The sequence below is a fragment of the Procambarus clarkii genome, chromosome 75 (assembly GCF_040958095.1).
Source record: "Procambarus clarkii isolate CNS0578487 chromosome 75, FALCON_Pclarkii_2.0, whole genome shotgun sequence".
Taxonomy (NCBI): Eukaryota; Metazoa; Arthropoda; class Malacostraca; order Decapoda; family Cambaridae; genus Procambarus; species Procambarus clarkii.
This window is the reverse complement of record NC_091224.1, coordinates 28,881,467-29,016,608: the sequence shown is the minus strand read 5'-3', so window position 1 is coordinate 29,016,608 and position 135,142 is coordinate 28,881,467. Positions and strand designations below refer to the sequence as shown.

At 48.6% G+C, this 135,142-nt stretch overlaps 1 protein-coding gene and 4 long non-coding RNA genes across 5 annotated transcripts; 3 read left to right on the top strand and 2 right to left on the bottom strand.

The window, feature by feature from the left end:
- The first annotated feature begins 22,621 nt into the window (after nucleotides 1–22,621).
- On the top strand, nucleotides 22,622–25,042 carry LOC138356963 (uncharacterized). The gene is made up of 3 exons (XR_011224733.1): nucleotides 22,622–22,778; nucleotides 22,882–23,063; nucleotides 24,946–25,042. It is a non-coding gene; the product is annotated as an uncharacterized lncRNA (long non-coding RNA).
- Nucleotides 25,043–40,572: 15,530 nt separating this feature from the next.
- Nucleotides 40,573–42,307, bottom strand: LOC123771635 (uncharacterized). The gene is made up of 3 exons (XR_006774537.2): nucleotides 42,151–42,307; nucleotides 41,871–42,052; nucleotides 40,573–40,668 (listed from the first exon to the last, which is right to left on the bottom strand). It is a non-coding gene; the product is annotated as an uncharacterized lncRNA (long non-coding RNA).
- A 182-nt stretch (nucleotides 42,308–42,489) lies between these two features.
- On the top strand, nucleotides 42,490–66,174 carry LOC138356910 (uncharacterized). The gene is made up of 4 exons (XR_011224721.1): nucleotides 42,490–42,504; nucleotides 63,672–63,911; nucleotides 64,015–64,196; nucleotides 66,078–66,174. It is a non-coding gene; the product is annotated as an uncharacterized lncRNA (long non-coding RNA).
- A 21,858-nt stretch (nucleotides 66,175–88,032) lies between these two features.
- On the bottom strand, nucleotides 88,033–89,948 carry LOC138356907 (uncharacterized). Its single transcript, XM_069313441.1, has 3 exons — nucleotides 89,601–89,948; nucleotides 89,321–89,502; nucleotides 88,033–88,128 (listed from the first exon to the last, which is right to left on the bottom strand). Exons 1-3 carry the CDS (start codon nucleotides 89,931–89,933, stop codon nucleotides 88,116–88,118), a joined length of 528 nt encoding a protein of 175 aa, XP_069169542.1. The 5' UTR covers nucleotides 89,934–89,948; the 3' UTR covers nucleotides 88,033–88,115.
- Nucleotides 89,940–113,940, top strand: LOC138356909 (uncharacterized). The gene is made up of 4 exons (XR_011224720.1): nucleotides 89,940–89,954; nucleotides 111,101–111,339; nucleotides 111,442–111,622; nucleotides 113,488–113,940. It is a non-coding gene; the product is annotated as an uncharacterized lncRNA (long non-coding RNA).
- The last annotated feature ends 21,202 nt before the right edge of the window (nucleotides 113,941–135,142 follow it).

Here is a 135,142-nt window from a genome sequence, read left to right as displayed (position 1 = left end):
CCCGCCCATACCGGGTATAGTGACGCTGGAGAAGGGAGTCAGGGAACTCAAAGGGAGCACCATGAACTGCCACACAGGTAGTCTCACTGCACCTGTCCGACACTTCCGCCGAACCACCACCCTGGCAGAGTAAACGTCCTCCCGTCATATCGGTCCACAAAGTCACGATACACAGCTGTGAAGCAGAATTTCACAACAGTTCGATGCCCGGATACAAGTTGAACGGCGCACACAGACGCTATACTCACCCACAACATATCAATCATGACCACTTCAACGGCCGGGTAAGACGGTGGGCGGGCCAGTAAATTACAGTCCAATGGTATCCTTCCGCTTCACAGGGGGGAAGGGGGGCCGCCATCCCTCCAGCCGCCACGGCCCCAAGGGCCCGCTCACAAACACGATCAGTCACTGGCCAGCAAACCAAGCACTTGCCAAGTAATTGTGCATTTTCAAGATGTTTTCAAGCTAGATAGTATTATTAAGAATGTCACTACAGCCTGGCTGATCCTAAATACCAAAGTCACACATTGGACGCTAAGAGTTGACCAGGCTTCTCGCAGTCCTTGTCTTGATAACTTTCCCCCGGAGACCAAGTGTAGGTATCCTGATGTGGGTATAGTGCTGTGGGTATGGTGCTGTGGGTATGGTGCTGTGGGTATAGTGCTGTGGGTATAGTGCTGTGGGTATGGTGCTGTGGGTATATTGTTGTTGGTGCTGTGGGTATATTGTTGTGTGTATGGTGCTGTGGGTATGGTGATGTGGGTATGGTGCTGTGGGTATATTGTTGTGGGTATGGTGCTGTGGGTATAGTGCTGTGGGTATGGTGCTGTGGGTATGGTGCTGTGGGTATAGTGCTGTGGGTATAGTGCTGTGGGTATGGTGCTGTGGGTATAGTGCTGTGGGTATAGTGCTGTGGGTATGGTGCTGTGGGTATGGTGCTGTGGGTATGGTGCTGTGGGTATAGTGCTGTGGGTATAGTGCTGTGGGTATGGTGCTGTGGGTATGGTGCTGTGGGTATGGTGCTGTGGGTATAGTGCTGTGGGTATAGTGCTGTGGGTATGGTGCTGTGGGTATAGTGCTGTGGGTATAGTGCTGTGGGTATGGTGCTGTGGGTATGGTGCTGTGGGTATATTGTTGTTGGTGCTGTGGGTATGTGATGTGGGTATGGTGCTGTGGGTATGGTGATGTGGGTATGGTGCTGTGGGTATGGTCCTGTGGGTATATTGTTGTTGGTGCTGTGGGTATGGTGCTGTGGGTATGGTGCTGTGGGTATGGTGCTGTGGGTATGGTGCTGTGGGTATGGTGCTGTGGGTATGGTGATGTGGGTATGGTGCTGTGGGTATGGTGCTGTGGGTATATTGTTGTTGGTGCTGTGGGTATATTGTTGTGGGTATGGTGCTGTGGGTATGGTGATGTGGGTATGATGCTGTGGGTATGGTGCTGTGGGTATGGTGCTGTGGGTATATTGTTGTGGGTATGGTGATGTGGGTATGGTGCTGTGGGTATGGTGCTGTGGGTATATTGTTGTTGGTGCTGTGGGTATATTTTTGTGGGTATGGTAATGTGGGTATGGTATTATAGGTATAGTGCTGTGGGTAGTGTTACGAGTATAGTGTTGTAGGTATAGTGTTGTGGGTATGGTGACGTGGGTATGGCGTTGTGGGCAGTGTTACGGGTATAATGATGTATGTTATGGGAATAGTGATATGGGTATGGAACTGTTGGTATAGTGTTGTAGGTATAGTGGTGTATGTATAGTGCTGTACATACCTAGTTGTGCTTGCGGGGGTTGAGCTTTGTCTCTTTGGTCCCGCCTCTCAACCGTCAATCAACTGGTGTACAGGTTCCTGAGCCTACTGGGCTCTAACTTATCTACATTTGAAACTGTGTATAGAGTCAGCCTCCACCACATCACTTTGTAATGCATTCCATTTATTAACTACCCTGACACTGAAAAAATTCTTTCTAACGTTTCTGTGGCTCATCTGGGTACTAAGTTTCCACCTGTGTCCCCTTGTTCGTGTCCCACCCGTGCTGAAGAGTTTGTCTTTGTCCACTTTCAATTCCCCTGATAATTTTGTACGTGGTGATCATGTCTCCCCTTACTCTTCTGTTTTCCAGGGACGTGAGGTTCAGCTCCTTTAGCCTTTCCTCGTAGCTCATTCCTCTCAGTTCCGAGACGAGCCTGGTGGCATACCGCTGAATCTTCTCTAACTTTGTCCTGTGTTTAACTAGGTATGGACTCCAGGCTGGAGCTGCATATTCCAGGATTGGACTGACATAAGTGGTATACAGGGTCCTGAACGATTCCTTACACAAGTTTCTAATAGGAGTTCTTGGCCAACCGCTGATGATATCCTTTTGATGAGGGCCTCTGGGGACAGGTTCGATGTGATATCAACCCCCAGATCTTTCTCTCTATTTGACTCTTGCAGGATTTCACCTACCAGATGGTACCTTGTGTTCAGCCTCCTGCTCCTTTCGCCTAATTTCATTACTTTACACTTTCCTGAGTTGAACTTTAGCAGCCATTTTCTAGATCATTCCTCCAGTTTGTTCAAGTCATCCTGTAGTCTCTGTCTATCTTCATCTGTCCTCTCATAATTTTTGCATCATCAGCAAACATTGAGAGGAATGAGTCTATACCCTTCGGAAGTTCATTTACATATATTAGAAACAGGATGGGTCCAAGTACTGAGCCCTGTGGGACTCCGCTGGTGACATCTCGCCACTCTGATGTCTCCCCCAGTTCCTTACCATTACTCGCTGTTTCCTGTTGCTTAAGTACTCCCTTATCCACTGGAGCATCTTCCCTTTTTCTCCTGCCTGTTGCCCCAATTTTTTAACAGCCTTTTTTGGGGTACTGTGTCAAAGGCTTTCTGGCAGTCCAGGAAAATGCAATCTGCCCACCCTTCTCTTTCCTGCTTAATTTTTGTTGCCTGGTCATAGAATTATATTAAACTTGTGAGGCATGATTTACCATCTCTGAACCCATGTTGGTGGTGTGTTACAAAGCTATTTCCCTCCAGATGCTCTACGAGCCTTTTCCTCACGATCTTCTCCATCACCTTACATGGTATACAAGTTAGGGAAACTGGCCTGTAGTTCAGTGCCTCCTGCCTGTCACCTTTCTTGTATATTGGGACTACGTTAGCTGTCTTCCAACTTTCTGGTAGGTCTCCTGTTTCCAGTGACCTGTTATATACCATAGAGAGTGGCACACTTAGTGCTTCTGCACCTTCCTTTAGTATCCATGGTGAGATTCTGTCAGGCCCAACAGCCTTTGTCACATCCAGCTCCAACAGACACCCTTTTTCAGTTTCATCACTTGTTCCTTCACTGCTGTTTTCCTCCTGATGTGGCTGAGCAGCAGCTTTGGTCGAGTCTTGGCTATACTCGTGATGTCATTTTCATACTGTCTCTCTGCTTCCCTCCTCACTCTGAGGTACTCATTTCTGGCCCTCTGGTATCTCTCCCTACTCTCCGGTGTTCTGTTATTTCTGTAGTTTCTCCGTGATCTTTTACTCAGTTGCTTCGCTACCTTACATTCCTGGTTGAACCATGGATTTTTGCTGTGGGTATGGTGCTGTGGGTATGGTGCTGTGGGTATAGGGCTGTACTTACTGTTATGTTCCCAGGTAGCTTGTAAAACGAGTCTACCCCATGTGAGAGTTATTCACCAAACCAGACCCAACCGAGAGGTCAAAGGAAATATAATGTGAGTATATATTAAATACTAGGCAGAGGTTGATGAGTTTAAAAGCATGGGCAGTGGATAAATATGCAAATAAGTGAATTGACATGAGATGTCGAGATTTTTGCTGACAAGGTATGAGACTCGCTGGTGACTCGAGCGGCAGAAATCGTGAGGGAAGGTTGTGCTGTGTTGGGCTCCTGACAAAGAAGAACCCCCTAATTGATAAACCTTCAAGAGGAAGGAAGTGAGCAGACGTTTCGGTTGTGGAATCAGTCTGGAAACGTGTGGACTCAAGTCGTGGACTGCAGGGAGAGTTGTGAAGCAGTCCAGAGGCATTTTCATGGGTTGCCTGTGCGAGCGCTCTGTCCAGCGTCAGGGCGTGAGCGCCCTCAAGTCGGAAATTTTGTGGTAAGCCTATTTAACCAGTTGGTAGTGAGCCACTAGTGTTCGATCGTGTGCCTAGCGATCGTGGCAGGTGTTTATGTATATATAATATATATTTTATTAAGGCAGTGAGCTGAGATAAGATAGTAGAGATAGAGGAACGTCCTGGAAGGCGGAGTGACGCATCCACCCTCTCCGGAGGCCAGTGGCTGACTGAGGGAGGCGGCGGCGGTTGCCAGCGAAGGCGGAGCATGGAATCGCCCGAAGGGGTGGGGGGAGTTCCCCTCGCGACGTGCGAGAGTTTGAAAAAATGTCGAGTGAAGGAGACTTATTGTGTGAATATATTTAGTTATACTTCAGTAGGGAAACATTTTTATTGGCATGGCAATGAAAGTTACAGGTTTGTGTGGAGTTGATGGAACTTTGAGGCCAGAGGAGAAGTTAATGGATGGAACTTCAAGGCTATAGGAGTGAATGTTGAACTCTGTCGAGGAGCAGCGCCCCCATAGTGAAAGGTGAATCTCAATCTGTGAAGAGGAGCAGTGAAGTTTCACGTGCTTCTATGGAATCAGTGGTGGAGCATCACTGATGTTCGAGGAAAACTTTATTGTGTAGCAGTCTAGGAGAGCTGTAGAAGACCCTTGTAGACAGTTCTGGGAGAATCTAGAGATATACAGGGGTAGTGAGCCAGTAGATGCAGAGCGGAGGTTCATGGTGACTTCTTACAATGTATTAGGAGAGTGCTTGCATGTCATTGGCGTGTAAGACGCAGTGGAAGGTGAGAGATTGACCATTTTTGTGTTGAATTTCTATGCAGATGTTTCTAGTGTCTCAGCCACAGGCAGGGCTTTATATATATTTTCAGGACTGATTGTGTAATATTGATGTTTTTGGTGTTAAAGCCATGGGCTGAGTTATATACATATTAGGGCTGATCGTATAGTATTATTACGTCAAGATTTAACCCCACTTGGTGAGGGAGTAATAAGTGGCAAGCCAGAAGCTGGGCAACCACTTGATAGACGGCTGGTGAAGCCAGGATATGGTATTGGATTGTTGCCAGGTTGTAGTAGCCTAGAAGGAAGGAAGGAAGGAATTATCAAGGATAAGCGCCAAGCCATTACGACTATATAGCACTGGAAAGAGGTCAGGATAAGGATTTGGGATGGGACGCGGGAAAGGAATGGTGCCCCAACCACTTGGACAGTCGGGGATTGAACGCCGACCTGCATGAAGCGAGACCGTCGCTCTAACGTCCAGCCCAAGTGGTTGGTTGTAGTAGCCTAGAGTGTTGCATGCTAATGTTTATTGTTCTTATTTCATGTACTGTGTACGTTCTTTTCTTTATTTAATGTGTATTGTCTACTGGTTTTTGATCTTGTCCTGGTGAGGCTTCCCAGAAAGCAGAAGAGAGGGAGAGCGAGAGAATCATAGCTGCGGACAGGGTGACAGAAAATACTGATTTACAAAAGGGGGATTGAGGAGATCATTCCAGACAAGGGGAGAGTGGGGAGTCACAGCGGGTCAAGTAAGGTGTGTGCACAGAACAAGGAGGCCAGTATTGGAGCCGTTCCCCCTAGACATGTGATGCTGAACCCCTCTACGAGATCAAGTAAGTAAGTAATTATCAAAAGGCAAGGTAATTATCAAAAGAAGGCACCAAACCGGGAAGGCTATGTAGCACCATCAAAGTGCGAAATAATCAGAGGGCGCTAAATATCACCAAGAATGCCAATACGAGAACAAAAACGCATAAGGCGAACGATATCAAAAGTATCCGATTCACCTAGAATTCTATTGAGGGACAGGTGACCGAGAGGGACGGTCGGAAAGCAAGACACACGCTCGTCCTGGAAGTCAGGACATTCAACAAGGATATGCACAACTGTGTTAGGGACAACGCAATTCGGACAATAAGGAGCAGGGCGGCGCTCCATTAAGTGACCGTGGGTTAAGCGGGTATGACCAACCCGAAGCCGTGCCAAAGCAGTTTCCCACCGCCGGTTACGGTGGTAGGAGGAAGGCCACAGGGACACACTACGTTTGAGAGTACGCAGCTTGTTACCAACCACAGAAGACCAACAACCCTGCCAACGGGCAAGAATGGAAGAATGAATAACAGGATAAAAGTCGGAATAAGGAATACTTTTACGGGAGATGGGACAAGAACGGATAGCTTCCTTAGCGGCAGCATCTGCACGCTCATTGAAAGAAACACCAATATGGCTGGGAACCCAGCAAAACTCTACTGATTTAAATTTACTAGAAATAAGAAACAGCCCATGTTGAATCTCGATGACCACCGGATGGACAGGATTAAAGGACCCTAGAGCCATGAGAGCACTACGAGAATCAACTACAACCACAGAGGAGGAATGAGAATGAGAAAGCAAGAGACGAAGTGCATAGAGAATAGCATAAAGTTCTGCCGTAAAGACGCTAGCCTCCGAAGGGAGGCGACACATGTAAGTACGATCAGGAAAAACAACAGAGTAGCCCACACCGTCCGCAGACTTAGACCCATCAGTGAAGATGGAAATAGAGTGGGAGTGCGAAGAAAAGTGCTCAAGGAAGAGGCTTTTCAGAATAGTAGGAGGGGTAAAGGCTTTAGTAATACAAGTCAAGGACGTACAAAACTTGGGAAGGGGGACTCTCCACGGAGGTAAGGAAGGAACAATACGAGGAGAAACATTAGAAATATGAACAGAAAGAGAATCCTGTAAGCGAGATAACCGGACAAAGTGGGAGACAATGAAGAGGAACAGGAACCACAGGAGGAGGAAAAGTCAATGCACGACAGAGGCGAGAGGAAGGATGTTGGAAGGACCGCGCAAGATAGCGAAGACAGTAGCGATCACGGCGGTCCTGAAGAGAGAGAAAGCCAGTGTCAACATACAAACTAAGGGCGGGAGTCGAACGAAAGGCACCAGAGCTGAAACGCAACCCAGTATGGTGCAAAGCATCAAGACGGCGAAGAGTAGAAGGAGAAGCAGAAGAGTATGCAGGGCAACCATAATCGAGTTTAGACAGGACGAGAGAGAAGTGCAAATAGAGGAGCGTGCGCCTATCTGCTCCCCAAGAAATATGGGACAAAACCATAAGGAGGTTAAGGGCCTTAGAGCATTCAACTCGGAGGTAAGAGATATGGGCTGACCAAGACAAACGAGTGTCAAAGACTAACCCCAAAAGCTTCGTGGAATCCCTGTACACAATGGTATGACCTTCGTCCCTCTTTGGACGTTCTTCGTCCAAAGAGGGACGAAGAACGACATGCTTCCGAGTAAAAGTCATAGCACAAGTCTTAGACGCAGAGAACTTGAAGCCATGATCGGTGGCCCAAGACGACACGGCATCAATCGCAAGTTGAAGCCGCTGTTGAAGGAGAGGGGAATCATCACCCCGACAGCAAAGGGTAAGATCATCAACATAGAGAGCAGAGAAGACGCCAGAAGGAAGAGAGGAAAGAACACCGTTGAGGGCAACTAGAAAAAGAGTAGTGCTCAGAACACTACCCTGGGGTACCCCCTCATACTGCTGAAAAGGGGCAGAGAGAGCAGTACCAAGACGCACACGAAAGGAACGACGAGAGAGAAAGCTCCGGAGGAAGAGAGGGAGGTTCCCACGAAGGCCAAAAGAATGAAGTTGAGACAATATGATACCGCCAGGTAGTGTCGTAAGCCTTTTCCAGGTCAAAAAGGACGGCAACAACGGAGGTCCTCGCAGCAAAAGCAGTACGAATATAGACCTCCAAGTTCACCAGGACATCTGTTGTGCTGTGGCACTTGCGAAAACCAAATTGAGAAGAGGAGAGGTGGCGATAGTGCTCTAAGAACCACATCAAACGAACGTTGACCATACGTTCAAAGAGCTTGTAGACACAACTCGTGAGAGCAATAGGGCGGAAGTCCTTGGGGGATGACCCGAGAGACCCTGGTTTCCGAACAGGGAGGACAACAGCATCGAGCCAGTCTTCAGGGACTGACGACGACTCCCAGACCCGATTGTACAGACTCAGTAAATACTGAGACGTGCACGGAGGGAGATTTCGAAGCATCTCATAATGAATACCATCGAAGCTCGCCACGGTAGAACCGCAGAGGGCCAGGGCAGAACGAAGTTCAGAGAGAGAGAAGGGATCATTATAGGGAAGCCGAAGACGAGTGCAGAAATCTAAAGGACGAGACTCAAGGACAGGTTTACGAAGAAGGAAAGATTAGGGAAGATGAAGACCAGAGCTAACAGAAGAAAAGTGGGAACCCAGTTCGGAAGTGAAACGGGTCCGCCACAAGAGTACCATGGAGGTGAAGGACCGGTGAAACATCGGGAACGAACTTACCCGATATCTTGCAGATACACTTCCAGATCTGTGGCAGAGGAGTTTCAGACGTAATTGTGGAGACATAAGATGCCCAACATTCACGCTACCGAAGAACCACAAAGGGCTAGGGCAGATTGAACTTCAGAGAGAGGGAGAAGGGATCATTATAGGGAAGGAGAAGATAAGTACAGAAATTTAAAGGACGAGATTCAAGGAGAGGCTTACGAAGAAGGAAGGATTGGGGGAGATAAGAACCAGAACTAACAGAGGAGAAAGGGGAACCCAGTTCGGTCGCAACCTGCAAAGGGTCCGCCACAAGAGCACCATGGAGGCGAAGGACCGGTGAGACATCGGGAACGAACTTACCCGCAATCTTGCGGATACGCTTCCAGACCAGTGGAAGAGGAGTTTCGGACGTAACGGAGGAGACATAAGACTCCCAGCAAGCACGTGTAGCCGCACGGATGGTCCTACCGGCCACCGCACTCGCCTTCCGAAACAAAAGAAAAGACTCAACCGTCTGCCGGCGGCGATGTCTCTTCCAGGCTGCACGCTTACAGCGGATAGCCCGAGCACAGTCCAAACTCCACCAGGGAACGCACTTCCGCGTTCCCCGAGAGGAAGAGCGAGGAATAGAGTGGAGGGCAGCGTCAAAGACAGTGTCATGAAAAAGAAGGAGGGCGCGAGGGAGAGGTAAAACGGAGAGGTCGGAAATAGTAGCACGGAGAGTAAAGAGGCGCCAGTCAGCCTCGGCAAACCGCCACCTACGGAAGGAGAGAGGAGGGCAAAAGGAGAAAAAAGTGACAAGGATAGGAAAATGGTCACTGCCATGGAGGTCATCAAGGACTCGCCACCCGAAATCTAAGGAAAGGGATGACGAGCACAGAGAAAGATCGAGACAAGAAAGGGAGCGAGTTCGAGAGTCCAAATGAGTGGGCTCACCAGAATTAAGATGGGACAGGGAAGAAGAGAGGATGAAAGGTTCAAGGAGGCGACCCCGGGTGTTTGTCAGCACATCACCCCAAAGGGCATGACGACAATTGAAATCACCCAGCAGGAGCACAGGCTCCGGCAAGGAGTCTAGGAGGTGTTTAAGATCGGGAAGAGAAAGTGGGACAGTGGAGGGGGGGGGGGGAGATAAATAGAACAAACCGTGTACCATCTATGGACAAAGATACGGGCGGCAGAACAGTGGAGAGGCGAGGAAAAAAGTAAGGGGACAAAGGGAACATCGGAACGAATCAAGAGAGCAGAAGAATTATGGACCCCAGCGACAGCTGGGGGAGGGGAGAGAAAAGAATAGCCACGGAAGCGACCAGGACGAGAACCAAGCATCGGCTCCTGGAGACAGACACAAAGCGGCGAAAACTGTGAAATGAGAAGTAGGAGGTCAAGGAAATTGGCGTAAAATCCACGGATGTTCCACTGGAGAAAAGACGTCAGCAAAGAGAGAGAGGAGAGCAACAGAGAGCAAAGAAGAAACAAAGGTGAAGAAGGAACACAGCACGCTAAAAAAGCACAGAGTCAGGATCAGGGTCAGCGAAGTCAGGGTTAGGGGGCATGGGTAAACTGAGTAAAGAAGGAGGGCAAGAAGCGGGAGGACGGACCAGAGGTGGACGAGCAGGGTCTGGAGGAGAAGGAAGGGGAGGAGGGGGGGGCAGAAAGAGAGGAGCGCACCTCAGCAAGGGCAGTAACCGAGATGGAACCAGGGGCTAAAGAAACCCCCACAGTAGGAACAGGGGGCACCACCACCGAAGTGGGAGGGGAAGGAAGGATAGAATCAGAGATAGGGGGTGAAGAAGAAAGCGAAGCCTTCTTACCGACAGGGGAGGAGGAAGGAGAGGAGCCAGGTTTCCCCTTCTGATTCAAAGATACAGGCGTCCCAGCAGCAACGTACTGGGCAACAGACTCCAGTGTCTCGATAGGAGAAGAAGATCGAGAGCGAGCAATACAACCATCAGGAGAGCGATGGACGTCGGCCCACACAGTCAGGCGGCGTGGAGAGCCAAGAGACGGAGGAGAAGGACGGGAAGGAGGACTAGAAGGAAAGGAAATAGAAGACACAGGAGACGTGACAGACTGGGTAGAAAGAAGGGGAGCCCTAGACAGAGAACCAGGAGGGGGACCCTTCGGAACAGAACGGAGGGAAACAGGGGAGGTGGTGGTGGGTGTGTCCGGGTCAAAGGCTCGGAAACGGTTGTGAGACTGAGAAAGGTGGGAAGGACGAGGAGAGGAAGAGCGCACCACGCGAGCATAGGAGACGCCAGCGAAAGAGGGGAGACGATGAACTTGGCGCGGAGCCTCAGGAAAAGTCAAACGGTCTCGGTGCTTCAAGCTGAGGACAGCCGCCTAAAGTTTGTAGCAAATACATGCACGGGAGAAGGTAGGGTGGGCCTCACCGCAATTGAGGCAGCGGGCCTGGGAAGAAGTGCACTCTAACTTAGAGTGACCCTCGCTTCCACACAGGGGACAGAGAGAGACAGGACTAGAGCATTTGAGGGTACCATGCCCAAACCTCCAGCACCTACCGCAGAGCCTCGGAGAGGGAATATATTCCTGAACGGAGCATCTGACACCAGCAAGAATGACAGAGGGTGGAAGGGTCCTACCATCAAAGGTAACCTTCACAACCCTAAGGGGCAGACGGCGATGACCACGAGGGGGACGAGTAAATGTATCCACCTTTAGGGGCCTCGTAGCCTGGTGGATAGCGCACAGGACTCGTAATTCTGTGGCGCGGGTTCGATTCCCGCACGAGGCAGAAACAAATGGGCAAAGTTTCTTTCATCCTGAATGCCCCTGTTACCTAGCAGTAAATGGGTACCTGGGAGTTAGTCAGCTGTCACGGGCTGCTTCCTGGGGGTGGAGGCCTGGTCGAGGACCGGGCCGTGGGGACACTAAAGCCCCGAAATCATCTCAAGATAACCTCAAGATAACCTGGAGTACAGAATGACCCTGAGCCTCGAGGATATGCTTGATATCCTCGTGGCAGTCCTTGAGATCCCTAACACCGGTCGCAACATGGTGCAGGAGGAGAACACTGCCAACACTGGCATTCAATCAGGCGTTCTTCGAGTCCCGAACAGGGGTCTCGCCAAGGCAGGATAAGGCGCCCAAGCGGGCGGCCGCATCCTGAGAAGGAGCAGCAACGATACGGGTACCAAGACGAGTGGGGTTGAAGGTGATAGAGGCATCGACGGAATCGACAAGATGCCTATGAAGGGAAAAATCATCAGGAGGAGTTGAATCCAAAGGTAGGAGGTCAAAGTATTTAGTCCACGTATCAGGACCAAACAAAGCAAGGAACGAAGTAGGATGGGAAGGGAGCATACGAGAGCAGCCATGGCGGGGACGGCGATGAGAACCCTTAGAGAGATACGGGTCGAAAGGTGCAGTAATCACAAGAAAGGATGGAGCCGTGCAAGGGGACGAGACAGTCACCACAGCAGGCTTGGGGCTCAACCCAACCACAGAGGAGGGAGGGGAGCAGGGAGGAAGAGTCCGGTCTGGGCCGAAACCAGGTCCCATAGCGGGGGCTACAGATCCCGGTCTTCCAGGACGGTCCGACTCAGGGGCCTGGTCGCCCACCCCATGAGCATGGGTAATAGAAGGCAAGTCGTTATCCATACAGCAAACCAATATATAAGGGATGGTACCTGGAACCAAGGGATACCACCTACCAGGGCAGCCAGGGAGGCCGAGCGCGGGCCAGTGCAGGAAGGGTGTGTCGTCCCCAGCGGTGCTCTCCCTTTTCAACAGGGAAGTCCTACTACTTCGTTCATTCTCCCACACTGGTGCTAAGACCCCAGTCCCCCTATCGCCCCAGCCTGGATACCCAACCATCCACTCAGGGCGGCCTCTCACAGGCGACCCCTCCAGCGGGTGGTCCGATGGCTCACAAGGCCGCTACATGGTGCTCTTCAGCACGTACACCACCCAAAGAGGGGGCAGGAGAGGGGGCACAGGCAACCCACACCGGTCCCAGGGAGGTGTACGTGAGCCCCTCACCACAGCAAGGAGGCACCACGGAGGTGAATTATCAAAAGAAGGCACCAAACCGGGAAGGCTATGTAGCACCATCAAATGTGCGGAATAATCAGAGGGCGCTAAATATCACCAAGGATGCCAATACGAGAACAAAAACGCATAAGGCGAACGATATCAAAAGTATTCGAATCACCAAGAATTCCATTGAGGGACAGGCGACCGCGAGGAGCGGTCGGAAAGCAAGACACACGCTCGTCCTGGAAGTCAGGACATTCAAGAAGGACATGCACGACCGTAAGAGGGACAATGCAATTAGGACAATAAGGAGCAGGGCGGTGCTCCTTATTGATTCTGCCCACCCGTTTAGGTACACATGTCGTCGCTGCTCCTTAACTGAATACAGCTACCCGCTTAGCTGCATTTGCCTGCATTGGGGAGACCCCTGTTCGGGTCTCCAAAAACACTCGGTTAAGTGCCAGTGTTGGCACTGTTCTCCTCCCGCACAATGTTGCAACTGATGTTAGGGACGTAAAAGAATGCCATGAGGATATTAAACATATCCTGGAAGCCCTAGGCCATCTTGTCCTCGAGGTGAACACGTCACTCGACCCCTTCGTGGTCGCCGCTGTCAGCCCCTTCGAGTTGTGAAAATCATCATCAATAGTAGGTCCCTTCCACACTCTATCATTCTTGCTGGTGCCAGGTGCTCTGTTCAGGAGTACATCCGCTCTCCTAGACTTTGTAATATGTGCTGGAAGTTCGGGCACGGTGTCCCTCAAATGCACAAGTCTTGTTTCTCTATGCCCCATGTGTGGGGACGATAGCCACTCTAAGACAGATTGCTCATCTCCCCAGGCTTGCTACCTCATTTGCGGTAAGGCCCACCCTACCTTCTCCCGCATGTGTATCCACTACAAGCTTGAGGAAGCAGTCCTCTTCTTGAAACACAGAGATCGTTTGACTTTTCCTGAAGCGAGACGCCAAGTCCCATCTCCACCCCTTTCACTGGCATATCTTATGCTCACGTGTTGCCTTCTATCTCTCCTCGTCCTTCCCTCCTTCCTCAGTCCCGCAACCGTTTCCAGGCCTAGGACCCGGACACGCCCACCACAACCTCCCCAGTTCCTTTACGTTCTGTCCCAGAAGGTCTCCGTCTTAATTCTCCTTCTGGAGTTTCCCCTCCTTCCTACCCTATCCGCCATGTCTCCTGTGTCTTCTTTTCCTTCTCCCCCCCCCCCCCCGATCCTCCTTCCCAACCCTGCCCACAATATTTTGGCCCTCCACGCCGCCTGTCTGTCCATGCTGATGTCCATCATCCTCCCAGCAATCTTCATATTGTTCACTCCTATTCTTCTTGTCCTGCCGAGACCACTGAGTCTGTTGCCCAGTACGTTGTTGCTGGAACACCTGTCTCTTTGAGTCAGAAACGTAAGCCTGGCTTCTCTTCTTCCTCCTCCCCCAGCGAGTAAGAAGGCATCACTTTCTTCCTCGCCCCCCAACTCTGACTCTATCGCTACGTCTCCTCCTATTTCGGTGGTCGGGGCCCCCTTATCTCAGCTATGGAGGTTTCAAATGCCCCCGATTCCCTCTCGGTTGCTGCCCTTGCTGAGGTGCTCTCCCTGGTTTCTGCCCCCAATCCTCCTGCTGTCCTTGACAGCCCCTCTCGGTTGTCTCCCCCTCCTCCAGACCCCGTCCGTCTACCTCTGGTCTGTCCTCCCGCTCCCTTCCCTCCATCCTTACTAAGTTTACCCATGCCCCCTAACCCTGATTTTGCTGATCCTGATCCTGATCCTGAACTTCTTTAATATACTGTGTTCTTCTTTACTTTTGTTTTTCATTGTTCTCTGTTGCTGTCCTTTCTCTTTTTGATAATGTCTATTCTTCAATGGAATATTCGTGGATTTTATGACAACTTCCATGAACTCCAACTTCTGATTACACAGTTTACACCACTTTGTGTTTGTCTCCAGGAGCCGAGGGTTGGTGCTCGTCCTGCTCACTTTCCTGGTTACTCCTTTTGTTCTCCCCCCCCCCCCCATCTGGGGCCTATAACTCTACTGGTTTCTTGATTCGTACTGATATTCCCTTCGTCCCCCTACTGTTTCCATCGCCTATCCATTGTTCTGCTGCTCGTGTTTTTTTGAGTAAAAAACCCCTCGTAGAGGGGACAGGGGAATGGAGAATAGTGGGAAGGACAAGGGGACAGGGGAGTGGGAGATGGTGGGGGAGGACGAGGGGACAGTGGAGCGGGGAATGGGAAGGTGGACGAGGGGGGGCTGGAGTTTTGGATGGTGGGGAGGACAAAGGGACGGGGGTGGGGGGAATGGTGGGGAGGAAGAGGGGACGGGGAAACGGAGAAAGGTTGGGAGGACGAGGGGTCGGGAGAGTGAGGAATGGTTGGGAGGATGGGGGAAGGGGGAATAGTGGGGAGGACTTGGAGACAGGGGAAGGTTGCTGTGGCTCAACAACACACGCGCGTTGCTGAGCCATAACAATGCGTGGCCGGGTACAGCTAGTGTTAGAATATACCTACATCACTATACTCATAGTAACATACTCGTATTATTAAACGCGTAACACTTCCCACGGCACCATACCCACGGCACCATACCCACGGCACCATACCCACATCAGTCAGTCACATCAGGAGGAAAACAGCAGTGCAGGAACAGGTGATGAGACTTAGAACGGGTGAAGACAGGTACACAGAGAATAACAGGTGTGTGAAAAACTCGACAAGAGGTTCCAGGAAGTCTTCACAATAGAATGAGGTGAGGTCACGGCGCTAGGAGAGGTGGCAGTAAACCAAGCGGCCTTGAAAAGTTTCGAAATTACAAGAGATGAGGTCAAGAGGCATCTGTTGGAGCTGGACGTAAGAAAGGTTGTTGCGCCGGACGAAATCTCACAATGGGTATTGAAAGAGTGTGCAGGAGCACTTTGATGGCTACTCTCCATAGTGTATAGTAGGTCACTGGAGATGGGAGACCTACCAGAAATATGGAAGACTGCAAATGTAGTCCCAATATACAAAAAGGGTGACAGACAAGAGACACTGAACTACAGGCCAGTGTCCTTAACTTGTATACCATGCAAGGTGATGGAGAAGATCGTGAGAAAAAAACCCTAGTAACACATCTGGAGAGAAGGGACCTTTGTGACAACCCATCAACATGGATTCAGGGAGGGTAAGTCCTACAGGCTTAATAAAATTCTACGATCAGGTGACAGATTAATCAAGAAAGAGAAGGATGGGTGGACTGCATTTTCTTGGACAGTCGGAAAGCCTTTGACACAGTACCTCATAAGAGGCTGGTACATAAGCTGGAGAGACAGGCAGGAGTAACTGGTAGGGCGCTCCAGTGGATAAAGGAGTACCTAAGCAATAGAAAGCAGAGTTACAGTGAAGGGTGAGACCTCAGACTGGTGTAAAATCCCAGTGGAGTCCCACAGGGCTCTATATTTGGACCTATCCTGTTTCTGACATACGTAAATGATCTTCCAGAGGGTATAGACTCATTCCTCTCAATATTTGCTGACGACGCCAAAATTATGAGAAGGATTAAAACCGAGGAGGACAGCTTGAGGCTTCAAAAAGATCTGGACAACCTGAAGGAATGGTCGAACAAATGGTTGTTAGAGTTTAACCCAAGCAAGTGTAATGTAATAAAGATAGGTGTAGGGAGCAGGAGACCAGATACAAGGTATCATTTGAGAGATGAAATACTTCAAGTCAGAGAGAGAGAGAAAGACCTGGAGATTATCACGCCAGACCTGTCCCCTGAAGCCCATGTAAAGATGATAATATCAGCGGTATTTGCCAGGTTGGCCAACATAAGAACGGCCTTTAGAAACTTGTGTAAGGAATCTTTCAGAACTTTGTATACCACATATGTCAGACCATTCCTAAAGTATGTGGCTCCAGCATGGAGTCCATATCTAGTCAAGCATAAGAGTAAACTTTAAAAAAGGTTCAAAGATTTGCCACCACACTAATTCCCGAACTGAAGGGTATGAGCTACGAGGAGAGACTACGGGAACCTCACGTCGCTGGAAAACAGAAAACTTAGGTGGAGGACATGATCACCACATACAAGATTCTCGAAGGAATTTATTGGGTAGATAAAGACAGATTATTTAACACAGGGGGCACACACACTAGAGGACACAGGTGGAAATTGAGTTCCCAAATGAGCCATAGAGACATTAGAAAGAATTTTTTCAGTGTCAGAGTAATTGATAAATGGAATGCATTAGGCAGTGATGTGGTGGAGGCTGACTTCATATACAGTTTCAAGTGTATATATAATAGAGCCCCAATAGGCTCAGGAACCAGTACACCAGTTGGTTGACAGTTGAGAGGTGGAACCAAAGAGCCAGAGCTCAACCCCCGCAAGCACAACTAGGTAACTAGGTAACTACAGCACCATACCTACAACACTATACCCACAGCACTATACCCACAGCACTGTACATACAACACAATACCTTTAGCACTATACCCATAATACCATACCCACAGCATCATGCCGAGAGCACCATACTCACAACACATACCCCACAGCACCATACCTACACCGTCATACCTACAGCATCTTACCCACAGCACCATACCTACAGCACCATACCTACAGCATCTTACCCACAGCACCATACCTACAGCACCATACCTACAGGGAAAGATCGACCTTCGAGGATCACCCTAAATGATGCCAAACAGATGGAAGAAGTACTAAGGAATGCTAGAAAATTACAAAGTGATGAGGATGGGAAAGTGTGGTCGTTAGGACGAGATCTTTCAAAAGAAGATAGAGAGAAGCTGAAACTGAACCTCGCCGAGGCAAAACGTTTAAAAGAGAGCAGGAATGAAGAAGAAATCAATTCTTTTTTCTACAAAGTGATAGGGGTAGGCAGACCAGTAAAGTGGTACATAAAGGCAAACCAACAAAATCATTAGAGAAAGGGGGAGTGAAAAATAAGAAGTTCCTGAAGATTGCATACACCAACATAGATGGAGTAAGATCGAAGATACTGGAGTTAAGTGATGTAATACAGCTGCAGACACCAGACATTGTTGCACTTATGGAGACAAAACTTGAAGATGTTATTTTAAATGAAGTCATATTCCCAAGGGGCTACTCAATTTGGAGACGGGACAGAAAAATTAGGAAAGGCGGTGGCGTTGCTGTGCTGGTGAAAGAACACCTAAAGGTGAATGAAATAATGACTGCCAATCCACAAGAAGTTGATATAATAGCACTAGAGATCTGCCATGAGGATGATTAACTAATGATCATAAATGCATACAGTCCACCGCTAAGCAGCACATGGTCAAAGGATAGTAAAAGAGAAGGTCTTATAACAATAATGAGAGAGATCATAGCGAGAGTGGATAACGATAGTTCACGACTGTTGATAGTCGGCGACTTCAACTTGAAAGCCATAGACTGGGAAGCATATGAAGCTAAAACAGAAGATTTCTGGACCTGTAAATTTGTAGACCTCATCCTGGAAACATTCTTGTATCAACATGTTAAACAAGCTACGAGGATGAGGGAAGGGGACGTTCCCTCCATGCTAGATTTGATATTTACCAGGAAGGAGGAAGAAATATTTGACATTCAGTACCTTCCTCCCTTGGGTAAAAGTGACCATGTCTTTTTGGGAATAAAGTATGCAATGCGTTATAATCTGGAAGAAAATATGAAGGTTGATGCAATTGAAAAACCTGACTTTAGGAGAGGACATTATGGCAACCTTAGAATTTTTTTTAGTGGGTATAATTAGACAGACTTGTTGCTAGGCAAGGAAGTGAATGAGATGTATGTCAAGTTTTGTGAAATATATGATAAAGGCACAAAAAAATTTATACCAAAACAGAGAAGCAGAACTAGGAAACAGGATTGGTTCAACAGAAAGTGCGAGAGGGCCAGAGACCAAAAGACACAAAAATGGAATCAATACAGGAAGAGGCCAAGCCCCCAAACATACCAGCGATACAAAGATGCGAGAAACAACTACATGGCAGTGAGGAGAGAGAGGCAGAAAGAAATTTTGAAAAAGGGATTGCAGACAAATGTAAAACAGAACCAGGTCTATTCTATAAATTCATAAACAACAAATTGCAGGTAAAGGATGATACAGAGGTTGAAAATGGGAAATAGATTCACGGAAAATGAAAAGGAAATGTGTGAAACATTAAACGAAAAGTTCCAAAGTGTGTTTGTACAAAATGAAATCTTCAGGGAACCAGATACAATAAGAATTCCAGAGAACAACATAGAGCACATAGAGGTGTCTAGAGACGAAGTGGAAAAAATGCTCAAGGAGCTAAATAAGAACAAGGCAGTTGGTCCAGATGGAGTTTCACCATGGGTTCTGAGAGAATGTGCACCTGAGCTCAGCATTCCTCTTCAACTGATTTTTCAGGCATCCCTGTTTACAGGAGTTGTAGCTGATGTGTGGAAAAAGGCTAACATAGTTCCAATCTACAAAAGTGGAAGCAGGGAAGACCCCCTTAATTATAGACCGGTATCATTGACAAGTGTAATAGTTAAAATATTGGAAAAAATAATTAAAACTAAATGGGTAGAACACCTGGAGAGAAATGATATAATATCAGACAGACAGTATGGTTTTCGATCTGGAAGATCCTGTGTATCGAATTTACTCAGTTTCTATGATCGAGCCACAGAGATATTAGAGGAAAGAGATGGTTGGGTTGACTGCATCTATCTGGACCTAAAAAAAGGCTTTTGACAGAGTTCCACGTAAGAGGTTGTTCTGGAAACTGGAAAATATTGGAGGGGTGACAGGTACGCTTCTAACATGGATGAAAAATTTTCTGACTGATAGAAAAATGAGGGCAGTGATCAGAGGCAATGTATCGGACAGGAGAAATGTCACAAGTGGAGTACCACAGGGTTCAGTTCTTGCACCAGTGATGTTTATTGTCTACATAAATGATCTACCAGTTTGTATACAGAATTATATGAACATGTTTGCTGATGATGCTAAGATAATAGGAAGGATAAGAAACTTAGATGATTGTCATGCCCTTCAAGATGACCTGGACAAAATAAGTATCTGGAGCACCACTTGGCAAATGGAATTTAATGTTAATAAATGCCATGTTATGGAATGTGGAATAGGAGAGCATAGACCCCACACAACCTATATATTATGTGAGAAATCTTTAAAGAATTCTGATAAAGAAAGAGATCTAGGGGTGGTTCTAGATAGAAAACTATCACCTGAGGACCACATAAAGAATATTGTGCGAGGAGCCTATGCCACGCTTTCTAATCTCAGAATTGCTTTTAAATACATGGATGGCGATATACTAAAGAAATTGTTCACGACTTTTGTTAGGCCAAAGCTAGAATATGCAGCGGTTGTGTGGTGCCCATATCTTAAGAAGCACATCAACAAACTGGAAAAGGTGCAAAGACATGCTACTAAGTGGCTCCCAGAACTGAAGGGCAAGAGCTACGAGGAGAGGTTAGAGGCATTAAATATGCCAAAACTGGAAGACAGAAGAAAAAGAGGTGATATGATCACTACATACAAAATAGTAACAGGAATTGATATTCGATAGGGAAGATTTCCTGAGACCTGGAACTTTAAGAACAAGAGGTCATAGATATAGACTAGCTAAACACAGATGCCGAAGAAATATAAGAAAATTCACTTTTGCAAACAGAGTGGTAGACGGTTGGAACAAGTTAGGGGAGAAGGTGGTGGAGGCCAAGACCGTCAGTAGTTTCAAAGCGTTATATGACAAAGAGTGCTGGGAAGACGGGACACCACGAGCGTAGCTCTCATCCTGTAACTACACTTAGGTAATTACTTAGGTAATTACCATACCTACACCACCATACCTACAGCACCATACCTACAGCACCATACCCACAGCACCATACCCACAGCACCATACCTACAGCACCATACCCACAGCACCATACCTACAGCATCATACCCACAGTACCATACCCACAGCACCATACCTACAGCACCATACCCACAGCACCATACCTACAGCACCATACCCACAGCACCATACCTACAGCACCATACCTACAGCATCATACCTACAGCACCATACCCACAGCACCATACCCACAGCACCATACCCACAGTACCATACCTACAGCACCATACCCACAGCACCATACCTACAGCACCATACCCACAGCACCATACCTACAGCACCATACCCACAGCACCATACCCACAGCACCATACCCACAGCACCATACCTACAGCACCATACCTACAGCACCATACCCACAGCACCATACCTACAGCACCATACCCACAGCACCATACCCACAGCACCATACCTACAGCACCATACCTACAGCACCATACCCACAGCACCATACCCACAGTACCATACCCACAGCACCATACCCACAGTACCATACCTACACCACCATACCTACAGCACCATACCTACAGCATCATACCTACAGCACCATACCCACAGCACCATACCCACAGTACCATACCCACAGCACCATACCTACAGCACCATACCCACAGCACCATACCTACAGCACCATACCCACAGCACCATACCTACAGCACCATACCTACAGCATCATACCTACAGCACCATACCCACAGCACCATACCCACAGCACCATACCCACAGCACCATACCTACAGCACCATACCCACAGCACCATACCTACAGCACCATACCCACAGCACCATACCTACAGCACCATACCTACAGCATCATACCTACAGCACCATACCCACAGCACCATACCCACAGCACCATACCTACAGCACCATACCCACATCACCATACCCACAGCACCATACCTACAGCATCTTACCCACAGCACCATACCCACAGCACCATACCTACAGCACCATACCTACAGCACCATACCCACAGCACCATACCTACAGCACCATACCCACAGCACCATACCCACAGCACCATACCCACAGCACCATACCCACAGCACCATACCCACAGCACCATACCCACAGCACCATACCCACAGCACCATACCTACAGCACCATACCCACAGCACCATACCCACAGCACCATACCTACAGCACCATACCTACAGCACCATACCCACAGCACCATACCCACAGCACCATACCTACAGCACCATACCCACAGCACCATACCTACAGCACCATACCCACAGCACCATACCCACAGCACCATACCTACAGCACCATACCCACAGCACCATACCCACACTTGGTCTCCGGGGACCAGTTATCAAGACAAGGACTGAGAGAAGCGTCGTCAACTCTTGTGTAATGTTTGACATTGGTGTTCAGGATCAGCCAGGCTGTTGTGACATTCTTCCTAATACCAACTGGCTTGAACAAATCTTGAGAATGTACAACAACCTAGCAAGTGTTGTTACTGCCAGTCCCTCATGGGAGAGTTGACCTGGGAGAGGCACTCCCTCTGTGAGTCCCTCATGGGAGAGTTGACCTGGGAGAGGTTCTTCCCTCTGTGAGTCCCTCATGGGAGAGTTGACCTGGGAGAGGCTCTTCCCTCTGTGAGTCCCTCATGGGAGAGTTGACCTGGGAGAAGCTCTTCCCTCTGTGAGTCCCTCATGGGAGAGTTGACCTGGGAGAGGCTCTTCCCTCTGCGAGTCCCTCATGGGAGAGTTGACCTGGGAGAGGCACTCCCTCTGTGAGTCCCTCATGTGAGAGTTGACCTGGGAGAGGCACTCCCTCTGTGAGTCCCTCATGGGAGAGTTGACCTGGGTGAGGCACTCCCTCTGTGAGTCCCTCATGTGAGAGTTGACCTGGGAGAGGCACTCCCTCTGTGAGTCCCTCATGGGAGAGTTGACCTGGGTGAGGCACTCCCTCTGTGAGTCCCTCATGGGAGAGTTGACTTGGGTGAGGCACTCCCTCTGTGAGTCCCTCATGGGAGAGTTGACCTGGGAGAGGCTCTTCCCTCTGCTTGTTCCTTCCCTCATTACCTCCTCATTATTTTGGGAACATCAATGTTACTCGGCCCGATGCTGGGAAGTATACATTTGGTAACTCACTAAACTGTAAACTTGGAGTGCATGGTTCTTCCCACTAACAAGTTTGGAGAGTCAATGGGGAATGGGAACATGTGGGCAGATAATGGGTCCAACATCTCAACGAGGAACTGACAGGTGTTGACTGCCTTGTTTACCTGTGAGTGAATACCATTGGTTGGTTTGTGGAGACGTGTGGTCGAGGTTTCGACCCTCATAAACGAGACGACTGGAGCCAACATTAGCCTGGCTTGTTCGGGGTCCCGCTTGTGTTGACGGACCATATATAACCGGGTCACTTGGCTGTGGAGCGTCAGTACAGCTTGGGAGAGTCTCAGTGTTGTCTGAGTATCCATCATGTTTACTATGCGTTGTGTCGTAAGTGTATTATAACTTTAAATTATTCGGAACATTTAACGTGTATTAATAGTTTATTTTGAAATTTTATGGATTTGAAGTTTAACTAAAACGTTGTTTTCAGAGCCTGGTTCTCCTGCTGGTGCTCATGGCTCTACTACACTTCTCGACTGCTCAATATTTTCACGATCGTGGGTACCAGCCAGTGTATGGCCAAGGTTACTACCAGGACAACTACGGGTATCGTCCCACGTACGGCCACGGTTATCAACAGTACTACGACGACGGGCTCTATGGTAGACACAGGTGCGGAGAATTAACCTTTAAAATGTATTGTATAATTTTGGTACACAAAATTAAGTAGACTAGCTCTTAAAAATGTAAATTTCCTTAACTTTAGCCGGTGACCTGAGAAATTAACTAATGTAAAATTAAGTATTTAAAGATGTAAACTTCTAAAAGATTTTAAGATTCTTTAATTTATATATAAAAGCGTTCCTGTCGGCAGAAGGGTCTTGGGAAATGTCTTTACAAATAATTTGGGTAGATTGCTGTGCTTCCTATACCTATTAATGTATTACAAATATTGAAGATTAACTCTTTAGACGCCGCTTGTGCTAAGGTCTTTGGTTAACCTGGTTACTACTACTAGTAGATAGACATAACATCGACCGCATGTGACGTGTATAGTTTAAAAACCTGTTATATATGTTCATCGCGTGCCTATTAAACCTGTCGTGTGGTCAGTTTTTAATCCTCCTGATACGCGTTCTCGTGTACTTTATTTCTGTACAAACTTGGAATTTTTAGTCTCAAACATAAATTACACTCCCGCTAATGCTTTAGATTTTAAATTTTCAGTCGGTCCTAATAGCTTACTTTGCTAGTGGCTTACGGCATTAAATTTTGCGGGCTCACCATAGACCGTGCCACTTGGAACTGTTTCAGGTAGCAAATCTTAAACTGCAGCATTACGGCATTAATTTTTAGTCTCCTAGTCTGCATTTATCCAGCCATGACTCTGCATACTAGTATTGCAACAAAGCGAGCGTAAGTCGCTAATGAGCATTAGCGTGGAAATGATTTGTTCAGAGGGTTCATGTCGGTTAAAGGGAATTTTGCGTAATTATCGGAAAAACCACATTGGTACATTGAACTTTATTTCTAATAGATTAGTTTCTACTCGTGGTCTCTAGTACTGCAATAACAAACTTCTCTATTAAACGTAATTTTCTGATTTTCTTTACTGTCGGTGTTCTAGGTAGTGATTAACATACTAGACTTGAATCAAACTAAAACAAAATTGATTGGCAAATCCTTCATACCAGGAATTGCTTAAAATTTGTATGTAAATTTGTAGGAAGGATGGTATCTTGTATAAAATTTATTCAATCTAATGCAGTGTTACAAGCTTACAGCACTTGCTCGTAGATTGTACCACAACGGTACACTTCTGGCAGTACTTGGAAATCTAGTAAATAGACATTTCCGTCTAAACTAGAAAAAAATCGTTAAATACTTTTGAAATGCGGATATGGCCACCATGTCATAAATTGTAAAAAAAAAATAATGGGCGCAGTTTTCTCCCATCTCATTTAAAGCACTTAGACTTCAAATATTAGTTTATTGAAAACATTCTGCACAAGTACAGAACTAGAAAACTTTGTCCAGCTGATGTTGATTACCTTACTTTGTCAAGGTGAAGCTGTCGTATGAAGAAATGGTCCCCCGTGCTTGCCAATACTTCCCTGGGAAACTTAATTTAATGTGGTATGAATGTAACTTAATATTGGCTTTAACTTTCAGTACAAACTAGTTTGTAACTTGAATCTTTCTAAAGAATGCTTTAAATTTTGTTATTACTTACTCGAATGCCTTTTAAGCTAAACGGCTACCACACAACTGACGGTAAAGTAACTTGCCGTCAGGGAAGTAGGTATAATTCGTAGACTAGAAGATAAGCATACGAAAATGCGTAACTTTTTGTGTAAAGATAGATATCTACTTGTACCAAGAGGCCATTAGTACCTAGTTATTTGAAATGTGAAGAAAATTGGGTGAAAATCTGACTTGTTGGAAGGAGTGAGAAGCTATTGTAAACGACAGTACTTGAGTAAACTGGGATAATTGGTACGTAGAGATGTGCAGTGGCTCAGCTATGAAAATGATGATTTTTTTTTCTTTTCAGGTATAGGTACTGAAGACCAAGAACTCTGCCATCAGATAATACATGTGAAGATTACTAGCGTTTTGTAACTTGCACTGAATAAACTTGTTTCAATGAATTTTACTTTAAACATTCCAATCATTAAATTCTGCCTTCCTGTAACTTTACCCGTTAACAGGATTAATAAATCCTCATGGTAGTTATAAACGTGAAATGGTACCAAAAATTATAAGTTAATACATTAATTACTTCATGTAATCCTTGACCAATAATAAACTTCAGCTTGGTATGCTGAATCTAACGGTCCCACAAACTACTTGCACTTCACTAAATTTCTCCCAAGTATGTACCCAGTCTACGTAAGACTAGTCATTTTTGGATAGCCTTCCTAGTATTTCGGGTACCGCTTCATATAAGCAGTTTTTGTAGTTGTTAAATATAAATTCTAAACTTCACTTTAGCCGACTGACCAATTTTTTTACTTTTTCCCGTTTCTTCGGAAAAGTGACTAAACTGTACTGTTGGTTTTACTGCTCATAGGTCCTTGGCTCTACAGTTCCATACACAGGTTGTGCTAAAGTGTGCACTCTAATATTGTGCCATAGTAAACTAGGCTACAGCCATTTTTTTATCGGTTTTGCCATTGCCTAATTAGTTGTGCCTCGCATGGGGTTCTAGAGTAACATTCGTGCAACCAAATAAACCGCTAGTTACCCATAAAATTGACGAGGCGTTATGACTTCTCGCAATCGCTCATTCCCATAGTTTCGGTTAACCATTGCCTCGTGCTTAAAGTTTACAGCCTTCTCGGTTTGGTGCCTTTTGATACTTGCATGCACATTATATATATTAAAATATATATATTAATATATAAAATATATATAAAAAATATAATTTGTATTTTAATATTAAATATATTTATTAAAAAATTTATATAATGCGCGCGTTTATTTGATATAGCATACTCCATATAAATTTCCGATAGCACTTCTATCCCTCTAAAGTTTTCTAGTAAGAGGGTTCAGGTGGAAGAAGAGTTCACCAAAGTTTTATTTTTTTAAGTGTAACTGCAATACATTCAGTTATTCACTTCTTTTTCTTCCCCTTGAAATAGTGAAGTCTTCGACGCTGCCCTCCGCTCTATTCCTCGCTCTTCCTCTCGGGGAACGCGGAAGTGAGTTTCCTTGTGGACTGTGCTCGGGCTGTTCGCAACAATCGTGCAACCTGGAAGAGACATCGTCTCCGCCATACGACTGAATCTTTTATTGTTTTGGGAAAGTGCGGTGGCCCGTAGGACCATCCGTACGGCATAACTTGCATGTTGAATGTCTTTTCTCCACCATCACGTCTGAAACTCCTCCACCGCTGATCTGGAAGCGTATCCGCAAGATAGCGGGCAAGTTCGTTCTGTGGTACTCTTGTGGTGGACCCGTTGCGGTTGCGACCGAATTGGGTTCCCACTTTTCATCTAAGCTCGGGTTCTAATCTCCCTCGTTCCTTTCTTCGTAAGCTTCTTCCTGAATCTGGTTCTTTGGATTTCTCTACTAGTCTCAACCTTCCCTATAACGCTCCCTTCTCTATCCCTGAGCTCGTTTGCCCTGGCCCTCTGCGGTTCTACAGCAGCAGGCTTCGATGGCATTCATTGAGATACTTCGACATCTCCCTCCGTGCTCGTCTCGGTATTTACCGAGTGTTTAATCGGGTCTGGGAGTCGTCGTCAGTCCCCCGAGGACTAGCTTGATGCTGTTGTCCTCGCTGTTCGGAAACCAGGGTCTCTCGGGGTCGTCCTCAAAGGACTTCAGCCCTATTGCCCTCAAGAGTTGTCTGCAAGCTCTTTGAACATATGGTTAACGTTCGTCTGTGATTCTAAGAGCACTATCACCCCCTTTCCCCTTCTAGATTTGGTTTTTGCAAGTGCCTCGGCACAACGGATGTCCTGGTGAACTTGGTCTATATTCGTATTGTTTTTACTGCAAAGACTTCCGTTGTCCTTTTTGACCTGGAAAAGGCTTAAGACACTACCTGGCGGTATCATATTCTGTCCCGGCTTCATTCTTTTGGGCTTCGTGGGAATCTCCCTCTTCCTCCAAAGTCTCCTCTCTCGTAGTTTCTTTAGTGATGCTTGGTACCACTCTGCCCCTTTTCGGCAATGAGGGTTTGCCCCAAGGTAGTGTTCTGAGCATTATTTTTTTTTCCTTTTGCTCTCAATGGTCTTTTCCTCCTGGCGTCCTATCTGCTCTCGACGATCTTGCCCTTTGCTGTCGGTGGTGATTCGCCTCTTCAACGGCGGCTTCAACTTGATTGATGCCATGTCGTCTTGGGTCACTGATCATAGCTTAAAGTTCTGTGTCCAAGACTTGTGCTATGACTTACTCGGAAGCGTGTCATTCTTCGGTCATCTGTGTCGCTTCATGGACATCCCATTGTGTACAAGGATTCCGCCAAGCTTCTGGGGTTAATCTTTGACACTCATTTGTCTTGATCAGTCCATATCTTACCTCTGCGCTGAATGCTCTAGGGGCCTTTCCCTCATTAAGGTTTTATCCCATACTTCTTGGGGAGGCGGATAGGCGCGCACTCCTCGCTTTACATTCCTCTCTCGTCCTGTCTAAACTCGATTAGGGTTGCCCTGCTTACTCGTCAGCTTCTCCTCCTCCTCTTCGCCGTCTTGATGCTTTGCACCATGCTGGGTTGTTCCTCGGCTCTGGTGCCTTTCGTTTGACTCCTGCCTTCAGCTTGTATGTTGACACTGAATGCCTATCTCTCCAGGACTGCAGTGATCACTACCGTCTTCGCTATCTGGCACAGTCCTTGCAACATCCTTCCCCTCGCGTCTGTCGTGCTTTGACTTACCCCTCGCTTGTTGTTCCTGTTCCTCTTCACCACCTCCCTCTTTCTGTCCGGCTTTCTCGCTTTCAGGTCTTTCCCATTCGTCTTTCTCATATTTCTCCTAGTATTCCTTTCTTGGCCCCCACCCCCACGTGGAGGGTCCCCCTTTCCGAAGTTTTGTTCATCCTTGACCCGCATTACTAAAGCTTTTACTCCTCCTCCGGTCCTGAAACGCCTTTTTCTGAAGCACTGTTCTTCACACTCCCGCTCCATTTCTATCTTCACCGATGGGTCTAAGTCTGCAGACGGTGTGGGCTACTGTTTTTCATGACCGCAGTTGTCGCCTCCCTTAGGAGACTAGCATCTTCACAGCCGAACTTTATGCTATTCTCCATGTTCTCCGTCTCCTGCTTTCTCGTTGTCAATCCCCCTTTGTGATTGTAGTTGACTCTCGTAGTGCCCTCATGGCTCTTGGGGCCCTTCAATCCTGTCCATCCGGTAGTCGTAGAGATTAAACATTGTTTATCTCTAGTAAATTTAAATCGGTAGTTTTGCTGGGTTTCCAGCCATGTTGGTGTTTTTCAATGAGCATGTGGATGCTGCCACTAGAGGGGCTATCCAATCTTGTCCCATTTCCCATAAAGGTATTCCTTTTTCAAACTTTTATCCGGTTATTCATTCCTCCATCCTTGCCTGTTGGCAGGGTTGTTGGTCTTCTATTGTTAACAAACTGCGTACTCTTAAGCGTTGTCCCTGTGGCCTTCCTCCTGCCACTGTAACCAGCGGTGGGAAACGGCTCGAGCGCGGTTGCATCTTGGCCATACTTGCTTAACTCACGGTTACTTAATGGAGCGCCTCCCAGCTCCTTGTTGTCCAAATTGCATTGTCCCTTACCATCGTGCATATCCTTGTTGAATGTCCTGACTTCCAGGACGAGCGTGTCTTGCTTTACGACCGTCCCTCGCGGTCACTTGTCCCTAGATAGAATTCTTGGCGAATCTAATACTTTTGATATCGTTCGCCTTGTGTTCTCGTATTGGCATCCTTGGTGATGTTTAGCGCCCTCTTATTATTCTGCACATTTGATGGTGATACATAGCCTTCCCGGTTTGGTGCCTTTTGATAATTACTTACTTACCCAGCAGTTGTGATCATTAGGGAGTAAAAAAGGATTCTTTGAAACTGGCGGTAAACGGAAATTGTGTGGCACATCTGAACCAATCTGCTTGTCTGGCCTGCCCCCCCCCCCCTTTCCCTGTCCGGCTCATTGTTGCCGTGAGGGGGCTTGGTGGGCGGCTGCCGGAGTGTGATGCTCCGTGGGACAGTCGTCCTTCTTTTGTGGCCTTGTACTCCTACTGCTGCCCTCAATAATTTTGTTGGACAACTTTTCCTTTCCCTTTTTAGTTTTTCTACCCCCCCCCCCCCCTCGTCTAGTCGCCTTTGTAATTGTCATGTCCTGCTGACCTTGTGCCTGTTTTGATCATTCTTTTGTTTTGACGCCCGGGTGTTTGAGGAGGCATACTCTTGCACCCATAGAACTGTAGTACCCAACGTCTCGAGTGAGGACTCTTTTATTGTCAATCCTCCATTCGCCACTAAACCCGATCTCAACGGACTGACAGTTCTTAAGGTGGCGTTTGTGGGGCGTATACTCGGGATGTACCCCTAGGGGGGCCCAGCACGATCGGCAACATGTCTGTCCTGGCTCCAATTGTGGCTAAGTGGTGGGTGTGGGGGGCACATTCGTGAATAAGTCTGACCTCTCGTCCCTATGTCAAATTCTGTTCTTTTTATACCTTATCGGGCACGTGGGTTGGGCGACCAAGCCCCTGAGTCAGACATTGTTGGAAGACCGGGCTCTGTAGCCCCTGCTACATTGGGCTCCGTCCTTGCTCCTCCTTTGACCCTCCTGAGTACTCCCCTCTGCTCCCCTTCCTCTGTGGTTGGGTCGAGCCACAAGCTCCCAGTGGTGACCACCTCGTCCCCTGGCACGGCTCGATCTATAGTTGACTACTGTGCCTTTTAACCCCTCTATCTGGGGGTTCTCAACGTCGTCTGCACCACGGCAGCACTCGCGAGATCCCTTCCCGTACTAATGTGTACCAGGTGATGTTTGGTCCCACTTTGTGGGCCAAATACTTTGATCATCTCCTCCTGGATTCTTCACCTCCTGACGATTTCTCCCTCCATAGGCACCTTGTTGATTCTGTAGATGCCTCTGTTACTTTCAACCCCACCCGTCTCGGTACACGTGTCGTTGCTGCTCCTCAGGATGCAGCCTCCCACTTGGCCGCCTTATCCTGTGGCCATCGTTCTTGGAGACCCCTGTTCGGGTCTCCAAGAACGCTCAGTTGAATTCCAATGTTGGCACTGTTCTCCTCCCACCCTATGTTGCAACCAGTGTTTGGAATCTACAGGACTGCCACGAAGATATTCGGCATATCCTCGAAGCCCAGGGCCATTCTATCCTTCAGGTAGACTTGTTTACTCGTCCTCCTCGTGGTCGTCGCGGTCAACCCCTTCGGGTTGTGAAGATTCCCTTTGATGGTAGGACCCTTCCGCCCTCTGTCATTCTTGCTGGTGCCAGGTGCTCCATCCAGGAGTATATTTCCTCTCCTCTGGTCTGTAATAGGTGCTGGAGGTTTGCGCATGGTGCCCTCCGATGCTCCGGTACTCTCTCTGTCCCTTGTGTGGGGGCGAAGGTCATTCTAAGTTGGAGTGCACTTCTCCCCGGGCTCGCTGCCTCAATTATGGTGAGGCCCATCCTACCTTCTCGCCTGCGTGTATGCATTACAAGTTTGAGGCTGCCGTCCTCAACCTAAAGCAACGGGAACGATTGTCTTTTCCTGAGGCGAGGTGCCAGGTTTGCCGGCTCCCACCTTATGCTACCATCTCTTATGCTAGCGTGTTGCGCTCTTCCTCTCTTCGACCTTCCTACCTTCCTCAGTCTCACAACTGTTTCCAGGCCTTAGACTCAGACATGCCCACCGCCGCCACCTCAGTTTCTTTGGGTTCTGTCCCGAAGGGTACCCCTCATGGCTCTGTCTGGGGTTCCCCTTCTTTCTGCCCAGTCTCCTGTGTCTTCTTCCTCGTCTCCCTCCGATCCTCCTTCCCATCCTTCTCCTCCGTCTATTAGCTATCTACACCGCCTGTCAGTGCGGGCTGATGTCCATCGCTCTCCCAATGGCTATTATGTTTGCTCACGTTCTGCTTCTCCTGTTGAGAATGTTGAATCTGTTGCCCGGTACATTGTTGCTGGGACGCCTGTCTCTTTGAGTCAGAAGCGAAAGCCTGGCTCCTCTCGTTCCTCCTTCCCCAGCAGGTAACCAGGCTTCACTTTCTTCCTCACTCCCTACCTCTGACTCTCGCTCCATCTCCTCCCATTTCTGTGGTCGTGCTCCCTGTTCCTCCTATGGAGTTTTCTTTTGCCCCCGCTTCCCTCTCGGTTGCTGCCCTTGCTGAGGTGCACTCCTTGGTTTCTGCCCCTCCTGCTGTTGACCATGACCCTTGGTTGTTCCCTCCTCCTCGTCTGCCCCTGGTCGGTCCTCCAGCTCTCTTTACTTAGTTTACCCATGCCCTCTAACCCTGACTTCGCTGACCCTGATCCTGCGCTTCTTTAACGTGCTGTGTTCCTTTTTCATCTTTGTTTTTTCGTTGTTCTCTGTTGCTGTCCCCTCTCTTCTTGTTGATGTCCATTCTTCATTGGAACATGCGTAGTTATTGCGCAAATGTTCCTGAACTCCACCTTCTGATTTCACGGTTTTCACCCCTTCTCCACGAACCGATGCTTGGTGCTCGTCCTGGTCGCTTCCGTGGCTATTCCTTTCTCCTCCACCCCGTCCCCCCCAGCTGTTGCTGGGGCTCCTAACTCTTCTGCTCTCTTGATTCGCTCTGATGTTCCCTTCGTCCCCTTACTTTTTCCTTCGCCTCTCTATTGTTCTGGTGCTCGTATCTTTGTGAGGAAATGGTACACCGTTTGTTCCATTTATCTTCCCCCGAGTGTCACGCTTTCTCTTCCCGATCTTAAACACCTACTGGACTTCTTGCCGGAGTCTATACTCCTGCAAGGTGATTCCAATTGTCGTCATTCCCTTTGGGGTGATGTTCTGGCAAACACCCGGTGTCGCCTTCTTGAACCGTTCCTCTCTTCTTCCTTGCCTCTTCTGAATTGTTGAGCCCACTCATTTGGACTCTCGGACTTGCACCCTTTCCTGTCGTGATCTTTCTCTCTGCTCGTCGTCTCTTTACTTGGATTTCATGTGGTGAGTTCTTAATGACCTCCGTGGCAGTGACCATTTCGCCATCCTTGTTACCTTTTTCTCTTGTCCTCCCCTCTCCTTCCCTAGGTGGTAGTTTGCTAAGGCAGACTGTAACCTATTTACCCTCAGTGCTGCTCTCTCTGACCTCTCCCTTCTGCTTCTCCCTCTTGCCCTCCTCCTTTTTCATGACACCATCTTCGACGCTGCCCTCCGTTCTATTCCTCGCTCTTCCTCTCGGGGACCACGGAAGTGCGTTCCCTGGTGGAATGCAGAGTGCACTCGGGCTGTCCGCCGTAAGCATGCAGCCTGGAAGAGAGAACGCCCTTGGCAGACGACCGATTCTTTTGTTTTGTTTTGGAAGGTGAGTGCGGTAGCCCGTAGGGTCATCTGTATGGCTAAACGTGAATGTTGGATGTCTTATGTCTCCACCATTACATCCGAAACTCCTCTGCCGCAGATCTGGAAGCGCATCCGCAAGTTAGCGGGTAAGATTGTTCCCGATGTCTCGCCGGTCCTTCACCTCCGTGGTGCTCTTGTGGCGGACCCGTTGCAAGTCGCTACCGAACTGAGTTCCCACTTTTCTTCAGTTAGCTCTGGTTCCATCTTCCTCAATCTTTCCTTCTATGTAAATCTGTCCTTGAATCTCGTCCTTTGGATTTCTGCACTCATCTTCGATTTCCTTATAACGATCCCTTCTCTCTCTCTGAACTTCGTTCTGCCCTGGCACTCTGCGGTTCTACGGTGGCGGGCTCCGATGGCATTCATTCCGAGGTGCTTCGCCATCTCCCTCCGTGCACGTCTCAGTATTTACCGAGTCTGTATAATCGGATCTGGGACTCGTCGTCAGTCCCTGTAGACTGGCTCGATGCCATTGTCTTCCATGTTCGAAAACCAGGGTCTCTAGGGAAATCCCGTAAGGACTTTCGCCCTATTGCCCTCACGAGTTGTCCGCAAACTCTTTGAACGTATGGTTAACGTTCGTTTGATGTGGTTCTTGGAACACTATAACCACCTCTTCCCATTTCAATTTGATTTCTGCAAGTGCCGCAGCACAACAGATGTCCTGGTGAACTTGTAGGTCTATGTTTGCACTGTTTTTGCTGCGAAGACCTCCGTTGTTGCCGTACTTTTTGACGTGGAAAAGGCTTACGACACCACTTGGCGGTATCATATTCTGTCACAACTTCATTCTTTTGGCCTTCGTGGTCGGCTTCCTCTCTCGTCGTTCCTTTCGGGTGAGACTTGGTGCCACTCTCTCTCTGCCTCTTTTCAGCAATACAAAGATGTGCCCCAAGGTAGTGTTCTGAGCACTACTCTTTTTCTGGTTGCCCTGAATGGTCTTCTTTCCTCTTTTCCTTCAGGCGTTTTCTCCGCTCTATGTCGATGATCTTACCCTTTGCTGTCAGGGTGGTGATTCGCCTCTCCTTCAACGCCAGCTTCAACTTGCGATTGATGCCGTGTCGTCTTGGGCCACCGATCATGACTTCAGGTTCACTACGTCTAAGACTTGTGCTATGACTTTTACTCGGAAGCATGTCGTTCTTCGTCCCTCTATGTCGCTTTATGGTCATCCACTTGAGTTCAAAGATTCCACGAAGCTTTTGGGGTTATTCTTTGACACTCGTTTGTCTTGGTCTTCCCATATCTCTTATCTCCTAATAATTCCCCTGAGTCGAGTGCTCTAAGGCCCTTGCCCTCCTTCGGGTATTGTCCCACACTTCGTGGGGAGCGGATAGGCGCTCTCTCCTTGCTTTACATTCCTCTCTCGCCCTGTCTAAGCTCGATTATGGGTGCCCTGCGTACTCGTCTGCTTCTCCTCCTACTCTTTGCCGTCTTGATGCTTTGCACCATACTGGGTTGCGCCTCAGTTCTGGTGCCTTTCGTTCGACTCCCATCCTCAGCTTATATGTTGACACTGGCTTCCTGTCTCTCCAGGACCGCCGTGATCGCTACTGTCTTCACTATCTTGCGCGGTCCTTACAACATCCTTCCTCTCGCCTCTGTCATGCTTTAACTTTTACCCCTCCTGCGGTTCCTGTTCCTCTTCACCACCTCCCTCTTTCTGTCCGGTTATCTCACCTACAGGATTCTCTTTCCGTTCGTATTTCTGATGTTTCTCCTCGTGTTGTTCCTTCTTTTCCCCCGTGGAGGGTCCCTCTTCCGCGGTTTTGTACATCCTTGACCCGTATCACTAAAGCTTTTACCCCTCCTACGGTTCTAAAACGCCTTTTCCTCGAGCACTTTTCTTCTCACTCCCGCTCCGTTTCTGTCTTCACCGATGGGTCTAAGTCAGCGGACGGTGTTGGCTACTCTGTTATTTTTCCTGATCGCACTTGTGTGTCGCTTGCCTCCGGAGACTAGCATCTTTACAGCGGAACTTTATGCTATTCTCTATGCTCTTCGTCTCCTGCTTTCTCGTTGTCAGTCTTCCTTTGTAGTTGTTGTTGACTCTCGTAGTACCCTCATGGCTCTCGGGTCCTTTAATCTGGTTCATCCAGTAGTTGTCGAGATCCAGCATTGGCTTTTCTCGTTCACAGTAAATTTAAGTCGGTTGAGTTTTGTTGGGTTCCCAGCCATATTGGTGTGTCTTTAAATGAGCGTGCGGATGCTGCCGCCAAGGAAGCTGTCCGCTCTTGTCCCATCTCTCATAAAGGCATTCCGTATTCCGACTTTTACCCGGTTATCCATTCCTCAGTCCTTACCCGTTGGCAGGCTTCTTGGTTGTCTGTTACTGGTAACAAGCTACGTACTCTTAAATGTTGTGTTTCCTCGTGGCCGTCTTCCTTCCACCGTAACCGGCGGTGGGAAACAGCTCTGGCGAGGTTGCGTATTGGCCATACTCGCTTAACCCATGGTCACTTGATGGAGCGCCGCCCTGCTCCTTATTGTCCTAGTTGCATTGTCCCTCTTACGGTCGTGCATGTCCTTCTTGAATGTCCTGACTTCCGGGACGAGTGTGTGTCTTGCTTTCCGACCGCCCCTCGCGGTCACCTGTCCCTTGATAGAATTCTTGGTGACTCGGATACTTTTGATATCGTTCACCTTATGCGTTTTTGTTCTCGTATTGGCTTCCTTGGTGATATTTAGCGCCCTCTGATTATTTTGCGTATTTGATGGTGCTACATAGCCTTCCCGGTTTGGTGCCTTCATTTGATAATTACTTACTTACCCCTCCTGCGGTTCCTGTTCTTCTTCACCACTTCCCTCTTTCTATCCGGTTATCTCGCTTACAGTATTCTCTTTCCATTCGTATTTCTAATATTTCTCCTCGCGTTGTTCCTTCTTTGCCCCCGTGGAGAGTCCCCCTTCCGCAGTTTTGTACATCCTTGACCGACATCACAAAAGCTTTTATCCATCCTACGGTTCTAAAACGCCTTTTCCTTGAGCACTTTTCTTCACTATCTCTTCGTTTCCGTCTTCATTGATGGGTCAAAGTCTGCAGACGGTGTTGGCTACTCTGTTGTTTTTCCTAATCACACTTATGTGTCGCTTACCTCCGGAGACTAGCATCTTCACAGCGGAGCTTTATGCTATTCTCTATTCTCTTCGTCTCCTGCTCTCTCGTTGTCAATCTTCCTTTGTAGTAGTTGTTAACTCTCGTAGTGCCCTCATGGCTCTCGGGTCCTTTAATCCGGTTCATCCAATTGTTGTCGAGATCCAGCATTCACCGTTTCTTGTTCACAGTAAATTTAAGTCGGTTGAGTTTTGTTGGATTCCCAGCCATATTGGTGTCACTTGAAGTGAGCGTGCAGATGCTGCCGCCAGGGAAGCTGTCCGCTCTTGTCCCGTTGCTCGTAATGGTATTCCTTATTCCGACTTTTACCCGGTTATCCCTTCCTCCGTCCTTACCCGTTGGCAGGCTTGTTGGTCGTCTGTTACCGGTAACAAACTACGTTCTCTTAAAGGTTGTGTCTTCGTGGCCATCCTACCACCAAACCGGCGATGCGAAACGGCTCTGGCGGGGTTGCGTATTGGCAATTCTCACTTAACTCATGGTCACTTGGAGCGCCGCCCCGCTCCTTATTGTCCTAATTGCATTGTCCCTCTTACGGTCGTGCATATCCTTGTTGAATGTCCTTACTTCCGGGACGAGAGTGTGTCTTGTTTTCCGACCGTCCTCCGCGGTCGCTTGTCTCTCGATAGTATTCTTGGTGACTGATACTTTTGATATAGTTCATCTTATGCGTTTCTGTTCTCGTATTGGCGTCCTTGGTGTTATTTAGCGCCCTCTGATTATCCCGCACATTTGATGGTGCTACATAACCTTCTCGGTTTGGTGCCGCCTTTTTGATAATTACTTACTTTGCTTGCCACTCCATAGTATTTAGTAGGTCACTGGAGACGGGAGAAGAAATAAAATAAAATCGCGCAAGATAGCGAAGACGGTAGCGATCACGGCGGTCCTGGAGAGACAAGAAGCCAGTGTCAACATACAAGCTAAGGACGGGAGTCGAACGAAAGGCACCAGAACTTTTCACCATATTGATTGCAACCCAGTATGGTGAAAAGCATCAAGACGGCGAAGAGTAGGAGAAGCAGACGAGTACGCAGGGCAACCATAATCGAGCTTAGGCAGGACGAGAGAGGAATGTAAAGCAAGGAGTGCGCCTATCTGCCCCCCAAAAAGTATGGGACAAGACCCGAAGGAGGGTAAGGGCCTTAGAGCACTCAACACGGAGGTAAGAGATTGGGGAGACCAAGACAAACGAGTGTCAAGGAATAACCCCAAAAGCTTCGAGGAATCTTTGTACTCAAGGGGATGACCATAAAGTGACAGGGACGAAGAACGACCCGTTTCCGGGTAAAAGTCATGACACAAGTCTTAGAAGTAGAGAACTTGAAGCCGTGATCGGTGGCCCAAGACGACACGGAATCAATTGCAAGTTGAAGCCGGTGCTGAAGGAGAGGCGAATCATCACCCTGGCAGCAAAGGGTAAGATCATCGACATAGAGAGTGGAGAAGACACCTGAAGGAAGAGAGGAAAGAAGACCATTGAGGGCAACCAGAAAAATAGTAGTGCTCGGAACACTACCCTGGGGCACACCTTCGTATTGCTGAAAAGAGGCAGAGAGCAGTACCAAGGCGCACCCGAAATGAACGACGAGAGAGATAGCTGCGGAGAAAGAGGGAGATGACAACTATGGCCAAAAGAATGAAGTTGAGATAGAATATGATATCGCCAAGTGGTGTCGTAAGCCTTTTCCAGGTCAAAAAGGACGGCAACAACGGAGGTCTTTGCAGCAAAAGCAGTACGAACCTCCAAGTTCACCAGGACATCTGTCGTGCTGCGGCACTTGCGGAAACCAAATTGAGAATGGGAGAGGTGGTGATGGTGTTCCAGGAACCACATCAGACGAACGTTAACCATACGTTCAAAGAGTTTGCAGACAACTTGTGAGGGCAATAGGGCGAAAGTCCTTAGGGGTAGTACCCAGAGACCCCGATTTGCGAACAGGGAGGACAACGGCATCGAGCCAGTCCTCAGGGACTGACGACGACTCCCAGATCCGATTATAGACTCGGTAAATACCGAAACGTGCACGGAGGGAGATGGCGAAGCATCTCTCAATGAATACCATTGGAGCCCGCCGCCGTAGAACTGCAGAGGGCCAGGGCAGAACGAAGTTCAGAGAGAAGGGATCGTTATAGGGAAGTCTAAGACGAGTGCAGAATCTAAATCATGAGACTCAAGGACAGGTTTACGAAGAAGGAAAGCTTGGGGAAGCTGGAACCAGAGCTAATTGAAGAAAAGTGGGAACCCAGTTCGGTAGCTACCGGCAACGGGTCCGCCAAGAGAGTACCATGGAGGTGAAGGACCGGTGAAACATCGGGAACGAACTTACACGCTATCTTGCGGATACGCTTCCAGATCTGTGGCAGGGGAGTTTCGGACGTAATGGTGGAGACATAAGATGCCCAACATTACTTTTTAGCCATACGGATGGCCCTATGGGCCACTGCACTCGCTTTCCGAAAGAAAAAAGAATCTGCCGACTGCGGTGTCTCTTCCAGGCTGCATGCTTACAGCGGATAGCCTGAGCACAGTCTGCATTCCACCAGGGAATGCAGCAAGAATGATACCAGCAGCTGGGTCAAATAGCTTCAGCAAGAATGACAGGATGGAAGGGTCCTAACATCAAAGGTAATCTTCACAACCCAAGAGGTTGCTGGCGACGACCACGAAGGGGACGAGTAAACGAGTCTACCTGGAGGACAGAATGGCCTTTGGCATCAGGATATGCCGAATATCATCGTGGCAGTCTTGCAGATTCCGTACACCGGTCGCAACATGGGACAGGAGGAGGATAGTGCCAACGCTGGCATTCAACCGAGCGTTCTTTGAGACCCGAACAGGGATCTCGCCAAGGCAGGATAAGGCAGCCAAGCGTGAAGCTGCGTCCCGAGAAGCAGCAGCAGCGACACGTGTACCGAGACAAGTGGGGTTGAAGGTAACAGGCATCCACGGCATCAAGATGCCGATGGAGGGATAAATCATCAGGAGGCACAGAATCAAGAGGGAGGAGATCAAAGTATTTAGCCCACGAAGCGGGACCAAACAAGGCCCGATATGAATCGGTACGGGAAGGAATCTAGCAAGTGCGGCCATGACGTGGATGGCGTTGAGAATCCCCGGAGAGGGGGTTAAAAGGCGCAGTAGTCACAACGAGAGACTTAGCCGCACCAGGGGACGAAGTGGTCACCACTCGGGGTGTGAAGCTCTACCTAACCACAGAGGGAGGGGAGCTGGGGAAGTCAGGATGGTCAAAGGAGCAAGGTCGGGGCCCAACGTAGCAGGGGCTACAGAGCCCGGTCTTCAAATACAGGCCAACTCGGGGGCATGGTCGCCCACCCCACGAGCCTGAGGGTACAACAAACATTCATCGACAGACGATTAGAAATTCATCAACGAATGTGCCCCCATACCCACTATGGCGCCACAATTAGAGGCAGGACACCCAACAGGAAGCTATCTCCGATCATGCTGGGGCCCCCTAGGGGGTGCGTCGCGAGTATATGCCCCACAAACGCGACCTTAAGAACCGTTAGTTTGTAGAGATCGGGTTCAGCGACGAAAGGGGGATTGACAAAGGTTCCCCTTGCTCGAGACGCTGGGTACTACAGTTCTATAGGTGCAAGAGTATGCCTCCTCAAGCACCCGGGCGTCAAAATGGAAGTAGTCCAAAGGAATAACCAAAACAAGCAAAAGGTCGGTAGGAAACAGATAGGGAAAAAAAAAAAGAAAAGGGAAAAGCTATCCGGCACAATTAGAGAAGACGGCAGCAGGAGCACAAGGCTACAAAAGGGCAGGACTGTCCCACGGAGCATCACACTCCGACAGCCGTCCACCAAGCCCCCTCACGGCGCCAACGGGCCAGATAGGGAGGGGACCCCAGCGTCAGACTTTTGGTGCGATTTTCCAAGTCTCGCAACCGCTGGGTAGCCTCTACTAGGGAACGTTAGGGAATGCGTGGCTAACAAGAGCATCTTTTGCCGCCACTGCACTAAAAAGGGGCAGCAAGAGCTACCCATTACTAAAGTGGGGTACAATGTCTTCCATTTACATCCCAAATTCAGACTTTAAAATTTGCCATTAGTGATTAATATGGTACACCAATTTTTCTCCATATTTTTACTACAGAGTGCGAGGTGTCAAGGTTGGACGTTTAAACTCAAATTTAATTTGGCACCGGGAAAAAAAAAAAAAAAATTACCAACGGCTGGCATCCAATAACCGTTTGCACATGCTCTAGTGAAAGCAGGAAGAAATCAAATCCGATTTTCAGTAACGGGCAATGGTCAACAGTGAAACATATCTAGTGAGCGTTTGCGGGGGTCTCAACCCCTCTTCAGAATTTTTCAAGAAACTAACACAGCACTGAATAGGATTGTAGTAAAGTTACTCTGAACCCTATGCGCAGCAAACTCAGTTGATGGCAAAGCTGGTGAAAGAGCGGACAGCCATATGTTAGTCTAATATGACAAGATTAGAAAGAAGAGTTCACACTTCGGCAGTTTAATCAGTGTATGGAACTGTAGAGGCAAGCAAGTAATTATCAAGAAGGCACCAAACCGGGAAGGCTATGTAGCACCATTAAGTGTGCGGAATAGTCAGAGGGCACTAAATACCACCAAGGATGCCAATATGACTTGAGGCAAGAACCTTTGAACAGTAAACTTCAGTACTATTTAGTCATTTCTTCAAAAGTTGTCAATCGCCCAAGACGAAGTTCATCGTTTCGTAGTTATGTTTACGCAGAAGGAAGTCTGCAAGAGCAACTTCTGCTTATTCGAAGCAGTACCCGAAATACTATGAAGGCCGTCAATAACGACTTTTGATGTAGCTTTGTTAAACATTTAAGATGTTTGGACATACAATTAGTTTTGGGGATGGTAGATTAAGCATGTCAAGCTGAAGTTTATTACTTTAAAGATTAAAAGGTTGAGATGTTTGGTAATTTAAGTTCAGTTTTACATATTTAACTACCATAGTATATTACCCTAGTTAACATGTAAAGTTATATGAACGTACAAGTTAATTATTGGAGTACTAAAATACAATCAATTTAAAGTAGTTTATTCAGTGAAAGTTACAATGCAGTAATTTCCTTTAAATTTATCTTTTAGCCATCAGTTCTGTGTCTTCAGTACCTATACCTGGGGGAAAAAAAAAAAAAATATATATATATATAATTTTTTGGCAAATCTCTTGTAGCTGCGCCACTGCACATCTACATACTAACGATCCCCAGTTTACACTAATACTATCGTACCGTCTTCAAAATTTATGAACGAGCGCTGCAAGCTTTTAGCAGTGCACAAGATAAAATTAAATTTTGAATAAGACACTATTACCCTCCCCACAATTTTACTTTTAACAACTAAGCAATTTCGGGTAGGAAGGCTTACCAACTGTTATTTTTATGTCACATTTCACAAACTATACCTAGAACACCAGCAGTGAAGAAAATCAGAAAATTACATTTAATAGACACTTTCTAGTTACTGCAGTAAGGGAGACGGCAAACAAATTAGTCTACTTAATAGAAAGAAATTTCGATGCAACCGTTTTTCGATAATAAAAGTTTGTCACAATAGAAATGAACCTTGTAAACGAGGTAATGCCAAGCTAATGATTTTTAGCTACTTGCGCTCCACACCCCTAAGCATTGCTGGAGTAAGTGCCGACCATGCGACACTTCCCCAAGAGTCCCAGTGGGATACTTGGACCAGAGTTCCAAGTTACTTTAACTATTTGGACAGACTGAAAATTTAAGACTTGGTACAGGTGGGAAATTCAATTAGTGTCCAAAATTGAAGGAAACTTCTAAATTTGCAAAAAGTGCACGAGAACGCGTGTCCAAACAGACCCATTGAGAAAGTAGGTTCAATGTGTATGCATACAATTAACAAGATTAAGTTTAGACATTTAACCAACACAAGGGAAATCTTTTGCATTTTTTAGAAAAACTAAATTAGCACCCAGGTTAAACTAAAGTCCTTCGCACAAACGGGATGTGTATTTTCAACTTTTGAAGTTTTTCCATGCAATAGGTATTTGAAGCACGACAATCTGCCGCATTATTAAAGTTGCGTTTTCGGTTGTTTAGCCTTTTATTGACTAGACCCTTAAAAAAGTAAAACTAGATACTAACGATTAAACTGGCTCAAGATTGTAAAGTTCACTTTCATACTAAATTTAGTATGGCACTTAAAACTAATTTTTCCAGAACATTCAGGTTAATCAAGTTACAGTCTAGAGTTATCAGAAATTAAGTTCTCTAGTAGCCCATCACTTAAATATTTCTATTTATGAAAATGTATACAATACAAATTTAATAGTCTACAAATCTCCGCACCTGTGTCTACCATAGAGCCCATCATCGTAGTACTGTTGATAACCGTGGCCGTACGTGGGACGATACCCGTAGTTGTCCTGGTAGTAACCTTGGCCATACACTGGCTGGTACCGACGATCGTGATAATATTGAGCTGTCGAGAAGTGTAGTAGAGCCATGAACACCAGCAGTAGGACCAGACTCTGAAAACAGTTTTACTTGAACTGTAAATTAAACAAATTTCAAAAACTATTAATACTTACTAAACGCTACGAATAATTTAAAGTTACAATACACTTACAACACAACGCATAATAGACATGATGGATACACAGACAACACTGAGTCTCTCCCAAGCTGTACTGACGCTCCACACCCAAGTGACCCGGTTATATATGCTCCGCCAACACAAGCGGGACCCCGAACAAGCCAGGCTAATGTTGGCTCCAGTCGTCTCGTTTATAAGGGTCGAAACCTCGACCACACGTCTCCACAAACCAACCAATGGTATTCTGCTACAGGCAAACAAGGCAGTCATCACCTGTCGGTTCTTTGTTGAGGTGTTGGACCCATTATCTGCCCACATGTTCTCATTCCCCATTGACTCTCCAAACTTGTTAGTGGGAAGAACCATGCACTCTAAGTTTCCAGTTTAGTGAGTTTCCAAATGTATACTTCCCAGCATCGGGCCGAGTAACATTGATGTTCCAAAAATAATGAGGAGGTAATGAAGGATGGAACAAGCAGAGGGAAGAGCCTCTCCCAGGTCAACTCTCCCATGAGGGACTCACAGAGGGAGTGTCGTTCCCAGGTCAACTTTCCCTTCAGGGACTCTTGAGAGACTCCCTCAAGAGCCAGGTAGCTTTATTTGAGATGCAGGCAAATTTATTTGACATACAGGTAGATATACTTAATACGCAGGTAAATTTACATATGTGAAGGTAGATTTATTTTATATGCTGGTTCCCCCTCCCCATCCAGCCCGTTGGCGTCGTGAGGGGGCTTTGTGGACGGCTGCCGGAGTGTCATGCTCCGTGGGACAGTCCTCTGTCCTTTTCTGGCCTTGCACTCCTGCTGCTGTCTTCTCTAATTGTGCCGGATCACTTTTCCTTTTTCATTATGTTTCGTTTTTCTCCCCCCTTTTCTCCTATCTGCTTGTCGTTTCCTGCCGACCTTTTGCTTGTTTTGGATTGTTTCTTTGGACTTCTTCTATTTTGACGCCCGGGTGCTTGAGGAGGCATACTCTTGCACCCGTAGAACTGTAGTACCCAACGTCTCGAGCGAGGGGAACCTTTTATTGTCAATCCCCCTTTCGTCGCTAAACCCGATCTCGACGGACTGACGGTTCTTAAGGTGGCGTTTGTGGGGCGTATACTCACGACGCACCCCTAGGGGGCCCCGGCATGATCGGCGATAGCTTCCTGTTGGGTGTCCTGCCTCTAATTGTGGCTCCATGGTGGGTATGGGGGCACATTCGTGGATGAATTTATCACTCTTCGTACCTATGTCGTTGAATGCTTTTGTTGTACCCTCTCAGGCTCGTGGGGTGGGCGACCAAGCCCCCGAGTCAGTCCGTGTTGGAAGACCAGGCTCTGTAGCCTCCGCTGCATTGGGCCCCGACCTTGCTCCTCCTGTGGCCTCTCTGACTCCTTCCCCTGGCTCCCCTCCCTCCTCTGTGGTTGGGTCGAGCCCCAAGCCCTCAGTGGTGACTACCTCGTCTCCTGGCGCGGCTCCATCTCTAGTTGTAACTACTGCGCCTTTTAACCCCTCTCTCTCTGGGGATTCTTACCGCCGTCCTCGTCACGGCCGCCCTCGCTCGATTCCTTCCAGTTCTGCTACCTATCAAGCCTTGTTTGGTCCCGCTACATGGGCCAAATATTTTGATCTCCTCCCTCTTGATTCTGTGCCTCCTGACGATTTCTCCCTCCATCGACATCTCGTTGATTCTGTGGATGCCTCCATTACTTTCAACCCCACTCGTCTCGGTACACGTGTCGTTGCTGCTCCTTCTCAGGATGCTGCTTCCCGCTTGGCTGCCTTATCCTGCCTTGGCGAGACCCCTGTTCGGGTCTCGAAGAACGCTCAGTTGAATGCCAGTGTTGGCACTATTCTGCTCTCGCCCCATGTTGCGACCGGTGTTTGGGACCTGCGCGACTGCCACGACGATATTCGACATATCCTTGCTGCCCAGGGCCATTCTATTCTCCAGGTGGACACGTTTACTCGTCCCCCTCGTGGTAGTCGCCGTCAACCCCTCCGGGTTGTGTAGATTACCTTTGATGGTAGGACCCTTCCACCCTCTGTCATTCTTGCTGGTGCCAGGTGCTCTGTCCAGGAGTACATTCCTTCTCCTCGGCTCTGTAACAAGTGCTGGAGGTTTGGGCATGGTGCCCTCCGCTGCTCCGGGACTGTCTCTCTCTGCGATTTGTGTGGTGGCGAAGGTCACTCTAAGTCGGAGTGCACTTCTCCCCAGGCTCGTTGCCTCAACTGCGGTGAGGCCCATCCTACCTTCTCTCGTGCGTGTGTCCATTACAAGCTTGAGGCAGCCGTCCTCAACTTGAAGCACCGGGAGCGTTTATCTTTTCTTGAGGCGAGACGCCAGGTTCGCCGGCTCCCGCCTTATGCTCTTATGCTCGCGTGTTGCGCTCTTCCTCTCCTCGTCCTTCCCGCCTTCCTCAGACTCACAACCGTTTCCGAGCCTTGGACCCTGATAAGCCCATTGCCCCCTCTTCTGTTCCTTTGGGTTCTCTCCCGAAGGATCCACCTCCTGGTCCTCTGTCTGGGGTTCCCCTTCTTTCTACTCGGTCTGTCGTGTCTCCTGTGTCGTCTTCCTCGTCTCCCTCCGTTCCTCCTTCCCATCCTTCCCCTCCGTCTCTTGACTCTCCCCGCCGCCTGTCGGTGCGGGCTGATGTCCATCGCTCTCCAAACGGCCGTCATGTGTGCTCTCGTTCAGCTTCTCCTGTTGAGACGCTAGAATCCGTTGCCCAGTACGTGATTGCTGGGACACCTGTCTCTTTACGTCAGAAGCGTAAGCCTGGCTCCTCTCCTTCCTCCTCCCCGGCGGGTAAGAAGGTTTTGCTTTCTTCCTCGGCCCCTCTCGCTCCTTCCCCTCCCATTTCGGTGGTTGCGCCCCCTGTTCCTGCTATGGAGGTTTCTTTAGCCCTCGCTTCCCTCTCGGTTGCTGCCCTTGCTGAGGTGCGCTCCCCTCTTTCTACCCCCCTCTTCCTGCTGCTGTCCTTGACTGCTCCTCTCCGTTGTCTCCTCCTCTTCCTCCTCCTCCTCCGGACCCCGCCCGCCCACCTCTGATCTGTTCTCCCGTTTCCTTCCCTCCGTCTTTGCTCAGTTTACCCATGCCCCCTAACCCTGACTTTGCTGACCCTGATCCCGACCCTGATATTCTTTAACGTACTCTGTTGCTCTTTTGCCTTTGTTTCTTCCTTTTTCTCTGTTTTTGTCCTTTCTCTTCTCGTCGTTGTCCATTCTTCAATGGAACGTTCGAGGTTATTACGCCAATTTCCTCGAACTCCAACTTCTGATTTCGCGGTTTTCGCCCCTTTGTGTCTGTCTCCAGGAGCCAATGCTTGGTGCTCGTCCTGGTCGTTTTCGTGGCTATTCCTTTCTCTCCCCCCCACCCCGCCGTTGCTGGGCTCCTAATTCTTCTGCTCTCTTGATTCGCGCTGATGTTCCCTTTGTTCCTTTACTTTTTCCTTCGCCTCTCCATTGTTCTGCTGCTCGTATCTTCGTGGGGAAATGGTACACAGTTTGTTCCATTTATCTCCCCCCGAGTGTCCCGCTCTCTTATCCTGATTTGAAACACCTCCTAGACTCCTTGCCGGAGCCTGTGCTCCTGCTGGGTGACTTCAATTGTCGTCATTCTCTTTGGGGTGACGTTCTGACGAATACCCGGGGTCGCCTTCTTGAGCCGTTTCTCCTCTCTTCTTCCCTGTCTCTTCTGAATTCTGGTGAGCCCACTCATTTGGACTCTCGGACTCGCACCCTTTCTTGTCTTTATCTTTCTCTCTGCTCTTCTTCTCTTTACTTAGATTTCACATGGCAGGTTCTTGATGACCTCCATGGAAGTGATCATTTCCCCATCCTTGTTTCCTTTTTCTCTTTTCGCCCTTCCCTCTCTTTCCCTAGGTGGCAGTTTGCTTAGGCAGACTGGACCCTATTTACCCTCAGTGCTGCTCTCTCTGACCTCTCCCTTCTGCCTCTCTCTCGCGCTCTCCTCCTTTTTCATGACACTGTCTTCAACGCTGCCCTCCGCTCTATTCCTCGCTCTTCCTCTCGGGGTCCACGGAAGTGCGTTCCCTGGTGGAATGCGGACTGTGCTCGGGCTGTCCGCTGTAAGCGTGCAGCTTGGAAGAGGCACCACCGTAGGCAGACGACCGATTCTTTTCTTTTCTTTCGGAAAGCGAGTGCGGTGGCCCGTAGGGCCATCCGTACGGCTAAACGTGAATGTTGGGCATCTTATGTCTCGACAATTACGTCGAGACATAAGATTACGAAAGACAATTACGAGACAATTACGAGACAATTACGAAACCCCTCTGACCCAGATCTGGAAGCGTATCCGCAAGATAGCGGGTAAGTTCGTTCCCGATGTTTCACCGGTCCTTCACCTCCATGATACTCTTGTGGCGGACCCGTTGCAGGTCGCTTCCGAACTGGGTTCCCACTTTTCTTCTGTTAGGTCTGGTCTTCATCTTCCCCAATCTTTCCTTCTTCGTAAACCTGTCCTTGAGTCTCGTCCTTAAGATTTCTGCACTCATCTTCGGCTTCCCTATAATGATCCCTTCTCTCTCTCTGAACTTCGTTCTGCCCTGGCCCTCTGCGGTTAAACGGCGGCGGGCTCCGATGGTATTCATTATGAGATGCTTCGCCATCTCCCTCCGTGCACGTCTCAGTATTTACTGAGTCTGTATAATCGGATCTGGGAGTCGTCGTCAGTCCCTGAGGACTGGCTCGATGCCGTTGTCCTCCCTGTTCGCAAACCGGGGTCTCTGGGTACTTCCCCTAAGGACTTTCGCCCTATTGCTCTCACAAGTTGTGTCTGCAAACTCTTTGAACGTATGGTTAACGTTCGTCTGATGTGGTTCCTGGAACACCATCACCTCCTCTCCCCTTCTCAATTTGGTTTCCGCAAGTGCCGCAGCACGACAGATGTCCTGGTGAACTTGGAGGTCTATATTCGTACTGCTTTTGCTGCGAAGACCTCCGTTGTTGCCGTCCTTTTTGACCTGGAAAAGGCTTACGACACCACTTGACGATATCATATTCTATCTCAACTTCATTCTTTTGGCCTTCGTGGTCATCTCCCTCTCTTTCTCTGCAGCTTCCTCTCTCGTCGTTCCTTTCGGGTGCGCCTTGGTACCGCTCTCTCTGCCTCTTTTCAGCAATACGAAGGTGTGCCCCAGGGTAGTGTTCTGAGCACTACTCTTTTTCTGGTTGCCCTCAATGGTCTTCTTTCCTCTCTTCCTTCTGGTGTCTTCTCCGCCCTCTATGTCGATGATCTTACCCTTTGCTGTCAGGGTGATGATTCGCCTCTCCTTCAGCGCCGGCTTCAACTTGCAATTGATGCCGTGTCGTCTTGGGCCACCGATCATGGCTTCAAGTTCTCTACTTCTAAGACTTGTGCCATGACTTTTACGCGGAAACGGGTCGTTCTTCGTCCCTCTTTGTCACTTTATGGTCATCCAATTGAATACAAAGATTCCGCGAAGCTTTTGGGGTTATTCCTTGACACTCGTTTGTCTTGGTCTCCCCATATCTCTTACCTCCGTGTTGAGTGCTCTAAGGCCCTTACCCTCCTTCGGGTCTTGTCCCATACTTCTTGGGGGGCAGATAGGCGCACTCTCCTTACTTTACATTCCTCTCTCGTCCTGTCTAAGCTCGATTATGGTTGCCCTGCTTACTCGTCTGCTTTCTCCTTCTACTCTTCGCCGTCTTGATGCTTTGCACCATACTGGGTTGCGCCTCAGTTCTGGTGCCTTTCGTTCGACTCCCATCCTTAGCTTGTATGTTGACACTGGCTTCCTGTCTCTCCAGGACCGCCGTGATCGCTACTGTCTTCGCTATCTTGCGCGGTCCTTGCAACATCCTTCCTCTCGCCTCTGTCGTGCTTTAACTTTTACCCCTCCTGCGGTTCCTGTTCCTCTTCACCACCTCCCTCTTTCTGTCCGGTTATCTCGCCTACAGGATTCTCTTTCCGTTCGTATTTCTGATGTTTCTCCTCGTGTTGTTCCTTGTTTGCCCCCGTGGAGGGTCCCTCTTCCGCTGTTTTGTACATCCTTGACCCGTATCACTAAAGCTTTTACCCCTCCTACGGTTCTAAAACGCCTTTTCCTCGAGCACTTTTCTTCTCACTCCCGCTCCGTTTCTGTCTTCACTGATGGGTCTAAGTCTGCGGATGGTGTTGGCTACTCCGTTGTTTTTCCTGATCGCACTTATATGTGTCGCTTACCTCCGGAGACTAGCATCTTTACAGCGGAGCTTTATGCTATTCTCTATGCTCTTCGTCTCCTGCTTTCTCGTTGTCAGTCTTCCTTTGTAGTTGTTGTTGACTCTCGTAGTGCCCTCATGGCTCTCGGGTCCTTTAATCCGGTTCATCCAGTAGTTGTCGAGATCCAGCATTCGCTGTTTCTTGTTCACAGTAAATTTAAGTCGGTTGAGTTTTGTTTGGTTCCCAGCCATATTGGTGTGTGTTTAAATGAGCGTGCGGATGCTGCCGCCAAGGAAGCTGTCCGCTCTCGTCCCATCTCTCGTAAAGGTATTCCATATTCCGACTTTTACCCGGTTATCCATTCCTCAGTCCTTACCTGTTGGCAGGCTTCTTGGTCGTCTGTTACTGGTAACAAACTACGTACTCTTAAATGTTGTGTTTCCTCATGGCCGTCCTCCTTCCACCGTAACCGGCGGTGGGAAACAGCTCTGGCAAGGTTGCGTATTGGCCATACTCGCTTAACCCATGGTCACTTGATGGAGCGCCGCCCTGCTCCTTATTGTCCTAGTTGCATTGTCCCTCTTACGGTCGTGCATGTCCTTCTTGAATGTCCTGACTTCCAGGACGAGCGTGTGTCTTGCTTTCCGACCACCCCTCGCGGTCACCTGTCCCTCAATAGAATTCTTGGTGACTCGGATACTTTTGATATCGTTCGCCTTATGCGTTTTTGTTCCCGTATTGGCATCCTTGGTGATATTTAGCGCCCTCTGATTATTGTGCACATTTGATGGTGCTACATAGCCTTCCTGGTTTGGTGCCTTCTTTTGATAATTACTTACTTACTTTTCATTTTGTTTAGTCTGCCATTTGACTAAATTCCAAAAATATAAAACGTATACGTTTGGAGATCCAACAGTCCATTTTGGAGTGTTTGATCAAATAGTTGCTATATGTTTGAGAGTTGATATTTGTTGCTTCAGGTTTGTCAAAGCAGACATTCTTGCTTCAGGTTTGACAGAGTAGACATTCTTGCTTCAGGTTTGACAGGGTTGACTTTCTTGCTTCAGGTTTGTCAGAGTAGACATTCTTACATCAGGTTTACGTACTACTTGTTGGCCAGGAGCAATGTTATACCTCCAGACACGAGTTCTACCCGGGCAATCGAAGCTCCCTCTCTCAAGAATCGTCAAATTCTGGACCTCAAGTCAATTGATGTGTAAGAGAAGAAGAGATACCTGGTATGAAGAAGTTCAAAGCCAGGTAACGTGGAGGAGAACTACTGGATGCGCTCTTCTGCCCTCCAACACCACATCCAGTACTCTCACGTCGCTAAATTCCATCATGGAAGGTCAATACGTTCAGCAGGCTTATCCCAACCTTGTCAAGAGTCAGCCACTACCGAGTCTCTCACAATTGGGTCACATGTCTTGTGTGAATCTAACATTTAATTAACTTCATTAATGATTAATGACACTAGTTTTAATACTAGAGAAAACGTTTGAATATCAGTAATTTACAGCATTTTCTACCATTATACAGCGAGGAAAAGGTGTATTGTTCTTTGGCAAAAACAAAAATATCGTATTTTGGGTGCGGCTAGGCTAGCCTCGAATTTGTGTCAATGATTTTTAGTAAATTGCGAGCCATCAATTTGACCATTTGCTGCGTGCAATTGTTGTGAGTTGATATCCAGTGAGACTTTCATTTGTATTTACCCTTTGTGAATATTATATAAAGTGTGGCCTGACCCAAGTCGGGCATGTATAGTGGGTGTAGTTGACGAGGACATTATGGGGTAAGAAATCGTCCATTAAAGCTGTGTTATTCATATTCGGTACTTCCAGTGGCCATGTCTGTATATTCATGTCAAAATAATCATTTTCTTTGGTGTGGGTAGACATTGCCGGTATTTTCGTTTAAGTAATATATTGCAGATTCATGATGTTGAGTCAGTGTAAGTCTTAATGAAAAATTTTCCTATAATTTCCTTTGTATAATATAAAATATTAGACACAGCAAATGTTTCAAAAAATAAAATTAACTGCAATACTTTGCCTGTAATAAGAATTCATGATGTCATAGTTCTTCATCCCCTTCGCCAACACCAGCTGCTCTCTACCAACCCTCTGGGATGTCAATGCTCCATCAGGATTGAGAGAGACAAAGATAGAGATATACATGTTACATTCACTTACCCCATAACAAACCCCGGGGAGGATTAATTCACCCACAACAAGTCAAGGCTGAGTTTCAAGACGGACGGTGAACAAGTGAGCATCTGTCCCATTCATTTTTATACTCATTTTATGTTAAAGGAATGCTCGCCTGGCTCTGGGCGGAGGCGGACGTGTCGCCTGTGAGCTCCTGGTTGTTGGCTGGTGGTAGTTTGTGTTTGTGAGCGGACCCTTGGGGCCGTGGCGGCTGGAGGGATTGCGGCCCCCCTTCATCTCTGTGAAGCGGAGGGATACCATTGGACTAGAATTTACCGGCCCAGCGTCTTATCCGGCAGTTGAGATGGTCATGATTGACATGTTGCGAGTAGATGTGGCGTCTGTGTGCAGCGTTCAACTTGTGTCCGGGCATCGAGCTGTTGTGAAATTCTGCTCCACGGCTGTGTATCGTGATTTTGTGGACCGCTATGACAGGAAGACATTTACTCTGCCTGAGGGTTGTGGTTCGGTGGTAGTGTTGGACAGGTGCAGTGAAACTACCTATGTGGGAGTTCATGGTGCTCCCTTTGAGTTCCCTGACTCCCTTCTCCGGCGTCACTTTACCCGGTATGGGCGGGTCTCGAGTGTCCGGATGAATGCAGTCTCCTCCGGGCAGTGGAAGGGTATCCCGAATGGGACCCGCACTGTGGCGCTGCGCTTGAAGGATCCCATCCCTTCGTCTCTCCTGCTTCTGGGCTTCATGGTACGCGTATTCTATGGGAGGGAGGGGGTCAGCCCCGGACTTGTTTCCGGTGTGGACTCTCGAGCCATCAGGCTGCGGGATGTGATGCGAGCCGGGTCGGGCTTGTGAACCTCTTCAGGGAGGACGACTTTCCCCCGTTGGCGGTCCCGGACCTGTTGGGTGGTGCTGCTGTGGTGAGTGATACTTCCCAGTCGTGTCGTGCCCCGTTGCTGGTCTCTGATGCCAGCCTCGATGTGGCTGTGGGTGTCGGAGTGGAAGTTAGTGCATCCCCGGCTCCCGCACCTCAGCCACCCTTGCCTGCCTTGTCTCCAGTCGAGTCTGAAGATGTGTTTCCTGTGGTGTGTGGTCTCATGCCACCGGATGTCGAGGCTGTGCCCCGGCCTGTACTGTCTCCGGCAGTTGTGTCTTTAGCCCGAGTCGACGTGCATGCTGTGATGTCTCCTGCGGTGTGTGGCCCTGTTCCCCGAGTTGATGTGGCTCCGATGTTGACTGATCGTACGCTGCGTGGAATTGCGCATCCGACCGGAGGTTCTGCTAAGGTGCCTTTTGGCGGGGATGATAGTTCCGACGACCTGTGTCCAAGCGTTCGCGGCGAGCTTTGAGTCTGTCTCCGTCTCGTGGTGAGGCCTGGGCTGACGTCAGGGATTTTGGGGACTTCGGAAGTTCGTCTTCTGTGGATGATGATGTGGGCGATGCTGTTGGAGTGCCTGCGGCTCCTGTGGGCCGTGTTGCAACGGTGGTGGGTGCTGTGGTGGGATTGTCGCCTGGCCCTGGTCCGGTGTTTCCTCCGGCTGCCTCTGCGTCCCTGGTTGGTGGTTCCCCTTGTTGGGAGGTTGTGGCACCGGCCGAGGTTGTTGGAGAGGGAGGGGACTTGGTGCTGGTTCTTAAGAAAGATTCTGTTCCAGCGGCTCCCGCGCCTCTGGCGTCCATGTCTGTGCCTTCCGGGCATATGCCCTCGGTGATGCCAACCGCTGTGCGGCTGCCCTCTGCTCAGCCGTCCTTTGTTACTATGTTGCCCTCTGTGGTGTCGGCCCCTGGACCATCGCTCTTTGTGATTGTGTCCCCTGCGACTCTGCCCACTATGTTACCGCCCCGTGTCCGGCCGGCTCCTGTGCTTCAGTCCCATGTGGTTCCACCGTCTGTTCCGAAGAGCTCTGTGTGGACTCTTCCCATGATTTCCACCTCCCCCCCCCCACCCCCTGCGTGGTGGAGGGCGCCGAGCTGGATGTTCGTGACTTCATGCATCGTCTGCGGGGATCACGTGGTCACGTTAACGCGTCTGCAGAGGTGTGGGCTCAGTGGGATGCCTACAGGAAGAAGTATCCGCATCGTTTCTATCTGGATAAATATGACGAGGATTAACTGTGTGTGTGGTTCTTGCTTTGTATTGCTTTATTTATTTATTTTGATGAGCCAGGTGATATGGGTTATTTTTTTCATGTGTTTCTTGCCTGGTTATGGTTCAGTTATAATGCTCAAGTGCTTTTTCCTTTCTGACTGTATTTCATTGTTACCTGTGTTTATCATTCCATTTTGTGTATTGTATGACTTTTGTTTGTGTTTTCTTGTTCTACAGTTTGTCAGTGTGTTTCTTGCTTCGTACATATGAATGATGCTGTTGATGCTTTTCTGTTTTGTTGTATTTGTGTTTCCCAAATAAAAAGAAAAAAATCACCAGCAACAGGTGAAGGCTGAGTTTCAAGACAGACGGTGAACATGTGTGTATCTGTCATGGTTGCGCAACTCCCCGCAGAGCACGATCACATCACAGCAGCCACATCAACTATACACCGCAGGAGACCTCACAGGGTGCTCGTCGACAGGCCGAAGACACAGCTGCCGGAGACAGTACAGGCCGGGGCGCAGCCTTGACACCTGGGGGCACGAGACTACACACCACAGGAAACATCTGCAGACTCGACTGGAGACAAGGCAGGCAGGGGTGGCTGAGGTGCGGGAGCCGGGGATGCACTAACTTCCACTCCGACACCCACAGCCACATCCAGGCTGGCATCAAACACCAGCAACGGGGCAACAGACGACTGGGAAATAGCACTCACCACAGCAGCACCCTTCGACAGGTCCGGGACCAACGGGGGAAAGTCGTCCTCCCTGAAGAGGCTCACAGGCCCGACCCGGCTCGTATCACAACCCGCAGCCTGATGGCCTGAGAATCCGCACCGGAAACAAGTCCGGGGCTGACGTCCATAGAACACGCGTACCATGAAGCCCAGAAGCAAGAGAGACGAAGGGATGGGATCCTTCAAGTGCAACGCCACAGTGCGGGTCCCATTCGGGACACCCTTCCACCGGCCGGAGGAGACTGCATTCATCCGGACACTCAAAACCCGCCCATACCGGGTAAAGTGACGCTGGAGAAGGGGGTCAGGGAACTCAAAGGGAGCACCATGAACTGCCACATAGGTAGTTTCACTGCACCTGTCCGACACTTCCACTGAACCACCACCCTCAGGCAGAGTAAATGTCTTCCTGTCATAGCGGTCCACAAAGTCACGATACACAGCCGTGGAGCAGAATTTCACAACAGCTCGATGCCCGGACACAAGTTGAACGCTGCACACAGACGCCACATCCACCCCAACATGTCAATCATGACCATCTCAACTGCCGGATAAGACGCTGGGCCAGGTAAATTCTAGTCCAATGGTATCCCTCCGCTTCACAGAGATGAAGGGGGGCCGCAATCCCTCCAGCCGCCACGGCCCCAAGGGTCCGCTCACAAACACAAACTACCACCAGCCAACAACCAGGAGCTCACAGGCGACACGTCCGCCTCCGCCCAGAGCCAGGCGAGCACTCCTTTTGTATAAAATGAGTATAAAAATGAATGGGACAGATACTCCCATCACCGTCAGTCCGGTCAGTCTTGAAACTCAGCCTTGACCTGTTGCGGGTGAATTAATCCTCCTCGGGGTTTGTCATGGGGTAAGTGAATGTAACATGTATATCTCTATCTTTGTCTCTCTCAATCCTGATGGAGGATTGACATCCCAGAGGGTTGGTAGAGTGCAGCTGGTGTTGGCGAAGGGGATGAAGAAGTATGACATCATGAATTCTTATTACAGGTAAAGTATTGCAGTTAATTTTATTTTTTTGAAACTTTGCAGTGTCTAATATTTTATATTATACTAAGGAAAATATTGGAAAAATTTTCATTAAGACTTACACTGACTCAACATCATAAATCTGCAATATATTACTCAATCGAAAATACCGGCAATGTCTACCCACACCAAAGAAAATGATTATTTTGACATGAATATACAGACATGGCCACCGGAAGTAGCGAATATGAATAACATAGCTTTAATGGACGATTTCTTACCCCATTATGTCCTCGTCAACTACACCCACTATACATGCCCGACTTGGGTCAGGCCACACCTTATATAATTTTCAGAAAGGGTAAATACAAAAGTAAAGTCTCACTGGATATCAACTCACAACAATTACACGCAGTAAATGGTCAAATTGATGGCATGCAATTTACTAAAAATCATTGACACAAATTCGAGGCTAGCCTAGCTGCACCCAAAATACGATATTTTTGTTTTTGCCAAAGAACAATGCACTTTTTCCTCGCTGTATAATGGTAGAAAATACTGTAAATTACTGATATTCAAACGTTTTCTCTAGTATTAAGATTAGTGTCATTAATCATTAATGAAGTTCATTAAAGTCTAGATTCACACAAGAAATATGACCCAACTGTGAGAGACTCGGTAGTGGCTGACTCCTGACAAGATCGGGACAAGACTGCTGAACGTGATGGAACCATGATGGTTCCATCAAGATCATCTATCATGAACGTTCCATGATGGAATTTATCGACGAGAGAGGACTAGATGTGGTGTTGGAGTGCAGAAGAGCGCATCCAGTAGTTCTCCTCCACGTTACCTAGCTTTAAACATCTTCATACCAGGTATCTCTCCTTCTCTTACACATCAATTGACTTGCGGTCAATGATTTGACGATTCTTGAAAGAAGGAGCTTCGATTGCCCGGGTAGGACTCGTGTCTGGAAGTATAACACTGCTCCTGGCCAACAAGTGGAATGTAAACCTGATGTAAGAATGTCTACTCTGTCAAACCTGAAGCAAGAATATCAACTCTGTCAAACATATAGCAACTATCTGATCAAACACTCCAAAATGGACTGTTGGATTTCCAAACGCATACGTTTTATATTATTGAATTTACCCAAAAGGCGGACTAAACGAAATGAAAAGTAACCAAAGATCCTAGCCTAACTTAACCTAGCCTAGCCTAACCAAACCTAACCTAGCCTAACCTAGCAAGGCCTAGACTAACCTAGTCTAACCTAACCTAGCAATCCTTGGTCAAATATTCGCTGTCCTGAGCCTAGTATAGCACATATAATCTATACATTGGCCAAAGAATGTTTGAGTTTGGTTTATTATTGGAATTTCGTGACGTTTACAAAATTGCCAGAACTAAACGTGACATTGTTGGCTGTAACAGTCCTTTTGTGTACCATGGACCAACTAGTTGCTGTAAGCACTGTCACTCTCAGGGAATGGGTTACATGTGGTAAGCGAAGTGCCGTGTTGCCTTCTCCTTGTACCTCGGAGAAGGAAATAAGCAGCCTTCAGGAGCCTCGCGTCCTTTCCTTTAAGAATCGACCAATCCGCTGCAAAAGTCGACGATTAGTTTAAATTACAGCACCGCAATATTGACGTTTTCTATGGCTCAGCATCGATAGGTTAGGTGGGTTGCTTGGGGGCATGCTGTTGCATTGCTGTTGGGGGCTGCTAAAGGCAGTTGCATCTTCTTCCGAGTTATCAATCGAGAGAACGTGTATCACATCAACTTACATCAATGATATCTCTGGAGACGTTTCTTTCATTGGTAGTGTTTTAATAATAATAATAATAATTATTATTATTATTGATTCATTGTGTCGGGGGGCAGGCAGCCAGTTTATATAAATATATGTCCTTGTTATGCTTATATCGAGGTCTCCCACCCACACAGGGGCGAACTACTGACCAACCCCCCTACCCCCCCAGGAGGCAACCCTACAAAAAAGCTGAATAACTCCCGGGTACCCATTTACTCCTAGGTGAACAGGTGCATTGGACGATATGAAATGCACCCAACCATTTCTGTCCCGGTATTCGAACTAGGAATTCTGGATTGTGAGTCGAGAACACACCCGACTGTACCACCGGGATCCCTTTTCCAGACTTTCGTCTCCCTATCGATCAAAAGGTTGAATATCTCACGACTGAATTATTCATTTCTCATCGCCCCAGAAGCTGAGCAACAGCGCTGAATATTGCCAAACTTGAGCTTGCTAGTGTCTGGAGCTGAGATATATTGAGGGCTGGGATCTGCAGCTGAGACATGTTGAGGACTGAAGTCCTAACTTTAGAGATACAGAAGGTTTGGGTTAAGAGCCAATAGATAAAGAAGGGCATGTCTAAAGTCGAGAGATAGAGAAGGCAGGGGTCTGAGGCTAAGAGATAGAGAGGTCTGGGGCTAACGGATAGAGAGGGCTGGGTCTGGGGCTAAGAGATAGGGAGGACTGGGGCTAAGGGATAGAGAGGGTTGGGGTCTGGGGCTAAGAGAAAGAGAGGGCTGGGGTCTGAGGCTAAGAGATAGAGAGGGCTGGGGCCTGGGGCTAAGAGACAGAGAGGGCTGGGGTTTGAGGCTAACAGATAGAGAGGGCTGGTGTCTGGTGCTAAGAGATAGAGAGGGCTGGGGTGAGGGGCTAAGAGATAGAGAGGGCTGGAGTCTGGGGCTAAGAGATAGAGAGGGTTGGGGTCTGGGGCTAAGAGATAGAGAGGGCTGGGGTCTGGGGCTAAGAGATAGAGAGGGCTGGAGTCTGGGGCTAAGAGATAGAGAGGGCTGGGGTCTGGGGCTAAGAGATAGAGAGGGCTGGGGTCTGGGGCTAAGAGATAGAGAGGGCTGGGGTCTGGGGCTAAGAGATAGAGAGGGCTGGGGTCTGGGGCTAAGAGATAGAGAGGTCTGGGGTCTGGGGCTAAGAGATAGAGAGGGCTGGGGTCTGGGGCTAAGAGATAGAAAGGGCTGTGGTTTGGGGCTAAGAGATAGAGAGGGCTGTGGTTTGGGGCTAAGAGATAGAGAGGGCTGGGATCTGGGGCTAAGATATAGAGAGGGCTGGGATCTGGGGCTAAGAGATAGAAAGGGCTGGTATCTGGGGCTAAGAGATAGAGAGGGGTGGTATCTGGGGCTAAGAGATAGAGAGGGCTGGGATCTGGGGCTAAGAGATAGAAAGGGCTGGGGTCTGAGGCTAAGAGATAGAGAGGGCTGGGGTCTGGGGCTAAGAGATAGAAAGGGCTGGGGTTTGGGGCTAAGAGATAGAAAGGGCTGTGGTTTGGGGCTAAGAGATAGAGAGGGCTGGGATCTGGGGCTAAGATATAGAGAGGGCTGGGATCTGGGGCTAAGAGATAGAAAGGGCTGGTATCTGGGGCTAAGAGATAGAGAGGGGTGGTATCTGGGGCTAAGAGATAGAGAGGGCTGGGGTCTGAGGCTAGGAGATAGAAAGGGCTGGGGTCTGAGGCTAAGAGATAGAGAGGGCTGGTATCTGGCGCTAAGAGATAGAGAGGGCTGGGGTCTAGGGCTAAGAGATAGAGAGGGCTGGGGTCTGAGGGTAAGAGATAGAGAGGGCTGGGGTCTGGGACTAAGAGATAGAGAGGGCTGGGGTCTGGGGCTAAGAGATAGAGAGGGCTGGGATCTGGGGCTAAGAGATAGAGAGGGCTGGGGTCTGAGGCTAACAGATAGAGAGGGCTGGTGTCTGGGGCTAAGGGATAGAGAGGGCTGGGGTCTGGGGCTAAGAGATAGAGAGGGCTGGGGTCTGGGGCTAAGAGATAGAGAGGGCTGGGATCTTGGGCTAAGAGATAGAGAGAGCTGGTATCTGGGGCTAAGATATAGAGAGGGCTGGTATCTGGGGCTAAGAGATGGTGAGGTCTGGAGTCTGGGGCTAATAGATACAGAGGGCTGGGATCTGAGGTTAGGAGATAGAGAGGGCTGGGGGTTGGAGCTAACAGATAAGAGAGGGCTAGGGTCTGAGGCTAAGAGACAGAGAGGGTCTGAGGCTAACAAATAGAGAGGGCTACGGGGTGAGGCTAACAGATAGAGAGGGCTAGGGTCTGAGGCTAAGAGATAGAGAGGGCTGGGATCTGGGGCTAAGAGATAGAGAGGGCTGGGGTCTGGGCTAACAGATAGTGAGGGCTAGCGTCTGAGGCTAAGAGATAGAGAGAGCTGAGGTCTGGGGCTAAGAGACAGAGAGGGCTGGGGTCTGAGGCTAAGAGATAGAGAGAGCTGGGGTCTGGGCTAAGAGATAGAGAGGGCTGGGGTCTGGGGCTAAGAGATAGAGAGGTCTGGGGTCTGGGGCTAAGAGATAGAGAGGGCTTGGGTTTGGGGCTAAGAGATAGAAAGGGCTGGGGTCTGGGGCTAAGAGATAGAGAGGGCTGGGATCTGGGGCTAAGATATAGAGAAGGCTGGGATCTGGGGCTAAGAGATAGAAAGGGCTGGTATCTGGGGCTAAGAGATAGAGAGGGCTGGTATCTGGGGCTAAGAGATAGAGAGAGCTGGGGTCTGAGGCTAGGAGATAGAAAGGGCTGGAGTCTGAGGCTGAGAGATAGAGAGGGCTGGGATCTGGGGCTAAGATATATAGAGAGCTGGGATCTGGGGCTAAGAGATAGAGAGGGCAGGTATCTGGGGCTAAGAGATAGAGAGGGCTAGGGTCTGAGGCTAACAGATAGAGAGGGCTGGGGTCTGGGCTAAGAGATAGAGAGATCTGGGGTCTGGGGCTAAGAGATAGAGAGGTCTGGGGTCTGGGGCTAAGAGATAGAGAGGGCTTGGGTTTGGGGCTAAGAGATAGAAAGGGCTGGAGTCTGAGGCTGAGAGATAGAGAGGGCTGGGATCTGGGGCTAAGATATATAGAGAGCTGGGATCTGGGGCTAAGAGATAGAGAGGGCAGGTATCTGGGGCTAAGAGATAGAGAGGGCTAGGGTCTGAGGCTAACAGATAGAGAGGGCTGGGGTCTGGGGCTAAGAGATAGAGAGGGCTGGGGTCTTGGGCTAAGAGATAGAGAGGGCTAGGGTCTGAGGCTAACAGATAGAGAGGGCTAGGGGGTGAGGCTTACAGATAGAGAGGGCTAGGGTCTCAGGCTAAGAGATAGAGAGGGCTGGGGTCTGGGGCTAAGAGATAGAAAGGGCTGGGGTCTGAGGCTAAGAGATAGAGAGGGCTGGGGTCTGAGGCTAAGAGATAGAGAGGGCTGGGGTCTGGGGCTAAAATATAGAGAGGGCTGGGGTCTGGGGCTAAGAGATAGAGTGGGCTGAGGGCTGAGGATGAAATATACTGCTAGAGTAGGACTAAGGTTTGGACACCTGACACACTGGAAGCAGTAGGCAAGGCCTGACACCAGGAGCTGAGAGAATATCAAACTGGGGGCTAAAACTGAGACACGTGTGGGGCTGGGAGTTGAAGTTGAGAGCTGGGACAAGCTGGGAATGGCAATAAGCCTGGGGGGCTAAGGCTGATAGACGTGGAAACATAAAAATGGTTGTTCCAAAGCTGGCTAAACTCTCCTCCTGAACTGCCTCTATTTCCAGTGCTGGTTGGCAGCGCTCGACATGCAAAAGTGAGTCACTGAGCAAACTAGTGTGTTTGTCCTGTATAACACGGACGGTGAGGCGGGGGGGGGGAGGAGGAAGAGTAGAGGAAGGAGGAAGAGTAGAGGAAGGAGGAAGAGTAGAGGAAGGAGGAAGAGTAGTGAGAGCAGTAAATATAACACAAACTTGGTCATCAGGTAAGAATTGAGAATAAATGTTAATCTGCGCTTCACTAAACTCTCTATGGAAAGGGAACACGATAGAAAAGTGGAAGGCTCTCTCCCACTGGCTGACCCTTCCAGCTACCACTATGGTCAGGAAAACATAATTAATTGGTATTAGCAACATGGCGCATTGAAATATTGCACGATATTTTGACAAGTTATGAGAAATAATATTCCTTCTTGTCCAGGGGTGATATGATTACGTCATACGAGATACTGAGGGGAATGGACAAGGTGAACAAGGAAAGCTTCTTAAAGTGAGAGAAAATAGGACAAAACAGACTTAATGGAAATAGGAAAAGAAAAATAAGTTGAATAAATGTTAGGAAATATTAAGTCCCAGTACGGGACGCCAACAATATTGAAAGAAGAAGTTGTGTAAGCCACCTCCAGCCACAATTTTATAGTGAGACTTGACATGAACTTTGAAAATCAGACTAGTTAAAATATATCGCAACAGGAAGAGCAGTGCTAGTAAGCAGGGCAAAAAAGATCAAAACCTTAGTTCACTGTTGTCACTAAAATGTAAGCAGTAACTACCAAGAACTACAACAAAATAAAGCACCACCACTACAGTTGCTGCTGCTACTTCCAGCAAACACAATGCTACAAGGACACAACGACGACCATTACAACTAGGGCGTTGCGGGTGGTTTTTGGTGTGGCCATGTAGGCCGGTGTGATGGGGCTCCCATTACCCCCCTGTCCTGCGGTAATCGACGATTGGCCTGGAATTCTCCGGTGAAGCGACTTACCATGCACTGGAGTTGGTGCTGTTTGACCTACTGCATGTGGATGTGGTTGGTGTGCAGATTCTCTCAGGTTACTGGGTGGTGGTGAAGTTCGGTTCCCAGGTTGTCTTCCAGGATTTCGTCCGGCGCCTGAATGGGTGCTCCTTCCAGCTGCCTGAGGATGGTTGTCCAGTGATTGCTTCGGGCAGGAGCGGCACGACCACGTATGTCGTCATTAAACAGGGCTCTGTTTGAGTTCCCTGAGGACCTCTTGCGGCATTACTTCGCCCAGCATGGGTGCGTGTTAAATGTCCGGATGAAAGTTGTCTCCTCAGGTAGGTGGAAGGGCGTCCTGAGTGGAACAGGAATGTTGGTCATACGCTTGAGGACTGCTATCTCCTCTTCAATCCAGCTCATGGGTTTATCCGTGAGGATTTTCTATGCTGGTCAGCCTCGTATGTGACTCTGGTGTGGCTTGTCGGTGCACCAGGCTGCGAGTTGTACTGCTGGCGGTGTGGGGCAAGTGAACCTCTTCCGGGAGGAGAACTTCCCGCCGATGGAGAGCCTGAGAGACTCCGTTTGTAATGAGAGATGTTATGTCCTGTCCTGCGGATGGGCTGGAGGTATCCATGGTGTCTACGGACCATCCGGTTGACGATGTGGGTGACGCGGACTTCGTGGAAGTGGAGCGGGTCGTCCTGCTCCCGCCGAACCTTGCCGTGTCTCCCCCTCCTCCGACTGCTGGGGCAGTGTCCGTGGGAGCTGGTGTGGTGAATGATGCTGCCGGATTGGTTATGATGACGGTTCCTGTGGTTCCCACTGTGGCGCCTGTGGTAGTACATGGCCTTGTGCCTTCGAGGGCCGCCGCAGCTGAAGTGTTACGTGGCCGTGGTGTCCCCGTGGTGGAGGGGGTCAGTGGTGTGGAGGCTATGTTACCTGTTTCTGCTCCGGTGTCTACTGTATCCCTGGTTGCAGGTTCCCCACGATTGGGAGGTTGTCGCCACAGTTGCGGTGAGGGGTGCAGGGTGGGTGTTGGTTATGGTTTTGATGGCGGATTCTGGGCAGATGGCCATCTTTGCCTCGGCCCTTCGTGCTGCTGGCCCCGGTGCCTCCACCTATGCTTCGGCCGAGTGGGCTACAGCCCCTCGTGCTGCGGCCCCTGTGCTCCCTTCTCCTGTGCTTCTGCCCTCCGTGCAACAGCCTCCTGTGTAGCAGTCTTCTGTGCTCCATCCTTCCGTGCAGCGGAGCTCTGCGCTGAAGTCTTCTGAAGTGCATCCTTCTGTACAGCAGCCCTCGGTGTTTGCGGATGTTCCGGTATTTATGCAACGACCCAATAGTCACTCGCTTGCTGGGGGCGCTTCCGATGTGGAGTGGGCGTTTTGGAGTACGTATTGTGACAATATCCTTGGAGAAGTTTTCCTGAGAAATATGTGGATTAGGGGGGGGGTTGCCGGTTGTGGTGCTTGTTGTCTGCTTTGCTGGGTGCTTTTGTCTGTTTTTTTGTATTTTGGTGCTTTGGCCCTCTTTCTTTATGAGTGTGTGTGTTTGTGTTTTTGCCTTGGTTTCTCACGATTCCGTTCTTCATTCTCCCAGTCTTGCCGTGTACTTGGGTTGTCTGTTGTGATGCTGTGTGTTGCCACTTTTCCTGCCTGAGTAGGGTTGGCGGCCCTGATGTATGTGCTTGTCATGTACCTTAGTTGGGGCGGGGAAGGTGCATATTGCTGCAGTTTGTAAATTACTATATTCCGCGGTGTGTAGTGTGTCCCGTGGTGCTTCGGGGCTTTCTGGTATGTAGCGCCGTTGTCGGCGGTTACCGTGTATAAGTTCATTATTTGTATTTAATATTTCTGTTTGAGGTGTTATTATGTACGTGTGGTTTTATATGTCTAGTTACGTCGCTCTGGTGTTTGGATTGTATGTTTTGGTTGTTCATGTTTTACTTGTTATGCTTATTGTTTTGTACAAATGTTTTATGTTTCGTGCGTGTTCCTATGTTCAATGATATCCCGCTTGTTTATGTACTTGCTCATGTGTTTTCCACTTTGTTTTCGTGTAACTTTCCCTGTTTTTTTCTTGATCTGTTCCGTTATGGTGCGTTGGCGCACATTTTGTATTGTATTTATTCAGTTTTATATATAAAAAAAAGAAAAAATATAAATCTCTCTACATGCTCTCGCTGTTCAATGTCAACTTTGTAAACGTTAACTACAAAATTAATCGCTTAATGCCTGTAAAAAATATATTTATATATTCGTGTTATTGAAGTCTATAATATTGATGTTTACAAAATAATAGGAAAATGTATTCCAATATTCTTTGACAATGTATAAGCATAACATTGGCATTGTCCTTCATCTATTTTATGAAGTTTCAACAAGAAACTTTCCCTAAGTTTCTTGTTGCTGATTCTACCTGAATCTGAAAAATTTCTGTCTATATCCCAATATATTTACTTATATAACAATAAATCTATTTGCATAATATATAAAGCAACCAACATATAAAATAAATCTTCCTGCACATAAGTAAATATATGTGCTTATTAAGTATATATACCTGTATGTCAAATAAATCTTCCTGAATTTCAAATAAATTTGCCTGCAACTCAAATAAAGCTACCTGGCTCTTGAGGGAGTCTCTCAAAGAGTCCCTCAAGGGAGAGTTGACCTGGGAGAGGCTCTTCCCTCTGCTTGTTCCTTCCCTCACTACCTCCTCATTATTTTTGGAACATCAATGTTACTCGGCCCGATGCTGGGAAGTATACATTTGGTAACTCACTAAACTGTAAACTTAGAGTGCATGGTTCTTCCCACTAACAAGTTTGGAGAGTCAATGGGGAATGGGAACATGTGGGCAGATAATGGGTCCAACACCTCAACGAAAAACCGACAGGTGTTGACTGCCTTGTTTGCCTGTGAGTGAATGCCATTGGTTGGTTTGTGGAGACGTGTGGTCGAGGTTTCGACCCTTATAAACGAGACGACTGGAGCCAACATTAGCCTGGCTTGTTCGGGGTCCCGCTTGTGTTGGCGGAGCATATATAACCGGGTCACTTGGCTGTGGAGCGTCAGTACAACTTGGGAGACTCTCAGTGTTGTCTGTGTATCCATCATGTTTACTATGCGTTGTGTCGTAAGTGTATTATAACTTTAAATTATTCGGAACATTTAACGTGTATTAATAGTTTATTTTGAAATTTTATGGATTTAAAGCTTAACTAAAACGTTGTTTTCAGAGCCTGGTTCTCCTGCTGGTGCTCATGGCTCTACTACACTTCTCGACTGCTCAATATTTTCACGATCGTCGGTACCAGCCAGTGTATGGCCAAGGTTACTACCAGGACAACTACGGGTATCGTCCCACGTACGGCCACGGTTATCAACAGTACTACGACGACGGGCTCTATGGTAGACACAGGTGCGGAGAATTAACCTTTAAAATGTATTGTATAATTTTGGTACACAAAATTTTAAGTAGACTAGCTCTTAAAAATGTAAATTTCCTTAACTTTAGCCGGTGACCTGAGAAATTAACTAATGTAAAATTAAGTATTTAAAGATGTAAACTTCTAAAAGATTTTAAGATGCTTTAATTTATATATAAAAGCGTTCCTGTCGGCAGAAGGGTCTTGGGAAATGTCTTTACAAATCATTTGGGTAGATTGCTGTGCTTCCTATACCTATTAATGTATTACAAATATTGAAGATTAACTCTTTAGACGCCGCTTGTGCTAAGGTCTTTGGTTAACCTGGTTACTACTACTAGTAGATAGACATAACATCGACCGCATGTGACGTGTATAGTTTAAAAACCTGTTATATATGTTCATCGCGTGCCTATTAAACCTGTCGTGTGGTCAGTTTTTAATCCTCCTGATACGCGTTCTCGTGTACTTTATTTCTGTACAAACTTGGAATTTTTAGTCTCAAACATAAATTACACTCCCGCTAATGCTTTAGATTTTAAATTTTCAGTCGGTCCTAATAGCTTACTTTGCTAGTGGCTTACGGCATTAAATTTTGCGGGCTCAGCATAGACCGTGCCACTTGGAACTTTGTTTCAGGTAGCAAATCTTAAACTGCAGCATTACGGCATTAATTTTTAGTCTCCTAGTCGGCATTTATCCAGCCATGACTCTGCATACTAGTATTACAACAAAGCGAGTAAGTCGCTAATGAGCATTAGCGTGGAAATGATTTGTTCAGAGGGTTCATGTCGGTTAAAGGGAATTTTGCGTAATTATCGGAAAAACCACATTGGTACATTGAACTTTATTTCTAATAGATTAGTTTCTACTCGTGGTCTCTAGTACTGCAATAACAAACTTCTCTATTAAACGTAATTTTCTGATTTTCTTTACTGTCGGTGTTCTAGGTAGTGATTAACATACTAGACTTGAATCAAACTAAAACAAAATTGATTGGCAAATCCTTCATACCAGGAATTGCTTAAAATTTGTATATAAATTTGTAGGAAGGATGGTATCTTGTATAAAATTTATTCAATCTAATGCAGTGTTACAAGCTTACAGCACTTGCTCGTAGATTTGACCACAACGGTACACTTCTGGCAGTACTTGGAAATCTAGTAAATAGACATTTCCGTCTAAACTAGAAAAAAATCGTTAAATACTTTTGAAATGCGGATATGGCTACCATGTCATAAATTGTAAAAAAAAAATAATGGGCGCAGTTTTCTCCCATCTCATTTAAAGCACTTAGACTTCAAATATTAGTTTATTGAAAACATTCTGCACAAGTACAGAACTAGAAAACTTTGTCCAGCTGATATTGATTACCTTACTTTGTCAAGGTGAAGCTGTCGTATGAAGAAATGGTCCCCCGTGCTTGCTAATACTTCCCTGGGAAACTTAATTTAATGTGGTATGAATGTAACTTAATATTGGCTTTAACTTTCAGTACAAACTAGTTTGTAACTTGAATCTTTCTAAAGAATGCTTTAAATTTTATTACTTACTCGAATGCCTTTTAAGCTAAACGGCTACCACACAACTGACGGTAAAGTAACTTACCGTCAGGGAAGTGGGTATAATTCGTAGACTAGAAGATAAGCATACGAAAATGCGTAACTTTTTGTGTAAAGATAGATATCTACTTGTACCAAGAGGCCATTAGTACCTAGTTATTTGAAATGTGAAGAAAATTGGGTGAAAATCTGACTTGTTGGAAGGAGTGAGAAGCTATTGAAACGACAGTACTTGAGTAAACTGGGGATAATTGGTACGTAGAGATGTGCAGTGGCTCAGCTATGAAAATGATAATTTTTTTTTCTTTTCAGGTATAGGTACTGAAGACCAAGAACTCTGCCATCAGATAATACATGTGAAGATTACTAGCGTTTTGTAACTTGCCCTGAATAAACTTGTTTCAATGAATTTTACTTTAAACATTCCAATCATTAAATTCTGCCTTCCTGTAACTTTACCCGTTAACAAGATTAATAAATCCTCATGGTAGTTATAAACGTGAAATGGTACCAAAAATTATAAGTTAATACATTTAATTACTTCATGTAATCCTTGACCAATAATAAACTTCAGCTTGGTATGCTGAATCTAACGGTCCCACAAACTACTTGCACTTCACTAAATTTCTCCTAAGTATGTACCCAGTCTACGTAAGACTAGTCATTTTTGGATAGCCTTCCTAGTATTTCGGGTACCGCTTCATATAAGCAGTTTTTGTAGTTGTTAAATATAAATTCTAAATGCTAAACTTCACTTTAGCCGACTGACCAATTTTTTTACTTTTTCCCGTTTCTTCGGAAAAGTGACTAAACTGTACTGTTGGTTTTACTGCTCATAGGTCCTTGGCTCTACAGTGCCATACACAGGTTGTGCTAAAGTGTGCACTCTAATATTGTGCCATAGTAAACTAGGCTACAGCCATTTTTTTATCGGTTTTGCCATTGCCTAATTAGTTGTGCCTCGCATGGGGTTCTAGAGTAACATTCGTGCAACCAAATTCAGCGCTAGTTAGTTACCCATAAAATTGACGAGGCGTTATGACTTCTCACAATCGCTCATTCCCATAGTTTCGGTTAACCATTGCCTCGTGCTTAAAGTTTACAGCCTTCTCGGTTTGCTGCCTTTTGATACTTGCATGCACATTATATATATTAAAATATATATATTAATATATAACATATATATAAAAAATATATAATTTGTATTTTAATAAATATATTTATTAAAAAATTTATATAATGCGCGCGTTTGATATAGCATACTCCATATAAATTTCTGATAGCACTTCTATCCCTCTAAAGTTTTCTAGTAAGAGGGTTCAGGTGGAAGAAGAGTTCACCAAAGTTTTATTTTTTTAAGTGTAACTGCAATACATTCAGTTATTCACTTCTTTTTCTTCCCCTTGAAATAGTGAAGTCTTCGACGCTGTCCTCCGCTCTATTCCTCGTTCTTCCTCTCGGGGAACGCGGAAGTGAGTTTCCTTGTGGACTGTGCTCGGGCTGTTCGCAACAATCGTGCAACCTGGAAGAGACATCATCTCCGCCATACGACTGAATCTTTTATTGTTTTGGGAAAGTGCGGTGGCCCGTAGGACCATCCGTACGGCATAACTTGCATGTTGAATGTCTTTTCTCCACCATCACGTCTGAAACTCCTCCACCGCTGATCTGGAAGCGTATCCGCAAGATAGCGGGCAAGTTCGTTCTGTGGTACTCTTGTGGTGGACCCGTTGCGGTTGCGACCGAATTGGGTTCCCACTTTTCATCTAAGCTCGGGTTCTAATCTCCCTCGTTCCTTTCTTCGTAAGCTTCTTCCTGAATCTGGTTCTTTGGATTTCTCTACTAGTCTCAACCTTCCCTATAACGCTCCCTTCTCTCTCCTGAGCTCGTTTGCCCTGGCCCTCTGCGGTTCTACAGCAGCAGGCTTCGATGGCATTCATTGAGATACTTCGACATCTCCCTCCGTGCTCGTCTCGGTATTTACAGAGTGTTTAATCGGGTCTGGGAGTCGTCGTCAGTCCCCCGAGGACTAGCTTGATGCTGTTGTCCTCGCTGTTCGGAAACCAGGGTCTCTCGGGGTCGTCCTCAAAGGACTTCAGCCCTATTGCCCTCAAGAGTTGTCTGCAAGCTCTTTGAACATATGGTTAACGTTCGTCTGTGATTCTAAGAGCACTATCACCCCCTTTCCCCTTCTCGATTTGGTTTTTGCAAGTGCCTCGGCACAACGGATGTCCTGGTGAACTTGGTCTATATTCGTATTGTTTTTACTGCAAAGACTTCCGTTGTCCTTTTTGACCTGGAAAAGGCTTAAGACACTACCTGGCGGTATCATATTCTGTCCCGGCTTCATTCTTTTGGGCTTCGTGGGAATCTCCCTCTTCCTCCAAAGTCTCCTCTCTCGTAGTTTCTTTAGTGATGCTTGGTACCACTCTGCCCCTTTTCGGCAATGAGGGTTTGCCCCAAGGTAGTGTTCTGAGCATTATTTTTTTTTCCTTTTGCTCTCAATGGTCTTTTCCTCCTGGCGTCCTATCTGCTCTCGACGATCTTGCCCTTTGCTGTCGGTGGTGATTCGCCTCTTCAACGGCGGCTTCAACTTGATTGATGCCATGTCGTCTTGGGTCACTGATCATAGCTTAAAGTTCTGTGTCTAAGACTTGTGCTATGACTTACTCGGAAGCGTGTCATTCTTCGGTCATCTGTGTCGCTTCATGGACATCCCATTGTGTACAAGGATTCCGCCAAGCTTCTGGGGTTAATCTTTGACACTCATTTGTCTTGATCAGTCCATATCTTACCTCTGCGCTGAATGCTCTAGGGGCCTTTCCCTCATTAAGGTTTTATCCCATACTTCTTGGGGAGGCGGATAGGCGCGCACTCCTCGCTTTACATTCCTCTCTCGTCCTGTCTAAACTCGATTAGGGTTGCCCTGCTTACTCGTCAGCTTCTCCTCCTCCTCTTCGCCGTCTTGATGCTTTGCACCATGCTGGGTTGTTCCTCGGCTCTGGTGCCTTTCGTTTGACTCCTGCCTTCAGCTTGTATGTTGACACTGAATGCCTATCTCTCCAGGACTGCAGTGATCACTACCGTCTTCGCTATCTGGCACAGTCCTTGCAACATCCTTCCCCTCGCGTCTGTCGTGCTTTGACTTACCCCTCGCTTGTTGTTCCTGTTCCTCTTCACCACCTCCCTCTTTCTGTCCGGCTTTCTCGCTTTCAGGTCTTTCCCATTCGTCTTTCTCATATTTCTCCTAGTATTGTTCCTTTCTTGGCCCCCCCCCCCCACGTGGAGGGTCCCCCTTTCCGAAGTTTTGTTCATCCTTGACCCGCATTACTAAAGCTTTTACTCCTCCTCCGGTCCTGAAACGCCTTTTTCTGAAGCACTGTTCTTCACACTCCCGCTCCATTTCTATCTTCACCGATGGGTCTAAGTCTGCAGACGGTGTGGGCTACTGTTTTTCATGACCGCAGTTGTCGCCTCCCTTAGGAGACTAGCATCTTCACAGCCGAACTTTATGCTATTCTCCATGTTCTCCGTCTCCTGCTTTCTCGTTGTCAATCCCCCTTTGTGATTGTAGTTGACTCTCGTAGTGCCCTCATGGCTCTTGGGGCCCTTCAATCCTGTCCATCCGGTAGTCGTAGAGATTAAACATTGTTTATCTCTAGTAAATTTAAATCGGTAGTTTTGCTGGGTTTCCAGCCATGTTGGTGTTTTTCAATGAGCATGTGGATGCTGCCACTAGAGGGGCTATCCAATCTTGTCCCATTTCCCATAAAGGTATTCCTTTTTCAAACTTTTATCCGGTTATTCATTCCTCCATCCTTGCCTGTTGGCAGGGTTGTTGGTCTTCTATTGTTAACAAACTGCGTACTCTTAAGCGTTGTCCCTGTGGCCTTCCTCCTGCCACTGTAACCAGCGGTGGGAAACGGCTCGAGCGCGGTTGCATCTTGGCCATACTTGCTTAACTCACGGTTACTTAATGGAGCGCCTCCCAGCTCCTTGTTGTCCAAATTGCATTGTCCCTTACCATCGTGCATATCCTTGTTGAATGTCCTGACTTCCAGGACGAGCGTGTCTTGCTTTACGACCGTCCCTCGCGGTCACTTGTCCCTAGATAGAATTCTTGGCGAATCTAATACTTTTGATATCGTTCGCCTTGTGTTCTCGTATTGGCATCCTTGGTGATGTTTAGCGCCCTCTTATTATTCTGCACATTTGATGGTGATACATAGCCTTCCCGGTTTGGTGCCTTTTGATAATTACTTACTTACCCAGCAGTTGTGATCATTAGCGAGTAAAAAAGGATTCTTTGAAACTGGCGGTAAACGGAAATTGTGTGGCACATCTGAACCAATCTGCTTGTCTGGCCTGCCCCCCCCCCCCCTTTCCCTGTCCGGCTCATTGTTGCCGTGAGGGGGCTTGGTGGGCGGCTGCCGGAGTGTGATGCTCCGTGGGACAGTCGTCCTTCTTTTGTGGCCTTGTACTCCTACTGCTGCCCTCAATAATTTTGTTGGACAACTTTTCCTTTCCCTTTTAGTTTTTCTACCCCCCCCCCCCCTCGTCTAGTCGCCTTTGTAATTGTCATGTCCTGCTGACCTTGTGCCTGTTTTGATCATTCTTTTGTTTTGACGCCCGGGTGTTTGAGGAGGCATACTCTTGCACCCATAGAACTGTAGTACCCAACGTCTCGAGTGAGGACTCTTTTATTGTCAATCCTCCATTCGCCACTAAACCCGATCTCAACGGACTGACAGTTCTTAAGGTGGCGTTTGTGGGGCGTATACTCGGGATGTACCCCTAGGGGGCCCCAGCACGATCGGCAACATGTCTGTCCTGGCTCCAATTGTGGCTAAGTGGTGGGTGTGGGGGGCACATTCGTGAATAAGTCTGACCTCTCGTCCCTATGTTCAAATTCTGTTCTTTTTATACCTTATCGGGCACGTGGGTTGGGCGACCAAGCCCCTGAGTCAGACATTGTTGGAAGACCGGGCTCTGTAGCCCCTGCTACATTGGGCTCCGTCCTTGCTCCTCCTTTGACCCTCCTGAGTACTCCCCTCTGCTCCCCTTCCTCTGTGGTTGGGTCGAGCCACAAGCTCCCAGTGGTGACCACCTCGTCCCCTGGCACGGCTCGATCTATAGTTGACTACTGTGCCTTTTAACCCCTCTATCTGGGGGTTCTCAACGTCGTCTGCACCACGGCAGCACTCGCGAGATCCCTTCCCGTACTAATGTGTACCAGGTGATGTTTGGTCCCACTTTGTGGGCCAAATACTTTGATCATCTCCTCCTGGATTCTTCACCTCCTGACGATTTCTCCCTCCATAGGCACCTTGTTGATTCTGTAGATGCCTCTGTTACTTTCAACCCCACCCGTCTCGGTACACGTGTCGTTGCTGCTCCTCAGGATGCAGCCTCCCACTTGGCCGCCTTATCCTGTGGCCATCGTTCTTGGAGACCCCTGTTCGGGTCTCCAAGAACGCTCAGTTGAATTCCAATGTTGGCACTGTTCTCCTCCCACCCTATGTTGCAACCAGTGTTCGGAATCTACAGGACTGCCACGAAGATATTCGGCATATCCTCGAAGCCCAGGGCCATTCTATCCTTCAGGTAGACTTGTTTACTCGTCCCCCTCGTGGTCGTCGCGGTCAACCCCTTCGGGTTGTGAAGATTCCCTTTGATGGTAGGACCCTTCGCCCTCTGTCATTCTTGCTGGTGCCAGGTGCTCCATCCAGGAGTATATTTCCTCTCCTCTGGTCTGTAATAGGTGCTGGAGGTTTGCGCATGGTGCCCTCCGATGCTCCGGTACTCTCTCTGTCCCTTGTGTGGGGGCGAAGGTCATTCTAAGTTGGAGTGCACTTCTCCCCGGGCTCGCTGCCTCAATTATGGTGAGGCCCATCCTACCTTCTCGCCTGCGTGTATGCATTACAAGTTTGAGGCTGCCGTCCTCAACCTGAAGCAACGGGAACGATTGTCTTTTCCTGAGGCGAGGTGCCAGGTTTGCCGGCTCCCACCTTATGCTACCATCTCTTATGCTAGCGTGTTGCGCTCTTCCTCTCTTCGACCCTTCCTACCTTCCTCAGTCTCACAACTGTTTCCAGGCCTTAGACTCAGACATGCCCACCGCCGCCACCTCAGTTTCTTTGGTTCTGTCCCGAAGGGTACCCCTCATGGCTCTGTCTGGGGTTCCCCTTCTTTCTGCCCAGTCTCCTGTGTCTTCTTCCTCGTCTCCCTCCGATCCTCCTTCCCATCCTTCTCCTCCGTCTATTAGCTATCTACACCGCCTGTCAGTGCGGGCTGATGTCCATCGCTCTCCCAATGGCTATTATGTTTGCTCACGTTCTGCTTCTCCTGTTGAGAATGTTGAATCTGTTGCCCGGTACATTGTTGCTGGGACGCCTGTCTCTTTGAGTCAGAAGCGAAAGCCTGGCTCCTCTCGTTCCTCCTTCCCCAGCAGGTAACCAGGCTTCACTTTCTTCCTCACTCCCTACCTCTGACTCTCGCTCCATCTCCTCCCATTTCTGTGGTCGTGCTCCCTGTTCCTCCTATGGAGTTTTCTTTTGCCCCCGCTTCCCTCTCGGTTGCTGCCCTTGCTGAGGTGCACTCCTTGGTTTCTGCCCCTCCTGCTGTTGACCATGACCCTTGGTTGTTCCCTCCTCCTCGTCTGCCCCTGGTCGGTCCTCCAGCTCCCTTTACTTAGTTTACCCATGCCCTCTAACCCTGACTTCGCTGACCCTGATCCTGCGCTTCTTTAACGTGCTGTGGTTCCTTTTTCATCTTTGTTTTTTCGTTGTTCTCTGTTGCTGTCCCCTCTCTTCTTGTTGATGTCCATTCTTCATTGGAACATGCGTAGTTATTGCGCAAATGTTCCTGAACTCCACCTTCTGATTTCACGGTTTTCACCCCTTCTCCACGAACCGATGCTTGGTGCTTGTCCTGGTCGCTTCCGTGCTATTCCTTTCTCCTCCACCCCGTCCCCCCCAGCTGTTGCTGGGGCTCCTAACTCTTCTGCTCTCTTGATTCGCTCTGATGTTCCCTTCGTCCCCTTACTTTTTCCTTCGCCTCTCTATTGTTCTGGTGCTCGTATCTTTGTGAGGAAATGGTACACCGTTGTTCCATTTATCTTCCCCCGAGTGTCACGCTTTCTCTTCCCGATCTTAAACACCTACTGGACTTCTTGCCGGAGTCTATACTCCTGCAAGGTGATTCCAATTGTCGTCATTCCCTTTGGGGAGATGTTCTGGCAAACACCCGGTGTCGCCTTCTTGAACCGTTTCCTCTCTTCTTCCTTGCCTCTTCTGAATTGTTGAGCCCACTCATTTGGACTCTCGGACTTGCACCCTTTCCTGTCGTGATCTTTCTCTCTGCTCGTCGTCTCTTTACTTGGATTTCATGTGGTGAGTTCTTAATGACCTCCGTGGCAGTGACCATTTCGCCATCCTTGTTACCTTTTTCTCTTGTCCTCCCCTCTCCTTCCCTAGGTGGTAGTTTGCTAAGGCAGACTGTAACCTATTTACCCTCAGTGCTGCTCTCTCTGACCTCTCCCTTCTGCTTCTCCCTCTTGCCCTCCTCCTTTTTCATGACACCATCTTCGACGCTGCCCTCCGTTCTATTCCTCGCTCTTCCTCTCGGGGACCACGGAAGTGCGTTCCCTGGTGGAATGCAGACTGCACTCGGGCTGTCCGCCGTAAGCATGCAGCCTGGAAGAGAGAACGCCCTTGGCAGACGACCGATTCTTTTGTTTTGTTTTGGAAGGTGAGTGCGGTAGCCCGTAGGGTCATCTGTATGGCTAAACGTGAATGTTGGATGTCTTATGTCTCCACCATTACATCCGAAACTCCTCTGCCGCAGATCTGGAAGCGCATCCGCAAGTTAGCGGGTAAGTTTGTTCCCGATGTCTCGCCGGTCCTTCACCTCCGTGGTGCTCTTGTGGCGGACCCGTTGCAAGTCGCTACCGAACTGAGTTCCCACTTTTCTTCAGTTAGCTCTGGTTCCATCTTCCTCAATCTTTCCTTCTATGTAAATCTGTCCTTGAATCTCGTCCTTTGGATTTCTGCACTCATCTTCGATTTCCTTATAACGATCCCTTCTCTCTCTCTGAACTTCGTTCTGCCCTGGCACTCTGCGGTTCTACGGTGGCGGGCTCCGATGGCATTCATTCCGAGGTGCTTCGCCATCTCCCTCCGTGCACGTCTCAGTATTTACCGAGTCTGTATAATCGGATCTGGGACTCATCGTCAGTCCCTGTAGACTGGCTCGATGCCATTGTCTTCCATGTTCGAAAACCAGGGTCTCTAGGGAAATCCCGTAAGGACTTTCGCCCTATTGCCCTCACGAGTTGTCCGCAAACTCTTTGAACGTATGGTTAACGTTCGTTTGATGTGGTTCTTGGAACACTATAACTACCTCTTCCCATTTCAATTTGATTTCTGCAAGTGCCGCAGCACAACAGATGTCCTGGTGAACTTGTAGGTCTATGTTTGCACTGTTTTTGCTGCGAAGACCTCCGTTGTTGCCGTACTTTTTGACGTGGAAAAGGCTTACGACACCACTTGGCGGTATCATATTCTGTCACAACTTCATTCTTTTGGCCTTCGTGGTCGGCTTCCTCTCTCGTCGTTCCTTTCGGGTGAGACTTGGTGCCACTCTCTCTCTGCCTCTTTTCAGCAATACAAAGATGTGCCCCAAGGTAGTGTTCTGAGCACTACTCTTTTTCTGGTTGCCCTGAATGGTCTTCTTTCCTCTTTTCCTTCAGGCGTTTTCTCCGCTCTATGTCGATGATCTTACCCTTTGCTGTCAGGGTGGTGATTCGCCTCTCCTTCAACGCCAGCTTCAACTTGCGATTGATGCCGTGTCGTCTTGGGCCACCGATCATGACTTCAGGTTCACTACGTCTAAGACTTGTGCTATGACTTTTACTCGGAAGCATGTCGTTCTTCGTCCCTCTATGTCGCTTTATGGTCATCCACTTGAGTTCAAAGATTCCACGAAGCTTTTGGGGTTATTCTTTGGACACTCGTTTGTCTTGGTCTTCCCATATCTCTTATCTCCTAATAATTCCCCTGAGTCGAGTGCTCTAAGGCCCTTGCCCTCCTTCGGGTATTGTCCCATACTTCATGGGGAGCGGATAGGCGCTCTCTCCTTGCTTTACATTCCTCTCTCGCCCTGTCTAAGCTCGATTATGGGTGCCCTGCGTACTCGTCTGCTTCTCCTCCTACTCTTTGCCGTCTTGATGCTTTGCACCATACTGGGTTGCGCCTCAGTTCTGGTGCCTTTCGTTCGACTCCCATCCTCAGCTTATATGTTGACACTGGCTTCCTGTCTCTCCAGGACCGCCGTGATCGCTACTGTCTTCACTATCTTGCGCGGTCCTTACAACATCCTTCCTCTCGCCTCTGTCATGCTTTAACTTTTACCCCTCCTGCGGTTCCTGTTCCTCTTCACCACCTCCCTCTTTCTGTCCGGTTATCTCACCTACCGGATTCTCTTTCCGTTCGTATTTCTGATGTTTCTCCTCGTGTTGTTCCTTCTTTTCCCCCGTGGAGGGTCCCTCTTCCGCGGTTTTGTACATCCTTGACCCGTATCACTAAAGCTTTTACCCCTCCTACGGTTCTAAAACGCCTTTTCCTCGAGCACTTTTCTTCTCACTCCCGCTCCGTTTCTGTCTTCACCGATGGGTCTAAGTCAGCGGACGGTGTTGGCTACTCTGTTGTTTTTCCTGATCGCACTTATATGTGTCGCTTGCCTCCGGAGACTAGCATCTTTACAGCGGAACTTTATGCTATTCTCTATGCTCTTCGTCTCCTGCTTTCTCGTTGTCAGTCTTCCTTTGTAGTTGTTGTTGCCTCTCGTAGTACCCTCATGGCTCTCGGGTCCTTTAATCTGGTTCATCCAGTAGTTGTCGAGATCCAGCATTGGCTGTTTCTCGTTCACAGTAAATTTAAGTCGGTTGAGTTTTGTTGGGTTCCCAGCCATATTGGTGTGTCTTTAAATGAGCGTGCGGATGCTGCCGCCAAGGAAGCTGTCCGCTCTTGTCCCATCTCTCATAAAGGCATTCCGTATTCCGACTTTTACCCGGTTATCCATTCCTCAGTCCTTACCCGTTGGCAGGCTTCTTGGTTGTCTGTTACTGGTAACAAGCTACGTACTCTTAAATGTTGTGTTTCCTGGTGGCCGTCTTCCTTCCACCGTAACCGGCGGTGGGAAACAGCTCTGGCGAGGTTGCGTATTGGCCATACTCGCTTAACCCATGGTCACTTGATGGAGCGCCGCCCTGCTCCTTATTGTCCTAGTTGCATTGTCCCTCTTACGGTCGTGCATGTCCTTCTTGAATGTCCTGACTTCCGGGACGAGTGTGGTGTCTTGCTTTCCGACCGCCCCTCGCGGTCACCTGTCCCTTGATAGAATTCTTGGTGACTCGGATACTTTTGATATCGTTCACCTTATGCGTTTTTGTTCTCGTATTGGCTTCTTTGGTGATATTTAGCGCCCTCTGATTATTTTGCGTTTTTGATGGTGCTACATAGCCTTCCCGGTTTGGTGCCTTCATTTGATAATTACTTACTTACCCCTCCTGCGGTTCCTGTTCTTCTTCACCACTTCCCTCTTTCTATCCAGTTATCTCGCTTACAGTATTCTCTTTCCATTCGTATTTCTAATATTTCTCCTCGCGTTGTTCCTTCTTTGCCCCCGTGGAGAGTCCCCCTTCCGCAGTTTTGTACATCCTTGACCGACATCACAAAAGCTTTTATCCATCCTACGGTTCTAAAACGCCTTTTCCTTGAGCACTTTTCTTCACTATCTCTTCGTTTCCGTCTTCATTGATGGGTCAAAGTCTGCAGACGGTGTTGGCTACTCTGTTGTTTTTCCTAATCACACTTATGTGTCGCTTACCTCCGGAGACTAGCATCTTCACAGCGGAGCTTTATGCTATTCTCTATTCTCTTCGTCTCCTGCTCTCTCGTTGTCAATCTTCCTTTGTAGTAGTTGTTAACTCTCGTAGTGCCCTCATGGCTCTCGGGTCCTTTAATCCGGTTCATCCAATTGTTGTCGAGATCCAGCATTCACCGTTTCTTGTTCACAGTAAATTTAAGTCGGTTGAGTTTTGTTGGATTCCCAGCCATATTGGTGTCACTTGAAGTGAGCGTGCAGATGCTGCCGCCAGGGAAGCTGTCCGCTCTTCTCCCGTTGCTCGTAATGGTATTCCTTATTCCGACTTTTACCCGGTTATCCATTCCTCCGTCCTTACCCGTTGGCAGGCTTGTTGGTCGTCTGTTACTGGTAACAAACTACGTTCTCTTAAAGGTTGTGTCTTCGTGGCCATCCTACCACCCAAACCGGCGATGCGAAACGGCTCTGGCGGGGTTGCGTATTGGCAATTCTCACTTAACTCATGGTCACTTGGAGCGCCGCCCCGCTCCTTATTGTCCTAATTGCATTGTCCCTCTTACGGTCGTGCATATCCTTGTTGAATGTCCTTACTTCCGGGACGAGAGTGTGTCTTGTTTTCCGACCGTCCTCCGCGGTCGCTTGTCTCTCGATAGTATTCTTGGTGACTGATACTTTTGATATAGTTCATCTTATGCGTTTCTGTTCTCGTATTGGCGTCCTTGGTGTTATTTAGCGCCCTCTGATTATCCCGCACATTTGATGGTGCTACATAACCTTCTCGGTTTGGTGCCGCCTTTTTGATAATTACTTACTTTGATTGCCACTCCATAGTATTTAGTAGGTCACTGGAGACGGGAGAAGAAATAAAATAAAATCGCGCAAGATAGCGAAGACGGTAGCGATCACGGCGGTCCTGGAGAGACAAGAAGCCAGTGTCAACATACAAGCTAAGGACGGGAGTCGAACGAAAGGCACCAGAACTTTTCACCATATTGATTGCAACCCAGTATGGTGAAAAGCATCAAGACGGCGAAGAGTAGGAGAAGCAGACGAGTACGCAGGGCAACCATAATCGAGCTTAGGCAGGACGAGAGAGGAATGTAAAGCAAGGAGTGCGCCTATCTGCCCCCCAAAAAGTATGGGACAAGACCCGAAGGAGGGTAAGGGCCTTAGAGCACTCAACACGGAGGTAAGAGATTGGGGAGACCAAGACAAACGAGTGTCAAGGAATAACCCCAAAAGCTTCGAGGAATCTTTGTACTCAAGGGGATGACCATAAAGTGACAGGGACGAAGAACGACCCGTTTCCGGGTAAAAGTCATGACACAAGTCTTAGAAGTAGAGAACTTGAAGCCGTGATCGGTGGCCCAAGACGACACGGAATCAATTGCAAGTTGAAGCCGGTGCTGAAGGAGAGGCGAATCATCACCCTGGCAGCAAAGGGTAAGCTCATCGACATAGAGAGTGGAGAAGACACCTGAAGGAAGAGAGGAAAGAAGACCATTGAGGGCAACCAGAAAAATAGTAGTGCTCGGAACACTACCCTGGGGCACACCTTCGTATTGCTGAAAAGAGGCAGAGAGCAGTACCAAGGCGCACCCGAAATGAACGACGAGAGAGATAGCTGCGGAGAAAGAGGGAGATGACAACGATGGCCAAAAGAATGAAGTTGAGATAGAATATGATATCGCCAAGTGGTGTCGTAAGCCTTTTCCAGGTCAAAAAGGACGGCAACAACGGAGGTCTTTGCAGCAAAAGCAGTACGAACCTCCAAGTTCACCAAGACATCTGTCGTGCTGCGGCACTTGCGGAAACCAAATTGAGAATGGGAGAGGTGGTGATGGTGTTCCAGGAACCACATCAGACGAACGTTAACCATACGTTCAAAGAGTTTGCAGACAACTTGTGAGGGCAATAGGGCGAAAGTCCTTAGGGGTAGTACCCAGAGACCCCGATTTGCGAACAGGGAGGACAACGGCATCGAGTCAGTCCTCAGGGACTGACGACGACTCCCAGATCCGATTATAGACTCGGTAAATACCGAAACGTGCACGGAGGGAGATGGCGAAGCATCTCACAATGAATACCATTGGAGCCCGCCGCCGTAGAACTGCAGAGGGCCAGGGCAGAACGAAGTTCAGAGAGAAGGGATCGTTATAGGGAAGTCTAAGACGAGTGCAGAATCTAAATCATGAGACTCAAGGACAGGTTTACGAAGAAGGAAAGCTTGGGGAAGCTGGAACCAGAGCTAATTGAAGAAAAGTGGGAACCCAGTTCGGTAGCTACCGGCAACGGGTCCGCCAAGAGAGTACCATGGAGGTGAAGGACCGGTGAAACATCGGGAACGAACTTACACGCTATCTTGCGGATACGCTTCCAGATCTGTGGCAGGGGAGTTTCGGACGTAATGGTGGAGACATAAGATGCCCAACATTACTTTTTAGCCATACGGATGGCCCTATGGGCCACTGCACTCGCTTTCCGAAAGAAAAAGAATCTGCCGACTGCGGTGTCTCTTCCAGGCTGCATGCTTACAGCGGATAGCCTGAGCACAGTCTGCATTCCACCAGGGAATGCAGCAAGAATGATACCAGCAGCTGGGTCAAATAGCTTCAGCAAGAATGACAGGATGGAAGGGTCCTAACATCAAAGGTAATCTTCACAACCCAAGAGGTTGCTGGCGACGACCACGAAGGGACGAGTAAACGAGTCTACCTGGAGGACAGAATGGCCTTTGGCATCAGGATATGCCGAATATCATCGTGGCAGTCCTGCAGATTCCGTACACCGGTCGCAACATGGGACAGGAGGAGGATAGTGCCAACGCTGGCATTCAACCGAGCGTTCTTTGAGACCCGAACAGGGATCTCGCCAAGGCAGGATAAGGCAGCCAAGCGTGAAGCTGCGTCCCGAGAAGCAGCAGCAGCGACACGTGTACCGAGACAAGTGGGGTTGAAGGTAACAGGCATCCAGGGCATCAAGATGCCGATGGAGGGAGAAATCATCAGGAGGCACAGAATCAAGAGGGAGGAGATCAAAGTATTTAGCCCACGAAGAGGGACCAAACAAGGCCCGATATGAATCGGTACGGGAAGGAATCTAGCAAGTGCGGCCATGACGTGGATGGCGTTGAGAATCCCCGGAGAGGGGGTTAAAAGGCGCAGTAGTCACAACGAGAGACTTAGCCGCACCAGGGGACGAAGTGGTCACCACTCGGGGTGTGAAGCTCCTACCTAACCACAGAGGGAGGGGAGCTGGGGAAGTCAGGATGGTCAAAGGAGCAAGGTCGGGGCCCAACGTAGCAGGGGCTACAGAGCCCGGTCTTCAAATACAGGCCAACTCGGGGGCATGGTCGCCCACCCCACGAGCCTGAGGGTACAACAAACATTCATCGACAGACGATTAGAAATTCATCCACGAATGTGCCCCCATACCCACTATGGCGCCACAATTAGAGGCAGGACACCCAACAGGAAGCTATCTCCGATCATGCTGGGGCCCCCTAGGGGGTGCGTCGCGAGTATATGCCCCACAAACGCGACCTTAAGAACCGTCAGTTGTAGAGATCGGGTTCAGCGACGAAAGGTGGATTGACAAAGTAAGTAAGTAAGTAATTATCAAAAGAAGGCACCAAACCGGGAAGGCTATGTAGCACCATCAAATACGCAAAATAATCAGAGGGCGCTAAATATCACCAAGGATGCCAATACGATAACAAAAACGCATAAGGGCGAACGATATCAAAAGTATCCGAGTCACCAAGAATTCTATCGAGGGACAGGTGACCGCGAGGGGCGGTCGGAAAGCAAGACACACGCTCGTCCTGGAAGTCAGGACATTCAAGAAGGACATGCACGACCGTAAGAGGGACAATGCAACTAGGACAATAAGGAGCAGGGCGGGCGCTCCATCAAGTGACCATGGGTTAAGCGAGTATGGCCAATACGCAACCTCGCCAGAGCTGTTTCCCACCGCCGGTTACGGTGGAAGGAGGACGGCCACGAGGAAACACAACATTTAAGAGTACGTAGCTTGTTACCAGTAACAGACAACCAAGAAGCCTGCCAACGGGTAAGGACCGAGGAATGGATAACCGGGTAAAAGTCGGAATACGGAATGCCTTTACAAGAGATGGGACAAGAGCGGACAGCTTCCTTAGCGGCAGCATTCGCACGCTCATTTAAAGACACGCCAATATGGCTGGGAACCCAACAAAACTCAACCGACTTAAATTTACTGTGAACGAGAAACAGCCAATGCTGGATCTCGACAACTACTGGATGAACTGGATTAAAGCACCCGAGAGCCATGAGGGTACTACGAGAGTCAACAACAACCACAAAGGAAGACTGACAACGAGAAAGCAGGAGACGAAGAGCATAGAGAATAGCATAAAGTTCCGCTGTAAAGATGCTAGTCTCCGGAGGCAAGCGACACATATAAGTGCGATCAGGAAAAACAACAGAGTAGCCAACACCGTCCGCTGACTTATACCCATCGGTGAAGACAGAAACGGAGCGGGAGTGAGAAGAAAAGTGCTCAAGGAAAAGGCGTTTTAGAACCGTAGGAGGGGTAAAAGCTTTAGTGATACGAGTCAAGGATGTACAAAACCGCGGAAGAGGGACCCTCCACGGGGGCAAAGAAGGAACAACACGAGGAGAAACACCAGAAATACGAACGGAAAGAGAATCCTGTAGGCGAGATAACCGGACAGAAAGAGGGAGGTGGTGAAGAGGAACAGGAACCGCAGGAGGGGTAAAAGTTAAAGCACGACAGAGGCGAGAGGAAGGATGTTGCAAGGACCGCGCAAGATAGCGAAGACAGTAGCGATCACGGCGGTCCTGGAGAGACAGGAAGCCAGTGTCAACATACAAGCTAAGGACGGGAGTCGAACGAAAGGCACCAGAACTGAGGCGCAACCCAGTATGGTGCAAAGCATCAAGACGGCGAAGAGTAGAAGGAGAAGCAGACGAGTAAGCAGGGCAACCATAATCGAGCTTAGACAGGACGAGAGAGGAATGTAAAGCAAGGAGAGTGCGCCTATCTGCCCCCCAAGAAGTATGGGACAAGACCCGAAGGAGGGTAAGGGCCTTAGAGCACTCAACACGGAGGTAAGAGATATGGGGAGACCAAGACAAACGAGTGTCAAGGAATAACCCCAAAAGCTTCGCGGAATCTTTGTATTCAAGGGGATGACCATAAAGTGACAAAGAGGGACGAAGAACAACCCGTTTCCGCGTAAAAGTCATGGCACAAGTCTTAGAAGTAGAGAACTTGAAGCCATGACCCGTGGCCCAAGACGACACGGCATCAATTGCAAGTTGAAGCCGGCGTTGAAGGAGAGGCGAATCATCACCCTGACAACAAAGGGTAAGATCATCGACATAGAGAGCGGAGAAGACACCAGAAGGAAGAGAGGAAAGAAGACCATTGAGGGCAACCAGAAAAAGAGTAGTGCTCAGAACACTACCCTGGGGCACACCTTCGTATTGCTGAAAAGAGGGAGACAGAGCGGTACCAAGGCGCACCCGAAAGGAACGACGAGAGAGGAAGCTGCGGAGAAAGAGAGGGAGATGACCACGAAGGCCAAAAGAATGAAGTTGAGATAGGATATGATAATGCCAAGTGGTGTCGTAAGCCTTTTCTAGGTCAAAAAGGACGGCAACAACGGAGGTCTTCGCAGCAAAAGCAGTACGAATATAGACCTCCAAGTTCACCAGGACATCAGTCGTGCTGCGGCACTTGCGGAAACCAAATTGAGAAGGGGAGAGGAGGTGATGGTGTTCCAGGAACCACATCAGACGAACGTTAACCATACGTTCAAAGAGTTTGCAGACACAACTTGTGAGAGCAATAGGGCGAAAGTCCTTAGGGGAAGTACCCAGAGACCCCGGTTTGCGAACAGGGAGGACAACGGCATCGAGCCAGTCCTCAGGGACTGACGACGACTCCCAGATCCGATTATACAGACTCAGTAAATACTGAGACGTGCTCGGAGGGAGATGGCGAAGCATCTCATAATGAATACCATCGGAGCCCGCCGCCGTAGAACCGCAGAGGGCCAGGGCAGAACGAAGTTCAGAGAGAGAGAAGGGATCATTATAGGGAAGCTGAAGATGAGTGCAGAAATCTAAAGGACGAGACTCAAGGACAGGTTTACGAAGAAGGAAAGATTGGGGAAGATGAAGACCAGAGCTAACAGAAGAAAAGTGGGAACCCAGTTCGGAAGCGACCTGCAACGGGTCCGCCACAAGAGTATCATGGAGGCGAAGGACCGGTGAAACATCGGGAACGAACTTACCCGCTATCTTGCGGATACGCTTCCAGATCTGGGCCAGAGGGGTTTCGGACGTAATTGTCGAGACATAAGATGCCCAACATTCACGTTTAGCCGTACGGATGGCCCTACGGGCCACCGCACTCGCTTTCCGAAAGAAAAGAAAAGAATCGGTCGTCTGCCGACGGCGGTGCTTCTTCCAGGCTGCACGCTTACAGCGGACAGCCCGAGCACAGTCCGCATTCCACCAGGGAACGCACTTCCGTGGACCCCGAGAGGAAGAGCGAGGAATAGAGCGGAGGGCAGCGTCGAAGACAGTGTCATGAAAAAGGAGGAGAGCGCGAGAGAGGGGCAGAAGGGAGAGGTCAGAGAGAGTAGCACTGAGGGAAAATAGGGTCCAGTCCGCCTTAGCAAACTGCCACCTAGGGAAAGAGAGGGAAGGGCGAAAAGAGAAAAAGGAAACAAGGATGGGGAAATGATCACTTCCATGGAGGTCATCAAGAACCTGCCACGTGAAATCTAAGTAAAGAGAAGAAGAGCAGAGAGAAAGATCAAGACAAGAAAGGGTGCGAGTTCGAGAGTCCAAATGAGTGGGCTCACCAGAATTCAGAAGAGACAGGGAAGAAGAGAGGAGAAACGGCTCAAGGAGGCGACCCCGGGTATTCGTCAGAACGTCACCCCAAAGAGAATGACGACAATTGAAGTCACCCAGCAGGAGCACAGGCTCCGGCAAGGAGTCTAGGAGGTGTTTCAAATCAGGAAGAGAGAGCGGGACACTCGGGGGGAGATAAATGGAACAAACTGTGTACCATTTCCCCACAAAGATACGAGCAGCAGAACAATGGAGAGGCGAAGGAAAAAGTAAAGGAACAAAGGGAACATCTGCACGAATCAAGAGAGCAGAAGAATTAGAAGCCCCAGCAATGGCTGGGGGGGGGGGGAGAGAAAGGAATAGCCACGAAAACGACCAGGACGAGCACCAAGCATTGGCTCCTGGAGACAGACACAAAGGGGCGAAAACCGCGAAATCAGAAGTTGGAGTTCGAGGAAATTGGCGTAATAACCTCGAACGTTCCATTGAAGAATGGACAACGACGGGAAGAGAAAGGACAAAAACAGAGAACAAGGAAGAAACAAAGGCGAAAGAGCAACAGAGCACGTTAAAGAATATCAGGGTCGGGATCAGGGTCAGCAAAGTCAGGGTTAGGGGGCATGGGTAAACTGAGCAAAGACGGAGGGAAGGAAACGGGAGAACAGATCAGGTGGGCGGGCGGGGTCCGGAGGAGGAGGAAGAGGAGGAGACAACGGAGAGGAGCAGTCAAGGACAGCAGTAGGAAGAGGGGGAGTAGGAAGAGGGGGAGTAGAAAGAGGGGAGCGCACCCCAGCAAGAGCAGCAACCGAAAGGGAAGCAGGGGCCAAAGAAACCTCCATAGCAGGAACAGGGGGCGCAACCACTGAAACGGGAGGGGAAGGAGCAACAGAGCCAGAAGTAGGAGCTAAGGAAGAAAGCGAAGCCTTCTTACCCGCCGGGGAAGAGGAAGGAGAGGAGCCAGGCTTACGCTTCTGACTTAAAGAGACAGGTGTCCCAGCAACTACGTACCGGGCAACGGATTCCAGTGTCTCAACAGGAGAAGCCGAACGAGAGCACACACGACGGCCGTTAGGAGAGCGATGGACATCCGCCTGCACCGACAGGCGGCGGGGAGAGCCGATAGATGGAGGAAGAGGATGGGAAGGAGGATCGGAGGGGGACGAGGAAGAAGACACAGGAGACATGACAGACCGGGTTGAAAGAAGGGGAACCCCAGACAGAGGACCAGGAGGGGGACCCCTCGGGAAAGAACTCAAAGGAACAGAGGAGGGGGCAGTGGGCGTATCAGGGTCCAAGGCCCGGAAACGGTTGAGAGTCTGAGGAAGGGGGGAAGGACGAGGAGAGGAAGAGCGCAACACGCGAGCATAAGAGATGTTAGTATAAGGCGGGAGCCGGCGAACCTGGCGCCTCGCCTCAGGAAAAGACAAACGCTCCCGGTGCTTCAGGTTAAGGACGGCCGCCTCAAGCTTGTAATGGACACAGGCACGGGAGAACGTAGGATGGGCCTCACCGCAGTTGAGGCAGCGAGCTTGGGGAGAAGTGCACTCCGACTTAGAGTGACCTTCACTCCCACACAAAGGACAGAGAGAGACAGTCCCAGAGCAGCGGAGGGCACCATGCCCAAACCTCCAGCACTTATTACAAAGTCGAGGAGAAGGAATATACTCCTGGACAGAGCACCTAGCACCAGCAAGAATGACAGAGGATGGAAGGGTCCTACCATCAAAGGTGATCTTCACAACGCGAAGGGGTTGACGGCGACGACCACGAGGGGGACGAGTAAACGAGTCAACCTGGAGGACAGAATGGCCTTGGGCATCAAGGATATGCCGAATATCATCGTGGCAATCCTGCAGATTCCGAACACCGGTTGCAACATGGGGTGGGAGGAGAATAGTGGCAACACTGGAATTCATCTGAACGTTCTTGGAGACCCGAACAGGGATCTCGCCAAGGCAAGATAAGGCAGCCAAGCGGGAAGCCGCATCCTGAGAAGGAGCAGCAACGACACGTGTACCGAGACGAGTGGGGTTGAAAGTAACACACGCATCCACGGAATCTACAAGATGCCGATGGAGGGAGAAATCGTCAGGAGGCGCAGAATCAAGAGGGAGGAGATCAAAGTATTTGGCCCATGAAGCAGGACCAAACAAGGCCTGATACGCATCAGCACGGGAAGGAATCGAGCGAGTGCGGTTGGGGCGCGAACGGCGTTGAGAACCCCTAGAGAGAGAGGGGTCAAAAGGCGCAGTAGTCACAACGAAAGACTTAGCCACACCAGGGGACGAAGTGGTCACCACCGGGGGCTGGAGGCTCGACCCAACCTCAGAGGAGGGAGGGGAGCTGGGGGAAGAAGTCAGGACGGTCAAAGGAGGAGCAAGGTCGGGGCCCAACGCAGCGGGAGCTACAGAGCCTGGTCTTCCAATACAGGCCGACTCGGGGGCTTGGTCGCCCACCCCACGAGCCTGAGAGGGTACAACGGAAACATTCAACGACAGAGACGAAAAGTGACAAATTCATCCACGAATGTGCCCCCATACCCACCATGGAGCCACAATTAGAGGCAGGACACCCAACAGGAAGCTATCGCTGATCATGCCGGGGCCCCCTAGGGGTGCGTCGTGAGTATACGCCCCACAAACGCCACCTTAAGAACCGTCAGTCCGTCGAGATCGGGTTCAGCGACGAAAGGGGGATTGACAATAAAAGGTTCCCCTCGCTCGAGACGTCGGGTACTACAGTTCTACGGGTGCAAGAGTATGCCTCCTCAAGCACCCGGGCGTCAAAATAGAAGAAGGCCAAAGAAATAATCCAAAACAAGCAAAAGGTCGGCAGGAAACGACAAGCAGATAGGAGAAGAGGGGGGAGAAAAACGAAACATAAGGAAAAGGAAAAGCGATCCGGCACAATTGGAGAAGACAGCAGCAGGAGTGCAAGGCCAGAAAAGGACAGGACTGCCCAACGGAGCATCACACTCCGGCAGCCGTCCACCAAGCCCCCTCACGACGCCAACGGGCCGGAAGGGGAGGGGGTGGATTGACAAAGGTTCCCTTTGCTCGAGACGCTGGGTACTACAGTTCTATGGGTGCAAGAGTATGCCTCCTCAAGCACCCGGGCGTCAAAAATGGAAGTAGTCCAAAGGAATAACCAAAACAAGCAAAAGGTCGGTAGGAAACAGATAGGGAAAAAAAAAAAAAGAAAAGGGAAAAGCTATCCGGCACAATTAGAGAAGACGGCAGCAGGAGCACAAGGCTACAAAAGGGCAGGACTGTCCCACGGAGCATCACACTCCGACAGCCGTCCACCAAGCCCCCTCACGGCGCCAACGGGCCAGATAGGGAGGGGACCCCAGCGTCAGACTTTTGGTGCGATTTTCCAAGTCTCGCAACCGCTGGGTAGCCTCTACTAGGGAACGTTAGGGAATGCGTGGCTAACAAGAGCATCTTTTGCCGCCACTGCACTAAAAAGGGGCAGCAAGAGCTACCCATTACTAAAGTGGGGTACAATGTCTTCCATTTACATCCCAAATTCAGACTTTAAAATTTGCCATTAGTGATTAATATGGTACACCAATTTTTCTCCATATTTTTACTACAGAGTGCGAGGTGTCAAGGTTGGACGTTTAAACTCAAATTTAATTTGGCACCGGGGAAAAAAAAAAAAAAATTTACCAACGGCTGGCATCCAATAACCGTTTGCACATGCTCTAGTGAAAGCAGGAAGAAATCAAATCCGATTTTCAGTAACGGGCAATGGTCAACAGTGAAACATCTAGTGAGCGTTTGCGGGGGTCTCAACCCCTCTTCAGAATTTTTCAAGAAACTAACACAGCACTGAATAGGATTGTAGTAAAGTTACTCTGAACCCTATGCGCAGCAAACTCAGTTGATGGCAAAGCTGGTGAAAGAGCGGACAGCCATATGTTAGTCTAATATGACAAGATTAGAAAGAAGAGTTCACACTTCGGCAGTTTAATCAGTGTATGGAACTGTAGAGGCAAGCAAGTAATTATCAAGAAGGCACCAAACCGGGAAGGCTATGTAGCACCATTAAGTGTGCGGAATAGTCAGAGGGCACTAAATACCACCAAGGATGCCAATATGACTTGAGGCAAGAACCTTTGAACAGTAAACTTCAGTACTATTTAGTCATTTCTTCAAAAGTTGTCAATCGCCCAAGACGAAGTTCATCGTTTCGTAGTTATGTTTACGCAGAAGGTAGTCTGCAAGAGCAACTTCTGCTTATTCGAAGTAGTACCCGAAATACTATGAAGGCCGTCAATAACGACTTGATGTAGCTTTGTTAAACATTTAAGATGTTTAGACATACAATTAGTTTTGGGGATGGTAGATTAAGCATGTCAAGCTGAAGTTTATTACTTTAAAGATTAAAAGGTTGAGATGTTTGGTACTTTAAGTTCAGTTTTACATATTTAACTACCATAGTATATTACCCTAGTTAACATGTAAAGTTATATGAACGTACAAGTTAATTATTGGAGTACTAAAATACAATCAATTTAAAGTAGTTTATTCAGTGAAAGTTACAATGCAGTAATTTCCTTTAAATTTATCTTTTAGCCATCAGTTCTGCGTCTTCAGTACCTATACCTGGGGAAAAAAAAAAAAATATATATAATTTTTTGGCAAATCTCTTGTAGCTGCGCCACTGCACATCTCTTACATACTAACGATCCCCAGTTTACACTAATACTATCGTACCGTCTTCAAAATTTATGAACGAGCGCTGCAAGCTTTTAGCAGTGCACAAGATAAAATTAAATTTTGAATAAGACACTATTACCCTCCCCACAATTTTACTTTTAACAACTAAGCAATTTCGGGTAGGAAGGCTTACCAACTTATTTTTAAGTCACATTTCACAAACTATACCTAGAACACCAGCAGTGAAGAAAATCAGAAAATTACATTTAATAGACACTTTAGTTACTGCAGTAAGGGAGACGGCAAACAAATTAGTCTACTTAATAGAAAGAAATTTCGATGCAACCGTTTTTCGATAATAAAAGTTTGTCACAATAGAAATGAACCTTGTAAACGAGGTAATGCCAAGCTAATGATTTTTAGCTACTTGCGCTCCACACCCCTAAGCATTGCTGGAGTAAGTGCCGACCATGCGACACTTCCCCAAGAGTCCCAGTGGGATACTTGGACCAGAGTTCCAAGTTACTTTAACTATTTGGACAGACTGAAAATTTAAGACTTGGTACAGGTGGGAAATTCAATTAGTGTCCAAAATTGAAGGAAACTTCTAAATTTGCAAAAAGTGCACGAGAACACGTGTCCAAACAGACCCATTGAGAAAGTAGGTTCAATGTGTATGCATACAATTAACAAGATTAAGTTTAGACATTTAACCAACACAAGGGAAATCTTTTGCATTTTTTAGAAAAACTAAATTAGCACCCAGGTTAAACTAAAGTCCTTGGCACAAACAGGATGTGTATTTTCAACTTTTGAAGTTTTTCCATGCAATAGGTATTTGAAGCACGACAATCTGCCGCATTATTAAAGTTGCGTTTTCGGTTGTCTAGCCTTTTATTGACTAGACCCTTAAAAAAGTAAAACTAGATACTAACGATTAAACTGGCTCAAGATTGTAAAGTTCACTTTCATACTAAATTTAGTATGGCACTTAAACTAATTTTTCCAGAACATTCAGGTTAATCAAGTTACAGTCTAGAGTTATCAGAAATTAAGTTCTCTAGTAGCCCATCACTTAAATATTTCTATTTATGAAAATGTATACGATACAAATTTAATAGTCTACAAATCTCCGCACCTGTGTCTACCATAGAGCCCATCATCGTAGTACTGTTGATAACCGTGGCCGTACGTGGGACGATACCCGTAGTTGTCCTGGTAGTAACCTTGGCCATACACTGGCTGGTACCGACGATCGTGATAATATTGAGCTGTCGAGAAGTGTAGTAGAGCCATGAACACCAGCAGTAGGACCAGACTCTGAAAACAGTTTTATTTGAACTGTAAATTAAACAAATTTCAAAAACTATTAATACTTACTAAACGCTACGAATAATTTAAAGTTACAATACACTTACAACACAACGCATAATAGACATGATGGATACACAGACAACACTGAGTCTCTCCCAAGCTGTACTGACGCTCCACACCCAAGTGACCCGGTTATATATGCTCCGCCAACACAAGCGGGACCCCGAACAAGCCAGGCTAATGTTGGCTCCAGTCGTCTCGTTTATAAGGGTCGAAACCTCGACCACACGTCTCCACAAACCAACCAATGGTATTCTGCTACAGGCAAACAAGGCAGTCATCACCTGTCGGTTCTTTGTTGAGGTGTTGGACCCATTATCTGCCCACATGTTCTCATTCCCCATTGACTCTCCAAACTTGTTAGTGGGAAGAACCATGCACTCTAAGTTTCCAGTTTAGTGAGTTTCCAAATGTATACTTCCCAGCATCGGGCCGAGTAACATTGATGTTCCAAAAATAATGAGGAGGTAATGAGGGATGGAACAAGCAGAGGGAAGAGCCTCTCCCAGGTCAACTCTCCCATGAGGGACTCACAGAGGGAGTGTCGTTCCCAGGTCAACTTTCCCTTCAGGGACTCTTGAGAGACTCCCTCAAGAGCCAGGTAGCTTTATTTGAGATGCAGGCAAATTTATTTGACATACAGGTAGATATACTTAATACGCAGGTAAATTTACATATGTGAAGGTAGATTTATTTTATATGCTGGTTCCCCCTCCCCATCCAGCCCGTTGGCGTCGTGAGGGGGCTTTGTGGACGGCTGCCGGAGTGTCATGCTCCGTGGGACAGTCCTCTGTCCTTTTCTGGCCTTGCACTCCTGCTGCTGTCTTCTCTAATTGTGCCGGATCACTTTTCCTTTTTCATTATGTTTCGTTTTTCTCCCCCCTTTTCTCCTATCTGCTTGTCGTTTCCTGCCGACCTTTTGCTTGTTTTGGATTGTTTCTTTGGACTTCTTCTATTTTGACGCCCGGGTGCTTGAGGAGGCATACTCTTGCACCCGTAGAACTGTAGTACCCAACGTCTCGAGCGAGGGGAACCTTTTATTGTCAATCCCCCTTTCGTCGCTAAACCCGATCTCGACGGACTGACGGTTCTTAAGGTGGCGTTTGTGGGGCGTATACTCACGACGCACCCCTAGGGGGCCCCGGCATGATCGGCGATAGCTTCCTGTTGGGTGTCCTGCCTCTAATTGTGGCTCCATGGTGGGTATGGGGGCACATTCGTGGATGAATTTATCACTCTTCGTACCTATGTCGTTGAATGCTTTTGTTGTACCCTCTCAGGCTCGTGGGGTGGGCGACCAAGCCCCCGAGTCAGTCCGTGTTGGAAGACCAGGCTCTGTAGCCTCCGCTGCATTGGGCCCCGACCTTGCTCCTCCTGTGGCCTCTCTGACTCCTTCCCCTGGCTCCCCTCCCTCCTCTGTGGTTGGGTCGAGCCCCAAGCCCTCAGTGGTGACTACCTCGTCTCCTGGCGCGGCTCCATCTCTAGTTGTAACTACTGCGCCTTTTAACCCCTCTCTCTCTGGGGATTCTTACCGCCGTCCTCGTCACGGCCGCCCTCGCTCGATTCCTTCCAGTTCTGCTACCTATCAAGCCTTGTTTGGTCCCGCTACATGGGCCAAATATTTTGATCTCCTCCCTCTTGATTCTGTGCCTCCTGACGATTTCTCCCTCCATCGACATCTCGTTGATTCTGTGGATGCCTCCATTACTTTCAACCCCACTCGTCTCGGTACACGTGTCGTTGCTGCTCCTTCTCAGGATGCTGCTTCCCGCTTGGCTGCCTTATCCTGCCTTGGCGAGACCCCTGTTCGGGTCTCGAAGAACGCTCAGTTGAATGCCAGTGTTGGCACTATTCTGCTCTCGCCCCATGTTGCGACCGGTGTTTGGGACCTGCGCGACTGCCACGACGATATTCGACATATCCTTGCTGCCCAGGGCCATTCTATTCTCCAGGTGGACACGTTTACTCGTCCCCCTCGTGGTAGTCGCCGTCAACCCCTCCGGGTTGTGTAGATTACCTTTGATGGTAGGACCCTTCCACCCTCTGTCATTCTTGCTGGTGCCAGGTGCTCTGTCCAGGAGTACATTCCTTCTCCTCGGCTCTGTAACAAGTGCTGGAGGTTTGGGCATGGTGCCCTCCGCTGCTCCGGGACTGTCTCTCTCTGCAATTTGTGTGGTGGCGAAGGTCACTCTAAGTCGGAGTGCACTTCTCCCCAGGCTCGTTGCCTCAACTGCGGTGAGGCCCATCCTACCTTCTCTCGTGCGTGTGTCCATTACAAGCTTGAGGCAGCCGTCCTCAACTTGAAGCACCGGGAGCGTTTATCTTTTCTTGAGGCGAGACGCCAGGTTCGCCGGCTCCCGCCTTATGCTCTTATGCTCGCGTGTTGCGCTCTTCCTCTCCTCGTCCTTCCCGCCTTCCTCAGACTCACAACCGTTTCCGAGCCTTGGACCCTGATAAGCCCATTGCCCCCTCCTCTGTTCCTTTGGGTTCTCTCCCGAAGGATCCACCTCCTGGTCCTCTGTCTGGGGTTCCCCTTCTTTCTACTCGGTCTGTCGTGTCTCCTGTGTCGTCTTCCTCGTCTCCCTCCGTTCCTCCTTCCCATCCTTCCCCTCCGTCTCTTGACTCTCCCCGCCGCCTGTCGGTGCGGGCTGATGTCCATCGCTCTCCAAACGGCCGTCATGTGTGCTCTCGTTCAGCTTCTCCTGTTGAGACGCTAGAATCCGTTGCCCAGTACGTGATTGCTGGGACACCTGTCTCTTTACGTCAGAAGCGTAAGCCTGGCTCCTCTCCTTCCTCCTCCCCGGCGGGTAAGAAGGTTTTGCTTTCTTCCTCGGCCCTACTTCTGCCTCTCTCGCTCCTTCCCCTCCCATTTCGGTGGTTGCGCCCCCTGTTCCTGCTATGGAGGTTTCTTTAACCCTCGCTTCCCTCTCGGTTGCTGCCCTTGCTGAGGTGCGCTCCCCTCTTTCTACCCCCCTCTTCCTGCTGCTGTCCTTGACTGCTCCTCTCCGTTGTCTCCTCCTTTCCTCCTCCTCCGGACCCCGCCCGCCCACCTCTGATCTGTTCTCCCGTTTCCTTCCCTCCATCTTTGCTCAGTTTACCCATGCCCCCTAACCTTTGACTTTGCTGACCCTGATCCCGACCCTGATATTCTTTAACGTACTCTGTTGCTCTTTTGCCTTTGTTTCTTCCTTTTTCTCTGTTTTTGTCCTTTCTCTTCTCGTCGTTGTCCATTCTTCAATGGAACGTTCGAGGTTATTACGCCAATTTCCTCGAACTCCAACTTCTGATTTCGCGGTTTTCGCCCCTTTGTGTCTGTCTCCAGGAGCCGGTGCTTGGTGCTCCTCCTGGTCGTTTTCGTGGCTATTCCTTTCTCTCCCCCCCCCCCAGCCATTGCTGGGGCTTCTAATTTTGCTCTCTTGATTCGTGCTGATGTTCCCTTTGTTCCTTTACTTTTTCCTTCGCCTCTCCATTGTTCTGCTGCTCGTATCTTCGTGGGGAAATGGTACACAGTTTGTTCCATTTATCTCCCCCGAGTGTCCCGCTCTCTTATCCTGATTTGAAACACCTCCTAGACTCCTTGCCGGAGCCTGTGCTCCTGCTGGGTGACTTCAATTGTCGTCATTCTCTTTGGGGTGACGTTCTGACGAATACCCGGGGTCGCCTTCTTGAGCCGTTTCTCCTCTCTTCTTCCCTGTCTCTTCTGAATTCTGGTGAGCCCACTCATTTGGACTCTCGGACTCGCACCCTTTCTTGTCTTTATCTTTCTCTCTGCTCTTCTTCTCTTTACTTAGATTTCACGTGGCAGTTCTTGATGACCTCCATGGAAGTGATCATTTCCCCATCCTTGTTTCCTTTTTCTCTTTTCGCCCTTCCCTCTCTTTCCCTAGGTGGCAGTTTGCTTAGGCAGACTGGACCCTATTTACCCTCAGTGCTGCTCTCCTCTGACCTCTCCCTTCTGCCTCTCTCTCGCGCTCTCCTCCTTTTTCATGACACTGTCTTCAACGCTGCCCTCCGCTCTATTCCTCGCTCTTCCTCTCGGGGTCCACGGAAGTGCGTTCCCTGGTGGAATGCGGACTGTGCTCGGGCTGTCCGCTGTAAGCGTGCAGCTTGGAAGAGGCACCACCGTAGGCAGACGACCGATTCTTTTCTTTTCTTTCGGAAAGCGAGTGCGGTGGCCCGTAGGGCCATCCGTACGGCTAAACGTGAATGTTGGGCATCTTATGTCTCGACAATTACGTCGAGACATAAGATTACGAAAGACAATTACGAGACAATTACGAGACAATTACGAAACCCCTCTGACCCAGATCTGGAAGCGTATCCGCAAGATAGCGGGTAAGTTCGTTCCGATGTTTCACCGGTCCTTCACCTCCATGATACTCTTGTGGCGGACCCGTTGCAGGTCGCTCCGAACTGGGTTCCCACTTTTCTTCTGTTAGGTCTGGTCTTCATCTTCCCAATCTTTCCTTCTTCGTAAACCTGTCCTTGAGTCTCGTCCTTAAGATTTCTGCACTCATCTTCGGCTTCCCTATAATGATCCCTTTCCTCTCTCTGAACTTCGTTCTGCCCTGGCCCTCTGCGTTTAAACGGCGGCGGGCTCCGATGGTATTCATTATGAGATGCTTCGCCATCTCCCTCCGTGCACGTCTCAGTATTTACTGAGTCTGTATAATCGGATCTGGGAGTCGTCGTCAGTCCCTGAGGACTGGCTCGATGCCGTTGTCCTCCCTGTTCGCAAACCGGGGTCTCTGGGTACTTCCCCTAAGGACTTTCGCCCTATTGCTCTCACAAGTTGTGTCTGCAAACTCTTGAACGTATGGTTAACGTTCGTCTGATGTGGTTCCTGGAACACATCACCTCCTCCCCTTCTCAATTTGGTTTCCGCAAGTGCCGCAGCACGACAGATGTCCTGGTGAACTTGGAGGTCTATATTCGTACTGCTTTTGCTGCGAAGACCTCCGTTGTTGCCGTCCTTTTTGACCTGGAAAAGGCTTACGACACCACTTGACGATATCATATTCTATCTCAACTTCATTCTTTTGGCCTTCGTGGTCATCTCCCTCCTTTCTCTGCAGCTTCCTCTCTCGTCGTTCCTTTCGGGTGCGCCTTGGTACCGCTCTCTCTGCCTCTTTTCAGCAATACGAAGGTGTGCCCCAGGGTAGTGTTCTGAGCACTACTCTTTTCTGGTTGCCCTCAATGGTCTTCTTTCCTCTCTTCCTTCTGGTGTCTTCTCCGCCCTCTATGTCGATGATCTTACCCTTTGCTGTCAGGGTGATGATTCGCCTCTCCTTCAGCGCCGGCTTCAACTTGCAATTGATGCCGTGTCGTCTTGGGCCACCGATCATGGCTTCAAGTTCTCTACTTCTAAGACTTGTGCCATGACTTTTACGCGGAAACGGGTCGTTCTTCGTCCCTCTTTGTCACTTTATGGTCATCCAATTGAATACAAAGATTCCGCGAAGCTTTTGGGGTTATTCCTTGACACTCGTTTGTCTTGGTCTCCCCATATCTCTTACCTCCGTGTTGAGTGCTCTAAGGCCCTTACCCTCCTTCGGGTCTTGTCCCATACTTCTTGGGGGGCAGATAGGCGCACTCTCCTTACTTTACATTCCTCTCTCGTCCTGTCTAAGCTCGATTATGGTTGCCCTGCTTACTCGTCTGCTTCTCCTTCTACTCTTCGCCGTCTTGATGCTTTGCACCATACTGGGTTGCGCCTCAGTTCTGGTGCCTTTCGTTCGACTCCCATCCTTAGCTTGTATGTTGACACTGGCTTCCTGTCTCTCCAGGACCGCCGTGATCGCTACTGTCTTCGCTATCTTGCGCGGTCCTTGCAACATCCTTCCTCTCGCCTCTGTCGTGCTTTAACTTTTACCCCTCCTGCGGTTCCTGTTCCTCTTCACCACCTCCCTCTTTCTGTCCGGTTATCTCGCCTACAGGATTCTCTTTCCGTTCGTATTTCTGATGTTTCTCCTCGTGTTGTTCCTTGTTTGCCCCCGTGGAGGGTCCCTCTTCCGCTGTTTTGTACATCCTTGACCCGTATCACTAAAGCTTTTACCCCTCCTACGGTTCTAAAACGCCTTTTCCTCGAGCACTTTTCTTCTCACTCCCGCTCCGTTTCTGTCTTCACTGATGGGTCTAAGTCTGCGGATGGTGTTGGCTACTCTGTTGTTTTTCCTGATCGCACTTATATGTGTCGCTTACCTCCGGAGACTAGCATCTTTACAGCGGAGCTTTATGCTATTCTCTATGCTCTTCGTCTCCTGCTTTCTCGTTGTCAGTCTTCCTTTGTAGTTGTTGTTGACTCTCGTAGTGCCCTCATGGCTCTCGGGTCCTTTAATCCGGTTCATCCAGTAGTTGTCGAGATCCAGCATTCGCTGTTTCTTGTTCACAGTAAATTTAAGTCGGTTGAGTTTTGTTTGGTTCCCAGCCATATTGGTGTGTGTTTAAATGAGCGTGCGGATGCTGCCGCCAAGGAAGCTGTCCGCTCTCGTCCCATCTCTCGTAAAGGTATTCCATATTCCGACTTTTACCCGGTTATCCATTCCTCAGTCCTTACCTGTTGGCAGGCTTCTTGGTCGTCTGTTACTGGTAACAAACTACGTACTCTTAAATGTTGTGTTTCCTCATGGCCGTCCTCCTTCCACCGTAACCGGCGGTGGGAAACAGCTCTGGCAAGGTTGCGTATTGGCCATACTCGCTTAACCCATGGTCACTTGATGGAGCGCCGCCCTGCTCCTTATTGTCCTAGTTGCATTGTCCCTCTTACGGTCGTGCATGTCCTTCTTGAATGTCCTGACTTCCAGGACGAGCGTGTGTCTTGCTTTCCGACCACCCCTCGCGGTCACCTGTCCCTCAATAGAATTCTTGGTGACTCGGATACTTTTGATATCGTTCGCCTTATGCGTTTTTGTTCCCGTATTGGCATCCTTGGTGATATTTAGCGCCCTCTGATTATTGTGCACATTTGATGGTGCTACATAGCCTTCCTGGTTTGGTGCCTTCTTTTGATAATTACTTACTTACTTTTCATTTTGTTTAGTCTGCCATTTGACTAAATTCCAAAAATATAAAACGTATACGTTTGGAGATCCAACAGTCCATTTTGGAGTGTTTGATCAAATAGTTGCTATATGTTTGAGAGTTGATATTTGTTGCTTCAGGTTTGTCAAAGCAGACATTCTTGCTTCAGGTTTGACAGAGTAGACATTCTTGCTTCAGGTTTGACAGGGTTGACTTTCTTGCTTCAGGTTTGTCAGAGTAGACATTCTTACATCAGGTTTACGTACTACTTGTTGGCCAGGAGCAATGTTATACCTCCAGACACGAGTTCTACCCGGGCAATCGAAGCTCCCTCTCTCAAGAATCGTCAAATTCTGGACCTCAAGTCAATTGATGTGTAAGAGAAGAAGAGATACCTGGTATGAAGAAGTTCAAAGCCAGGTAACGTGGAGGAGAACTACTGGATGCGCTCTTCTGCCCTCCAACACCACATCCAGTACTCTCACGTCGCTAAATTCCATCATGGAAGGTCAATACGTTCAGCAGGCTTATCCCAACCTTGTCAAGAGTCAGCCACTACCGAGTCTCTCACAATTGGGTCACATGTCTTGTGTGAATCTAACATTTAATTAACTTCATTAATGATTAATGACACTAGTTTTAATACTAGAGAAAACGTTTGAATATCAGTAATTTACAGCATTTTCTACCATTATACAGCGAGGAAAAGGTGTATTGTTCTTTGGCAAAAACAAAAATATCGTATTTGGGTGCGGCTAGGCTAGCCTCGAATTTGTGTCAATGATTTTTAGTAAATTGCGAGCCATCAATTTGACCATTTGCTGCGTGCAATTGTTGTGAGTTGATATCCAGTGAGACTTTCATTTGTATTTACCCTTTGTGAATATTATATAAAGTGTGGCCTGACCCAAGTCGGGCATGTATAGTGGGTGTAGTTGACGAGGACATTATGGGGTAAGAAATCGTCCATTAAAGCTGTGTTATTCATATTCGGTACTTCCAGTGGCCATGTCTGTATATTCATGTCAAAATAATCATTTTCTTTGGTGTGGGTAGACATTGCCGGTATTTTCGTTTAAGTAATATATTGCAGATTCATGATGTTGAGTCAGTGTAAGTCTTAATGAAAAATTTTCCTATAATTTCCTTTGTATAATATAAAATATTAGACACAGCAAATGTTTCAAAAAATAAAATTAACTGCAATACTTTGCCTGTAATAAGAATTCATGATGTCATAGTTCTTCATCCCCTTCGCCAACACCAGCTGCTCTCTACCAACCCTCTGGGATGTCAATGCTCCATCAGGATTGAGAGAGACAAAGATAGAGATATACTGTTACATTCACTTACCCCATAACAAACCCCGGGGAGGATTAATTCACCCACAACAAGTCAAGGCTGAGTTTCAAGACGGACGGTGAACAAGTGAGCATCTGTCCCATTCATTTTTATACTCATTTTATGTTAAAGGAGTGCTCGCCTGGCTCTGGGCGGAGGCGCATATAACGCCTGTGAGCTCCTGGTTGTTGGCTGGTGGTAGTTTGTGTTTGTGAGCGGACCCTTGGGGCCGTGGCGGCTGGAGGGATTGCGGCCCCCCTTCATCTCTGTGAAGCGGAGGGATACCATTGGACTAGAATTTACCGGCCCAGCGTCTTATCCGGCAGTTGAGATGGTCATGATTGACATGTTGCGAGTAGATGTGGCGTCTGTGTGCAGCGTTCAACTTGTGTCCGGGCATCGAGCTGTTGTGAAATTCTGCTCCACACCTGTGTATCGTGATTTTGTGGACCGCTATGACAGGAAGACATTTACTCTGCCTGAGGGTTGTGGTTCGGTGGTAGTGTTGGACAGGTGCAGTGAAACTACCTATGTGGGAGTTCATGGTGCTCCCTTTGAGTTCCCTGACTCCCTTCTCCGGCGTCACTTTACCCGGTATGGGCGGGTCTCGAGTGTCCGGATGAATGCAGTCTCCTCCGGGCAGTGGAAGGGTATCCCGAATGGGACCCGCACTGTGGCGCTGCGCTTGAAGGAGGCCATCCCTTCGTCTCTCCTGCTTCTGGGCTTCATGGTACGCGTATTCTATGGGAGGGAGGGGGTCAGCCCCGGACTTGTTTCCGGTGTGGACTCTCGAGCCATCAGGCTGCGGGATGTGATGCGAGCCGGGTCGGGCTTGTGAACCTCTTCAGGGAGGACGACTTTCCCCCGTTGGCGGTCCCGGACCTGTTGGGTGGTGCTGCTGTGGTGAGTGATACTTCCCAGTCGTGTCGTGCCCCGTTGCTGGTCTCTGATGCCAGCCTCGATGTGGCTGTGGGTGTCGGAGTGGAAGTTAGTGCATCCCCGGCTCCCGCACCTCAGCCACCCTTGCCTGCCTTGTCTCCAGTCGAGTCTGAAGATGTGTTTCCTGTGGTGTGTGGTCTCATGCCACCGGATGTCGAGGCTGTGCCCCGGCCTGTACTGTCTCCGGCAGTTGTGTCTTTAGCCCGAGTCGACGTGCATGCTGTGATGTCTCCTGCGGTGTGTGGCCCTGTTCCCCGAGTTGATGTGGCTCCGATGTTGACTGATCGTACGCTGCGTGGAATTGCGCATCCGACCGGAGGTTCTGCTAAGGTGCCTTTTGGCGGGGATGATAGTTCCGACGACCTGTGTCCAAGCGTTCGCGGCGAGCTTTGAGTCTGTCTCCGTCTCGTGGTGAGGCCTGGGCTGACGTCAGGGATTTTGGGGACTTCGGAAGTTCGTCTTCTGTGGATGATGATGTGGGCGATGCTGTTGGAGTGCCTGCGGCTCCTGTGGGCCGTGTTGCAACGGTGGTGGGTGCTGTGGTGGGATTGTCGCCTGGCCCTGGTCCGGTGTTTCCTCCGGCTGCCTCTGCGTCCCTGGTTGGTGGTTCCCCTTGTTGGGAGGTTGTGGCACCGGCCGAGGTTGTTGGAGAGGGAGGGGACTTTGTGCTGGTTCTTAAGAAAGATTCTGTTCCAGCGGCTCCCGCGCCTCTGGCGTCCATGTCTGTGCCTTCCGGGCATATGCCCTCGGTGATGCCAACCGCTGTGCGGCTGCCTCTGCTCAGCCGTCCTTTGTTACTATGTTGCCCTCTGTGGTGTCGGCCCCTGGACCATCGCTCTTTGTGATTGTGTCCCCTGCGACTCTGCCCACTATGTTACCGCCCCGTGTCCGGCCGGCTCCTGTGCTTCAGTCCCATGTGGTTCCACCGTCTGTTCCGAAGAGCTCTGTGTGGACTCTTCCCATGATTTCCACCTCCCCCCCCCCCCACCCCCTGCGTGGTGGAGGGCGCCGAGCTGGATGTTCGTGACTTCATGCATCGTCTGCGGGGATCACGTGGTCACGTTAACGCGTCTGCAGAGGTGTGGGCTCAGTGGGATGCCTACAGGAAGAAGTATCCGCATCGTTTCTATCTGGATAAATATGACGAGGATTAACTGTGTGTGTGGTTCTTGCTTTGTATTGCTTTATTTATTTATTTTGATGAGCCAGGTGATATGGGTTATTTTTTTCATGTGTTTCTTGCCTGGTTATGGTTCAGTTATAATGCTCAAGTGCTTTTTCCTTTCTGACTGTATTTCATTGTTACCTGTGTTTATCATTCCATTTTGTGTATTGTATGACTTTTGTTTGTGTTTTCTTGTTCTACAGTTTGTCAGTGTGTTTCTTGCTTCGTACATATGAATGATGCTGTTGATGCTTTTCTGTTTTGTTGTATTTGTGTTTCCCAAATAAAAAGAAAAAAATCACCAGCAACAGGTGAAGGCTGAGTTTCAAGACAGACGGTGAACATGTGTGTATCTGTCATGGTTGCGCAACTCCCCGCAGAGCACGATCACATCACAGCAGCCACATCAACTATACACCGCAGGAGACCTCACAGCGTGCTCGTCGACAGGCCGAAGACACAGCTGCCGGAGACAGTACAGGCCGGGGCGCAGCCTTGACACCTGGGGGCACGAGACTACACACCACAGGAAACATCTGCAGACTCGACTGGAGACAAGGCAGGCAGGGGTGGCTGAGGTGCGGGAGCCGGGGATGCACTAACTTCCACTCCGACACCCACAGCCACATCCAGGCTGGCATCAACACCAGCAACGGGGCAACAGACGACTGGGAAATAGCACTCACCACAGCAGCACCCTTCGACAGGTCCGGGACCAACGGGGGAAAGTCGTCCTCCCTGAAGAGGCTCACAGGCCCGACCCGGCTCGTATCACAACCCGCAGCCTGATGGCCTGAGAATCCGCACCGGAAACAAGTCCGGGGCTGACGTCCATAGAACACGCGTACCATGAAGCCCAGAAGCAAGAGAGACGAAGGGATGGGATCCTTCAAGTGCAACGCCACAGTGCGGGTCCCATTCGGGACACCCTTCCACCGGCCGGAGGAGACTGCATTCATCCGGACACTCAAAACCCGCCCATACCGGGTAAAGTGACGCTGGAGAAGGGGGTCAGGGAACTCAAAGGGAGCACCATGAACTGCCACATAGGTAGTTTCACTGCACCTGTCCGACACTTCCACTGAACCACCACCCTCAGGCAGAGTAAATGTCTTCCTGTCATAGCGGTCCACAAAGTCACGATACACAGCCGTGGAGCAGAATTTCACAACAGCTCGATGCCCGGACACAAGTTGAACGCTGCACACAGACGCCACATCCACCCCAACATGTCAATCATGACCATCTCAACTGCCGGATAAGACGCTGGGCCAGTAAATTCTAGTCCAATGGTATCCCTCCGCTTCACAGAGATGAAGGGGGGCCGCAATCCCTCCAGCCGCCACGGCCCCAAGGGTCCGCTCACAAACACAAACTACCACCAGCCAACAACCAGGAGCTCACAGGCGACACGTCCGCCTCCGCCCAGAGCCAGGCGAGCACTCCTTTTGTATAAAATGAGTATAAAAATGAATGGGACAGATACTCACTTGTTCGCCGTCAGTCTTGAAACTCAGCCTTGACCTGTTGCGGGTGAATTAATCCTCCTCGGGGTTTGTCATGGGGTAAGTGAATGTAACATGTATATCTCTATCTTTGTCTCTCTCAATCCTGATGGAGGATTGACATCCCAGAGGGTTGGTAGAGTGCAGCTGGTGTTGGCGAAGGGGATGAAGAAGTATGACATCATGAATTCTTATTACAGGTAAAGTATTGCAGTTAATTTTATTTTTTTGAAACTTTGCAGTGTCTAATATTTTATATTATACTAAGGAAAATATTGGAAAAATTTTCATTAAGACTTACACTGACTCAACATCATAAATCTGCAATATATTACTCAATCGAAAATACCGGCAATGTCTACCCACACCAAAGAAAATGATTATTTTGACATGAATATACAGACATGGCCACCGGAAGTAGCGAATATGAATAACATAGCTTTAATGGACGATTTCTTACCCCATTATGTCCTCGTCAACTACACCCACTATACATGCCCGACTTGGGTCAGGCCACACCTTATATAATTTTCAGAAAGGGTAAATACAAAAGTAAAGTCTCACTGGATATCAACTCACAACAATTACACGCAGTAAATGGTCAAATTGATGGCATGCAATTTACTAAAAATCATTGACACAAATTCGAGGCTAGCCTAGCTGCACCCAAAATACGATATTTTTGTTTTTGCCAAAGAACAATGCACTTTTTCCTCGCTGTATAATGGTAGAAAATACTGTAAATTACTGATATTCAAACGTTTTCTCTAGTATTAAGATTAGTGTCATTAATCATTAATGAAGTTCATTAAAGTCTAGATTCACACAAGAAATATGACCCAACTGTGAGAGACTCGGTAGTGGCTGACTCCTGACAAGATCGGGACAAGACTGCTGAACGTGATGGAACCATGATGGTTCCATCAAGATCATCTATCATGAACCTTCCATGATGGAATTTATCGACGAGAGAGGACTAGATGTGGTGTTGGAGTGCAGAAGAGCGCATCCAGTAGTTCTCCTCCACGTTACCTAGCTTTAAACATCTTCATACCAGGTATCTCTCCTTCTCTTACACATCAATTGACTTGCGGTCAATGATTTGACGATTCTTGAAAGAAGGAGCTTCGATTGCCCGGGTAGGACTCGTGTCTGGAAGTATAACACTGCTCCTGGCCAACAAGTGGAATGTAAACCTGATGTAAGAATGTCTACTCTGTCAAACCTGAAGCAAGAATATCAACTCTGTCAAACATATAGCAACTATCTGATCAAACACTCCAAAATGGACTGTTGGATTTCCAAACGCATACGTTTTATATTATTGAATTTACCCAAAAGGCGGACTAAACGAAATGAAAAGTAACCAAAGATCCTAGCCTAACTTAACCTAGCCTAGCCTAACCAAACCTAACCTAGCCTAACCTAGCAAGGCCTAGACTAACCTAGTCTAACCTAACCTAGCAATCCTTGGTCAAATATTCGCTGTCCTGAGCCTAGTATAGCACATATAATCTATACATTGGCCAAAGAATGTTTGAGTTTGGTTTATTATTGGAATTTCGTGACGTTTACAAAATTGCCAGAACTAAACGTGACATTGTTGGCTGTAACAGTCCTTTTGTGTACCATGGACCAACTAGTTGCTGTAAGCACTGTCACTCTCAGGGAATGGGTTACATGTGGTAAGCGAAGTGCCGTGTTGCCTTCTCCTTGTACCTCGGAGAAGGAAATAAGCAGCCTTCAGGAGCCTCGCGTCCTTTCCTTTAAGAATCGACCAATCCGCTGCAAAAGTCGACGATTAGTTTAAATTACAGCACCGCAATATTGACGTTTTCTATGGCTCAGCATCGATAGGTTAGGTGGGTTGCTTGGGGGCATGCTGTTGCATTGCTGTTGGGGGCTGCTAAAGGCAGTTGCATCTTCTTCCGAGTTATCAATCGAGAGAACGTGTATCACATCAACTTACATCAATGATATCTCTGGAGACGTTTCTTTCATTGGTAGTGTTTTAATAATAATAATAATTATTATTATTATTGATTCATTGTGTCGGGGGGCAGGCAGCCAGTTTATATAAATATATGTCCTTGTTATGCTTATATCGAGGTCTCCCACCCACACAGGGGCGAACTACTGACCAACCCCCCTACCCCCCCAGGAGGCAACCCTACAAAAAAGCTGAATAACTCCCGGGTACCCATTTACTCCTAGGTGAACAGGTGCATTGGACGATATGAAATGCACCCAACCATTTCTGTCCCGGTATTCGAACTAGGAATTCTGGATTGTGAGTCGAGAACACACCCGACTGTACCACCGGGATCCCTTTTCCAGACTTTCGTCTCCCTATCGATCAAAAGGTTGAATATCTCACGACTGAATTATTCATTTCTCATCGCCCCAGAAGCTGAGCAACAGCGCTGAATATTGCCAAACTTGAGCTTGCTAGTGTCTGGAGCTGAGATATATTGAGGGCTGGGATCTGCAGCTGAGACATGTTGAGGACTGAAGTCCTAACTTTAGAGATACAGAAGGTTTGGGTTAAGAGCCAATAGATAAAGAAGGGCATGTCTAAAGTCGAGAGATAGAGAAGGCAGGGGTCTGAGGCTAAGAGATAGAGAGGTCTGGGGCTAACGGATAGAGAGGGCTGGGTCTGGGGCTAAGAGATAGGGAGGACTGGGGCTAAGGGATAGAGAGGGTTGGGGTCTGGGGCTAAGAGAAAGAGAGGGCTGGGGTCTGAGGCTAAGAGATAGAGAGGGCTGGGGCCTGGGGCTAAGAGACAGAGAGGGCTGGGGTTTGAGGCTAACAGATAGAGAGGGCTGGTGTCTGGTGCTAAGAGATAGAGAGGGCTGGGGTGAGGGGCTAAGAGATAGAGAGGGCTGGAGTCTGGGGCTAAGAGATAGAGAGGGTTGGGGTCTGGGGCTAAGAGATAGAGAGGGCTGGGGTCTGGGGCTAAGAGATAGAGAGGGCTGGAGTCTGGGGCTAAGAGATAGAGAGGGCTGGGGTCTGGGGCTAAGAGATAGAGAGGGCTGGGGTCTGGGGCTAAGAGATAGAGAGGGCTGGGGTCTGGGGCTAAGAGATAGAGAGGGCTGGGGTCTGGGGCTAAGAGATAGAGAGGTCTGGGGTCTGGGGCTAAGAGATAGAGAGGGCTGGGGTCTGGGGCTAAGAGATAGAAAGGGCTGTGGTTTGGGGCTAAGAGATAGAGAGGGCTGTGGTTTGGGGCTAAGAGATAGAGAGGGCTGGGATCTGGGGCTAAGATATAGAGAGGGCTGGGATCTGGGGCTAAGAGATAGAAAGGGCTGGTATCTGGGGCTAAGAGATAGAGAGGGGTGGTATCTGGGGCTAAGAGATAGAGAGGGCTGGGATCTGGGGCTAAGAGATAGAAAGGGCTGGGGTCTGAGGCTAAGAGATAGAGAGGGCTGGGGTCTGGGGCTAAGAGATAGAAAGGGCTGGGGTTTGGGGCTAAGAGATAGAAAGGGCTGTGGTTTGGGGCTAAGAGATAGAGAGGGCTGGGATCTGGGGCTAAGATATAGAGAGGGCTGGGATCTGGGGCTAAGAGATAGAAAGGGCTGGTATCTGGGGCTAAGAGATAGAGAGGGGTGGTATCTGGGGCTAAGAGATAGAGAGGGCTGGGGTCTGAGGCTAGGAGATAGAAAGGGCTGGGGTCTGAGGCTAAGAGATAGAGAGGGCTGGTATCTGGCGCTAAGAGATAGAGAGGGCTGGGGTCTAGGGCTAAGAGATAGAGAGGGCTGGGGTCTGAGGGTAAGAGATAGAGAGGGCTGGGGTCTGGGACTAAGAGATAGAGAGGGCTGGGGTCTGGGGCTAAGAGATAGAGAGGGCTGGGATCTGGGGCTAAGAGATAGAGAGGGCTGGGGTCTGAGGCTAACAGATAGAGAGGGCTGGTGTCTGGGGCTAAGGGATAGAGAGGGCTGGGGTCTGGGGCTAAGAGATAGAGAGGGCTGGGGTCTGGGGCTAAGAGATAGAGAGGGCTGGGATCTTGGGCTAAGAGATAGAGAGAGCTGGTATCTGGGGCTAAGATATAGAGAGGGCTGGTATCTGGGGCTAAGAGATGGTGAGGTCTGGAGTCTGGGGCTAATAGATACAGAGGGCTGGGATCTGAGGTTAGGAGATAGAGAGGGCTGGGGGTTGGAGCTAACAGATAAGAGAGGGCTAGGGTCTGAGGCTAAGAGACAGAGAGGGTCTGAGGCTAACAGATAGAGAGGGCTACGGGGTGAGGCTAACAGATAGAGAGGGCTAGGGTCTGAGGCTAAGAGATAGAGAGGGCTGGGATCTGGGGCTAAGAGATAGAGAGGGCTGGGGTCTGGGGCTAACAGATAGTGAGGGCTAGCGTCTGAGGCTAAGAGATAGAGAGAGCTGAGGTCTGGGGCTAAGAGACAGAGAGGGCTGGGGTCTGAGGCTAAGAGATAGAGAGAGCTGGGGTCTGGGCTAAGAGATAGAGAGGGCTGGGGTCTGGGGCTAAGAGATAGAGAGGTCTGGGGTCTGGGGCTAAGAGATAGAGAGGGCTTGGGTTTGGGGCTAAGAGATAGAAAGGGCTGGGGTCTGGGGCTAAGAGATAGAGAGGGCTGGGATCTGGGGCTAAGATATAGAGAAGGCTGGGATCTGGGGCTAAGAGATAGAAAGGGCTGGTATCTGGGGCTAAGAGATAGAGAGGGCTGGTATCTGGGGCTAAGAGATAGAGAGAGCTGGGGTCTGAGGCTAGGAGATAGAAAGGGCTGGAGTCTGAGGCTGAGAGATAGAGAGGGCTGGGATCTGGGGCTAAGATATATAGAGAGCTGGGATCTGGGGCTAAGAGATAGAGAGGGCAGGTATCTGGGGCTAAGAGATAGAGAGGGCTAGGGTCTGAGGCTAACAGATAGAGAGGGCTGGGGTCTGGGCTAAGAGATAGAGAGATCTGGGGTCTGGGGCTAAGAGATAGAGAGGTCTGGGGTCTGGGGCTAAGAGATAGAGAGGGCTTGGGTTTGGGGCTAAGAGATAGAAAGGGCTGGAGTCTGAGGCTGAGAGATAGAGAGGGCTGGGATCTGGGGCTAAGATATATAGAGAGCTGGGATCTGGGGCTAAGAGATAGAGAGGGCAGGTATCTGGGGCTAAGAGATAGAGAGGGCTAGGGTCTGAGGCTAACAGATAGAGAGGGCTGGGGTCTGGGGCTAAGAGATAGAGAGGGCTGGGGTCTTGGGCTAAGAGATAGAGAGGGCTAGGGTCTGAGGCTAACAGATAGAGAGGGCTAGGGGGTGAGGCTTACAGATAGAGAGGGCTAGGGTCTCAGGCTAAGAGATAGAGAGGGCTGGGGTCTGGGGCTAAGAGATAGAAAGGGCTGGGGTCTGAGGCTAAGAGATAGAGAGGGCTGGGGTCTGAGGCTAAGAGATAGAGAGGGCTGGGGTCTGGGGCTAAAATATAGAGAGGGCTGGGGTCTGGGGCTAAGAGATAGAGTGGGCTGAGGGCTGAGGATGAAATATACTGCTAGAGTAGGACTAAGGTTTGGACACCTGACACACTGGAAGCAGTAGGCAAGGCCTGACACCAGGAGCTGAGAGAATATCAAACTGGGGGCTAAAACTGAGACACGTGTGGGGCTGGGAGTTGAAGTTGAGAGCTGGGACAAGCTGGGAATGGCAATAAGCCTGGGGGGCTAAGGCTGATAGACGTGGAAACATAAAAATGGTTGTTCCAAAGCTGGCTAAACTCTCCTCCTGAACTGCCTCTATTTCCAGTGCTGGTTGGCAGCGCTCGACATGCAAAAGTGAGTCACTGAGCAAACTAGTGTGTTTGTCCTGTATAACACGGACGGTGAGGCGGGGGGGGGAGGAGGAAGAGTAGAGGAAGGAGGAAGAGTAGAGGAAGGAGGAAGAGTAGAGGAAGGAGGAAGAGTAGTGAGAGCAGTAAATATAACACAAACTTGGTCATCAGGTAAGAATTGAGAATAAATGTTAATCTGCGCTTCACTAAACTCTCTATGGAAAGGGAACACGATAGAAAAGTGGAAGGCTCTCTCCCACTGGCTGACCCTTCCAGCTACCACTATGGTCAGGAAAACATAATTAATTGGTATTAGCAACATGGCGCATTGAAATATTGCACGATATTTTGACAAGTTATGAGAAATAATATTCCTTCTTGTCCAGGGGTGATATGATTACGTCATACGAGATACTGAGGGGAATGGACAAGGTGAACAAGGAAAGCTTCTTAAAGTGAGAGAAAATAGGACAAAACAGACTTAATGGAAATAGGAAAAGAAAAATAAGTTGAATAAATGTTAGGAAATATTAAGTCCCAGTACGGGACGCCAACAATATTGAAAGAAGAAGTTGTGTAAGCCACCTCCAGCCACAATTTTATAGTGAGACTTGACATGAACTTTGAAAATCAGACTAGTTAAAATATATCGCAACAGGAAGAGCAGTGCTAGTAAGCAGGGCAAAAAAGATCAAAACCTTAGTTCACTGTTGTCACTAAAATGTAAGCAGTAACTACCAAGAACTACAACAAAATAAAGCACCACCACTACAGTTGCTGCTGCTACTTCCAGCAAACACAATGCTACAAGGACACAACGACGACCATTACAACTAGGGCGTTGCGGGTGGTTTTTGGTGTGGCCATGTAGGCCGGTGTGATGGGGCTCCCATTACCCCCCTGTCCTGCGGTAATCGACGATTGGCCTGGAATTCTCCGGTGAAGCGACTTACCATGCACTGGAGTTGGTGCTGTTTGACCTACTGCATGTGGATGTGGTTGGTGTGCAGATTCTCTCAGGTTACTGGGTGGTGGTGAAGTTCGGTTCCCAGGTTGTCTTCCAGGATTTCGTCCGGCGCCTGAATGGGTGCTCCTTCCAGCTGCCTGAGGATGGTTGTCCAGTGATTGCTTCGGGCAGGAGCGGCACGACCACGTATGTCGTCATTAACAGGGCTCTGTTTGAGTTCCCTGAGGACCTCTTGCGGCATTACTTCGCCCAGCATGGGTGCGTGTTAAATGTCCGGATGAAAGTTGTCTCCTCAGGTAGGTGGAAGGGCGTCCTGAGTGGAACAGGAATGTTGGTCATACGCTTGAGGACTGCTATCTCCTCTTCAATCCAGCTCATGGGTTTATCCGTGAGGATTTTCTATGCTGGTCAGCCTCGTATGTGACTCTGGTGTGGCTTGTCGGTGCACCAGGCTGCGAGTTGTACTGCTGGCGGTGTGGGGCAAGTGAACCTCTTCCGGGAGGAGAACTTCCCGCCGATGGAGAGCCTGAGAGACTCCGTTTGTAATGAGAGATGTTATGTCCTGTCCTGCGGATGGGCTGGAGGTATCCATGGTGTCTACGGACCATCCGGTTGACGATGTGGGTGACGCGGACTTCGTGGAAGTGGAGCGGGTCGTCCTGCTCCCGCCGAACCTTGCCGTGTCTCCCCCTCCTCCGACTGCTGGGGCAGTGTCCGTGGGAGCTGGTGTGGTGAATGATGCTGCCGGATTGGTTATGATGACGGTTCCTGTGGTTCCCACTGTGGCGCCTGTGGTAGTACATGGCCTTGTGCCTTCGAGGGCCGCCGCAGCTGAAGTGTTACGTGGCCGTGGTGTCCCCGTGGTGGAGGGGTCAGTGGTGTGGAGGCTATGTTACCTGTTTCTGCTCCGGTGTCTACTGTATCCCTGGTTGCAGGTTCCCCACGATTGGGAGGTTGTCGCCACAGTTGCGGTGAGGGGTGCAGGGTGGGTGTTGGTTATGGTTTTGATGGCGGATTCTGGGCAGATGGCCATCTTTGCCTCGGCCCTTCGTGCTGCTGGCCCCGGTGCCTCCACCTATGCTTCGGCCGAGTGGGCTACAGCCCCTCGTGCTGCGGCCCCTGTGCTCCCTTCTCCTGTGCTTCTGCCCTCCGTGCAACAGCCTCCTGTGTAGCAGTCTTCTGTGCTCCATCCTTCCGTGCAGCGGAGCTCTGCGCTGAAGTCTTCTGAAGTGCATCCTTCTGTACAGCAGCCCTCGGTGTTTGCGGATGTTCCGGTATTTATGCAACGACCCAATAGTCACTCGCTTGCTGGGGGCGCTTCCGATGTGGAGTGGGCGTTTTGGAGTACGTATTGTGACAAATATCCTTGGAGAAGTTTTCCTGAGAAATATGTGGATTAGGGGGGGGGTTGCCGGTTGTGGTGCTTGTTGTCTGCTTTGCTGGGTGCTTTTGTCTGTTTTTTTGTATTTTGGTGCTTTGGCCCTCTTTCTTTATGAGTGTGTGTGTTTGTGTTTTTGCCTTGGTTTCTCACGATTCCGTTCTTCATTCTCCCAGTCTTGCCGTGTACTTGGGTTGTCTGTTGTGATGCTGTGTGTTGCCACTTTTCCTGCCTGAGTAGGGTTGGCGGCCCTGATGTATGTGCTTGTCATGTACCTTAGTTGGGGCGGGGAAGGTGCATATTGCTGCAGTTTGTAAATTACTATATTCCGCGGTGTGTAGTGTGTCCCGTGGTGCTTCGGGGCTTTCTGGTATGTAGCGCCGTTGTCGGCGGTTACCGTGTATAAGTTCATTATTTGTATTTAATATTTCTGTTTGAGGTGTTATTATGTACGTGTGGTTTTATATGTCTAGTTACGTCGCTCTGGTGTTTGGATTGTATGTTTTGGTTGTTCATGTTTTACTTGTTATGCTTATTGTTTTGTACAAATGTTTTATGTTTCGTGCGTGTTCCTATGTTCAATGATATCCCGCTTGTTTATGTACTTGCTCATGTGTTTTCCACTTTGTTTTCGTGTAACTTTCCCTGTTTTTTTCTTGATCTGTTCCGTTATGGTGCGTTGGCGCACATTTTGTATTGTATTTATTCAGTTTTATATATAAAAAAAAGAAAAAATATAAATCTCTCTACATGCTCTCGCTGTTCAATGTCAACTTTGTAAACGTTAACTACAAAATTAATCGCTTAATGCCTGTAAAAAATATATTTATATATTCGTGTTATTGAAGTCTATAATATTGATGTTTACAAAATAATAGGAAAATGTATTCCAATATTCTTTGACAATGTATAAGCATAACATTGGCATTGTCCTTCATCTATTTTATGAAGTTTCAACAAGAAACTTTCCCTAAGTTTCTTGTTGCTGATTCTACCTGAATCTGAAAAATTTCTGTCTATATCCCAATATATTTACTTATATAACAATAAATCTATTTGCATAATATATAAAGCAACCAACATATAAAATAAATCTTCCTGCACATAAGTAAATATATGTGCTTATTAAGTATATATACCTGTATGTCAAATAAATCTTCCTGAATTTCAAATAAATTTGCCTGCAACTCAAATAAAGCTACCTGGCTCTTGAGGGAGTCTCTCAAAGAGTCCCTCAAGGGAGAGTTGACCTGGGAGAGGCTCTTCCCTCTGCTTGTTCCTTCCCTCACTACCTCCTCATTATTTTGGAACATCAATGTTACTCGGCCCGATGCTGGGAAGTATACATTTGGTAACTCACTAAACTGTAAACTTGAGTGCATGGTTCTTCCCACTAACAAGTTTGGAGAGTCAATGGGGAATGGGAACATGTGGGCAGATAATGGGTCCAACACTCAACGAAAAACCGACAGGTGTTGACTGCCTTGTTTGCCTGTGAGTGAATGCCATTGGTTGGTTTGTGGAGACGTGTGGTCGAGGTTTCGACCCTTATAAACGAGACGACTGGAGCCAACATTAGCCTGGCTTGTTCGGGGTCCCGCTTGTGTTGGCGGACATATATAACCGGGTCACTTGGCTGTGGAGCGTCAGTACAACTTGGGAGACTCTCAGTGTTGTCTGTGTATCCATCATGTTTACTATGCGTTGTGTCGTAAGTGTATTATAACTTTAAATTATTCGGAACATTTAACGTGTATTAATAGTTTATTTTGAAATTTTATGGATTTAAGCTTAACTAAAACGTTGTTTTCAGAGCCTGGTTCTCCTGCTGGTGCTCATGGCTCTACTACACTTCTCGACTGCTCAATATTTTCACGATCGTGGTACCAGCCAGTGTATGGCCAAGGTTACTACCAGGACAACTACGGGTATCGTCCCACGTACGGCCACGGTTATCAACAGTACTACGACGACGGGCTCTATGGTAGACACAGGTGCGGAGAATTAACCTTTAAAATGTATTGTATAATTTTGGTACACAAAATTTTAAGTAGACTAGCTCTTAAAAATGTAAATTTCCTTAACTTTAGCCGGTGACCTGAGAAATTAACTAATGTAAAATTAAGTATTTAAAGATGTAAACTTCTAAAAGATTTTAAGATGCTTTAATTTATATATAAAGCGTTCCTGTCGGCAGAAGGGTCTTGGGAAATGTCTTTACAAATATTTGGGTAGATTGCTGTGCTTCCTATACCTATTAATGTATTACAAATATTGAAGATTAACTCTTTAGACGCCGCTTGTGCTAAGGTCTTTGGTTAACCTGGTTACTACTACTAGTAGATAGACATAACATCGACCGCATGTGACGTGTATAGTTTAAAAACCTGTTATATATGTTCATCGCGTGCCTATTAAACCTGTCGTGTGGTCAGTTTTTAATCCTCCTGATACGCGTTCTCGTGTACTTTATTTCTGTACAAACTTGGAATTTTTAGTCTCAAACATAAATTACACTCCCGCTAATGCTTTAGATTTTAAATTTTCAGTCGGTCCTAATAGCTTACTTTGCTAGTGGCTTACGGCATTAAATTTTGCGGGCTCACATAGACCGTGCCACTTGGAACTGTTTCAGGTAGCAAATCTTAAACTGCAGCATTACGGCATTAATTTTTAGTCTCCTAGTCGCATTTATCCAGCCATGACTCTGCATACTAGTATTACAACAAAGCGAGTAAGTCGCTAATGAGCATTAGCGTGGAAATGATTTGTTCAGAGGGTTCATGTCGGTTAAAGGGAATTTTGCGTAATTATCGGAAAAACCACATTGGTACATTGAACTTTATTTCTAATAGATTAGTTTCTACTCGTGGTCTCTAGTACTGCAATAACAAACTTCTCTATTAAACGTAATTTTCTGATTTTCTTTACTGTCGGTGTTCTAGGTAGTGATTAACATACTAGACTTGAATCAAACTAAAACAAAATTGATTGGCAAATCCTTCATACCAGGAATTGCTTAAAATTTGTATGTAAATTTGTAGGAAGGATGGTATCTTGTATAAAATTTATTCAATCTAATGCAGTGTTACAAGCTTACAGCACTTGCTCGTAGATTTGACCACAACGGTACACTTCTGGCAGTACTTGGAAATCTAGTAAATAGACATTTCCGTCTAAACTAGAAAAAAATCGTTATACTTTTGAAATGCGGATATGGCCACCATGTCATAAATTGTAAAAAAAAATAATGGGCGCAGTTTTCTCTCATTTAAAGCACTTAGACTTCAAATATTAGTTTATTGAAAACATTCTGCACAAGTACAGAACTAGAAAACTTTGTCCAGCTGATGTTGATTACCTTACTTTGTCAAGGTGAAGCTGTCGTATGAAGAAATGGTCCCCCGTGCTTGCTAATACTTCCCTGGGAAACTTAATTTAATGTGGTATGAATGTAACTTAATATTGGCTTTAACTTTCAGTACAAACTAGTTTGTAACTTGAATCTTTCTAAAGAATGCTTTAAATTTTATTACTTACTCGAATGCCTTTTAAGCTAAACGGCTACCACACAACTGACGGTAAAGTAACTTGCCGTCAGGGAAGTGGTATAATTCGTAGACTAGAAGATAAGCATACGAAAATGCGTAACTTTTTGTGTAAAGATAGATATCTACTTGTACCAAGAGGCCATTAGTACCTAGTTATTTGAAATGTGAAGAAAATTGGGTGAAAATCTGACTTGTTGGAAGGAGTGAGAAGCTATTGAAACGACAGTACTTGAGTAAACTGGGATAATTGGTACGTAGAGATGTGCAGTGGCTCAGCTATGAAAATGATGATTTTTTTTTCTTTTCAGGTATAGGTACTGAAGACCAAGAACTCTGCCATCAGATAATACATGTGAAGATTACTAGCGTTTTGTAACTTGCCTGAATAAACTTGTTTCAATGAATTTTACTTTAAACATTCCAATCATTAAATTCTGCCTTCCTGTAACTTTACCCGTTAACAGATTAATAAATCCTCATGGTAGTTATAAACGTGAAATGGTACCAAAAATTATAAGTTAATACATTAATTACTTCATGTAATCCTTGACCAATAATAAACTTCAGCTTGGTATGCTGAATCTAACGGTCCCACAAACTACTTGCACTTCACTAAATTTCTCCTAAGTATGTACCCAGTCTACGTAAGACTAGTCATTTTTGGATAGCCTTCCTAGTATTTCGGGTACCGCTTCATATAAGCAGTTTTTGTAGTTGTTAAATATAAATTCTAAATGCTAAACTTCACTTTAGCCGACTGACCAATTTTTTTACTTTTTCCCGTTTCTTCGGAAAAGTGACTAAACTGTACTGTTGGTTTTACTGCTCATAGGTCCTTGGCTCTACAGTGCCATACACAGGTTGTGCTAAAGTGTGCACTCTAATATTGTGCCATAGTAAACTAGGCTACAGCCATTTTTTTATCGGTTTTGCCATTGCCTAATTAGTTGTGCCTCGCATGGGGTTCTAGAGTAACATTCGTGCAACCAAATTCAGCGCTAGTTAGTTACCCATAAAATTGACGAGGCGTTATGACTTCTCACAATCGCTCATTCCCATAGTTTCGGTTAACCATTGCCTCGTGCTTAAAGTTTACAGCCTTCTCGGTTTGCTGCCTTTTGATACTTGCATGCACATTATATATATTAAAATATATATTTATATAAAATATATATAAAAAATATAATTTGTATTTTAATAAATATATTTATTAAAAAATTTATATAATGCGCGCGTTTATTTGATAGCATACTCCATATAAATTTCTGATAGCACTTCTATCCCTCTAAAGTTTTCTAGTAAGAGGGTTCAGGTGGAAGAAGAGTTCACCAAAGTTTTATTTTTTTAAGTGTAACTGCAATACATTCAGTTATTCACTTCTTTTTCTTCCCCTTGAAATAGTGAAGTCTTCGACGCTGCCCTCCGCTCTATTCCTCGCTCTTCCTCTCGGGGAATGCGGAAGTGAGTTTCCTTGTGGACTGTGCTCGGGCTGTTCGCAACAATCGTGCAACCTGGAAGAGACATCGTCTCCGCCATACGACTGAATCTTTTATTGTTTTGGGAAAGTGCGGTGGCCCGTAGGACCATCCGTACGGCATAACTTGCATGTTGAATGTCTTTTCTCCACCATCACGTCTGAAACTCCTCCACCGCTGATCTGGAAGCGTATCCGCAAGATAGCGGGCAAGTTCGTTCTGTGGTACTCTTGTGGTGGACCCGTTGCGGTTGCGACCGAATTGGGTTCCCACTTTTCATCTAAGCTCGGGTTCTAATCTCCCTCGTTCCTTTCTTCGTAAGCTTCTTCCTGAATCTGGTTCTTTGGATTTCTCTACTAGTCTCAACCTTCCCTATAACGCTCCCTTCTCTCTCCCTGAGCTCGTTTGCCCTGGCCCTCTGCGGTTCTACAGCAGCAGGCTTCGATGGCATTCATTGAGATACTTCGACATCTCCCTCCGTGCTCGTCTCGGTATTTACCGAGTGTTTAATCGGGTCTGGGAGTCGTCGTCAGTCCCCCGAGGACTAGCTTGATGCTGTTGTCCTCGCTGTTCGGAAACCAGGGTCTCTCGGGGTCGTCCTCAAAGGACTTCAGCCCTATTGCCCTCAAGAGTTGTCTGCAAGCTCTTTGAACATATGGTTAACGTTCGTCTGTGATTCTAAGAGCACTATCACCCCCTTTCCCCTTCTCGATTTGGTTTTTGCAAGTGCCTCGGCACAACGGATGTCCTGGTGAACTTGGTCTATATTCGTATTGTTTTTACTGCAAAGACTTCCGTTGTCCTTTTTGACCTGGAAAAGGCTTAAGACACTACCTGGCGGTATCATATTCTGTCCCGGCTTCATTCTTTTGGGCTTCGTGGGAATCTCCCTCTTCCTCCAAAGTCTCCTCTCTCGTAGTTTCTTTAGTGATGCTTGGTACCACTCTGCCCCTTTTCGGCAATGAGGGTTTGCCCCAAGGTAGTGTTCTGAGCATTATTTTTTTTTCCTTTTGCTCTCAATGGTCTTTTCCTCCTGGCGTCCTATCTGCTCTCGACGATCTTGCCCTTTGCTGTCGGTGGTGATTCGCCTCTTCAACGGCGGCTTCAACTTGATTGATGCCATGTCGTCTTGGGTCACTGATCATAGCTTAAAGTTCTGTGTCTAAGACTTGTGCTATGACTTACTCGGAAGCGTGTCATTCTTCGGTCATCTGTGTCGCTTCATGGACATCCCATTGTGTACAAGGATTCCGCCAAGCTTCTGGGGTTAATCTTTGACACTCATTTGTCTTGATCAGTCCATATCTTACCTCTGCGCTGAATGCTCTAGGGGCCTTTCCCTCATTAAGGTTTTATCCCATACTTCTTGGGGAGGCGGATAGGCGCGCACTCCTCGCTTTACATTCCTCTCTCGTCCTGTCTAAACTCGATTAGGGTTGCCCTGCTTACTCGTCAGCTTCTCCTCCTCCTCTTCGCCGTCTTGATGCTTTGCACCATGCTGGGTTGTTCCTCGGCTCTGGTGCCTTTCGTTTGACTCCTGCCTTCAGCTTGTATGTTGACACTGAATGCCTATCTCTCCAGGACTGCAGTGATCACTACCGTCTTCGCTATCTGGCACAGTCCTTGCAACATCCTTCCCCTCGCGTCTGTCGTGCTTTGACTTACCCCTCGCTTGTTGTTCCTGTTCCTCTTCACCACCTCCCTCTTTCTGTCCGGCTTTCTCGCTTTCAGGTCTTTCCCATTCGTCTTTCTCATATTTCTCCTAGTATTGTTCCTTTCTTGGCCCCCCCCCCCACGTGGAGGGTCCCCCTTTCCGAAGTTTTGTTCATCCTTGACCCGCATTACTAAAGCTTTTACTCCTCCTCCGGTCCTGAAACGCCTTTTTCTGAAGCACTGTTCTTCACACTCCCGCTCCATTTCTATCTTCACCGATGGGTCTAAGTCTGCAGACGGTGTGGGCTACTGTTTTTCATGACCGCAGTTGTCGCCTCCCTTAGGAGACTAGCATCTTCACAGCCGAACTTTATGCTATTCTCCATGTTCTCCGTCTCCTGCTTTCTCGTTGTCAATCCCCCTTTGTGATTGTAGTTGACTCTCGTAGTGCCCTCATGGCTCTTGGGGCCCTTCAATCCTGTCCATCCGGTAGTCGTAGAGATTAAACATTGTTTATCTCTAGTAAATTTAAATCGGTAGTTTTGCTGGGTTTCCAGCCATGTTGGTGTTTTTCAATGAGCATGTGGATGCTGCCACTAGAGGGGCTATCCAATCTTGTCCCATTTCCCATAAAGGTATTCCTTTTTCAAACTTTTATCCGGTTATTCATTCCTCCATCCTTGCCTGTTGGCAGGGTTGTTGGTCTTCTATTGTTAACAAACTGCGTACTCTTAAGCGTTGTCCCTGTGGCCTTCCTCCTGCCACTGTAACCAGCGGTGGGAAACGGCTCGAGCGCGGTTGCATCTTGGCCATACTTGCTTAACTCACGGTTACTTAATGGAGCGCCTCCCAGCTCCTTGTTGTCCAAATTGCATTGTCCCTTACCATCGTGCATATCCTTGTTGAATGTCCTGACTTCCAGGACGAGCGTGTCTTGCTTTACGACCGTCCCTCGCGGTCACTTGTCCCTAGATAGAATTCTTGGCGAATCTAATACTTTTGATATCGTTCGCCTTGTGTTCTCGTATTGGCATCCTTGGTGATGTTTAGCGCCCTCTTATTATTCTGCACATTTGATGGTGATACATAGCCTTCCCGGTTTGGTGCCTTTTGATAATTACTTACTTACCCAGCAGTTGTGATCATTAGGGAGTAAAAAAGGATTCTTTGAAACTGGCGGTAAACGGAAATTGTGTGGCACATCTGAACCAATCTGCTTGTCTGGCCTGCCCCCCCCCCCTTTCCCTGTCCGGCTCATTGTTGCCGTGAGGGGGCTTGGTGGGCGGCTGCCGGAGTGTGATGCTCCGTGGGACAGTCGTCCTTCTTTTGTGGCCTTGTACTCCTACTGCTGCCCTCAATAATTTTGTTGGACAACTTTTCCTTTCCCTTTTTAGTTTTTCTACCCCCCCCCCCCTCGTCTAGTCGCCTTTGTAATTGTCATGTCCTGCTGACCTTGTGCCTGTTTTGATCATTCTTTTGTTTTGACGCCCGGGTGTTTGAGGAGGCATACTCTTGCACCCATAGAACTGTAGTACCCAACGTCTCGAGTGAGGACTCTTTTATTGTCAATCCTCCATTCGCCACTAAACCCGATCTCAACGGACTGACAGTTCTTAAGGTGGCGTTTGTGGGGCGTATACTCGGGATGTACCCCTAGGGGGCCCAGCACGATCGGCAACATGTCTGTCCTGGCTCCAATTGTGGCTAAGTGGTGGGTGTGGGGGGCACATTCGTGAATAAGTCTGACCTCTCGTCCCTATGTCAAATTCTGTTCTTTTTATACCTTATCGGGCACGTGGGTTGGGCGACCAAGCCCCTGAGTCAGACATTGTTGGAAGACCGGGCTCTGTAGCCCCTGCTACATTGGGCTCCGTCCTTGCTCCTCCTTTGACCCTCCTGAGTACTCCCCTCTGCTCCCCTTCCTCTGTGGTTGGGTCGAGCCACAAGCTCCCAGTGGTGACCACCTCGTCCCCTGGCACGGCTCGATCTATAGTTGACTACTGTGCCTTTTAACCCCTCTATCTGGGGGTTCTCAACGTCGTCTGCACCACGGCAGCACTCGCGAGATCCCTTCCCGTACTAATGTGTACCAGGTGATGTTTGGTCCCACTTTGTGGGCCAAATACTTTGATCATCTCCTCCTGGATTCTTCACCTCCTGACGATTTCTCCCTCCATAGGCACCTTGTTGATTCTGTAGATGCCTCTGTTACTTTCAACCCCACCCGTCTCGGTACACGTGTCGTTGCTGCTCCTCAGGATGCAGCCTCCCACTTGGCCGCCTTATCCTGTGGCCATCGTTCTTGGAGACCCCTGTTCGGGTCTCCAAGAACGCTCAGTTGAATTCCAATGTTGGCACTGTTCTCCTCCCACCCTATGTTGCAACCAGTGTTCGGAATCTACAGGACTGCCACGAAGATATTCGGCATATCCTCGAAGCCCAGGGCCATTCTATCCTTCAGGTAGACTTGTTTACTCGTCCTCCTCGTGGTCGTCGCGGTCAACCCCTTCGGGTTGTGAAGATTCCCTTTGATGGTAGGACCCTTCCGCCCTCTGTCATTCTTGCTGGTGCCAGGTGCTCCATCCAGGAGTATATTTCCTCTCCTCTGGTCTGTAATAGGTGCTGGAGGTTTGCGCATGGTGCCCTCCGATGCTCCGGTACTCTCTCTGTCCCTTGTGTGGGGGCGAAGGTCATTCTAAGTTGGAGTGCACTTCTCCCCGGGCTCGCTGCCTCAATTATGGTGAGGCCCATCCTACCTTCTCGCCTGCGTGTATGCATTACAAGTTTGAGGCTGCCGTCCTCAACCTGAAGCAACGGGAACGATTGTCTTTTCCTGAGGCGAGGTGCCAGGTTTGCCGGCTCCCACCTTATGCTACCATCTCTTATGCTAGCGTGTTGCGCTCTTCCTCTCTTCGACCTTCCTACCTTCCTCAGTCTCACAACTGTTTCCAGGCCTTAGACTCAGACATGCCCACCGCCGCCACCTCAGTTTCTTTGGGTTCTGTCCCGAAGGGTACCCCTCATGGCTCTGTCTGGGGTTCCCCTTCTTTCTGCCCAGTCTCCTGTGTCTTCTTCCTCGTCTCCCTCCGATCCTCCTTCCCATCCTTCTCCTCCGTCTATTAGCTATCTACACCGCCTGTCAGTGCGGGCTGATGTCCATCGCTCTCCCAATGGCTATTATGTTTGCTCACGTTCTGCTTCTCCTGTTGAGAATGTTGAATCTGTTGCCCGGTACATTGTTGCTGGGACGCCTGTCTCTTTGAGTCAGAAGCGAAAGCCTGGCTCCTCTCGTTCCTCCTTCCCCAGCAGGTAACCAGGCTTCACTTTCTTCCTCACTCCCTACCTCTGACTCTCGCTCCATCTCCTCCCATTTCTGTGGTCGTGCTCCCTGTTCCTCCTATGGAGTTTTCTTTTGCCCCCGCTTCCCTCTCGGTTGCTGCCCTTGCTGAGGTGCACTCCTTGGTTTCTGCCCCTCCTGCTGTTGACCATGACCCTTGGTTGTTCCCTCCTCCTCGTCTGCCCCTGGTCGGTCCTCCAGCTCCTTTACTTAGTTTACCCATGCCCTCTAACCCTGACTTCGCTGACCCTGATCCTGCGCTTCTTTAACGTGCTGTGTTCCTTTTTCATCTTTGTTTTTTCGTTGTTCTCTGTTGCTGTCCCCTCTCTTCTTGTTGATGTCCATTCTTCATTGGAACATGCGTAGTTATTGCGCAAATGTTCCTGAACTCCACCTTCTGATTTCACGGTTTTCACCCCTTCTCCACGAACCGATGCTTGGTGCTCGTCCTGGTCGCTTCCGTGGCTATTCCTTTCTCCTCCACCCCGTCCCCCCCAGCTGTTGCTGGGGCTCCTAACTCTTCTGCTCTCTTGATTCGCTCTGATGTTCCCTTCGTCCCCTTACTTTTTCCTTCGCCTCTCTATTGTTCTGGTGCTCGTATCTTTGTGAGGAAATGGTACACCGTTTGTTCCATTTATCTTCCCCCGAGTGTCACGCTTTCTCTTCCCGATCTTAAACACCTACTGGACTTCTTGCCGGAGTCTATACTCCTGCAAGGTGATTCCAATTGTCGTCATTCCCTTTGGGGTGATGTTCTGGCAAACACCCGGTGTCGCCTTCTTGAACCGTTCCTCTCTTCTTCCTTGCCTCTTCTGAATTGTTGAGCCCACTCATTTGGACTCTCGGACTTGCACCCTTTCCTGTCGTGATCTTTCTCTCTGCTCGTCGTCTCTTTACTTGGATTTCATGTGGTGAGTTCTTAATGACCTCCGTGGCAGTGACCATTTCGCCATCCTTGTTACCTTTTTCTCTTGTCCTCCCCTCTCCTTCCCTAGGTGGTAGTTTGCTAAGGCAGACTGTAACCTATTTACCCTCAGTGCTGCTCTCTCTGACCTCTCCCTTCTGCTTCTCCCTCTTGCCCTCCTCCTTTTTCATGACACCATCTTCGACGCTGCCCTCCGTTCTATTCCTCGCTCTTCCTCTCGGGGACCACGGAAGTGCGTTCCCTGGTGGAATGCAGACTGCACTCGGGCTGTCCGCCGTAAGCATGCAGCCTGGAAGAGAGAACGCCCTTGGCAGACGACCGATTCTTTTGTTTTGTTTTGGAAGGTGAGTGCGGTAGCCCGTAGGGTCATCTGTATGGCTAAACGTGAATGTTGGATGTCTTATGTCTCCACCATTACATCCGAAACTCCTCTGCCGCAGATCTGGAAGCGCATCCGCAAGTTAGCGGGTAAGTTTTCCCGATGTCTCGCCGGTCCTTCACCTCCGTGGTGCTCTTGTGGCGGACCCGTTGCAAGTCGCTACCGAACTGAGTTCCCACTTTTCTTCAGTTAGCTCTGGTTCCATCTTCCTCAATCTTTCCTTCTATGTAAATCTGTCCTTGAATCTCGTCCTTTGGATTTCTGCACTCATCTTCGATTTCCTTATAACGATCCCTTCTCTCTCTCTGAACTTCGTTCTGCCCTGGCACTCTGCGGTTCTACGGTGGCGGGCTCCGATGGCATTCATTCCGAGGTGCTTCGCCATCTCCCTCCGTGCACGTCTCAGTATTTACCGAGTCTGTATAATCGGATCTGGGACTCGTCGTCAGTCCCTGTAGACTGGCTCGATGCCATTGTCTTCCATGTTCGAAAACCAGGGTCTCTAGGGAAATCCCGTAAGGACTTTCGCCCTATTGCCCTCACGAGTTGTCCGCAAACTCTTTGAACGTATGGTTAACGTTCGTTTGATGTGGTTCTTGGAACACTATAACCACCTCTTCCCATTTCAATTTGATTTCTGCAAGTGCCGCAGCACAACAGATGTCCTGGTGAACTTGTAGGTCTATGTTTGCACTGTTTTTGCTGCGAAGACCTCCGTTGTTGCCGTACTTTTTGACGTGGAAAAGGCTTACGACACCACTTGGCGGTATCATATTCTGTCACAACTTCATTCTTTTGGCCTTCGTGGTCGGCTTCCTCTCTCGTCGTTCCTTTCGGGTGAGACTTGGTGCCACTCTCTCTCTGCCTCTTTTCAGCAATACAAAGATGTGCCCCAAGGTAGTGTTCTGAGCACTACTCTTTTTCTGGTTGCCCTGAATGGTCTTCTTTCCTCTTTTCCTTCAGGCGTTTTCTCCGCTCTATGTCGATGATCTTACCCTTTGCTGTCAGGGTGGTGATTCGCCTCTCCTTCAACGCCAGCTTCAACTTGCGATTGATGCCGTGTCGTCTTGGGCCACCGATCATGACTTCAGGTTCACTACGTCTAAGACTTGTGCTATGACTTTTACTCGGAAGCATGTCGTTCTTCGTCCCTCTATGTCGCTTTATGGTCATCCACTTGAGTTCAAAGATTCCACGAAGCTTTTGGGGTTATTCTTTGACACTCGTTTGTCTTGGTCTTCCCATATCTCTTATCTCCTAATAATTCCCCTGAGTCGAGTGCTCTAAGGCCCTTGCCCTCCTTCGGGTATTGTCCCACTTCGTGGGGAGCGGATAGGCGCTCTCTCCTTGCTTTACATTCCTCTCTCGCCCTGTCTAAGCTCGATTATGGGTGCCCTGCGTACTCGTCTGCTTCTCCTCCTACTCTTTGCCGTCTTGATGCTTTGCACCATACTGGGTTGCGCCTCAGTTCTGGTGCCTTTCGTTCGACTCCCATCCTCAGCTTATATGTTGACACTGGCTTCCTGTCTCTCCAGGACCGCCGTGATCGCTACTGTCTTCACTATCTTGCGCGGTCCTTACAACATCCTTCCTCTCGCCTCTGTCATGCTTTAACTTTTACCCCTCCTGCGGTTCCTGTTCCTCTTCACCACCTCCCTCTTTCTGTCCGGTTATCTCACCTACAGGATTCTCTTTCCGTTCGTATTTCTGATGTTTCTCCTCGTGTTGTTCCTTCTTTTCCCCCGTGGAGGGTCCCTCTTCCGCGGTTTTGTACATCCTTGACCCGTATCACTAAAGCTTTTACCCCTCCTACGGTTCTAAAACGCCTTTTCCTCGAGCACTTTTCTTCTCACTCCCGCTCCGTTTCTGTCTTCACCGATGGGTCTAAGTCAGCGGACGGTGTTGGCTACTCTGTTTTTTTCCTGATCGCACTTGTGTGTCGCTTGCCTCCGGAGACTAGCATCTTTACAGCGGAACTTTATGCTATTCTCTATGCTCTTCGTCTCCTGCTTTCTCGTTGTCAGTCTTCCTTTGTAGTTGTTGTTGACTCTCGTAGTACCCTCATGGCTCTCGGGTCCTTTAATCTGGTTCATCCAGTAGTTGTCGAGATCCAGCATTGGCTTTCTCGTTCACAGTAAATTTAAGTCGGTTGAGTTTTGTTGGGTTCCCAGCCATATTGGTGTGTCTTTAAATGAGCGTGCGGATGCTGCCGCCAAGGAAGCTGTCCGCTCTTGTCCCATCTCTCATAAAGGCATTCCGTATTCCGACTTTTACCCGGTTATCCATTCCTCAGTCCTTACCCGTTGGCAGGCTTCTTGGTTGTCTGTTACTGGTAACAAGCTACGTACTCTTAAATGTTGTGTTTCCTCGTGGCCGTCTTCCTTCCACCGTAACCGGCGGTGGGAAACAGCTCTGGCGAGGTTGCGTATTGGCCATACTCGCTTAACCCATGGTCACTTGATGGAGCGCCGCCCTGCTCCTTATTGTCCTAGTTGCATTGTCCCTCTTACGGTCGTGCATGTCCTTCTTGAATGTCCTGACTTCCGGGACGAGTGTGTGTCTTGCTTTCCGACCGCCCCTCGCGGTCACCTGTCCCTTGATAGAATTCTTGGTGACTCGGATACTTTTGATATCGTTCACCTTATGCGTTTTTGTTCTCGTATTGGCTTCCTTGGTGATATTTAGCGCCCTCTGATTATTTTGCGTATTTGATGGTGCTACATAGCCTTCCCGGTTTGGTGCCTTCATTTGATAATTACTTACTTACCCCTCCTGCGGTTCCTGTTCTTCTTCACCACTTCCCTCTTTCTATCCGGTTATCTCGCTTACAGTATTCTCTTTCCATTCGTATTTCTAATATTTCTCCTCGCGTTGTTCCTTCTTTGCCCCCGTGGAGAGTCCCCCTTCCGCAGTTTTGTACATCCTTGACCGACATCACAAAAGCTTTTATCCATCCTACGGTTCTAAAACGCCTTTTCCTTGAGCACTTTTCTTCACTATCTCTTCGTTTCCGTCTTCATTGATGGGTCAAAGTCTGCAGACGGTGTTGGCTACTCTGTTGTTTTTCCTAATCACACTTATGTGTCGCTTACCTCCGGAGACTAGCATCTTCACAGCGGAGCTTTATGCTATTCTCTATTCTCTTCGTCTCCTGCTCTCTCGTTGTCAATCTTCCTTTGTAGTAGTTGTTAACTCTCGTAGTGCCCTCATGGCTCTCGGGTCCTTTAATCCGGTTCATCCAATTGTTGTCGAGATCCAGCATTCACCGTTTCTTGTTCACAGTAAATTTAAGTCGGTTGAGTTTTGTTGGATTCCCAGCCATATTGGTGTCACTTGAAGTGAGCGTGCAGATGCTGCCGCCAGGGAAGCTGTCCGCTCTTGTCCCGTTGCTCGTAATGGTATTCCTTATTCCGACTTTTACCCGGTTATCCATTCCTCCGTCCTTACCCGTTGGCAGGCTTGTTGGTCGTCTGTTACTGGTAACAAACTACGTTCTCTTAAAGGTTGTGTCTTCGTGGCCATCCTACCACCAAACCGGCGATGCGAAACGGCTCTGGCGGGGTTGCGTATTGGCAATTCTCACTTAACTCATGGTCACTTGGAGCGCCGCCCCGCTCCTTATTGTCCTAATTGCATTGTCCCTCTTACGGTCGTGCATATCCTTGTTGAATGTCCTTACTTCCGGGACGAGAGTGTGTCTTGTTTTCCGACCGTCCTCCGCGGTCGCTTGTCTCTCGATAGTATTCTTGGTGACTGATACTTTTGATATAGTTCATCTTATGCGTTTCTGTTCTCGTATTGGCGTCCTTGGTGTTATTTAGCGCCCTCTGATTATCCCGCACATTTGATGGTGCTACATAACCTTCTCGGTTTGGTGCCGCCTTTTTGATAATTACTTACTTTGCTTGCCACTCCATAGTATTTAGTAGGTCACTGGAGACGGGAGAAGAAATAAAATAAAATCGCGCAAGATAGCGAAGACGGTAGCGATCACGGCGGTCCTGGAGAGACAAGAAGCCAGTGTCAACATACAAGCTAAGGACGGGAGTCGAACGAAAGGCACCAGAACTTTTCACCATATTGATTGCAACCCAGTATGGTGAAAAGCATCAAGACGGCGAAGAGTAGGAGAAGCAGACGAGTACGCAGGGCAACCATAATCGAGCTTAGGCAGGACGAGAGAGGAATGTAAAGCAAGGAGTGCGCCTATCTGCCCCCCAAAAAGTATGGGACAAGACCCGAAGGAGGGTAAGGGCCTTAGAGCACTCAACACGGAGGTAAGAGATTGGGGAGACCAAGACAAACGAGTGTCAAGGAATAACCCCAAAAGCTTCGAGGAATCTTTGTACTCAAGGGGATGACCATAAAGTGACAGGGACGAAGAACGACCCGTTTCCGGGTAAAAGTCATGACACAAGTCTTAGAAGTAGAGAACTTGAAGCCGTGATCGGTGGCCCAAGACGACACGGAATCAATTGCAAGTTGAAGCCGGTGCTGAAGGAGAGGCGAATCATCACCCTGGCAGCAAAGGGTAAGATCATCGACATAGAGAGTGGAGAAGACACCTGAAGGAAGAGAGGAAAGAAGACCATTGAGGGCAACCAGAAAAATAGTAGTGCTCGGAACACTACCCTGGGGCACACCTTCGTATTGCTGAAAAGAGGCAGAGAGCAGTACCAAGGCGCACCCGAAATGAACGACGAGAGAGATAGCTGCGGAGAAAGAGGGAGATGACAACTATGGCCAAAAGAATGAAGTTGAGATAGAATATGATATCGCCAAGTGGTGTCGTAAGCCTTTTCCAGGTCAAAAAGGACGGCAACAACGGAGGTCTTTGCAGCAAAAGCAGTACGAACCTCCAAGTTCACCAGGACATCTGTCGTGCTGCGGCACTTGCGGAAACCAAATTGAGAATGGGAGAGGTGGTGATGGTGTTCCAGGAACCACATCAGACGAACGTTAACCATACGTTCAAAGAGTTTGCAGACAACTTGTGAGGGCAATAGGGCGAAAGTCCTTAGGGGTAGTACCCAGAGACCCCGATTTGCGAACAGGGAGGACAACGGCATCGAGCCAGTCCTCAGGGACTGACGACGACTCCCAGATCCGATTATAGACTCGGTAAATACCGAAACGTGCACGGAGGGAGATGGCGAAGCATCTCAATGAATACCATTGGAGCCCGCCGCCGTAGAACTGCAGAGGGCCAGGGCAGAACGAAGTTCAGAGAGAAGGGATCGTTATAGGGAAGTCTAAGACGAGTGCAGAATCTAAATCATGAGACTCAAGGACAGGTTTACGAAGAAGGAAAGCTTGGGGAAGCTGGAACCAGAGCTAATTGAAGAAAAGTGGGAACCCAGTTCGGTAGCTACCGGCAACGGGTCCGCCAAGAGAGTACCATGGAGGTGAAGGACCGGTGAAACATCGGGAACGAACTTACACGCTATCTTGCGGATACGCTTCCAGATCTGTGGCAGGGGAGTTTCGGACGTAATGGTGGAGACATAAGATGCCCAACATTACTTTTTAGCCATACGGATGGCCCTATGGGCCACTGCACTCGCTTTCCGAAAGAAAAAAGAATCTGCCGACTGCGGTGTCTCTTCCAGGCTGCATGCTTACAGCGGATAGCCTGAGCACAGTCTGCATTCCACCAGGGAATGCAGCAAGAATGATACCAGCAGCTGGGTCAAATAGCTTCAGCAAGAATGACAGGATGGAAGGGTCCTAACATCAAAGGTAATCTTCACAACCCAAGAGGTTGCTGGCGACGACCACGAAGGGGACGAGTAAACGAGTCTACCTGGAGGACAGAATGGCCTTTGGCATCAGGATATGCCGAATATCATCGTGGCAGTCCTGCAGATTCCGTACACCGGTCGCAACATGGGACAGGAGGAGGATAGTGCCAACGCTGGCATTCAACCGAGCGTTCTTTGAGACCCGAACAGGGATCTCGCCAAGGCAGGATAAGGCAGCCAAGCGTGAAGCTGCGTCCCGAGAAGCAGCAGCAGCGACACGTGTACCGAGACAAGTGGGGTTGAAGGTAACAGGCATCCAGGGCATCAAGATGCCGATGGAGGGAAATCATCAGGAGGCACAGAATCAAGAGGGAGGAGATCAAAGTATTTAGCCCACGAAGAGGGACCAAACAAGGCCCGATATGAATCGGTACGGGAAGGAATCTAGCAAGTGCGGCCATGACGTGGATGGCGTTGAGAATCCCCGGAGAGGGGGTTAAAAGGCGCAGTAGTCACAACGAGAGACTTAGCCGCACCAGGGGACGAAGTGGTCACCACTCGGGGTGTGAAGCTCTACCTAACCACAGAGGGAGGGGAGCTGGGGAAGTCAGGATGGTCAAAGGAGCAAGGTCGGGGCCCAACGTAGCAGGGGCTACAGAGCCCGGTCTTCAAATACAGGCCAACTCGGGGGCATGGTCGCCCACCCCACGAGCCTGAGGGTACAACAAACATTCATCGACAGACGATTAGAAATTCATCCACGAATGTGCCCCCATACCCACTATGGCGCCACAATTAGAGGCAGGACACCCAACAGGAAGCTATCTCCGATCATGCTGGGGCCCCCTAGGGGGTGCGTCGCGAGTATATGCCCCACAAACGCGACCTTAAGAACCGTCAGTTTGTAGAGATCGGGTTCAGCGACGAAAGGTGGATTGACAAAGTAAGTAAGTAAGTAATTATCAAAAGAAGGCACCAAACCGGGAAGGCTATGTAGCACCATCAAATACGCAAAATAATCAGAGGGCGCTAAATATCACCAAGGATGCCAATACGATAACAAAAACGCATAAGGCGAACGATATCAAAAGTATCCGAGTCACCAAGAATTCTATCGAGGGACAGGTGACCGCGAGGGGCGGTCGGAAAGCAAGACACACGCTCGTCCTGGAAGTCAGGACATTCAAGAAGGACATGCACGACCGTAAGAGGGACAATGCAACTAGGACAATAAGGAGCAGGGCGGCGCTCCATCAAGTGACCATGGGTTAAGCGAGTATGGCCAATACGCAACCTCGCCAGAGCTGTTTCCCACCGCCGGTTACGGTGGAAGGAGGACGGCCACGAGGAAACACAACATTTAAGAGTACGTAGCTTGTTACCAGTAACAGACAACCAAGAAGCCTGCCAACGGGTAAGGACCGAGGAATGGATAACCGGTAAAAGTCGGAATACGGAATGCCTTTACAAGAGATGGGACAAGAGCGGACAGCTTCCTTAGCGGCAGCATTCGCACGCTCATTTAAAGACACGCCAATATGGCTGGGAACCCAACAAAACTCAACCGACTTAAATTTACTGTGAACGAGAAACAGCCAATGCTGGATCTCGACAACTACTGGATGAACTGGATTAAAGCACCCGAGAGCCATGAGGGTACTACGAGAGTCAACAACAACCACAAAGGAAGACTGACAACGAGAAAGCAGGAGACGAAGAGCATAGAGAATAGCATAAAGTTCCGCTGTAAAGATGCTAGTCTCCGGAGGCAAGCGACACATATAAGTGCGATCAGGAAAAACAACAGAGTAGCCAACACCGTCCGCTGACTTATACCCATCGGTGAAGACAGAAACGGAGCGGGAGTGAGAAGAAAAGTGCTCAAGGAAAAGGCGTTTTAGAACCGTAGGAGGGGTAAAAGCTTTAGTGATACGAGTCAAGGATGTACAAAACCGCGGAAGAGGGACCCTCCACGGGGGCAAAGAAGGAACAACACGAGGAGAAACACCAGAAATACGAACGGAAAGAGAATCCTGTAGGCGAGATAACCGGACAGAAAGAGGGAGGTGGTGAAGAGGAACAGGAACCGCAGGAGGGGTAAAAGTTAAAGCACGACAGAGGCGAGAGGAAGGATGTTGCAAGGACCGCGCAAGATAGCGAAGACAGTAGCGATCACGGCGGTCCTGGAGAGACAGGAAGCCAGTGTCAACATACAAGCTAAGGACGGGAGTCGAACGAAAGGCACCAGAACTGAGGCGCAACCCAGTATGGTGCAAAGCATCAAGACGGCGAAGAGTAGAAGGAGAAGCAGACGAGTAAGCAGGGCAACCATAATCGAGCTTAGACAGGACGAGAGAGGAATGTAAAGCAAGGAGAGTGCGCCTATCTGCCCCCCAAGAAGTATGGGACAAGACCCGAAGGAGGGTAAGGGCCTTAGAGCACTCAACACGGAGGTAAGAGATATGGGGAGACCAAGACAAACGAGTGTCAAGGAATAACCCCAAAAGCTTCGCGGAATCTTTGTATTCAAGGGGATGACCATAAAGTGACAAAGAGGGACGAAGAACAACCCGTTTCCGCGTAAAAGTCATGGCACAAGTCTTAGAAGTAGAGAACTTGAAGCCATGACCCGTGGCCCAAGACGACACGGCATCAATTGCAAGTTGAAGCCGGCGTTGAAGGAGAGGCGAATCATCACCCTGACAACAAAGGGTAAGATCATCGACATAGAGAGCGGAGAAGACACCAGAAGGAAGAGAGGAAAGAAGACCATTGAGGGCAACCAGAAAAAGAGTAGTGCTCAGAACACTACCCTGGGGCACACCTTCGTATTGCTGAAAAGAGGGAGACAGAGCGGTACCAAGGCGCACCCGAAAGGAACGACGAGAGAGGAAGCTGCGGAGAAAGAGAGGGAGATGACCACGAAGGCCAAAAGAATGAAGTTGAGATAGGATATGATAATGCCAAGTGGTGTCGTAAGCCTTTTCTAGGTCAAAAAGGACGGCAACAACGGAGGTCTTCGCAGCAAAAGCAGTACGAATATAGACCTCCAAGTTCACCAGGACATCAGTCGTGCTGCGGCACTTGCGGAAACCAAATTGAGAAGGGGAGAGGAGGTGATGGTGTTCCAGGAACCACATCAGACGAACGTTAACCATACGTTCAAAGAGTTTGCAGACACAACTTGTGAGAGCAATAGGGCGAAAGTCCTTAGGGGAAGTACCCAGAGACCCCGGTTTGCGAACAGGGAGGACAACGGCATCGAGCCAGTCCTCAGGGACTGACGACGACTCCCAGATCCGATTATACAGACTCAGTAAATACTGAGACGTGCTCGGAGGGAGATGGCGAAGCATCTCATAATGAATACCATCGGAGCCCGCCGCCGTAGAACCGCAGAGGGCCAGGGCAGAACGAAGTTCAGAGAGAGAGAAGGGATCATTATAGGGAAGCTGAAGATGAGTGCAGAAATCTAAAGGACGAGACTCAAGGACAGGTTTACGAAGAAGGAAAGATTGGGGAAGATGAAGACCAGAGCTAACAGAAGAAAAGTGGGAACCCAGTTCGGAAGCGACCTGCAACGGGTCCGCCACAAGAGTATCATGGAGGCGAAGGACCGGTGAAACATCGGGAACGAACTTACCCGCTATCTTGCGGATACGCTTCCAGATCTGGGCCAGAGGGGTTTCGGACGTAATTGTCGAGACATAAGATGCCCAACATTCACGTTTAGCCGTACGGATGGCCCTACGGGCCACCGCACTCGCTTTCCGAAAGAAAAGAAAAGAATCGGTCGTCTGCCGACGGCGGTGCTTCTTCCAGGCTGCACGCTTACAGCGGACAGCCCGAGCACAGTCCGCATTCCACCAGGGAACGCACTTCCGTGGACCCCGAGAGGAAGAGCGAGGAATAGAGCGGAGGGCAGCGTCGAAGACAGTGTCATGAAAAAGGAGGAGAGCGCGAGAGAGGGGCAGAAGGGAGAGGTCAGAGAGAGTAGCACTGAGGGAAAATAGGGTCCAGTCCGCCTTAGCAAACTGCCACCTAGGGAAAGAGAGGGAAGGGCGAAAAGAGAAAAAGGAAACAAGGATGGGGAAATGATCACTTCCATGGAGGTCATCAAGAACCTGCCACGTGAAATCTAAGTAAAGAGAAGAAGAGCAGAGAGAAAGATCAAGACAAGAAAGGGTGCGAGTTCGAGAGTCCAAATGAGTGGGCTCACCAGAATTCAGAAGAGACAGGGAAGAAGAGAGGAGAAACGGCTCAAGGAGGCGACCCCGGGTATTCGTCAGAACGTCACCCCAAAGAGAATGACGACAATTGAAGTCACCCAGCAGGAGCACAGGCTCCGGCAAGGAGTCTAGGAGGTGTTTCAAATCAGGAAGAGAGAGCGGGACACTCGGGGGGAGATAAATGGAACAAACTGTGTACCATTTCCCCACAAAGATACGAGCAGCAGAACAATGGAGAGGCGAAGGAAAAAGTAAAGGAACAAAGGGAACATCTGCACGAATCAAGAGAGCAGAAGAATTAGAAGCCCCAGCAATGGCTGGGGGGGGGGGAGAGAAAGGAATAGCCACGAAAACGACCAGGACGAGCACCAAGCATTGGCTCCTGGAGACAGACACAAAGGGGCGAAAACCGCGAAATCAGAAGTTGGAGTTCGAGGAAATTGGCGTAATAACCTCGAACGTTCCATTGAAGAATGGACAACGACGGGAAGAGAAAGGACAAAAACAGAGAACAAGGAAGAAACAAAGGCGAAAGAGCAACAGAGCACGTTAAAGAATATCAGGGTCGGGATCAGGGTCAGCAAAGTCAGGGTTAGGGGGCATGGGTAAACTGAGCAAAGACGGAGGGAAGGAAACGGGAGAACAGATCAGAGGTGGGCGGGCGGGGTCCGGAGGAGGAGGAGGAAGAGGAGGAGACAACGGAGAGGAGCAGTCAAGGACAGCAGTAGGAAGAGGGGGAGTAGGAAGAGGGGGAGTAGAAAGAGGGGAGCGCACCCCAGCAAGAGCAGCAACCGAAAGGGAAGCAGGGGCCAAAGAAACCTCCATAGCAGGAACAGGGGGCGCAACCACTGAAACGGGAGGGGAAGGAGCAACAGAGCCAGAAGTAGGAGCTAAGGAAGAAAGCGAAGCCTTCTTACCCGCCGGGGAAGAGGAAGGAGAGGAGCCAGGCTTACGCTTCTGACTTAAAGAGACAGGTGTCCCAGCAACTACGTACCGGGCAACGGATTCCAGTGTCTCAACAGGAGAAGCCGAACGAGAGCACACACGACGGCCGTTAGGAGAGCGATGGACATCCGCCTGCACCGACAGGCGGCGGGGAGAGCCGATAGATGGAGGAAGAGGATGGGAAGGAGGATCGGAGGGGGACGAGGAAGAAGACACAGGAGACATGACAGACCGGGTTGAAAGAAGGGGAACCCCAGACAGAGGACCAGGAGGGGGACCCCTCGGGAAAGAACTCAAAGGAACAGAGGAGGGGGCAGTGGGCGTATCAGGGTCCAAGGCCCGGAAACGGTTGAGAGTCTGAGGAAGGGGGGAAGGACGAGGAGAGGAAGAGCGCAACACGCGAGCATAAGAGATGTTAGTATAAGGCGGGAGCCGGCGAACCTGGCGCCTCGCCTCAGGAAAAGACAAACGCTCCCGGTGCTTCAGGTTAAGGACGGCCGCCTCAAGCTTGTAATGGACACAGGCACGGGAGAACGTAGGATGGGCCTCACCGCAGTTGAGGCAGCGAGCTTGGGGAGAAGTGCACTCCGACTTAGAGTGACCTTCACTCCCACACAAAGGACAGAGAGAGACAGTCCCAGAGCAGCGGAGGGCACCATGCCCAAACCTCCAGCACTTATTACAAAGTCGAGGAGAAGGAATATACTCCTGGACAGAGCACCTAGCACCAGCAAGAATGACAGAGGATGGAAGGGTCCTACCATCAAAGGTGATCTTCACAACGCGAAGGGGTTGACGGCGACGACCACGAGGGGGACGAGTAAACGAGTCAACCTGGAGGACAGAATGGCCTTGGGCATCAAGGATATGCCGAATATCATCGTGGCAATCCTGCAGATTCCGAACACCGGTTGCAACATGGGGTGGGAGGAGAATAGTGGCAACACTGGAATTCATCTGAACGTTCTTGGAGACCCGAACAGGGATCTCGCCAAGGCAAGATAAGGCAGCCAAGCGGGAAGCCGCATCCTGAGAAGGAGCAGCAACGACACGTGTACCGAGACGAGTGGGGTTGAAAGTAACACACGCATCCACGGAATCTACAAGATGCCGATGGAGGGAGAAATCGTCAGGAGGCGCAGAATCAAGAGGGAGGAGATCAAAGTATTTGGCCCATGAAGCAGGACCAAACAAGGCCTGATACGCATCAGCACGGGAAGGAATCGAGCGAGTGCGGTTGGGGCGCGAACGGCGTTGAGAACCCCTAGAGAGAGAGGGGTCAAAAGGCGCAGTAGTCACAACGAAAGACTTAGCCACACCAGGGGACGAAGTGGTCACCACCGGGGGCTGGAGGCTCGACCCAACCTCAGAGGAGGGAGGGGAGCTGGGGGAAGAAGTCAGGACGGTCAAAGGAGGAGCAAGGTCGGGGCCCAACGCAGCGGGAGCTACAGAGCCTGGTCTTCCAATACAGGCCGACTCGGGGGCTTGGTCGCCCACCCCACGAGCCTGAGAGGGTACAACGGAAACATTCAACGACAGAGACGAAAAGTGACAAATTCATCCACGAATGTGCCCCCATACCCACCATGGAGCCACAATTAGAGGCAGGACACCCAACAGGAAGCTATCGCTGATCATGCCGGGGCCCCCTAGGGTGCGTCGTGAGTATACGCCCCACAAACGCCACCTTAAGAACCGTCAGTCCGTCGAGATCGGGTTCAGCGACGAAAGGGGGATTGACAATAAAAGGTTCCCCTCGCTCGAGACGTCGGGTACTACAGTTCTACGGGTGCAAGAGTATGCCTCCTCAAGCACCCGGGCGTCAAAATAGAAGAAGACCAAAGAAATAATCCAAAACAAGCAAAAGGTCGGCAGGAAACGACAAGCAGATAGGAGAAGAGGGGGGAGAAAAACGAAACATAAGGAAAAGGAAAAGCGATCCGGCACAATTGGAGAAGACAGCAGCAGGAGTGCAAGGCCAGAAAAGGACAGGACTGCCCAACGGAGCATCACACTCCGGCAGCCGTCCACCAAGCCCCCTCACGACGCCAACGGGCCGGAAGGGGAGGGGGGTGGATTGACAAAGGTTCCCTTTGCTCGAGACGCTGGGTACTACAGTTCTATGGGTGCAAGAGTATGCCTCCTCAAGCACCCGGGCGTCAAAATGGAAGTAGTCCAAAGGAATAACCAAAACAAGCAAAAGGTCGGTAGGAAACAGATAGGGAAAAAAAAAAAAAGAAAAGGGAAAAGCTATCCGGCACAATTAGAGAAGACGGCAGCAGGAGCACAAGGCTACAAAAGGGCAGGACTGTCCCACGGAGCATCACACTCCGACAGCCGTCCACCAAGCCCCCTCACGGCGCCAACGGGCCAGATAGGGAGGGGACCCCAGCGTCAGACTTTTGGTGCGATTTTCCAAGTCTCGCAACCGCTGGGTAGCCTCTACTAGGGAACGTTAGGGAATGCGTGGCTAACAAGAGCATCTTTTGCCGCCACTGCACTAAAAAGGGGCAGCAAGAGCTACCCATTACTAAAGTGGGGTACAATGTCTTCCATTTACATCCCAAATTCAGACTTTAAAATTTGCCATTAGTGATTAATATGGTACACCAATTTTTCTCCATATTTTTACTACAGAGTGCGAGGTGTCAAGGTTGGACGTTTAAACTCAAATTTAATTTGGCACCGGGGAAAAAAAAAAAAAATTTACCAACGGCTGGCATCCAATAACCGTTTGCACATGCTCTAGTGAAAGCAGGAAGAAATCAAATCCGATTTTCAGTAACGGGCAATGGTCAACAGTGAAACATCTAGTGAGCGTTTGCGGGGGTCTCAACCCCTCTTCAGAATTTTTCAAGAAACTAACACAGCACTGAATAGGATTGTAGTAAAGTTACTCTGAACCCTATGCGCAGCAAACTCAGTTGATGGCAAAGCTGGTGAAAGAGCGGACAGCCATATGTTAGTCTAATATGACAAGATTAGAAAGAAGAGTTCACACTTCGGCAGTTTAATCAGTGTATGGAACTGTAGAGGCAAGCAAGTAATTATCAAGAAGGCACCAAACCGGGAAGGCTATGTAGCACCATTAAGTGTGCGGAATAGTCAGAGGGCACTAAATACCACCAAGGATGCCAATATGACTTGAGGCAAGAACCTTTGAACAGTAAACTTCAGTACTATTTAGTCATTTCTTCAAAAGTTGTCAATCGCCCAAGACGAAGTTCATCGTTTCGTAGTTATGTTTACGCAGAAGGTAGTCTGCAAGAGCAACTTCTG

What these genes read in the sequence shown, in the direction of transcription:
- LOC138356907 (XM_069313441.1), bottom strand. Translation starts at nt 89,933, where the DNA reads ATGGTTCTTCCCACTAACAAGTTTGGAGAGTCAATGGGGAATGAGAAC. An exon ending in TGTCTATTATGCGTTGTGTT is followed by an intron (nt 89,503 to 89,600) that starts GTAAGTGTATTG and finishes AACTGTTTTCAG; the next exon opens with AGTCTGGTCCTACTGCTGGT.